Source organism: Meles meles, chromosome 11, assembly GCF_922984935.1.
Source record: "Meles meles chromosome 11, mMelMel3.1 paternal haplotype, whole genome shotgun sequence".
In the NCBI taxonomy this organism is placed as follows: domain Eukaryota; kingdom Metazoa; phylum Chordata; class Mammalia; order Carnivora; family Mustelidae; genus Meles; species Meles meles.
Window position 1 is genome coordinate 95,928,478 of NC_060076.1, and position 130,229 is coordinate 96,058,706.

The 130,229-nt window shown below is 49.5% G+C and overlaps 2 protein-coding genes and 1 long non-coding RNA gene across 8 annotated transcripts; 1 reads left to right on the forward strand and 2 right to left on the reverse strand.

Moving 5' to 3' along the window:
* Positions 1 to 19,704: 19,704 nt before the first annotated feature.
* Positions 19,705 to 26,163, reverse strand: LOC123952677. Of its 2 annotated transcripts, XR_006820690.1 has the most exons (4): positions 26,037 to 26,163; positions 24,582 to 24,741; positions 23,335 to 23,414; positions 19,705 to 20,648 (listed from the first exon to the last, which is right to left on the reverse strand). It is a non-coding gene; the product is annotated as an uncharacterized LOC123952677 (long non-coding RNA). The 2 variants fall into 2 exon arrangements; XR_006820689.1 differs by lacking the exon at positions 26,037 to 26,163 and having other exon boundaries at positions 24,582 to 25,483.
* On the forward strand, positions 25,661 to 102,434 carry SPIN1 (spindlin 1). Of its 5 annotated transcripts, none has more exons than XM_046021969.1 (7): positions 25,661 to 25,785; positions 62,816 to 63,025; positions 79,069 to 79,117; positions 81,684 to 81,685; positions 90,079 to 90,332; positions 94,857 to 95,090; positions 98,965 to 102,434. In XM_046021969.1, the coding sequence occupies exons 2-7, from the start codon at positions 62,970 to 62,972 to the stop codon at positions 99,162 to 99,164; spliced, it is 795 nt and encodes a 264-aa protein (XP_045877925.1). In that variant the 5' UTR covers positions 25,661 to 25,785; positions 62,816 to 62,969; the 3' UTR covers positions 99,165 to 102,434. The 5 variants fall into 5 exon arrangements, with proteins under 5 accessions (XP_045877925.1, XP_045877928.1, XP_045877923.1 ...); XM_046021968.1 differs by lacking the exon at positions 25,661 to 25,785 and adding an exon at positions 26,318 to 26,431; XM_046021971.1 differs by lacking the exon at positions 25,661 to 25,785 and adding an exon at positions 61,972 to 61,993.
* An 11,669-nt stretch (positions 102,435 to 114,103) lies between these two features.
* LOC123952629 (nascent polypeptide-associated complex subunit alpha, muscle-specific form-like) lies at positions 114,104 to 115,745 on the reverse strand. The gene is made up of 3 exons (XM_046021876.1): positions 115,666 to 115,745; positions 114,829 to 115,578; positions 114,104 to 114,707 (listed from the first exon to the last, which is right to left on the reverse strand). Exons 1-3 carry the CDS (start codon positions 115,743 to 115,745, stop codon positions 114,104 to 114,106), a joined length of 1,434 nt encoding a protein of 477 aa, XP_045877832.1.
* Positions 115,746 to 130,229: the final 14,484 nt, after the last annotated feature.

The window sequence follows — 130,229 nt, forward strand, 5'->3', positions numbered from 1 at the left end:
TGTAAACCGAGGGACACTCCTGTCTTGCAGGTTTGTGGTCTCTGCAAGTTAACTCTTTGTTTTTCATTAACATGTGGTCCCTGGTGGTGTATGATTAAGTTGCTTTTTCAGGTTTTAGCTAGTTCCTCTTATCTCAAGTCACGTACGCAGTGTGGCCGGTTAGGGACGCTCAGTCAAATGGCTTCCCGGCCTTCAGGACGGCCGTTCTTATGCTCACCCACTCTTACAGTGCAAGGTGCCAGCTTTTGCTTGGCCAAGATGGCTGTACGTATGTCAGGGCTAGACTCGAGGTGGGTACGGTCTCGTTTTTCTTGGCCTCCACACCTGGAGCTGGTTTCCGGGACTTGTTTTTAAGTCCCCTGGGGGAAGGGGAGCAGGGACCGTTTAAGGGTTAAACAACAAAGTTATTGTTTAACCTCAGTGGAAGCCTCTGGCTAAAATAAAAATATAAAATAGGGCCTTACAGCCCCGCGTGGACGCCGGCCGCCCAATCACGGGAGTTGGGTTCAGTGACTGAACAAGGGCTTCCTGCCGTCGGGATGTGCACAGAGGCACCCGCTGTGGCCCGCGAGCTTCCGGCCACCTCCTCTCTGCTGCTGCTCTCCCGTAGTCACCCCCGGGGCCCCAGGACACGGCTGACGATGCCCAGCAGCCTCGGAGGAAGGTGTTAGCTCTGGGGGCAGGGGACATACTTCCCGGTATCCCCACCTCTGGGGGGCTCTCCCGTTGGGCCCGCAGGTCACCCCCACAGAAGCCAGACTCACAGAAGAAAAATCGCACAGGCGTTGGGGTTTGCGCAAGCAGACTCGGACACTCAAAGGGGTGGTCCTGCAGGGGTGGGGATGGGGCATGTGCCTCCTGACACCCGTCCACCTACTGGGACGACAGGAGGCTCAGGAACTGCTGTCCTGGCTTCCCCCAAGTGCTGTTTGGGGGTTTTTGTCATGTAGACTCTCTTCCTGCTGTCTCTGGAGACACCTTCACAAATGGGGATTTGCCTCCTGCTTTTAGGCGGAAGGGGAGGGCAGAGATCTCTGATTCCCAATTGTCTTTAGCTCAAAAAATCCTTATACCAGAGGGGCCTCTTTCTGGGTGCTGTTCTGATTCCCTAGCGCCCTTAACAATCCCGAATTTTGAATGGTGGCCGAATAAACTGCAGGACCGTCGTGGTAAAGGGGTCTGTGTGGCGTGGGGATGGCAGAGTTTCGGGTCCCCGCTCTGTCGCTCTGGGCCGAGGAGCTGTGCACAAATGTGGAAATCTCTGCAATCACTCACTACTCAGCAGAGCCGAGAATTATGCGGGAGTTAGCAGGGGTGAGATCCTCAGCACATCGCCACACCCAGTAAGCACTCCATAAATGCCAGTGTCTGTCACTCAGCTACAAGGAGACTTCAGCAATAATCCGCAGCCACAGGAACTCCGTGAACTTTGGGGTGAGTGTCTTCCTTTACTGGATTCTGTGTGGGTGAGGAAGCTTCAACCCTGCAGACAGAAGCAACCGACTTTAGTTCGTCGGAGACAGAAAGCTGCGGGCGGGGAAAGCGTTGCACAGCAGAAGTGGGAAGGAAGGGGGAGAGAAAAGAACTTTGAAAAAATGATGATACAACTTGTTTCATTTGTCCAGTTGCCTATTAGGTTGATGTAAAGACCTATTTAGCCAGAGCGTGTCCATCAGTTAAAAGATAACTTTGTTGTCTAAAACTTAAACTTTCCCTGCCCCCCTTCCCCCAGGGGACTTACTTAAAAACAAGTCCTGGAAACCAGCCACAGGTAACAAAGCCCAGATACAAGGGTGGGCCAGGCCAGGTGGAGACACCCGATCAGTGGGGGCGCATACTGTCTCCCTAGTTACCAAGGAGTATGGGCCCTGCCCTTTGGGAGCCTTTTGGGTGCCAATTCTAACCAAGGTGATAGGCTGGTTCAAATGTCTACTATAGGGTAAATTGTAATTCAATTGGTCACTTATGTGTGACCTAACATGACTCTGGAGTTTCCTCTGTGTGTTACAGTCTCATTGGCCACCTGTGCGTGGCCAGGCCCAACCACATGGCCTTTGCCCTTAAAAGCTCATCTGTGAAACGGGGAAAGTTCGCCCTCTCTTGTAAGAGGTGCGGCCCCGAACGTTCGCTTTGATTCTTGATGCTTGGCGCGAAATAAAGCTTTGCTTGACCTTCGCTTTGTATCAGTCTCGCTCCTTTAATCACGGACCCGTTATTGGGGGACCCAACAGTTGATGCTCTTTGGAGAGCACGCGATGGCCTCTCTCAGGGGCGCCCCATAAATGTCCATCTGCCCATCAGGGTTCTGAGCACCTGTAGAACTAGAACCACGTGGCGCACACAGCCCTGCGCTTTGGTAGCCCTGCCGCCTGTGGGACACCTGCCTTCGGGGCTCGTCCCCCCTTGCAGTGAGGGCTGGTGGGAGAGAGGTTTCGGAAGAAGCTAGTGTTCCAGAGAATGGAATGTTCCTCTATGCTAAGAGGACCATCCAGCGGGGAAGCTGCGACGGGCAGTTTGTGGACATCTTTGTGTCTAACTCTTAATTTTGTTGTAAATCTACAACTGCTCCGAAGCAAACCAAGTCGCCTCTACGGAGTGCGTGGGACACGCAGAAGGACGCAGGCGACAGCAGAGAGCGGCTCATGGTCCTAGTGCAGCTGCTCCTTTCCCCAGAAGCACTCATCCAGACAGTGTTTTGACAGATGCTGGTGCTGGCGCCGAAAAGACACACTCAGGTCGGAACCTTCTTCTTCGAAAGGCCGTGAGGGACTGTGTCTCAATGGCAAGACAGGTCCCCCGAACCTGCTGTCATCGCTTCATAGAATATGTGAATCAGGCCATCCTGCTGTGTGCCTTAAACGTGTGCAGCGAGGTATGGCAATGACTTCTCAATAAAACTGGAAAAACAGAGAAATGAGACAAAAGGAAGAGCCACGAGTTCACGAGGGAGGACCAGCGGGCGCAGACGCTCTCATACGCAGCTCCCCTGACAGAACAGGACGAGCAGAAGGCGGTGTTTTGAAGAAAATCCAACAAGAAGGTTAGACAAGGATGTGGCGAACCATGGCCGCCTGCGTGTCGTGTGCGTGACGCCTGCGGGGCCACCCTTGCTCTCCATCACACATCGGAGCTGCGGGTTTCATCACCCTCCACGGGGCCGGGCGTGGGGTCGGGGTGGTGGGGAGCACGCGGGCACCCCCCCCGAGGACACGCAACTCTGGTCACTGATGACCCAGACTCAGGGAGGGGAGGCAGAGAAGACAAGACCGCTGAATCCCTCCCTGGGGTTTCCCGCTCCCATGGGTAGGTTGCTCCAGATTTCCCTGCGGCAGAGCACAGACCTGCTGTTAGGGCATGGCTGAAGGAGGTCAGTGGTTCTACTTAGCTTGGGTGAAGAGACATTTCTTAAGGATAAGACCACCGTCCATGGCAGCATTAGGGGATTCTTTCTTTCTTTCTTTTTTTAAAGGTTTTGTTTATCTATTTGTCATAGAGAGAGTGAAAGAGCAGCAGGCAAAGGGAGAGCAGGGAGCTGGTCTCAGGACTCGATCCCAGCACTCTGGGATCACGACCTGAGCCACAGGCAGACACTTAACCGACTGAGCCACCCAGGCGTCTCCAGGGGCTTCATTCTTATCAGTCCTTCCATTAGATACGGGAACATGGTATTTGCCCCAGTGAGAAGACCAAGTGCCTGACCATTGCCACTGACCATGACCTCCCTCCCCGCCTCCAAAGGACCATGCCAGCCTCTTGCTCAGACTGTCCACCATCGGCTAGAAAGGCCTCCGGCCACTGGGAGCCGTGGGAAACATCCCCATCTACCAGAGCCACCACGGCCACGCTAACAACGCTCTGGGTGACGTGGACGAATTCAGCATTGGGAGTCCAGCCGCCGGGACCCGGTGGTCCTTTTCCACATGCTCTCACCGGGACACCAGGCAGGCCAGGCAGGGTACTGGTTGCCAGAAGCACCATTCTGTGCTGCCGTCCATGTGGAGGCCAAGAAAAGCAAGGGCTGTGCCCACCTCGAGTCTAGCTCTGACATAAGTACAGCCATCTTTTTTTTTTTTTAATATTTTACTTATTTATTTGACAGACAGAGCACAAGTAGGCAGAGAGGCAGGCAGAGAGAGAGAGGGGAAAGCAGGCTCCCTGCTGAGCAGAGAGCCTGATGCAGGTTTCCATCCCAGGACCCTGGGATCATGACCCAAGTCAAAGGCAGCGGCTTAACCCACTGAGCCACCCAGGCGCCCCTAAGTGCAGCCATCTTGACGTTCCAGATTATCACAAAATATTTCTTGGGTTCTGATCTATTCAGGTGAGTACTTTAAATGGTCCCTCTCTCCTTTAATGATTGATTTAAACCCCTGGACTGGAAAAGGTGGTTTTTTGTTCTTGTTGTTGTTGTTGTTGTTTTGGTCAAATAGCAAAAAAACTTATTTGAGCTTCATTTTCTTTTTGTAACACTAATCATGTTTTGCTATTTTCTCCCATGTCTCCTCACCTGACTCAAGTCCTTCACTGTCATAACTTCCACAGATGATCCTTTCCACTTGGGAAGATCACCTGAGCAGTCTCCCCTGCACTCAGCTGCCTCTTTCATATCTCCCCTACACATTCCCCAACTGACCAGTGTTGACCCGAGTAGGTAGGGACAACTCTACACCCCTATTCAGCAGGAAGAAGTTACAGAAGACGAGACCGTCCACCTTCAACAACCTTAAAGATATAAGGGTCAAAATTGTTCCGGGGGGAATGATGTGGGAAACAGAGACAGAAGAAAATCATTAAAATTCCTTACCTACTGACAAGCCCTTGAAACAGACAGAGTGGCTCTCTCCTGGGGACTCAACTGCCCTCACTTTGAGGTTTTGCTAAGGACAATCCTAGCCTGACCGACGCCCTACCCCAACAGGTCCAACCAGGATCCTGTAAGTACACTTTAACAATTCCTTTAGGAAACTTTATCTCTAAACCTCCAAGATAGTGTCAACAATCATTCCCAAGCATATGACCCACTGATACACATCTAAAGGGTCTCATGAGAAGATTTTTATTACTGGTAATAAATAACCTTTCTCCCAACAATAGCTAGCCCCTCAAGGTCCTGGAGACCTTGCTTCCAAAATTCCTTAGAGACTAACATCATCCATGATCCCCTTTGTCCTCACCCACCGCTGAGTCCACCCCTACTCTGCCTTTAAAAACTCTGACTGTAATCCGGTTTGGGGTCCAAGTCCCTACTCCACTGTGTCGGGAATACTTGGGCCCAAGCTTAAGTTTGCCAAATAAACCCTCATGTGATTGCATCGGTGTTGGCTCCTTGGTGGACTCTCGGACACGAAAACTCGGGTACAACAGCCATCTCTTGCTATGGGCCCTACAGTGCCAAACCTCAGGATAGAGGCCAAGCTCGTTCCTCTGGGATGGGACGCTGTCCTCCCAACCGGGTGTGGCTGCCTTGTGGGACGGGGGCCGGCGTGGCTGCAGATGCAGGAAGGCCGGGCTGGCCAGTGGGCTGGCCAGTGTGCGCGAGCTCCGCCACATGGAGCCCTCTGGCTGGCGGGGCTGGTACACACCCCACAGAAGAGGCTTCACGGTCCTGAGAAATACAGGAAAAGACATCCTCCATCCTCTTTTCTTTCAGAACGTACTTGTCTATCCTTCTTAAATGTACGAAAGTCTTTAATAGCCAAAGAAGCCCTGGGAGGGGAATGGGCTGGACTAGTCACCTGACTCCAGATAGCAAATCTACCCAAAACGTGGCTTGTCTGCCGTTTCCTTCTGTCTCTGCAACACTGTTCCTGGCTGCCTGATGATCCTCACGTCTGGCTTTAATGCTTATGTCTGACAACATTGTAACAACATTGCTTTCTTTCTCTTCTATTATTACAGAGCGATTTTCTGGGGCACAAGAGGATTTTGTTCGCAACTGTATCTCCCCACCCCTGGCCCCAGACAAACCCAGTGCGGGTGCTTCAGAGCACCTGCAGACTCTGCCCCCCCCCCCCCCCCCCCCCCCCCCCGGCCCCTGCCCTCCTCCCCAGGCACCAGCAGTGCTCCAGTGGGAGCCCAAGCCAATCACCAGCAATCGGAATTTCTGGGGTAGGGCTGGGAAATCAACACGCTTTGTTTTGTTTTGTTTTTAACTTCCCAGGAGGTTCCAGTGTGTAGGCACTGCTGAGAGTTCCATCCTGGGAGACAAACAAACCCAACTCCAGCAGGAATTGGAGGCTGCAGCCGTAAAGGAGCTGGGTCTCTAGACTGCCTTCTGTTGGGGAAGAATAAGTTTCCATTAATTTAATTTCACTTAAGTTAGTTCACCATGAAAAACCCAATATAGCTCTTCTAAGGAAGCATGAGGGATAAAGGAATCTTCCCGTGACCTTCTCAGGGTCCCTGGCTGGGTCTGAAAAGTAAGCTGACAGAGACAGATGACACAGATGGGCAGGGGAAAAGCAGACGAATGGATTTACTGTAAGTTTTACAGGACACGGGAGCCTGCATAAGGAAATGAAGACCCAAGAGAACAGCTAAGCATGAGTGTTTTTGAGCGAGGTTTGATGAAGAGTGTAGGCAGGTGTGGGCAACAGCCCAGGATGGCGGTGTGAGGGCAGTGTAGTAAACCAGGGCAAAATCAAGGGCTGTTCATTCAGAGTCCTCTTAGCGTCCCTCCTCCTGGTGCAAGGAGGGCACCTCTTGTGTGAGGGGCTCATGCCCTGCTTCAGGGGAGGGGGTCAGAGAACTCTTTCAGCACCTGTCATTTCTCAGATCCCTTCAGCTTAAAATATGGAGTATGCCAAGGTGCCAAGATGCCTCCAATTCCATGAGAAGGAATCATTAGTCTGAGCTTCATAATGAAAAGTCTAACCATGAGTTAGATTTTTTCCTAACCTCTCACAGCTTAGACCAACCTGGTTAAGACCATGGTCCTATTAAAGAAAAAATTATTCTGACACTTGTTGAAACAGGGGATGTCTAGCCACCTTCATACTCATGTCGGGCCAGTTTTCCCTCTTGATTGGTTGGTTTTAATATCCCAAATGTTCTGGGGTGCCTGGGTGGCTCAGTTGTTAAGCGTCTGCCTTTGGCTCAGGTCATGATTCCAGTGTCCTGGGATCCAGTCCCGCATTGGGCTCCCTGCTCAGCAGGAAGCCTGCTTCTCTCTCTCCCACTGCCCTTGCTTGTGTTCCCTCTCTCGCTGTGTCGCTCTCTGTCAAATAAATAAATAAATGTTTATTTGACAAAAAACAACAACAACTAGATTTTAAAACATTATGTAACTGTTGCTATGATTAGATTGTCAACTATTTGTGGGAAGAGACCTTTGTATAGAGTCAACAACCCGCATGGTGCCTGGCCCCCAAGTAGTTCCTCAAATTTAATTTAATTAAACATGAAGACATACATTCCTTTGAAATAAAATAAAAGCCCCCTCCCCCCAAAAAAAGAAAGAGAAAAGAAAAAGAAAAGAGAATGAAGTAAATTTAGACTATAGCTGGTTGATTACAAGGCAAAACTAAACTCAGGGGACTCCCCACGGAGTCACCCCTCGGGTCCCAAGGTCCTCAACAGCTGGCCTTCTTCTCTGCAACTTTCAGAGTCTTGTCATGTCTGTTTCGTGTTCAGCATCCAGTGGTCTGGGTTGTATTTAGCAGGAGAGACAGGGAAACCACCATGACTCTCATCGTGGAGTGGATTATTGGAATAGCCATTAACTACTAAGAAATGGAGGCCATAATTTAAAACTCTCAAAAAAGAAATATTTAGGGCCAGATAGTTCCATTGGAGACTTCTACCAAATGTTTAGAGAATTAACCCCAATTGTGCATGATCTATCCCAGAAACTAGCAGAAGTGGGAACACCTCCTAAATCATTTTATGAAGTTAGTATTACCTTGATACTAAAACCAGACAAAGAAAACACAAACGAACAAACAAAAAAACCACAGACTAATATCCCTCATGATAGAGGTTCAAAAATCCTTAAAATATAAACAAATAGAATTCTACAGTGTATTTAAAATTGCACACCACTACCTGTAGCGTTGGTTCTAGGAATGCAAGACCGGTTCAACATCTGGAAAGCAATCAGTGTAATCCACTAAACTAACGGTGTAAAGAGGAAAACAAACCCGTGACCACGTCAAGCAGTGCAGAAAAGGCTTCTGACCAAACTCAACGCCGGTTAGTGACCGATCTGCCCGACGGAGTGTGGAATGGACAAGGCATCTCTGCAGTCCCTCAGTGTTGCTGCGGGACCTGGCGGCTTCACTCCCCAGCACCAACTGGGAGAAACACAGGGTGGGATGACACAGAAACTCGTACACAAATGCTCTGAGCAGCATCTTTCATAGTAGCCTCCCAGACAGAATAACCCGAACGTCCATCCACTGATGAGAGAGTAGACAGAATGTGATCTATGCGCTGAACGGTTCTTCTGTGAGAAGGAAGGAAACACTGACATTTGCTACCACATGGACGAGCCTTAAAAACACGTTGAGTGAAAGGAGCCAGATGCACAACACCACACCCTGCAGGATTCTGTTAATGTGAAATGTCCAGAACAGGTAAAACCACAGAGGCAGGAAGTCTGTCAGTGGTTGCCACACGCTGGGGGAGGAGGGAGCAGGGAGAGACCGCTAACGCTGTAAATAGGTTAAAGTGATCGTAGTGTTGGTGGCACAACTCTGTGAATACAGCAGGGCTATTTAATTGCACACAACTGGGGGTGCCTGGGTGGCTTGGCAGGTTGGGTCACTGCCTTCGGCCCAGGTCATGATCCTAGGGTCCAGCGATTGAGTCCCGCATCCGGCTCCCTGCTGCGGGGGTGGGGAGCCTGCTTCTCTCTCTGCCTCTGGCTGCCACTCTGCCTGCTTGCGCACACTCTCTCTCTCTGACAAATAAATAAATGGATTTCTTAAAAAAATAAAATAAATGGGTAAGCTGTTTGCTATGGGAATTATATATCAATACGTTTTTTGAAGTATGCTCTCTTGGACATTTCTCCTGCCTTATTCCATGTTCAAAAGGCCAAACCTAAATTAAAAATACAGTGAGACCTTTTTGGAAAAGTGTTCACCCAAGTTTACTTAAACATAGCCAAGTTCTAAGAAGACAAAGAGGAGCGCCCCATCCAAACTGTTCCGGGCTTATCTGCACCACACGCACTCACAATTCTAGGGGATTCATGCTTGGGTAAATGTGGTTTCCTACCTCTGAGGCTCATCATGTCTCTCAACTCGAGAGACATTCAGGTGCCCAAGGACACGACTGTCACACATCTCATGCGCGCAAACAAGCTTCGTACTTTTTTTAAAAAGATTTTTATTTATTTATTTATTTGACAGACAGAGATCACAAGTAGGCAGAGAGGCAGGCAGAGAGAGAGAGGGAAGCAGGCCCCCTGCTGAGCAGAGAGCCCGATGAAGGACTCCATCCCTGAGATCATGACCTGAGCTCAAGGCGGAGGCTTTAACCCACTGAGCCACCCAGGCACCCTAGCTTTGTGCTTTTTGTCATAGCTGCATTTCATTATTTTTAGGCATTTTTCATGTCTTCTTAAGTGCAATATCCTTGGCGCCTAACAGCGCCTACACAGTCAGTAGTGCAGCCAGTAAGTATCTGTTGATTGAACAAGGATGGAGGACAGTGAGTGGAGTCTGATAGAAGTAAATTGCAGACTCTGGTATTTCTATTCCTTTGGCATAAAAGATTATCAAAAAAAAAAAAAAAGGGGGGGCAGCATCTTCTAAGGATCTCCATGCCAGGGGATGACACCGTTTACAACTTCTTTAGGAACAGGACTACCGCACTTAGGACATGAATGGATTAGTGATTAAAATGGATCCACAGCGGCTTCCCCGACTTTATGCACTCATCTTGTTTCAGTGTTACGTTGAACTTACCGACAAGATGCTTGGAAAGATCTGACCTGCGTAAAAAACACGCCTGCTGCTGGGACGTGTTCTGGTGAATCTTCTACCCTACCTTATCCCTTTGTTTGCTTGGGGTCGAGAAGCCAGGTAAATTTCCATTTTCTTTTTTTCTTCTTCTTTTTTTTAAATTAAGTTTTATTTATTTGAGAGAGAGACAGAGAACAAGGAGGGAAGCAGCAGTAGAGGGGGAGGGAGAAGCAGGCTTCCTGTGGAGCAGAGAACCCAATGAGGGCCTTGATCCTGGGACCCTGACATCATGACCTGAGCTGAAGGCAGATGCTCCACCAACTGAACTACCCAGGCGCCCCAATTTTCAATTTCCTACCACAAATGAGCTGCCCTCTCATTCAGTTAAAATGCTATCTGAGTGACTAACATGTTTTCTGCACCCAAGTGGGAAGCCAGCTGTGTGGTGGCCGTCACTGTCCACTGTGAAGACATGAAGAGATGCCTGCAGCCCAGGGCTGGGCTCTCTCTAGGATTAAACAAGCTTTACGGGGGTGCCCGGCTGGCTCAGTCAGTGGAGCAGGTGACTATTGATCTCAGGGTTGTGAGTTTGAGCCCCACGCTGGGTGTAGAGATGACTTAAAATTAAAAAATCTTAAAAAAAAAAAAAAAAAAAAAGCTTTACTAGCAAGAATCGTTTTACACGAAAACCAAAATAAGACCAACAAAGAGCAGGAACTTTTGCCAAATTGGATAAAATGAATAAGGGATCAAGAATCCTATAATAATGAGAATTTTGCAGAGATTGTTCTAGACCAAAAAGCAAGCTAAACAACACAGCATCTGTTCAGGCCATGGACAGGGCTGTTATTTAACTAAAATCCCACCGGCTTTTGTTTAAACTTGACTATGGATTTTATTGCTCTTAAGTTTGTTTCCTGGAGTAGCACACAGCTGGTGTATGAAGTACCAGGAGAGGGGTTTAAAGGAACAGATCACAGACAGCTCCAGGACTCTGTCTGCAGAGACCTGACCAGGTTCTGCAAAGTGTGAGCACCTGCAGGGATGAAGGCCAGAGAGAGATCGGCCATGTGGCACAATCCCCAGGGCGAACTCACCTTCCACCAGCTGGCCTGGAGAGACCCCCAAGAAACCACATCTTGAGAAAGGTACTCAAAAGGGTTTTTTGTCTTGGTGGGAGTGACTGGCTCCAGAGTAAACAAGTCTCAGAAGGGTCAAACCCTCTCCACCACCTTCAGGGTGCACTCCAGAAAAGGCTAAGAATATCTAAAGGGATTTAAAAAAATCCTGCACCCAAGGACATATTTACTACATTTGTCAAGCAATAAAATATTACATATGCAAAGAAGCTGGAAACTATAACTCACAATTAGTAGGAAAGTCCATCTGATGAAGTTCTAGAACCTAGGTGAGTTTCCGTGGGCTGAGGTCTGGAGCCGATGACCAAGAAAGAATTCTTGAGACATCTTTGGTGCAAAATGGTGGTTTATTAAAGCCCATGGGCAGGTTCCGTGGGCAGAAAGAGCTGCTGCCCCGGGTTGTGAGGGATGGCAGGTTATGTACCCTGTGGTTGGGGGAAGGTGAGGGAAAGGGAGGTTTCAAAGGAGTTTTCATATGCTAAAGAGGGCCTACAAGGTGCCTGGAGTATCCCGGAGGTCTTCTGGGATACCCGGAGGTCTTCCGGTGGTTTGATCAATGTTGTCTTTTGGCAAGCCGTTAACATCAAGATAGTTGGGACATTCCTGGTGGAATGTCACATTTCTGCTATCAAATAGGTTCGGAAGAGAAATTTCCTTCTACCTCAGCCTCCTTCAGTTTTGTGTATGGAGAGGAGGGCTTGAGGAACTGAGTTATTTGCCTCTGGAAATTATCAATAGCACAAGGTAACTTCTTTGTAGATCTCTAGGACATTTGTAAACCAAGGGGAACTATTTGTTTCTCGCTTATGGCGGTCAGGGGTGCCTGAGGAAAGTCACACATATTACGGAGGGGAGCGGGTGGAGAGGGGGTGCAAGGTGCCAGCTTTTGCTCTGTCCTCAGCCAGCCTCCTGCTCCCCATCACATCCGTAGAGACGGGTGCAGGAGGCCACCAGTGCTGGAACCAGGGACCTTGACGTTACAGCAGCTCTGAGGACCACACTCCAGAGGTGCAGGAAGGCCCGCCAGAGATCTAGAAAAAGGGACCCAAACAGAAAGACCTTCCAGAAATGAAAACACAACATCTAGCTTGAAAACTGCACTGGATGGGATTCATGGCAACTTAGACAACGTGGGAGAACATTGAGGACAGAGCAAAACTGTCCAAACTGTGACCACAGCACTGGGCTGCGGGTCACAAAAGCTGCCCAGTAATGTGGTGATGTGAGCCCGGCAGTACGGGGCGGGGGGGTGGGGGGGAGCGAATCCTATAAAACCAGAGCTCAAACAAGAACAAAACCCAAAACTCAACAACCCCCAGCAGAAGGAACATGGAGAAAATGACTCCAAGTCGTATTGTAGTAACATTGCTTAAAGCGAGGGATGAGGGAAAATCTCCCAGCATGGGGCAAACACCAGCGCGTTGGACGCAGGCAGGTCAACATGGTGGGGTGCCCAGGGTAGGTGGGGAGGGGACCCTGGGCCTGGAGGGCCTGCCCGTTTTCCCCGGGGCCACCGAGGTGCATCTGAACCCCTGTGGCACCTTCTGGGCTCCCTGCACCTGCCTCTCTCCAGACTGGGAAGGTGTGCTCGCTCGGCAAGTGGCAGGGAAGCAGGGGGTGGTGGGGGAGGCAAGACCTTCACCTGCGCCAGGCTCCAGGCCCCGGTCTGTGAAACAGTCTGATGGCGGCTGGGACGCAGAACAGAAGACATACATTTACAAATCTAACATTTGTTAGATTTTAATATTGCGTGAATGGGTGTCACGGGGTAAAAGTGAGTGTCCCAAAGGCAGTGGGATGTGAGAGCTTCTGTACATCCTGATAGGGGCAGGGGAGGGGGCCTCTTAGGGGAAGGAAGGATGATGGGACCCTTGGAAGAAAGGCTTAGGAACAAAATAAAACAACCACCGCCAGGACGGTGTCCCTAAACCACGGCTTAACACCCGACCAACTGCAGGTTCCAGCTCGCCTAAAGGCAGTCTTGACCAGCCAGGCAGGAACGCTCTTCGGGGCAGCAGTGAGGAGATCCGCTACCGGGGCGCACGCCACCCCCAGGGGAAAGGTGAGGGGGGTCTGCGCTGTAAGACTCCTGCCTCCCCCCCCCCCCCCCCCCCCCGCGCGCGCAGGGAAGGTGACCTTCTCTGGAACAGCCCTTTCTCCCTTTTGCTAATTGCTCTGCCCTAGAGCTTGTGGGAGACCCCCACCTGCTGTGTGGCCTTCCGCCCTGGCCAGCCAGAAGCTCAAGAGAAAGCCAAGTAGATCTGCAAGCTTACTAGGCTCCATTTTTGTTCTTTATCAACAGTTTGGGACAAAGTCTGGGTGTGGTCGCTGGTGGCTTCTAGTCTCCTCAGTTCCGGTCTTCCGCCGTGCACGGAGCCCTGGGGGCAGACCCCTGCTGAGCTGCTCTGTGCACGGAGTCCTGGGGGCAGACCCCTGTTCAGAAAAAGCTTCTCCCGGCATTTACTCTTTTCAAGAGCCTTGGCTCAAAACAATATACCAAAGAGGCATATTTCTGGGTGGCGAGTCTGGAACTCCTTCAAGAGACCGTAGAATTTGCAGGTGCAGAGTAAGGGCCTCGGGAAGTACAAAACCCAAGAAATGTCATTTAAATATCTTACAGGCACAAAAGGCAAAAACGCCAAATGCAGAAAAGGTCTGCCACTGTCTTCAGGGCAGGCTTGAGAGCAGTACGGATAACGCCTAACCTGAGTCCTGCAAACGTGGGCTGGGCGGCCCTTTGTTCAGAAATGTTTCCCCCGTTTTGAGGAGGGTCAAACGGGTTTCTGGAGCTGAGGGATCAGCACTGCTCCAGAAGGGTGTTCTGGCCCCGCTCCGCGGCCTGCTGGGCGAGCGCACTTTACTCCAGCGAGATTTAACGTGGGTGCGCCCAAGGGCACAAAGTGAACCCAGTGTTAGTATTCTCTGGCGTACCTGGTATTTTAAGTATTTTTAAAAAGTTTAAGGATTTGGGGCACAACAGTCTCATGATTTCAATTTAAAGCATGTAAATAACTGAACGGACTTTTTTTTTTTAATTTTAAAAGGAAATCTTTCTCTTCATAAACATTATTACACTTGGAAGCGCCTGCAATGTATGAATTTGTGACGGTTGCTAACCACTCGGGAACGTTTTTGTTCATTTATTACACAACGAAAGCTCTTACAGAGGAAATCTAGTATTTTGCGAAATGCTTGAGGGAACTTCAACTTTGTCTCAAAGCCCTTCCTTAAAATGGATGCAAATGTTTGTTAGACATCGGGAGTAGTAAGAATTATAAGTTTAAGTTGGAGAACTAGGTTTTGACATTTTTTTAAAAAGATTTTGTTCTTTCTTTGACAGAGATCACAAGTAGGCAGAGAAGGGGGAAGCAGGCTCTCTGTTCAGCAGGGATGTGGGGCTCGATCCCAGGACCCTGAGATCATGACCTGAGCCAAAGGCAGAGGCTTTAACCCACTGAGTCACCCAGGCGTCCTGGTTTTGACATTTTTAAAATTCATAACTTCGTATTCATCCCTTTGGTAAAGTAAATACTGATTTAAAAAACAAAGATTGCCCCACAAAGTAGCTTGAGTATGGGGAGCCTCTGTTAGGGATATCCCACACTGTGCTTTGAAGACAGAAGTACTCTGGAGCTTAGCAGGAGTGGTCCCTGAGCTGTGGAGGGAGCTCCTTGTACACACCTCCCTGGCATTCCTCGTGTCTTTCTTTTCTTTCCTTAAAGATATTATTTATGTGGGGCGCCTGGGTGGCTCAGTGGATTAAGCCGCTGCTTTCGGCTCAGGTCATGATCTCAGGGTCCTGGGATCGAGCCCCGCATCGGGCTCTCTGCTCTGCAGGGAGCCTGCTTCCTCCTCTCTCTCTGCCTGCCTCTCTGCCTACTTGTGATCTCTCTCTCTGTCAAATAAATAAATAAAATCTTTAAAAAAAAAAGATAAAAAAAAAGATATTATTTATGTATTTGTTAGAGAGGGAGAGACAGAGCACAAGCAGGGGGAGCAGCAGGCTGAGGGAGCAGCAGACTCACCGGTGAGCAGGGAGCCCGATGAGGGGGGTGGATCCTGGGGCCCTGGGATCATGACCTGAGCCAAAGCAGAGGTTTAACCCACTGAGACGCCAGGCGCCCCGTCTCTCCCGTACTGCTGTGCAGCAGTGTGTACAGACACTCCCGTGAAGCACACTTGCACGTGGGGATGTGTGGGGCTTCAAGCGGCCCCATCACACATGTTTGAAATTCACCTGTTTAGAGCATGCGCACGCCCCTGCCTCGATGGAGGGGTGTCAGAAGAGCTGAAGAGAACAAAATTCTTGCCTTTTGGAGGGCAAAGTAGGCTTCGGAGGTCTCAGGGTAGAGGGTGTAGTTTGAGACAGAAATGGAAGCCTAGGAGTCAGGTTTGAGGCTCAAACTCCATTTCCTAAGGACACTCAGATTTGGGAATGTTGGGGGGAGAAAAGGAGGTCAGCCCTGCCCTCCCCAGATCAAGAAGCTCTCCTTCTCCCAGGCCCAGAGTCTGCTGATGCCAGGAAAGGGCCCAGGAGGACTTGGCACAGATCTTGGCACAGGAGCCCTGCGGCCCCGGGCTGTGTAGGTCCGTCCTTGTTCTGGCCGCGGGCTGCATGACGGGGACGACCCTGCACCGGTCCTGTCTGCTGGAACGCAGGTCCTCACCGCCGCGGGCGCGCAGACTTCGCTCAGCCTAAGTCACCCTCACAGCAGGGAGAGGCATGGCGAGGACCAGGAGCACCCTTGGTGGGCACGAACCTCACACACCCAAACTGAAGTCAGCAGCTGGGCTGGAAGGTGTGAAAGTAACCTGTCACTCAGGGCCATTGTTTGCAAGCACTGGGGCTTCACATAGTTAATCTCTCCCATTGTATGTTAATTATTCCCATTTTTCAAATCAAAGAAAGCTTTGGAGGCGAATAGGGCTAGGGGAAGAGAGTGCTGGGCTCTGTTTCTAAACACACACACACACACACATGCTTGTGACCCTCAGGAAAGCGTGTTTTGGATTTCCAGGGTAGTCATCTCGGAATGATACAGACTAACATTTAAACATGATAGAGGATGAATGTAAATGGTTTTGGGTATTTGACGATGAAAGTCACATTGAAAACATGGGGAAATGTTTATAGACAAAGTCAAAATTAATCTTTTCTAGTGCTTAAAGTTATATCGTATCATTCTAACGTCCTAAAGAACCCGAAAAAGAAAAGTTTCTGACTGTGAGAGGAAAAAAAGCATTATTTCATTATAGGGAAGGTCTTTCCAAACATGGTAAAAAACATGAAGAGGCAACATAACAGCACCAAATCCACTTGTACAAAGTTTTTAAACCTTTGCAGGAAAAACAAAACAAACAAAACAAAAACCAAAAAACAAAACCACCAGAAATGAAATAAGAAGCCCAACGAGAAATCGGGTAAAAATTTTGCCAGCATGTGAGTAAGGACTAATATTCCTCAATGTGCAAAGAGTTCCTATAAACAAAGGAGAAAAATAAAACAAAAACCCAAGTAAAAGGGTAGACCGAGGCCACAGACAATTCACAAGACCACAGCCATCAGTGACATTTTTCTGTCTTATTCCTTTATGTAGCAGCTTGTTTTGAGAGAGAACACACAGCAGACAGCCCACCCATTCAAAGCTCGTCTTCCTGCCTCCACGGATTTGACTATTCTGGGCATTTGTATAAATAGAAATATACCCTCTGTGGCCCTTTTGACAGTTGATGACATCCGATGTCTTCTCCAGGGCTTATTGGCCATCTGCTTTTCATTTTGGGAGAACTATCTATTCGGACCCAAGGCCCCTTCTTAATTGTTTGTTGTTTTTTTATTGTTCTTTATGTTGTTCTGTACATAAGTCCTTTCTCAAAAGGTGATTTTCAGATATTTTCTCCCATTGTGTGGGTTTTCCTTTCTTTTCTTTTCTTTTTTTTTTTAAGAATTTATTTATTTGACAGAGAGAGATCACAAGTAGGCAGAGAGGCAGGCAGAGAGAGAGGGGGAAGCAGGCTCCCCGCTGAGCAGAGAGACCCATGCAGGTCTCTATCCCAGGACCCTGCGATCATGACCTGAGCTGAAGGCAGAGGCTTAACCCACTGAGCCACCCAGGTGTCCCTCTGTGGGTTTTCTTTACATACTTTTTAAAGGTTTTATTCATTTCTTTGAGAGAGAGAAAGAGAGCAAGATGGGGGGTGGTAAGGGAGAGGGAGAAGCAAATTCCCAGCTGATCACAAAGCCCGATGTGGGGCTCAATTCCCTGACCCCGCGACTGAGACCTGAGCTGAAGGCAGATTCCCAACCATTTGAGGCACCCAGGTGTCCCCCTTTACATATTTTTGATGGCATCTTTGTGTTAGGTCGCCCAGTAATGGGTCCATGATTAAAGGACCGAGAAGCATACAAAGCGAAGGTCAAGCAAAGCTTTATTTTGTGCCAAGCATCAAGAATCATACTGACCGGACAAGGTCACACCTCTTACAGGGAGGGCAACCTTTCTGTGCTTTACAGACTAGCTTTTAAGGGCAAAGGCCAGGCGCTTGGGCCTGGCCACGCACAGGTGGCCAATGAAATTATAACACACAGAGAAGGCTGCACAGTCATGCTAGGTGACCAACTGAATTACAATTTACCCAAGTAGATATTTGAATTAGTCTATCACCTTGGTCAGGATTGGCACCCAAAAAGCCCCAAAGGGCATGGCCCATACTTCTTGGTAACTAGAGAGACAGTATACATCCCCCACCACTGATCGGATGTCTCCACCTGGCCTGACCCACCCTTGTATTTGGGCTTGTTACCTGGGACTGGTTTCCAGGACTTGTTTTTGAGTAAGTCCCCTGGGGGGAGGGGGGCAGAGACAGTTTAAGGGTTAAACAACAAAGTTATTGTTTAACCTGGAAGGAAGTGTCCTGGCTAAAATAAGGTCCTTACACTTTAGAGCTCAAGTTTTAATTTTGGTGATCAACAGTTTACCTATTTTTCCGTTGACTGTTCATGTTCTAGGGGTTGTATTTAAGAAACCACTGTCCTTTTTTTTTTTTTTAAGATTTTATTTATTTATTTGACAGAGATCACAAGTTGGCAGAGAGGCAGGCAGAGAGAGAGGGGGAAGCAGGCTCCCTGCTGAGCAGAGAGCCCGATGCGGGGCTCGATCCCAGGACCCCGAGACCATGACCTGAGCTGAAGGCAGAGGCTTAACCCACTGAGCCACCCAGGTGCCCAAGAAACCACTGTTCTAACCCAAGGTCACAAAGATTTACATCTGTATTGTCTCCTAGCACTCTATAGTTCTTACATTTAGGTGTTTGACACATTTTGTGTCAATACTTAACACACAGTGTGAAGTGGGGGAGGGGGTTCCAACCTCATTTTTTAACATACGGATATACACTTCTCCCAGCACCATTTGTTGAAAAGACTGGCATCCCATTACACTGTCTTGGAAAATCAATTGATTTCCCTGTGGAAAATCGATTGATTGTAAATATGAGTGTTTATTTCTGGGCGTTTTCGTGCCTCGACCTGCAGCTCTGGTCCTATGGCAGTCCCACCTCTCTGTTCCTTAGGGAGGTTCAACAATCGAGAAGTGTGTTTCCTCACGCTTTACTCTTCTTTTTCAATATTGCTTTGGCTATCCTGGATCCCTTACATTTGTACACAAATTTGAGGATCAGCCTGTCAATTTTTGAAAAAAAAAAAAAAATCAGCTGGGATTTTGAGAGGGATTGCCCTGAACCCTAAGAGCCATCTGGGAGGTCCTGTCACCTGTAAGCATGGAGTCTTTTGGTCTATGACTCAGTTCGTTCTTTTCAACACTGTTTGGAGGTTTTCATTGTATGAACTTTGCACTTCTTTTATTAATTTTATTCCTGTTTTATTCTTTTGAAATCTTTTTTTTTAAAAGATTTATTTATTTATTTGACAGAGATCACAAGTAGGCAGAGAGGCAGAGAGAGAGGAGGAAGGAGGCTCCCCGCTGATCAGAGAGCCCGATGCGGGATGCGGGCTCCTGAGATCATGAGACCATGACCTGAGCGGAAGGCAGAGGCTTTAACCCACTGAGCCACCCAGGCACCCCTGAAATCTATTATAGAAGGGATTTCTTTTTAATTAAATTTTTTCCCCATTTTTAAAAAGTAACATGTACTTGACACGCAATGTTGCATGATGTCCGGCGTGCAGCACAGCGACCCGAGTCAACGCATTCCACTGCTCTCCCACAAGTCCAGCTGCCGTCACCGTGCGACTCTGTCCCAGCGCCACAGACTGCTCCCCAGGCTGTGCCTCGTATTCCCGAGACAGTCATCCCCCCTCTCTGGGAGCCGGGACCTCCCGCCCCCCTCTCCCACTTTGCCCATCCCCCACCCTCTCCCTTCCTGGGACTGTCAGTTTGCTCTGTCTTCACGGGTCTGTTTCTGCTTTTTGTTTTTTTATTTTTATTTTTTTAAGTTTTTTTTTTATTTATTTGATAGAGATCACAAGTAGGCAGAGAGGCAGGCAGTGAGAGGGGGAAGCAGGCTCCCCACTGAGCAGAGAGCCCGATGGGGGGCTGGATCCCTGGACCCTGAGACCATGACCTGAAAAGGCAGAGGTCACCCACTGAGCCACCCAGGCACCCATTTAGTTTTTTAGATCCCACATATAAATGAAATCATACGGCATTTTTCTTTGACTTATTATAATACCCTCTAGGTCCATCCATGTTGTAGGAATGGTTTCCTCAATCTCACTTTTAGTTTGCTCATTTCTACTATCCTTTAAAACCACAATTGATTTCTGTATATTGATCTTATATTCTGCAACCTTGATAGATTCATTTGTGACTTCTAATAGTTTATAGTGGATTCCCTAGGACCAAGTGACTTTTAAACATATGAAAAGAGACAAGTTTCTCTTATGATGAGAGAAATGCAAGTGTAAACTACCACGGGTATGGTTTGTTCACCTAATAAGTTGGCAGACATCTGAGATTCTCTCACTGCATAGGTGTTTTATCAGATAACACACATACGTCGTCCACAGCGCCCACTTCGAGGGGTGTCGCCTACAGCAGCTGTCTTCCGGTTTGTGCACAGAGTCCCTGGCACATGTATATGATATTGAAGGAGTATGTGATGGGCAGGCGTGTCATTGTTTCATTCCATTTATATAAAGGTCAAACACAGGAAAAACTAATCTATTGAGAGGAATCAGCATAATTTTATTGTCCTCATAACATTTAATTAAAATTCTTCAGGTTTTTTTTTTTTCTAAATGATGAGAATTTCCTCCCTCTCAACCTGACATTGTGCCATCCAATAAAGCCGTAAACCCCTACCATCCAGTGTCCAGTGTGCTTGGTGTCTGGAAGTTATATCATCCTTTCCATGAGCATTCCATTCAGCTCAAAGCTGTCCCCCAACATCATTACCATAGCCTTCTTCAGTCTCCTGTAGTTCATAATTCTCAAAAATTCTCCTCCAGATAGGACCAGATCGATTCAACAGCCGCCCCACAAACCCCACCGAACATCTTTAGCCGTGCCTTCCTGGATGGTGAAACTCCCTTCTGCGTGTACAGGGCTGTCCAGAATTTATTTTGATTCTTGATATAATCCTGTAAGAGTAGGTAATGAGAATTTAAATTGCCTGGTGTCCTGGCATTTGAATCCCTTCACAAGCCCTACGTCCTGATAAATCCACATGATCCAGTATTCCCAGAACAAGTCATACGTTCATCTATAATCAACAGTTGCTGAGTCCTTACTTTCCTTCAGGAGGTATACTGGTAAGGACAGATCTTGTCTCTGCCAACTGGATTTCATAACGGGGTGGCAGACGGGCAATGTACACATAAACGAATCAACATTCTATGTGACTGCAAAGGAGAATCAGTGCTCTGAAGAGAGACCCACAAGCACGTACGTCACAGAGACCAGAGAACAATCGACATGTGCAGGTGGTCATGGCAGGCTTCTCAGGAGACATTTGAGCACGTTTATTTGCCCACTGTGCAGAGAACGACCTGGAGGGGCCCAGGAGTGAACCAGGAGAGGAAGTTGCCGGTTGACCAGATGGCTGAACTCAGCTCCTGCCATTTCTCTTGGAGCCATTCTTTCTGCAAACACTTCCTTCACACCATGTGACGTTCCCTCCACGAAGTGTAAATGTTATTGTGGCCATGGACGTAGTGTCCCCTCCAGAGGCTAATACAGTGCCTGGGCTGTTCAACATTTGTTAAGCATTTGTTAAGGGGCTGGAAAGGCTCTCGGGGCTCTCTTATTGGCAGGGCGCTCAATAGTTTTGATGGCCCAAGAGAAGCTGGCAGGGGCAGGCGCTCGAATTTGTGATTTCACTGAAGTTTCAGGAGCAAGTTTTCAAGCCAACAATGCCTGTGGAGAGACAGGATTCCTAAGGGGAATGGTCCTCTGGCCCTTCTTGTCCCACTGCTGCCAGACTTCCAGGGTGAGGGGATTATGACAGGCTGCCTCCCTTCCGCTTTAAAAGCAGCTTCTGTGTAGGATCTACCTGGTCTGAGGCTTCCTGGGAAGCCAGGTGGCCAGGCCCCTTCAATCAGAGTGAAAAGAGGGGATTTACACCCTCCCAGTTGAGGTGGACCCTGGAGGACCCTGGGTGTGGGGAAAGGGGTCAGTGGCCAGGGTCTAGGCCTGGGACTGTGTGGCCCTCCAGAGCCTGCATTAGCATTAGGCTGTTTTTTTCCTGAAGGATTACTTCCCCTAGAAGAGTAGCATCTGGACTGAAATTGTACAGCAAACCTGGGAAGCCATCTGTAGACCACAAATGGTGTGCAGGATCCTCAGTGAACCCCTTGCTCACTCTGCTCTAGTCCCGGCAGTGGACATACAACAGAGAATGGAAAGAAAGGGTCTTGCAAGAGATCAACTGACAGGAGGGTGAGAAGAGGCTTGGAGAATCCAGCCTTCAGGGGCCCTGAGCGGGGTATATACCTGGAGAAGTTCCAGGCAGAGGTGACCCTGCCCCTTCCTGAGCTTTCCTTCCCCCTCTCCCCATTTCTGGCCCTATTGTCGACCATGCAAGCAAGCTCTGGTCACCCCGCATCAGATGACAGTGTTAGACCTCATGCATCCTTCTGCATAGTGTGCATCAAGACAGCTTTCAGTGGCAGATGAATCCCAGTGCCCTATCAGCACCAGCACAGAATAGATGCCCTGTCCTGGCAGGGCCGCCATCTAATCAGGACTCATATGCTAGGGATGCCTCATTAGCACAGCCAGAAATCTGGAGCCACAGGTGGGAGTGGATGGGCCAGCCTGAACTCCAATCATAAGGACCAACATATTAGGCAGGAAAGAAGCCCAAGTGTTCTCAGTTCAACGGCTTTTGCTCCCACTGCCTGGGGGGTCCCGGGGTCCTGGGCCAACTGGAGGATGATGCAGCTAGCCAATAGGGAGAGAGCCTCCCTATCTACAAAAAGATGGGTAGCTCATCAAACTCATCACCTAGAGGCTAAACTAATACAATTATCCTTGTGAACAATGTATACGATACATATTGAATACTTTTTGCTGTGTTCAACAACTGGATTATTTTATAATAAGTATAATTTGAGGGGCACCTTGGTGGCTCAGTGGGTTAACCCTCTACCTTCGGCTCAGGTCATGATCCCGGTCCTGGGATCAAGCCCCGCACTCTCTGCTCAGCTGGGAGCTGGCAGCCTGCACCCCACTCTGCCCCCTCCACCCCGCCTGCCTCTCTGCCTACTTGTGATCTCTGCCAAATAATTAAAAAAACAAAACAAAACAACAAACTTAAACAAACTTGAAAAGGCTTAAGTTTGGTTTCTAACTAACACAACAAGGTCAGTGGGGTAAGTATACCAATACACCAAGGTTTGCTGTTGGTCTAAACTCACCCCACTCCCATATCACAGATTTATTAATCTCTGGGGCAGAAATTTGCTCTCCCCAAGTAGGAGCCCAGGGACCCAGCATTAAGAGACATAGCCTTAGGGGGCCTGGGTGGCTCAGTTGATTAAGTGTCTGAGTCTTGGTTTTGGCTCAGGTCCTTATCTCAGTGGGATGGAGCCCTGTGTTAGGCTCTGTTCTGTGATGGATGTGGAGCCTGCTTAAGATTCTCTCATTCCCTCTCCCTTTGCCGATCCCCCTCCTCCACCCCCGCCATGCTCCCTAGATCTTTCTTTCCCAAGTACATAAATAAAATCTTAAAAAGAGAGAGAGAGAGAAAGAGACAGACAGACAGACAGACAGACAGACATAGGCCTAGTAGAGGCTGGAACTATTAACATGCCAATCTGTATTTACCAGCAACAAAATTGCTGCAGGAGAAAAGATACATGTAGGCTCATCTGACCTATCTCCAGAAGTCAAGTGTGGTTGAGAAACTATTAAAAAACAAAACAAACAAAGCTGTAACTTTTAAGTTTCTGGTAATGCTTGGTTAGCAAGTTGGAAGGTGGCAGGGTGCTCCCTGAGCCTCCCATCCTAGAGATTCTTGACCTAAGTGCGGCTCCACTTTTCCAATTCATTATTTTGAAAAATTTCAGTTTTCCAGAGAAGTTGAACTGGACAGTGAACACACACACACACATTATTTAAATGCACCAATTGTTAATGTTTTGTTACATCTGCTTTATCTCTACGTAAAATACATCTGTTTCTGAACCATTTGAAAGTAAGTTGTGGCCACCAAGAATCTCCACTTATATCTCCTAAGAACAAGGGCAATGTGACAGACATCATCACACTAAAACATTTAATGGTAATTCGGCAGCAGTTTGAAATACATTTCGTATAAAAAAGTCCTCCAGCTGTCCCCCAAATCTCTTTATAGCTTCTTTCCTTCACAGTGGTGTAGGATTGAGGGTCATGTGAAGGACTTGGTTGTGGTCTCTTAGTCTGGCCCCGATCCCCTAGCTTTTCTGGTTTGGTTTGATACTGACTTTTTGAAAAGTCCAGTGGAGCTTTTTTGCACAATGTCTCTCAATGGATTTGTCTGATTTTTTTCCCCTGTAAATAGATTCATTTAAAAAATCTTTTGCAGATTTACATGGCTGATGTACAAGCCTATTTTTGACATTCAGCATGCTAAAGAGCAAAGCTTCTCTGGGGAGGGTGGGTGAGATACTTCTGGTAGAAGGACTTGGTGGTTGCCGGCTTGGGAGGGTGGCCTTTTCCCACATGGCTCACCTCCCTGCCCATGCATTGTTGACAGCTCCCAGTGGTCATCAGCAGAGGCAAAATTTAAACCCCGGGCGTCTCCAGGAGGGACTGGGGTGGGAAAACGCATTTGGCTTTGTCTGGAGACCATTTTGACCGTCATAATGTTGGAGAAGGTGCGTGCTACCGGCATCAAGTGGGTAGAGGCCAACGATGCTGCCAAACATCCCCCTCAAGAAAGAATTACTCAGCCTCAAATACCCACAGTGGCAAGGTGGAGGCACGGAAGGGACAGCACTGACCAGCTGCCTCCTTGACATCTGCCTGTTGCCCATCCCCCCGCCTCCTGGTCTGCTCCATTACCGTCCACGCCAAAAACGTTAAACACAAACCGAAGCAACGACTTCGCAGTGCTTCTTCACTGCTGACTGCAGGGCCACACTCCTATGTGTGTCTAATGGGCTCTCCAGTAGGCCTGTGAGGTCCCCGCGCATGCCACGTGTGCCACCCGAGACGAGCTTTGATTGCCAGACCAGGCACGCACAGTCGTATCTGGGAGAAACGGAAAAGGCGCCAGGCAGATCCCGCGGAGCTCGCTAACTACCCGCTGCGCGCCAGGCCAGAGCCTCCAGCGCTCTCCAGGCCCCGTCCTGCGACCTGACAACGCCGGGTGAGGCGCTTTCCCACGACACGGCCGTGCGACTGCACTCGAGGAACCACAACGGCCCCGCGCCCTGCGGGAGGACGCCGGGCTGCGGGGACCGGGCAGGAACGTTCCTGGCCCCGGGGTGCGGGCGGCGCGCGTAGAGCTCCCGGCTGGGCTGCGGGGCTTAGATTCAACCCTAAGGTCCTGCTCTCAACTCAGCGGGAGTCAAGTGTCCTCGCCGCCTTCCTCTCCCCCTTCCTCCCGCGAACAACCAACACACTCAAGGGGCATCTTGGGCGCAGCGAGTCCACGGGTTCACGCGTGACCGTGGGAAGGCCTAGCTCCCGATCTCGAAGGAGAGCTGGTCCACCTCTCTCGCGGGCGGTGGGCGCCGGGCTCCCAAGGTCACACGCGGGTGGGCGAGGCCGGGTCCGCGCAGACGGGGGCGCCGGGCGGCGGCGGCGCAGTGCGGCGGCGGGTCCGCGCGCGGGAAGCCGGCCAGCGCGGGAGACTGGCTTGTGGGCTGCGGCGAGGCCGCCGCGGCTGGCTGAGCCGGCGTCCCCACCGCCGCCCCGGCCTCCCCCGCCCCCGCGGCGCGCGCGGCAGGACGTCTGGCGGAGCGGCGCCAGCATGAGGGGGGCCGCGCAGCCCGCGGAAGCCCTCCCGCCGCGCGAAAACGAAACTTCCCGGGATGCCTGACTTCCGGCCCCGGGGCTCCGCGCCCCGAACACCGCCGCTTCCCGGCGCGCACCTGGGGCCCGGCCCCGCCCCACCGCCCCGGCAGGTGAGACCCGCGCCAGGCCCCGCCCCTCGGCCCCGCCCCGGCCGCCCACGCCGCCACCTGGCCAGAGCGGCGCCAGGTCTGCCCAGCTCGGTCCCGCACGCCCCGGCGCCAGGTGAGAGCGGTACCAAGCCCGCCCTGTTCTGTTCACCGCCAACCCCGCCGCCAGGTGAGCAGCTCCAAGCCCTGCCCCGCCGCCGGGGCCCGTCCCGCGCCGTCCCCTCGATTCCCCTCGGCCGCCAGGTGAGTGGCGCCACTGCCCGTTCTGCTGCCCACCAAGTCCCGCCCCGCCGCCGATCCCGGTCCGGCTTCATCTCGTCCCGCCCTCCCTGCCGCCAGGTGCGCGGCTCCAGGCCCCGCCCGCCGCCCTCCAGGCCCCACCCAGACGCCAGAGCCCTGCCACGCTCCGTCCCGCCCCACCTGCCTCGTCGCGGGGAGAGTCGCGCCCAGCCCGGCTCCCGGGACTCCTCCCACTGCCACGCCAGGCCCCGCCCCGCTTCCAGGTGAGCGTCGCAGGATCCGGTCCGGGCTCCAGGCCGAGCCCCGCCGCCCTCCAGGCCCCGCCCGGCCTCCAGGCCCCACCCGCTGCCTATGGCGCCTGCGCAATACGGCCCGTCGGGCCGGGGCCGGGCGGCGCGGCCGGCGCAGTCGGCAGGCGCAGTGCGCGTGCGCCGTGCGGCCGGGGGCGGGCGGCGGCGGCCGCGGAGCGGAGCGGGGGCGGGGCGGCGCCGTCTGGCTCGGTCGGGCCGGGGCGGGAGTGTGGCGCGGGACGGCGGGGCCCGCAGGCTGCGGACGGCGGCCTGGGCGGCCGGCAGGTAAGACCCGCGCGTCGCCGGGGAGCGGGCGCCGCTCGGGAGGGAGGGGGCGCGGGCGGGGCGCGCTGCGGGCGGCGGCGCCCGGGGAGTGGCGGTCGGGCCGCGGCGCATTGTCCGGGCGCGGGCGGCGCCTGCACAGCGCCCCCTGCCGGTCGGGCCGCGGGGCGGGGGGCCTCGGGCTCGGGCCGCGCGCCTTTGTTCGCCGCCCCCGCCAACATGGCGGCCGCCCGGCCCGCCCGGTCGCGGGCCCGGCGCGCTTTGTTCCGCAGGCCTGGGCGCCGGCGGGCGGGGGGCGGCGGGGGCGGGGCGCGGGATCGTTGCATAACCCGCCGGGCGGGGCGGGGGACGGGACCCCCGGGCGGGGGCGGGGCGGTGGGGGGAGGGGCGGGGCGGGGCGGCCGTCCGGGCTCCCTCCCTCCCTGCGGGCCCGGGTTGGCCCCGGCCCCGGCCGGGGTCTTCCCTTCGCGCCCCCTCATCCCGGGTGACCTTGAGCGCGCTGCGCCGGGGGCGCCGGGATGAGCCGCACGGCGCGGAAGCTTGCGCAGTGCCGGGGGTGGGCTGGCGCGCTTCCCCGGACCCGGTTTCGGGGGCCCGCGGTGGAAACGGCCTGGAGGTGGGCGCCCCGCGTCTCTTGATGCAGCGGCTTGTATTGGTGTGTGCGCCGGCTGGTTCGGGTTTGGACAGGGAATTTCCGTGCACGTTGGGGCGGCACTCGCGGGTGGTGGGGCTGTGTTGGCGAGTCCATCAAGAGGCCGCGCAGGACACCCTCAGCCCTGTGACGTGCTTGGAGCCGGGGACCACAGGCCTGCCCAAATGCGAACACCTGTAACTTTCTTCTGCTGGAATTTTCTGGAAGGAACTCTGCAGTCTGGAAGGGTGGATGGAGAGGGCAGTCACTGCCTTCTGCACAGCTTTTGTTAGGAAAGCCTGCATTTGGGTGTTCCCAGAGCGGGCCGAGTTCGTGAAGGCCCTTCAGAGGTGGTGGCGTTTCAGGCGGGGTCAGAGGAGAGGGGGAGGCTTCCCTCAGCCTTGGTTGATGGGCAACACCCCCAAGTTATGATCGCCAGAAATTTGCAGAGCGTTCATTCTTAGACTTGATAGCAAGTGAAGGTCGCACAATTTATGTCAAAATTATAGATAGTGGATATTAGTTTCTTGCGAGAAATAAAATAGAATTTTATTTTTCATCCTGAGTAGCGAAGTGATGTTAAGATGCTGTGAAATGGGTAAGGCAAGAGAAGGCCTTCTCCTTAGTTCTTTATGTTTAACATAGAAATTTTTTAAAAAGACATCGGTGGGTCCCAGGAATTTTGCTAGTACTGCCTTCAGTACCTTCAGTTCCCAATTCAGAATACAGTAACAGTGTTTACTTAGTATTGGAATATGTGAAGCGCTGTTGCTTAAGGTAGTGTTTTTTATTTATTTACTTATGTATTTATTTGACAGGGAAAGAGCACAAGCAGGGGGAGCAGCAGGCAGAGGCAGAGGGAAAACAGGTTCTCAGCTGAGCAAGGAGCCTGTTTTGGGGCTCCATTTCAGGACCCTGAGATCGTGACTTGAGCTGAAGGCAGATGCCTAGCCATCTGAGCTACCCAGGTGCCCTTTAAGGCAGTGTTTGTGATGCTAGTTCTAAGAGATGCTACAGGAAAAACAAAGGGTTCCTTGGTCACCTCAGTTTGGGAAACAGTGCTGCGTTCTGTCCTCCCTTAGGGTCAGAGTTAACTGCATCAAATACTGTAGTACTGTTTCCATAGTTGGCTGCAGATATCGTTTTGTTTTGTTTTGTTTTCCTTCAGCACCCATGAAATCCAGGTAACAATGAAACATTGGTGATTGCTCTCCTCAAAGTGCATCTTAGGTAATTTACATACCTGTACCTTTTTTGTGAACTGGGAGGTTGGTGTGGTTTGTGAGTGCGTGTGCATCTCATGGACAGTATCTCAAATCTGACTCTTAGTCTTAAGATCTGAGAATCATTAATTTGACATTGTAAGTGGAGAAATTTAATTACAGTGTTTTCATTTCCCAGTGACTTCACCTGATTGCGCACACATTCATAGCTTGACTTGCTGCACTTCTTAATTTTTAGCATTTTTTCCTGGTACATTAAAAATACGTGCCAGGGGTGCCTGGGTGGCTCAGTGGATTAAAGCTTCTGCCTTTGGCTCAGGTCATGATCCCAGGGTCCTCGGATCGAGCCCCACATCGGGCTCTCTGCTCTGCAGGGAGCCTGCTTCCTCCTATCTCTCTCTCTGCCTGCCTCCCTGCCTCTCTGCGACTTGTGATCTTTGTCAAATAAATAAATAAAATCTTAAAAAAAAAATATGTGGCCAAGATACTGTATCTGAAGAATTAATCACATGGGTTATTTATAGATTAAAAACAATGCTGTTGAGTATATCTTTTAGTTTAGTTAGCAGAGTTTTTATTTGCTGAGAAAGAGCAGTTAATATATATCTACATAAATACTTATATTTACTGATGCCTTAATTAAATGTTTTCTTTCCCTATTCCTTGAATGAGAATAACTTGGAAGAAGGAATCAGTTATTTTGCCCAAGTATTTTGTTCGATTTGGCAGACATTATGGTGTTGTGAAAAGGCTGTAGGCTCTGGATTTGGCCTTGGAGATAGATAGCATGGCCTTCAGCTCTGTTGAGTCTGGGTGGAAATCCAGCCCCACAGGTGACTGGTCTAAAGCCACACAGAAGATCCCGCCCACTTCGTGGACTTGCCATTTCTCAGCTGTGAACTGGGAGGAGACGCGCCCCACAAGGCTGTTGCAAGAATTAAGTGGATTTGTAGGGTTCTCAGGGCAGTCCTGAAATGCAGTCACCACTGCCAGTCATTGTTGATTTCTTTCCCTTCCTGCTTTTGAACTTTGCTGTAGTTACTAGCATGGTGTTGTTAATGTGGAGGTGAACAGTTTACTTAGTTATGCGCCAGTATTCAATGTAATTTTAATTCTTATTGGGTGCTTATGGCCTTAAAATTGCCATAAGTTCTTACTAAAATGGGTCATGTGTGGGCATAATACATAAAGATCTGCCGTTGTAGACCTTACAGTGGTAGGGAAGATAGGCATGTAAGCCATGAGGGAATTCGATGCTGAGGGCATCTGGAAGAGAAGGCAGTGCTCCAGCAGGGTCAAGAATGTAGAGCAGGAGAGCAGTGAAGTCCAGATGGAGGGACAGGAGCGGCAGAGGCACGTGGAGGGTGTTTGAGACCATCCTGGATTTGAATCCCAACCAAAGATCGACCTGTGTTAGCATTTACTTGTATGAGTGTGTTTGTCTGTTGAGCAGGACGAGCACATTGACTTCATCAAGTGTCAGCCTCTAAGGCTCCATGGTGGGTGCACCTTGAGCACCGATGATGGTGATGATGACGTTATCACTGCTGACATCACCTGTAGTTCACATGGCCTTGTGTCGGATGAAGTCGGGAGCAGCTTTTACATAATTCTGCATACCCCGCCAAGGCAGCTGCTGTGGGCAAAGCCTTTGGAAGGCATTAACCAGCATGAAAGGTGCGCTGGAGGAATCTGCTGGTGCAGGATCTCTAGTCCAGCTGTGGGAGGTGGCGGATGAAGCCATTTGGGACGAGGGGAATCGGTCTGGAGTCACTGGTATGTTAAATGTGTTGAGTTTTGGGGGCGGAAGGGGTGGAGGGAGAAGGATCCATTCAATGTGGATGTTGTTTTAGCCAATGTTGACCGTGTAATTAAAGAGACTAGTAAAGCATTTTTTATACCATTGTAGATATTTTTAGAGTGTAGTAATGTCTTTTTTTTAAAAAAAAAAGGCAGGGACGCCTGGCTGGCTCAGTTGGAAGAGCGTGTGACTCTTTTTATTAATTTATTATTTTTAAACATTTAATTTAATTTAAATTTTGTGTGTGTGTGTGTTCCAAAATTCGTTTATGCACCACACCCAATGCTCCATGCAATATGTGCCCTCCACAGTACCCACCACCAGGCTCACCCAGCCCCCTACTCCCTCCCCTCCAAAACCCTCAGTTTGTTTCTCAGAGTCCATAGTCTCTCATGGTTCGCCTCCCCCTCTGATTTCCCCCAACTCACTTCTCCTCTCCATCTCCCAGTGTCCTCCGTGTTATTCCTTAGAGCATGTGACTCTTGATCCTTGGGGTCATGAGTTCAAGCCCCACAATGGATGTAGAAATGACTTAAATAAAAATAAAGAAGGTGGAACAACTTTTTTTTTTTAACTTAGATTATATTTGTTTATAATAAGTTCAGTTTGCTTATAGTTACATCCTTATAGCGTAGGTATAATTTTTGGACCTGTTTGTGTTTAAATGAGCTCTGTAGTCCTAGATACATGAATCTATGTTTATAGATTTATATGTGAATGTATGTTTATATATTAGCTAGTTATATATCTTACTTAATTAGCTAGTTATATATCTTAATATTGATTAAAAATATTAATTACTAATATTAATTAATCTTACTTAATACTAACAGGTCCTGACAAGTGATCAGAATGTCCTTTTTCTTGTGTACAGGGTTGGGTTGTTGTGAGTTTCTTTTGCTTTTTTCTCTTTTGAAACCACTGTGGACCCATGGATTTTTGTGTATTCAGTGTGTTTTAATCAAATAGTCCTCATTTTCCTCAGCTTTTCCTCACTTGGGCATGGTGCAGTTCCTTTAAGCTGAATCTCTTTCCTTGGATGCCACCCCATTCATCTTTGAACCCTTTCTTGCTTTCTGATACTAGATGTCTAAGACTTTGTGTTTTCCTGATCAGCCAGTTCTTTCTGCTCCTTCTGCTGAGGTTGGAACTTAGATACCAAAATCTGGTGCAGTGGGTCTGTATTGCTGCTGGGATGTCTCTACTCTCATTGCCAGATTGGGAAATACATAAAATTTGATGTTATATTGGTATTTTCCATTTAAATTTAACATTTAACATTGCAGGGTTTTTACTTTGAGTTTATCCTTTTTTCTGTAACATTGAAGATTTGCATTCTTTGCAACTTTGCTATCCTTGTTCTGCAGTATATAAATGATACTTGAAAACACCAATAACAAAGTGTTGTTTGTATTTCATTACAGTTCTTCTGTTCTTAAAAGTTCTTAAAATGTGTCCATGTAAGGATGCACAGTTGATGTTCTGATTTATAAAATGACTTAAAAATACTTTTTTTCTGACTATGTTACCAGTTTAATTGCTAGTTTGGCTTATTTGTATGAAATCTTTAGTTTTTTTTTTTTTTTTAAAGATTTTATTTATTTATTTGGCAGACAGAGATCACAGGTAGGCAGAGAGGGAGGCGGAGAGAGGGGGAGGCAGACTCACTGCTGAGCAGAGAGTCTGATGCGGGGCTCCATCCCAAGGCCCTGGGATCACGACCTGAGCGGAAGGCAGAGGCTTTATTTTATTTTATTTTTTTTTATTTATTTGACAGACAGCAAACACAAGTAGGCAGAGAAGCAGGCAGAGAGAGAGGAGGAAGCAGGCTCCCTGCTGTGCAGAGAGCCTGATGCGGGGCTCGATCCCAGGACCCTGGGATCATGACCTGAGCCGAAAGCAGAGGCTTTAACCCACTGAGCCACCCAGGCGCCCCAAAATCTTTAGGTTTTAAGGATTTCATTAATTTTTGTTTAATGTACTTTTTAAAATACTAGTATATAAAATGTGTGTGTAGTTGACAGGTCAGAGCTGTGGTAGAAAGGTGTGCTCATAGTTCTTCCATTGCTGTCCCCTGCACCTTTCCCATCGTGCCCCCGTTTTATTTCTGATTTATTCTCCCAGTGTTTCATTTTTGCAAATAGAATCCCAGACTCATATTTTTATTTCCTTTTCGTTTTTAAATAGACGGTAGAACTCAACACTGTTCTTTCTTTTTTACTTAATATATTCTGGAGATTGCTTTGTATAAGCTCCTTTCCATTTTTTTGTGCTCGTAGTTTCCTGAATGATGAACATGGATTGTTGATATTCTGTTGCTTTTGTAAATGTTGCTGCAGGGAATAACCTTATGGATATGTTTTTGTATTTGTGCACGTTTAGCTTTAAGATAGTGAGATTGTTGGGGAAAAGAGAAATGTGTTTGAAATTTGTTTAGTGTCAGAAAATTAGAGTTTAAAAAGTTGGATTTGATTATGTCACCCTTTTAAAGCTCTCAATGGTTTTAAGTACAGAACTTGGTGCCGTGATCTCAGGGGTGCACCTGAGCCTCGTCTTTCTCACCTCTGCACATCTCCCCTGGCTTTCCTTGCTCCAGCCATGCCTGTCAGGCTTCTGTGCCCGGCATCTTCTCCACAGAAGGCACTGGTTCTTTTTCCTTTGCCTGGATTTTTTTTTTTTTTTGTCCTGTTTTAGTTCTTCCTAGTCTTCCTTTAGAGTTTGTCTCAAGCATCACTTTTTTCATGAGATTCTTCTTGCGTGAGTTTGCAGATTTTCATGAGAAAGACAACAGTCTAAAGAACCCTGTGTGTCCGTCACACGTTACAACAGCCATCGGTTTTCTGAAGTTCTTGAGTTGTTTTCTCGACTTTCCTGTAGTCAGGTTCACCTGTTAGAGACAGTGCTGTTCTTATTGCTACTTACCAAAATTACAGTGTAAATTAATGTAACAGTGAATTTTTATTTTCTCTAGAAAGTTGAGCTTTATGAAAGCAGAGACTGTTCCTGGTTTTGCTTCTAATTACTTTTCTAGTTCTCAGCTCAGTGCCTTGGTTGTTGAGTGCTCAAACCTCCTGGGCCGTTGTCTAAGGAAAGATGTTGTGTAGTTATGTCTGGTGTGCTGTATGAGACATGTTGGAAGTTGTGTCTGTTCTGTAGCCTCTGACTTTGGTCTTGGAGCTGACTGCACACATGGCCCAGGAGGTGGGGCTCTCAGACGAGCCACCACAACAGCCTTGCCAGGCCAGCCCTACCTGGTCTCAGTGAGGGGAAGCAGCAGGTGGGTGGATGCAGGCTCCAGACGTGCTGCGTGCGGCGTGTGCTGCACCCTCCGCCCGCTGTGTCAGCAGCTCTCTTGGGGCCCAAACCAGAAACACACAGGAAAAGAAGTTCTGGGGAATGTGGCTCAGTCTAGCCAAGTTAAATCATTACAGAATGATGATCTCAGGGTTTTAAATTCCATCTCGGGTTCCACGAAGCTTAACCCACTGAGCCACCCACGCGCCCCCAAAAAGACTATTTTTTTAAGAGCAGTCTTTTTTTTTTTTTAAAGATTTTATTTATTTGTTTGACAGACAGGGATCACAAGTAGGCAGAGAGGCAGGCGGGGGGCGGGGGCGGTGGGAAGCAGTCTCCCCGCTGAGCAGAGGGCCCTATTTGGGGCTAAATCCCAGGACCCCAGGATCATGACCTGAGCTGAAGGCAGAGGCTTTAACCCACTGAGTCACCCAGGTGCCCTTTTATTTATTTATTTATTTATTTATTTATGTGGGCAGAGAGAGATCACAAGTAGGCAGAGAGGCAGGCTGAGAGAGAGGGGGAAGCAGGCTCCCTGCTGAGCAGAGAGCCCGATGTGGAACTCGATCCCAGGACCCTGAGATCATGACCTGGGCCGAAGGCAGCGGCTTAACCCACTGAGCCACCCAGGTGCCCCCAGGTGCCCTTTTACAATTTTTTTTTTTTTTTTTTTTAAAGATTTTATTCATTTATTTGACAGAGAGAGAGAGAGATCACAAGTAGGCAGAGAGAGAGGAGGAAGCAGGCTCCCTGCGGAGCAGAGAGCCCGATGCGGGGCTCGATCCCAGGACCCTGAGATCATGACCTGAGCCGAAGGCAGCGGCTTAATCCACTGAGCCACCCAGGCGCCCCCCAGGTGCCCTTTTAAAGAGCAGTTTTAAGTTCACAGCAAAATTGAGCAGAAAATAAGAGTTCGCCTGTACCTCCCTATTCCCTGACCACCTCTGCCTGCCCAGCCTCCCCCATTGTCAACATCACCAGATGTTGCACCTGCACCAGATCGTAGGTTTGTTAAAATCACTGAACCTTTGTTTACATCTCCATAGTTTTATGTTAGTATTTACTGTTGATGGTGTATATTCTATGAGTTTTGATAAATATGTGGTATGTATCCACCATTATAGTTGTCATACACAGTGGTCTCACTGTTCTTAGAATCCTCTCTGTTCTGCATATATATAAGGATTCAATTTATTTATGGGTTGGGGGAGAGAGCATGTGAGCATGGCGAAGGGGAGAGGGAGAAACAGATGCCCTGCTGAGCAGGGACTCTGATGTGAGGCTCAGTCCTGGGACTCTGGGATCATGACATGAGCTGAAGGCAGACACTTAACCTACTGAGCCACACAGGCGCTCGTCTTTCTATATTTCTATCTTAATTCTGTTGTGGTCAGAACACTATTTAAAAGCTTATGAAATTTTTGAAGCTTGCTTTATAGCCCAGCATGTGATAAATTTTTGTGAATGTTCAGTGTGTGCTTGGAAAGAATGTGCTTCTCACTTTGTTGGATGCAGTGCCTATATGTTAGTTCAACTTGGTTAATCATGTTGAATTTAACATCCTTATTAGCTTTTCCCTTTAGTCTACTGGTTGTATTGCTTAGCAACAGAAATGTATTAATATTGTGATCCTGCATTTATCTGTTCCTCCTTAGTTTTGATAGTTTTTGCTTTATATATTTTGAGGATATATTGTTAGGTGCATACATATTTAGAGTTTGTATGTCTTCCTCATCAGTTGAGTTTTTTTTTTTTTTTTTTGAAGATTTTATTTATCTGAGAGAGAAGAATTAGAGAGGTCAGTGGGAGAAGCAGACTCCCTGCTGACCAGGGCGCCTGATGTGGGACTCAATCCCAGGACTCCAGGATCATGACCCCAGCCGAAGGCAGTTGCTTAACCAACTGAGCCACCCAGGCACCCATCAGTTGAATTTTTTAAAAAACTATTAAGTGTCCCCATTTAAGGCAAAAGTATTGTTAGGATAAAGTTTATTTAGCTGAATGTTAATGTAGTTGCACTATTTTGCCCTTTATTTTCATACTTTCTGTGTACTTGTATTTTGAATGAGTCTGTTGTCAATAATGTATAGTTGGAATTTGAACAATCTAGCCTGATAGTATTTCTTACATTTGGAACCTTTGGTCTGTTGACACAACAAAATCAATGACACAGTTGGGTTTAAATTTTATCTTAAGTATTTTCTCTTTATTACACTTGCTTAATGTATTTTTTTCTTTGGATTCTTTTTTTTTTTGGTTAACCTGGAAGTTTTTTAAAACACCTGCTGTCTTTGATTTCTCAAAATGTAGAATTTGGTTATTTCCCTCTCTTCCTTAAACTCCATTTATCTCATTTTCACTTATATGCCACTGTTGGGTACCTTTAATTCTACATCTGTTTTATCTTAAGACATTATTAATTTGTATAATCAATAACCATTTAGATTTACCCTTTTCAGTCATTGCTATAATTCCAGTCCTCCATCTTTGAACATTGTCCTCCCTGGAGAACACTCTTTTGTTTTTCTTACCCATTGTTATGACTGCTAAAAGTGAATTCTTTGATTGTTAGCTAAAAATTTCACAAATTGATTTTTTTCCCAAGGCATAATTTTGATGTGTATTGAATTGTCTGACTTGTTGGTTTTCTTCTAAGGTGTTCAAAGAAGTTCCTGGATTACATGTTCGGTTTCTATTCTCTTTGTGAGAAGGAAGCTGTCACTCCTGTCTTTTTTTTTTTTTTTTTTAAGATTTTATTTATTTATTTGACAGAGAGCAAGAGCACAGGCAGGGTGAGCAGGCAGAGCGAGAGGGAGAAACAGGCTCCCAGCTAAGCAAGGAGCCCAATGTGGAGCTCAGACTCAGGATCCTGGGATCATGACCTGAACTGACGGCAGACGTTTAACTGACTGAGCCACCCAGGCGCCTGGGATTTCTTTTTTTTTAAATTTAATTTTTATTTTTTATTATTCAGTTAGCCACTGTAGTACATGATTAGTTTTGATGTAGTGTTGAGTGATTTGTTAGTTGTGTATAACACCCAGTGCTCCTCACAACATGCGCCCTCTTTAATACCCATCACCCTGCTATCCCATCCTCCCACCCCCTCCCCTCTGAAGCCTTCAGTTTGTTTCCTGGGGTCCATAGTCTCTCATGGTTCATTTCCCCTCTGATTTCTCCGCCTTTTATGGTTTTGTTTTGGTGTGTCTTTGGTTCTCAGCAGTTTTGCTGTGATGTGTCTAGGTACATATTTTTATGTATATTTCGTTTTCGCAGGTGTAATTAAGTCTGTACTGAAGTTCTGTTCATTCTTTTGAAAAGTTTGTAGGCACCATCTTTTGTAGTGTAGGGACTACAAAAAAAGTTTGTAGGCACCTGCCTAATACCCCCTTTTCAGAATCCATTTAAAGCATATTAGACCCTCCCAGTTTCTTACCCTCTTCAGTGCTTCATTCTGAATATTTTCTTCTAATTTCTCTTTGTTCACTAATTTTTAACAAGGTTAGCCTACTGTTAACGTCATCCATTAAATTTATTGTGCTTTTTTTTAACTTCTGGAAAATCGTGTTCTTTGATATTGTCAAAGGTTCAAAATAGCCAGAGTAAAATTAATGAGTAACGGAAGTTAGTAATTAGTAAATAGTTAGTAAATAATTAGTAAAAGTTTGTTGTGCACCCTCCAGACATGTGTTTGCAAACCAGGAGCGCTGAAATCAGAACATGGAATGAGGGTTGGGGGTATATTGTTATAAAGAAGCTTATATTGTGAGAAGGCAGTGACTGTCTAATTTACACAGTGATTGGTTACAATATTAGAATTTTCCTAAACGACATGGAGTTGATCAGCAGTTACCTCATATCAGCCTTGGGAAACAGTTCAAGTTTTGCTTGTGATTTGCAGAGGCACAAGAAAGGAATGGTCCAGATCAAGTTAGCCTTGCCAGATAAGCTGAATTAAGCTTTGCCTGCATGACTAAACTGGTTCTGTCTGCTCAGGGAATCTTTAAGGCTGATCTCTGCCTGTCCTTGATTTGAACAGATTCCCCCGTTTTGGTCATCCGCTGAGCAGGCGGAGAGTACGACCAGCCGCTCTGACGGGATTCTTGGTTACACCGCTGATGGAGTCAGGCCCGAGAGTAAACACATTAGCGGTTTGCGTTAGTTGATCGTCAGGCTGGAGGTCCATGTGGTCCCTGTCCTCGTCAGTTCATGGAGTTGTTGTTGATATCTTTGAGTTCTTTATCCGGATGGATGGCGTTTGTCGTCTGAGTGGCTGCCGATAGGCACTTAAAACCTTCGAGAGATTACAGTGCACTAGACAGGTTAATGAGATGACTGTGAGAAACAGTAGCCAAAGACTGAAAAATTTCTCAGAGCCAGGATTCCCAGGAGCTAAGATTTAACTAAGCAAATAAATCAAATGGGTTATAATCAGATTCAGGTTTTTCCTAAGTCAGTTTACATTTTTTTAAATGACTATGTAGAGCAGAACACGATGTATAAGCAAACACTTATGTTCAAAATACGTGGGACAGGATGAATGAGAGGATGTTGTATTTCAGAAGGTGGTGTTGTGGGTGGGCTTCCATGTAAATTAGGCCTCTGTAAGCTGAGATCGATCAGGTAATTTAATGAGAGGCATTCCTGTGGAAACAAAAGAAAAACAAAGGTTAGTAGTTGGCAGCAAATTATAAAATTCTGTTTTGTGAACTTGATGAGCTGCGAGTTAAGGGTTCTGAGTGTATTGTTCTGAGCCTCTTTAGATTCGGTGAAGGCAGACAGTGGCAACCTGACGGATTTTCTTGGTTTGCAGCAAGAATGTCCCTGCTGAGCTTTCTGAGCAGTCCCATAGCAATAGGCATGAAAGCTGTCTGCACGTGAGCAGTGTGATTCCTCTGAAGTTTCTGTCCAGTTGTCCAGCCTTAGCTTACATGGCTTTAAGAGAGAGTCAGTTTTAGTTTCGTGGTGATTCCATGTCCAGATAGTGGGAGGAAACTGGAAATGTTAGAGAGTTCTAGCCAAATATTAGAGGAAACTAGAATTCTGGAACCAGTCCACTTCTTTGGTAGGAAACAACAGACTGTAATCTGAAATAATAAAGGTGTATTATTTGATATAATTTTTCTCCTTATATCATTTCCATTTTTATTAAAAATAAGAACTAAGAAAAAAATAAGAACTAAGCCTAATCTTACAGATTAAGTTAGGTTTTGATAAGCTTGTCTTGATTATTTATCTAATTGCAAGAAGAAGTGTCTTGACCATTAAGGCTCTTTTAAAATCTACTTTGCTGGAACTTTTCTTAAGGAATCTTGGATTGAACTTTAAAAGTCTCTTTAGGCTAAAAAGCCTAGCCAAGGACTTGTCTAATTGTTTCCTGTTATAGGGAGAACAGTTTTTTTCTTTTTCCTTTTTTTTTTTTAAAGATTTTATTTGAGAGAGTGTGCATGAACTGGGGAAGAGGAGAGGAAGAGCAGGCTCCCTTGCCCAGCAGGGGGTCCGATGCGGGACTCATCCCAGGACCCTGGGATCCTGACCTGAGCTGAAGGCAGAGGCTTAACCCACTGCGCCACCTGTGCAGCCCGGAAGAACACGTTCTTATTGAACTTGGGCAAAAGTATATACATTGACAGTTTTCTTTTTTTTTACATTGACAACTTTTGTTTAAAAATGTTACTAAAATGCTGTTAAGTCATAGATAGCTTAAAGGAGAGGAGAAAAAGGGGTCCTTTAAATGAGGAAAACAAAACATTAAAGAGCCAGCAATGCTTTAAATGAAGTCATAAAAATTAGGAACATCTTTATCAGCTTATTCAGTCTTCTGTAATTAATTCTTTGTCTTTTGTTAGCAGTTTTATGAAGTCACCAGTTTCTGCGTCAAAGTTTGGAAATTCTTACCCCAGTTCAGTTTTACAATTTTAAGAGTTTCAGAAATCTCTATTCTAGAGTACTTGTCTCAGGGACTTTTCCGTGAATCTCCTTGAAGATGAAGCATTTTTGCAGGCATAGTTCTGTAAAGGCATCAGAGTAAAACAATAATTGTGACAAAAGACTAAAATTTGGTGATGGTTAAAGGTCGGATGAGACATTAGTATAATGTATTTGACAGGAGGGTTTGGTTATTTTTGTATTATGCAGTATTGTAAGACAGCAGCTGGAATTACGACTTACAGCATGTGCCAGACCATTTCAGATTCTTAAGATTTTCATGTAATTTCTGTCATACTTAGAGTATATTTATGGAAGGACAGTGTAAAGAAGGGCTAGTATTACTTCTTACTTGATAGGGCTTGCCACATCTGTTTCATTGCACTCCACTTTGTTGTGCTTTGTGGATTCGGTATTGGTTTTGTTTTTTTTTTTACAGATTGAAGGTTTGTGGCAATCCTTTGTTGAGTCTGTTGGAGCCATTTTCTTTTTCTTTTCTTTGTTTAAAAGATTTTATTTTTAAAAGTATTTTCTGGGGCACCTGGGTGGCTTACTGGGTTAAGCCTCTGCCTTTGGCTCAGGTCATGATGTCAGGGTCCTGGGATTGAGCCCTGCATCGGGCTCTGTGCTCTGCGGGGAGCCTTCTTCCTCCTCTCTTTCAGCCTGTGTCTCTGCCTACTTGTGATCTCTGTTTGTCAAATAAATAAATAAAACTTTTAAAGAAAAAAAAAACGTATTTTCTGTACCCGTTGTGAGGCCTGAGCCCACAACGCCAGGTCTGGTGTTGCATGTTCTCATTGAGACAGCTCAGTGCCCTGGTGCCATTTTTTAAGCAGTATTTGCTTACTTTGTGTCTCTGTGTTACATTTTGATAATCCTCACAATAGTTCATACGGCTTCATTAATGTGGTACTTGCTGTGGTGATCTTTGACCATTGATCTTTGATTTTGCTCTTGTAATTGTTTCGGGGCACTACAGACCATGCCCAAATAAGGCAGTCAACTTCATCGATAAAATGTTTTGTATGTTCTGACTGTTCCACTGCCTGGCTATCCCCCCCCCCCCCCCCCCCCCGTCTCTTGCCATCCCCTGAGACACAACAATATTGAAATTAGGCTAACTAATAACCCTGTAGCAATTCTGCGTGTTCAGCTGGAAGGAAGAGCCACATGGCTCTCACTTTCAATCTGAAGCTGGAAATGACTGAGGAAGAATTAGTAAGGAAGGCGTGTTGAAAGCTGAGAGTGGCTGAAATCGAGGCCTCTCGCACCAGTGAACCAAGCTGTGATTGCAGAGAAAGTTTCTCAAGGAGATTCAGAGTGCTGCTCCAGTGAGCGCATGGACGACAGGAAAGTGAGGCAGCCTTACCGCTGATGGGGAGGAAGTTGGGTTTGGATCGATGATCAGAGCCGCTGCAGCTCTCCATGCAGCCAGTTTCACCCAGAGCCAGGCCCTGACTCTTCAGTTCTGAGAAGGCTGGACAGGGCAAGGAAGCTGCAGAAGAGAAGTTTGAAGCGAGCAGAGGTGGGTTCATGCGGCTCAGGAAAGAAGCTGTCGCTCGGACATGGAAGTGCAAGGCGAAGCAGGAGGCAGCGATGTAGATGCTGCGGCAAGTGGCCCTGAAGGTTTGGCCGAGAGAATCTCCATTCAACAGCATTTTTAGTGTAGACAAACCAGCCTTGAAGTAGAAGTTATCTAGGACTTCGCTAGCTGGAGAGAAGTCCAGTGTGTGGCTTCAAAGCTTCAGGGGACACTGTCTGTCTTGCTGGGGGCTAGTGCAGCTGCTGAAGCCGGTAGTCATTTACCATTCTGAAAATCTTAGGGGTCTTACGTAGTATGCTAAATCTACTCTTTCTGTGCTCTCGAGATGGAACAGCAGAGCCTGGAGATAGCACGCCTGTGTACGGCATGGTCTGTGGAGTATATTAAGTCTACTGTTAAGACCTGCTGTCAGGAGAAAAAAGTCTCCTTTCAAAAAACAAATGACTGCTTGTTGACTGTGCACCGGCTCACCCGCATGTTCTGACGGAGATGTGCAGTGAGAGTAATGTCTTCATGCTGGTGACATAGCATCTGTCCTGCAGCCCATGGATTAAGGAGTCATTTCGACTTTGACTTTCAAGTATTATTGAAGAAATACCTTTTGTAAGGTTATAGCTGCTATAGATAGTGATTCCCCTGATGGGTCTGGGCAAAGTCAGCTGAAACTTCTGGAAAGGATTCATTCTTCTAGATGCCATAAAACACATTTGTGATTCATGGCCACAATGTCGGCGTCAACAGGAATTTGGAAGAAGTTGGTTCCAACATTCATAGATGGCTTTGAGGGGCTCAAGACTGCGGTGGAGGAAGTCACTGCAGAGGTGGGGGAAACAGCAGGAGAAGCGGGATCAGAAGTGTGGCCTGAAGACGGGACTGAACTGCTAGAATCCCATGACCAACCTCGAACAGACGAGGACTTGCTTTTTACGGATGAGCAAAGAAAGTGGTTTCTTGAGATGGAACCTCCACCTGGTGAAGATGCGGTGAAGACTGCGGAAATGACAGCAAAGGTTTCAGAATATCACACGAACGTAGCTGTAACGCAGCGGCAGGCTTGGAGAGGATGGACCCCGGTTTTGAAAGAAGTTCTGTGGGTAAAATGCTACTATACAGCATCACATGCTACAGAGAAATTTTTCCCGAAAGATGAGTCAATCCATGTGACAAACTTGATGGTTGTCTTTTTTTCAGAAATGCCCGGTCACCCAGCCTTTAATATCTGATGGATTAATAGCCATCAGCACTGAGGCAAGACCCTCCACCAGCAAAAGATTACATTGTTAATGTCTTTTTTTTTTTTTTAGGAAAAAAAAAAAAGAGTCTGGGTGGCTCAGTCGGGTAAGGATCTGCGTTTGGCTCAGTCGTGATCCCAGGCTTCTGACATCAGGGCCTGCATCAGGCTCTTTGCTCATTAGCAGGGAGTCTGCTTCTCCCTCTACCTCTGCCTGCCTTTGCCGCCTTTAAAAACAGAAGTCAAAAGCTTTAGAATGTTTGATCAAATAGGACTGTAGCGTTTTGTGAAGCGATACTTTGTTACCTGTTCAACCAAAGTGAAAAGATTTCAGTGGTCAGTACATGTAAAAAAAAAACCTGCACAAAATTTAGTTCTTTAAGTAGAGAAGACTTAACTTTGCTAAGAAGTCAAAGACCTGTTAAAGACAATGTGGGACACAGGAAATTATTCTTGTCAGTTACTATATTAAAGGTGTAGAAAAATCTTTGTTTATAATTTCTTATTAAGAGCATATAGGTAGTCTGAAAAGAAGCTTGTCCATTTAACAGAAAGCCAAATTCTAATCTTGTACTAGGGTACTTTTGAAATTAAAATTATTTTTTTTCTTTTAACTTAAGTTCATCCTGATCTTAACTTGACCACACACAAAACATCCTTTTTTTTTTTTTTTTTAAGATTTTTATTTATTTATTTGACAGGTCACACGTAGGCAGAGAGGCAGGCAGAGAGAGAGGGGGAAGCAGGCTCGTTGCTGAGCAGAGAGCTCAACGCGGGGCTCCATCCCGGGACCCTGAGTTCATGACCTGGCAGCAGCTTAACCCACTGAGCCACCCAGGCGCCCACCAAATATCTTTCTTAAGATTCCTTTTTCTATACCTATTTTCTATACCTACAACTTTTTCTATACCTATTTAGGTGTTCGGTTTGGTTTTTTTTTTTCCCTTTTCTTTTTTTCCTTATTCTGGGATAATTATTTTACTTAAGGATGAAATTATTTCTTTCCTTCAACAGAAATGCATCTCCATTCCTCATATCTCTTTTTTCTTTAACAGAAACTGTACCTCCTACTTCTTGTATACGTGTTCTTTCATCATTATTTCTAGTAGTACATATTTGTGTAAAACAAAATACTTTTTTGTTGGTTTGCTGGCAGGATGGCAGAGGAGGAGGGCCTTAAGCTCCCTTGTCCCATGGATACAACTAGCTAATACTACAGCCTCAATGACCGAGAAAATGGCCTGAAGACTGGCAGAACAAACTGCACAACTAAAGGTCGTGAAAATGCCCCATCAGAGAGGTGGGAAGGGGGAGGATGTGGTCTGGGGGCAAAACAGACTGTGGCCATTTGAGGTGGGGAGGGAGCTGGCGGTAGGAGAAGGGCAGTAAATAGACTTTCATACCAAGGAGACTAGAAATAGGGAGGGTGAATCCTTGTAACGTTTGCCTTTGAAAGCGGGAGGGCCTGAATTTGTGAGTTTTTGTAATCAGCAGGACTTAAAGCCTGGAATTTTTAAAGTCAGCAGGCCCAGCTCAGAACCCGGAGGGAAAGGACATTGGTAACGTGCACCCCCGCCCTTAAAGAGCTGGCATGACCAGTGGCAGCTGAGCCGATGCAGCATAGAACACAGTTTGAAGAACACAGGTGGCAGCTGGGAGAGTGATTGGCTCATCTTGAAGTATGGCTCACCGGGACTGATCTTAGGGAGGGGAACCTACCCCCAACCCCAGAACACAGGAGCCGGCATCATTTCCCTCTGCTGCCTCCAGCATGGTAAAAAGGCAACCTTTGGGAACCAGTGTGACACTCCTAGTTAACTTGCTTACACCCGCACTCCACACCCACCTCTGGAACCGCCCCCCCAGCCCCACTTTGGTGGATCTGCCCTTCCCAGTTGTGCTCCCTTCAGTCCCAGCGCTGTGGGCCTCTCACCCAGAAAACCAAGACAGACCCTGCCGACACCATATCTCCTGATCCGCACATCGTGCAGGATGTCAGTTTGGGTGCAGATGTTACCACCACACTCCTTGTTAAAATGCACCCCACTCTGCTGGGGACTGCAAAAAATTGGCAGAGAGGGCCACTGCAGACGACTGGACTGAGGGAAAAAAGTTCCAAGACTTAATAGCAGAGCACACACAGCACACATAGGAGACACTCCCTGAAGTGCCAGGACCTGAGGAATGGGACACTGGACTGCAGGCCACTATAGGACTTCTTCACCAGGCTGTTATCAAAAAGAGAAGAAGTAAGTGACTTTCTTAAGACACAGAAATAGACATAGAAGCTCAGACAAAATGAGATCGAGAAACTCCTCTCAGATGAAGGAACAGGATCAAACCACAGCAAGAGACCAAAGTGAAATGGGGAGAAGTAATATAATTGATAGGGAATTTACAGGAATGATCATATAGTCACTGGACTTGAGAAAAGAGTGGAGGACATCAGTGAGACTTTTGACACACAAAAAAAGAACTAGGCAGATCAAGAACCAAATAAATGAAATTAAAAATACATTTGGTGGAATAAATACGCTGGGTGAAGGGGAGGAAGAAATTAATGACCTAGAAGACAGAGTAAAGGAAACTAACCAAGCTGAGCAAAAGAGAGCAGAGGAAATTATGCATATTGAGAATAGTCTTTGGGAACTTTGTGACTGCATCAAGGTAATAACATTTGCATTTTGGGGTCACAGAAGAGATAGGTAAGGGGGCAGAGAATATATTTGAAGAAATAATAGCCAATAACTTATTGAATCTGGGGAAGGAAACCATCTAGATCCAGGAGGTACAGAGATCCCCTGGAGAACTGAAAGCGAGGAAGTGCACACCAAAACGCGTAGTGGCAAAAAGTAGCAATGAAGAAAAACATTGAAAAGCGGTAGAAGGAGATAACGATATACAAGGAAACTGCATAAGGCATAAAGTAGATGTTTTAGCAGAAAATTTGCAAGTGGGACTCCTGGGTGGCTCAGTTGTTTAGCATCTGCCTTTGGCTCAGGTCATGATCCCGGGGTCCTGGGATCAAGTTCCGCATTGGGCTCTCTGCTTGGCAGGAAGCCTGCTTCTCCCTCTCCTACGCCCCCTGCTTGTGTTTCCTTTCTTGCTGTGTCTTTGTCAAATAAATAAAATCTTAAAAAAAACAAGTTTGAAAGCTAGAAGGGAACTGGGGTGTAATAGTCAAGTGCTGAAAGAGAAACATTTGCAGCCAAGAATATTCTGTCCAGCTAGACTGTCATTCAGAGTAGGAGAGATAGAGAGTTTCTCAGACAAAAACTGATGGAGTTCATGACCACTGAACCAGCCCTACAAGACATAATCAGAGGGGACTGAGTGGAAAGGAGAGCAGAGGGAGACTATGAAAAGAAGAAAAACCAAAAGCAGTAAAAATGAGTATCTTTATAAAAATAAAAAGATCTTTAAAAGGATGTGAAATATGACACCATATGTTTAAAATGGTGGGACGGGAGTCAAGAATGGGTTTAGGGGCGCCTGGGTGGCTCAGTGGGTTAAAGCCTCTGCCTTCGGCTCAGGTCATGATCCCAGGGTCCTGGGATGGAGCCCCACATCGGGCTCTCTGCTCAGCAGGGAGCCTGCTTCCTCCTCTCTCTCTCTGCCTACTTGTAATTTCTGTCTTTCAAATAAATGAATAAAATCTTTAAAAAAAAAAAGTGGGTTTAAACTTACGTGACCATCAAATTAATATAGATTGCTCTATGCAGATGTCACTTAGAAACGGAGTGGTAACCACAGATCTAAAACCAGTCATAGATAAGTGAAGATTAAAGAGGTAAGAATCCAAGTGTATTAAAGCCAGCAGTCCATGAGAGCAAGAGAATTTCTACAGAAGGAACCACAAAGTAAGTTAAAGAAGTTGATGAATACATATCATTAGTAAACGTAAATGTAAGTGGACTAAATGTTTAACCAAAAGACACAGGTGACAGATTAAAAAAAGAATAAACCCATCTACATGCTGCCTACAAGAGACTCTTCAGACCTAAAGACACCTGCAGATTGAAAGTGAGGGGATGGAGGAACATTTATCATGCAGGTAGATGTCAAAAGAAAGCCAGGTAGCAATACTGCTATCTGACCAAATAAACTTTAAAATAAAGACTGTAGGGGCGCCTGGGTGGCTCAGTGGGTTAAAGCCTCTGCCTTCGGCTCAGGTCATGATCTCAGGGTCCTGGGATCGAGCCCCCCACATCGGGCTTTCTGCTCAGCAGGGAGCCTGCTTCCCTCTCACTCTCTGCCTGCCTCTCTGCCTACTTGTGATCTCTTTCTGTCAAATTAAATAAGTAAACTCTTAAAAATAAAATAAAATAAAAGACAATAAGAGACAAAGAGGGACCCTACATAGTAATAAAGAGGACAACTCAACAAGAGGCTATAACAACTGTAAATATTTATGAACCCAACATGAAAGCACCGAAATAAATAAAAGTTACTAACATGTAAAGGAACTAATTGATAGTAATACAATAATAGTAGAGGACTTTAGCACCCTGCTTACATTAATGGACAGATCATTCTAAATAAAACAGTACCTTTGAATGACACACTGGACCAGATGGATTTAGTAGACATATTTAGAACATTCCATCCTAAAGAAAGCAGAATACACATTGTCTTCAAGTGCAACATGGAATATTCTTCAGTATAGATGCACACTCTGCCACAAAACAAGTCTCAAATTCAAATTGAAGTCATACCATGCATCTTTTTTTTTTTTTATTTTTATTTATTTGACAGAGAGAGATCACAAGTAGATAGACAGGCAGGACATCGAGGTCAGACAACTGCTACTAAACAATGGGTCAACCAAGAAATCAAAGAAGAAAGAAAAATTACATGGAAAGAAATGAACGTGTAAATACAGTGTTCCAAAATCTTTGGGATGTAGCAAAAGTGTTTTTAAGAGGAAGTTTATAGCAATACAGGCCTGCCTCAAAAAGCAAGAAACATCTCAAACAGTCTAACCTTACTCATAAAGGAACTAGAAAAAGAATAAACCCAAACCTAGCAAATGGAAGCAAATAATGATTCGAACAGAAATAAATGATAAATAGAAACCAAAAAAACCCAGTAGAACAGATCAGTGAAACCAGTGGCTGGTTCTTTGGAAGAGTCAGCAAAATTGATAAACCTGGCAAGGTTCATTAAAGAAGAGTTGGGTGCCTGGGTGGCTCAGTTGGTTGAGCGACTGCCTTCGGGTCAGTTCATGTTCCCAGAGTCCCAGGATTGAGTCCCACATCAGGCTCCCAGCTCCATGGGGAGTCTTCTCCTTGTGACCTTCTCCCCTCTCATGCTTTCTCTCACTCTCTTCTTTCTCAAATGAATAAAGAAAATCTTAAAAAGAAAAAAAAAAGCAGACCCAAGTAAAAATCACTAATGGAGGAGACGTAGCAATCAACACCACAAAAATACAAACAATTGTAACTATTATGAAAAATCAAATACCAACAAATTGGGTAGTTTAGAAGAGATGAGTAGAAATTCCTAGAATCCTATAACTTAAGAAAACTGAAACAGGAAGAAATTGAAAATTTGAACAGATTGATTACCAGCAAGGAGATTGAGTCGGTAATAAAAAATCTCCCAGCAAACAAAAGTCCAGGACCAGAGAGTTTCACAGGTGAATTCTACCAAACTTGTAAAGAAGAATTAATACCTATTCTCAAACTATTAAAAAAAAATAAAAATAGAAGGAAAACCTCCTAATTTTATGTAGCCACCGTCACCCTGATAGTAGAACTGATTAAAGACACCGGTTGGGGTGGGGGGGGGAGGAACTACACGCCAGTGTCTCTCATGAGTAAAGATGTAGAAATTCTCCAATAAGCAGTAGCAAACTGGGCGCCTGGATGGCTCAGTTAAGATTAAGTGTCTGCCTTTGGCTCAGGTCATGAGACCAGGGTCCAGGTATCGAGTCCCACCTTGGGCTCTCTGGTCAGTGAAGAATTTTCTTCTCCCTCTGCCCCACCCCCCTGCTCATGCTCACCTTTTCTCTCCTCCCTCTCTTGCAAAAATAAATCTTAAAACAAACAAAAACAAAAAACCAACAAAAACTGTATCCCAGCAATATGTTAAAGATTTATTCCCCATAATGAATGGGATTTTTTCCTGGGCTGCAAGGGTGGTTCAGTATGCACAAAGCAGTCATTGTGATACATCACATTGGTAAGAGAGAATAAAAATATTTTCAGTAGATGCAGAAAAAGCATTTGACAAAGTACAACATCCATTCGTGATAAAATCCCCAACAAAGCAGAGCAGGGAACATACCTCAACAAAATAAAGGCCGTATGAGAAAAGCCCTCATTGAACGTTATACTTAATGGGGAAAACCTGAGAGCCTTTCCCCTAAGGTGAGAAAAAAGACAAGGATGTCTCCTCTCAACACTTGTATTCAGCATAGTACTGGATATACTAACCGTAAGTTTTATACAGAGAAAAGAAATAAAAGTTTGGTGAGGAAGAAGTAAAACTCTCACTATTTGTAGGTGACTGTAAATGACATAAATGTGATTGCGTATGTATGATACTGTAGATAGGAAACTAAGACTCCACTGGAAATACTGGAACTGATAAATGAGTTCGGTAAAGTATTTCTATACAATAGTGAAGCAGAGGAAAGTGAAATTAAGAAAACAATCCCATTTATGTTTACATCAAAACCAATAAAATGGGAATAGACAATCTACGAAATGAAAGATCTTTACTCATAAAAGTATAAAACTTTGGTGAAAGAAATGAAAGGTGACACAAAAAAAGAAATGGAAAGGTATTCCACACTCATGAATTGGAAGAACAAGTATTTTGAAAATGTCTATAGTACCCAAAGGATTCTGTCAGTTCAATGCGGTCTTTATCAAAATACCAACAACACTTTTCACAGAACTAGAGCATACAATCCTAAAATTTGTGTGCAACCACAGAAGACCCAGCCAACGCAATCTTGAAAAAGAAATCTGGAACTGCCATAATTCCAGATTTCAAGTTATGTTACAAAGTGATAGTAATTAAAGTTGTAGGATACTGATAGAAAAATAGATGCATAGATCAGTGGAATAGAACAGAAAACCCAGAAATCTACAATTATATGGTCAACTAATTTTTTAAAAAGATTTTATTTATTTATTTGACGGAGAAATCACAGGTAGGCAGAGAGGCAGGCGGTGGGGGGGAGGGTGGCGGGGGATGCAGGCGCCCTGCTGAGCAGAGAGCCTGATGCAGGACTCCATCCCAGGACTCCGGGATCAGGACTTGGGCTGAAGGCAGAGGCTTAACCCACTGAGCCACCCAGGCACCCTAACATACAGAATGTATTAACCGACTGTTTTTATGATAGGCAAGGCCTCCAGTCAACAGTAGCAATTACTGGTTAAGGTGTTGGGGAGTCACAAGTTACACGTGGATTTCTGACAGTGCTGGTGGTCCCAGCCCCAGTGTTGTTCAAGGCTGGATTGTAGTTACCAGAAATAGGAGAAGTTCTTTTAAATACAGATTGTTGCCTGCCTGCAAAACAGCAAGGCAAGAACACGTGAGCCTGTCGGAGAGTGCTCCCAGGTGTCTTGGGGGGCTGTCACTGTGTGTGTGCACGATGGGAAGAGAAGTGGTTCTTGTATTGGTCTTTCCAGCTGGCTGTGTAGACCCTTTTGTTGCTCAGCATACTGTGGTATCAAAGCAGTGGCTTTCAAACATGTGGGATTATTCCACAGCAAAAAATACAGTGTATATTTTGGCCCAGCACATACTATACAAATATTTATATAACCGTGTAAGTAAAATACTTACTTACTAAAGTAAGTAACTTAAATAAAAGCCTCATTAACTGACATGTATTTCCTATTTTCAGTGTATGCCGTGCATGCACTCTTGGCACTTTTTGAAGTTCTTTTATTTATCCATAGATAAATTTATAATTTCTTTATAAGTTGTGGATAAATTGAATATATGTATTATCCATTTCCGTATATAGGTAGCTACAAATAATGTGTATATTTCCTGTTTACTTTTTTAAAAGACCTTAGAGTGTGTGTGAGTGTGGGGAGGGGCAGAGAGGGGAAGAGAGACGGAGGGAGAAAGAATCTCAGGCAGACTCCACGGTGAGCGTGGAACCCGACCGGGGGCTTGATCCCAGGACCTTGAGATCATGACCTGAGCTGAAACCAAGAATTGGGTGGTCAACTGACTGAGCCACCCAGGTGCACCTATATTTCCTATTTAAATAAATGTTTATCACAACTCACTAAGGGTCTGTAAACACAGCTTGGGAAACAGAAGTTAGAGTGAAGTAGTTTGCAGTGAGAGGAAGCTCTAGGGAGCCCGGCCGCCACAGGCCTTGTCTGCGCATGGTTGCGAGGAGTTAATTTGTGCCATTACTCTAGTGTTCTCATGCTTTCTCTGGTGCACTTTTCACTCCCCCTTTCCAGCTTTTAACAGATCTTAACTTTGCTTTCCAGGGAAGACCAGGAGGCGGGCGTTGTGAGCAGTCTGTCATATGTTAGCATCCTCTAGTAGATTAGCAAACCGATACGTACGTTCTAAAATTCCTAGTGGATTCTGCTTCATATAAAATTTTTTTGGGGGTGTTTGGATGGCACAGTGGGTTAAACATCTCCCTTCAGCTCAGGTCGTGATCTCAGGGTCCTGGGATCAAGCCCCACATGGGGCTCCCTGTTCACCAGGGAACCTGCTTCTCCCTCTGCCCCTCCCCCTGTTCGTGCTTTCTCTCTCTCTTTCAATATCAAATAAATAAATCTTAAAAAAAAATTTTCAGGGGCGCCTGGGTGGCTCAATGGGTTAAAGCCTCTGCCTTCGGCTCAGGTCATGATCCCAGGATCCTGGGATCGAGCCCCGCATCGGGCTCTCTGCTCAGCAGGGAGCCTGCATCCCCTCCTCTCTCTCTGCCTGCCTCTCTGCCTGCTTGTGATCTCTGTCTGTCAAATAAATAAAATCTTAAAAAATTTTTTTTTCAGTCTGACATAAAGCACATTTATTAACAGTCAAATGTTTTTTCCCTATAAAAATTTGAAAGTCAGGAATTAGATAAACAGGTTTAGCTTTTAATGTTTATCTAATGTGGAAATGATTTAAATATTCAGTGAACATCGTTAGTTTAACAGTAGAAACTTTGTTCTTATTTATATTTATTTAAATGGCCTGTTTCTAACAATGAGGCTTGGATTAGACATTAAATGATTAACTATCATCTTAACTGTTTTCTTGTTGATACATTCTGTAACCTAGAGACGCAATGAGCTCACTTGATCGGTAAACCTGGGTAGGAGAGTTTCCTGTTTACATCATGTTCATTATTGGTAACTCTGAAGACATGCCTGTTTTTGTTAAACCAAGAAACTTAAACTAGCTTTTATTTATCAGATTTTCCCAGATTAAATGAACTTGAAGAATGTTTGGATTAGTACAGTGTTTCAGAGAGTGTACTTAATTTATATAAATGTCTAATTTTCTTTAAGCCAGTTGAATAGAGCCTTTAAAATTAATTCTGGCAATAGTGGTCAGAGGAGGTACTCACATCTGCAGCGCGCACGTAGGCGTCATGAACCTGCAGGTAGACACGGAGATCTTACGGCTTCTGTTTCAAAAAATTTTAGTCATGTCTCAGATACAAAACTCAAGAGTAGTAGGCTCCTAATCAGGTTTTTGGCAGATGGGGTACGGTAAGGCTGCTTTCCCAGGTGGCCTAAGATTTTACTGAAAGTTTTTTTGTTTCTATGCTGTAGGGACCCTTTTAGAGCTGTCCTTGAGGTCATTTTGTGTTTCCGAAGCTTCCGCACTCCATCGCGCAAGCCTCTGAGAGGGTGGGGCCTCTTCTCCAGCTGGCCCTTAAGGTGGACTGAGCTGAAGAAAGCGTCCCCCACAATGGCCATTACAGTTTCAGGTTATCCAGAAGTGGACCTCTTTTTGGAGAAAGCCACCAGAGCCTGGTCCCAGGACCTCTTCACCTTTGGGTTCCCTGAAACACCTGAACTGTGAGGGCCTTAGTTTCTAACAGTTGTTCCAAATCCCCGGGAACCCTGTGTCTCCCCCTTTGAACAGGATGGGTGACTTACCAGAAGTTTCAACAAAGGGAAACAAACCAGAGAGCAAAGCAGGGACAGAAAGCCAGTGTGCACAAGAAGGTTGGAGGGCTCAGAACCCAGAGAGACTTACCTTAAAATTGCAGGTTTGGGGAGAAAGCAGGGAGCTCAGTGGGCTCTAAGGGCACCAGCACCTGTTTTCTCTGGTCTCAGAGTCACTGGGAGTCTTGTTTGCATTCCACTCTTGACACCGTGAAGTGTCAAAGGCTCAAAATAGCCAGAGTAAGACCAGTGGGTCAGTGAAGTAACAGTCTGCAAAAGTTAATCGCGCACACACTCAGACATGTAACAGTCTGCAAAAGTTGATCGCGCACACACTCAGACACCAGTTTGCAAACTGGGAGCACTCGACTCGGAGCTTCGAGAGAGGCTTGGCGGTGCGGGGTCATAAAGCCTCTGGGAGAAGTCGGTGACTGTGTCATCTTCCCAGGTTTGGTCCTGGTGCTAGTGTGCTTACGTGGGACCGGGAACTGGTCAGTGGTTGCTCATACCAGCCTCGGGAAGCAGTCCGGCTTTTGCTTGCATTTCCAGAGGCACAAGGGAGGGACGACCCAGGTCAAGTCGGTCTCGGACAATGAGCTAAATGAAGTTTTGCCTGCATGACTGAACTGGTTCTGTCTGCTCAGGGAAACGTCAAGGCTTTTTGTCGTCCTTGATTTTAATGAGAGTTTTCTCTATCAGTTTCTCTCTTAGGTCTTACCCTTTGGAGCATGATGCTGACAGTGGTTTTATTTTTCATTTACTAATTTATATTTCTGTATGTTTCTTCCCGCAGCATACATTTAAAGTATGGTTTTGCAACTACAAATACCTAGAAACTCTGGCCTGCTTTTTTCATTCTTATTTATTGTTTCTGTGAATTTTTGTCCCTGTAGGCCAGTTTGTGTGTGTGCACATGTGTGCTCATGCAGTAGATGACGTTTTAAAAATTGTTTGAAATAATGTGGAGTCTGGGATGGTATTCCTGGGGAGCATTTACGCTTGCTTGTGCCAGGCGTCTGAGGGAGTGGGCAGCTCCGAGTGGGCAGCCTGGGTTCTCAGCCCTCTCCTTGCTCTGATGCTCCCCGAGAGCCCTGGGGCTCTGGTCCTCAGCTCCTAGCAGAGCCGTCAGCCTTTCAGCCGCCCCTTGCTCTCTGTGACCTGAGCTGTTCAGGACGTGGGGTTTACCTCCCTGGATCCTGCCCCTGTGAGTGCTCCCATTACATCCTTCGGTGCCTTCTAAATGTGCGTGTTCGAGATCTTGTCATGGAAGTTTTCAGTCTTGTACGGAACTTAAAATGGTTAAGGGAACCCCCTGTCTTTCTGACATCCTTCTGGGGATGTCTTCCTGGCTCCGCCTGTGTGCACTGTACCAGACCTGGAGGTAGCCATTTCTGTAAGAAATCTTTGTTTCTGATAGTTCCTGTTGGGGTATTCTTTTTTTTTTTTTTAATAAGATTTTATTTATTTATTTGACAGAGAGAGATCACAAGTAGGCAGAGAGAGGGGGGATGCAGGCTCCCTGCTGAGCAGAGAGCCCGACGTGGGGCTCGATCCCAGGACCTTGAGATCATGACCTGAGCCGAAGGCAGAGGCTTTAACCCACTGAGCCACCCAGGCGCCCCTAGGGTATTCTTTTAGATTTCATTTTGATTTTCTGGCTTTCAGGAGGGTGTTCTCAGTGATGAGTCCCTCCCTACCAGGAGTTGTGTGTTCTTTACATGGTGCCTGCAGGTGGCCTGGAAAGGTTTCAGAGTTGCTTGTGGCCAGTGGTTGTGGTCCTCTTAGCAGTCTGCTGAAACCTGTGGATGCCTTCTTGTAGTGTTTCTGAATACAGTAAATAAAGTAGAAGGGATCATGGTAGAAATCAGTTATATTTAATGGTTGTAAAACTGAAAATAAATTTAATGGTACATTGGCTTCTTTATTGATATGTTAAATGCAACTTGATATTAATATACGCATCATTTAAATTTTACATTTTAAGATACTTAAATGATGGCTATTTAACTTTTTAAAGATTTTATTTATTTATTTGACAGAGATCACAAGGAGGCAGAGAGGCAGGCAGAGAGAGATGGGGAAGCAGGCTACCCGCTGAGCAGAGAGCCCGATACAGGACTCGATCCCAGGACCCTGAGATCATGACCTGAGCCGAAGGCAGAGGCTTTAACCCACTGAGCCCCTGAATGATGGCTTTTGATGCTCATCCAAAAATAAATTGAGGTGGTCTTTGACTTTTCTCCCTTCACATACTGGTCAACAGATCATCAGTGGGAAGGAAGGCCAGGGAGCCTTGTAGACCTCTGTGTGCTTAGAGCACCAGCTTCCTGGGTGAGGTTGGACGTCAGAGGCTGAGGCGCTGTCCTCCGCACAGCTGTCCTCACTGCAGACCCCAGCCCCAAGTTTGGGGGCTCCCATGGACCTCTCAGATTTGATGATTTACTGGAAGATATTGCCGAATTCAGGAAAGCACTCTGCAGGCGCCCCTCCGCTACTGAGCCTCACGTCGCTGCTCTGCAGACGCTGTTCTTCATAGATGGTGGGTTCACGGCGACTCCGTCAAGCACACAGCGCCGCTTTCTCAGTATTATTCACTCGCTGCCTGTCCCTGCATCGTGCTTCGGCGATTCTTGCGATGTTGCAGATGTTTTCATCATTTGTTATGAGATCTCATCAGTGATTATGACTCGCGGAAAGGTCAGATAATGGTTAGTTTCTAGCTATAAACTTTTCAATGAAGGTATTTGTTTTTTAGATTTAATGCTGTTTTATACTTACTGGGCTACAATATAGTGTGAACATAGCTTTTTTATGCACTGGAAAGCAGTTCATCTGACTTCCAGTGGTCTGGAATCGAAGGCGTGTGTACTTGCGGGAAAGGATCCAAATCAGGACCAGCCGTAAGAGGAAACAAATACATAGGGTGAGGTATGTGAGGGTCTGAAAGGGAAGCGTGTAGTGCTCTTGGTGGGGTCAGGAGGGTTGCCTACCTTGCTTGGGGCGGTGTAGCTGTGTGTGGAGTTGGAGCATTGCTGACTGGGGAGCCCGCCTCAGCTCTGTGTCCAGAGTTTTACTGGGTTTCCATCATGTAAGTGAGGTTGATGGACCACTGCCATCAGGTTGAGCTGACCCCCAGCAGTTGGGCTGCCGTCTTGGGACTCGGTGCCTCAATCCTCTAGTCCCGTGATTGGTCTTTCTGGTGTGACCAGCCCATTCTGAGACATCTTGTTAGCACAAATCATCTCGGGTCCACCATGAATCACAGAGACTCCTGTCACTCCAGAAGCTCCAGGGATGTAGAGGGACTCTCCCTGGAATTTGGACCAGGGCTGGCCCAGCTCCTTGTCTTATGGCATCACTGGTTCTGATGTTTTCACGGTTGGAGGACTGCTGACCCACCAGCTGGTCTGCTCTCGTTCCGTCTGGTTTGTGGCAGGCCATGTGACATCATTTAAAAGTGTTGATGATGGGACACCTGGGTGGCTCAGTGGGTTAAAGCCTCTGCCTTCCGCTCAGGTCATGATCCCAGTGTCCTGGGATCGAGTCCCCGCATCGGGCTCTCTGCTCAGTGGAGAGCCTGCTTCCCTTCCTCTGTCTCTCTGCCTGCCTCTCTGTCTACTTGTGATCTCTGTCTGTCAAATAAACAAATAAAATCTTTAAAAAAAAAAAAAGCTTTAAAAGTGTTGATGATCTTAAAAAGTGACTTTGAGATCTACAACACAGGCCATGGGATGGAAAGATTGCTTCCTACTGAGGAGGTCAGAGGGTCTAGTAGTGTAGTGGATTGTTGCGTGCGTTCACGGTGGAGGGAGGTGTTGTCTTTGAGGTGAAGGTCAGGAGAATGAAGACGGAGATTTCCCTGTCCGGATTTGTGACATTTTGTCCATGCTTGAGAGCTCCTGTATTAGAACATGGTGTTTAGATGTGTAGGGATTTCCCCCTGTTCAGTCATTTTGCTTCTGTTGATACATGAGAGTTTGGGCTTTGGAGGCCTTCAGGTATCCTCTTGGTATTATAGGCAGATACTGGGTAATCAGCAACGCTTTATTCACACTGAGCCCTTCAGTTTAACTTTGAGGTTTGAGCCAAAGGGACAGCCTGCCCCAGAGGCCTTTGTCATGTTGTCTTTAGGTGCCATCCTTTGGATTTTCTCCCCCCCCCCCCACTGATTTATTTGTTTTAGAGAGAGAGCATTGAAGCAAGCGGGGGAAGGGGCAGAGGGGGAGAGAGAGAACCCTCAGGCAGACTCTGCTAAGTGTGGAGCCCATTGTGAGGCTGGATCTCAGGATCTGAGCTGAAATCAAGAGCCAGCTGCCCTCCCCCGCCCCGACTGAGCCACCCAGGTGCCCTCCATTGTGCTTCCTGGTAAATTCTAGGAGATTAATTTTCAGTAAACCTAGGAAGGTTCTCAGCTGTACTCCAGTGGGTTTCTTTCTAGATTTACAAAGTGAAACCACTGATTCTATTTCTCTCTTAACTTTTTATTGTGAAAAATTCCAAGCATATAGAAGAGTTGAAATCGGCAGTTGAACATTTGTATGTTCCCCATCTAGATTTAGGAATTACAGATATTTTGCTTTTTAATTTAAAAATATATTTTTTAAAGATTTACTTATTTATTTGACAGAGATCACAAGTAGGCAGAGAGGCAGGCAGAGAGAGAGGGAGAAGCAGGCTCCCTGCTGAGCAGAGAGCCCAATTCGGGGCTCGATCCCAGGACCCTGAGATCATGACCTGAGGCTGAAGGCAGAGACTTTAACCCTCTGAGCCACCCAGGCGCCCCTTGCTTTTTAATTAAAAAAATTTTTTTTTAATTTTTAAAAAGATTTTATTTTTTTATTTAACAGCACAAGCAGGGGGAGCGGCAGGCAAAGGGAGAAGCAGGCTCCCCACTGAGCAGGGAGCCTGATGCGGGACTCTGGCATCCAGGACTCTGGCATCATGACCTGAGCCGAAGGCAGACGTTTAACCAACTGAGCCACCCAGATGCCCCATTTACTGTTTTTTCAAATCCATTTTAAAAAGTCACATCTTAGAAAATAAGTCACAGACCTTTGAGCACCTACAGTAGACCTGTGTTGTCAGCAGGTCCAAACTTGCCTTTTCTCCTCCCTCTGTTCTTTTTTACCCCAGACTTTTTTTTTAAAGAATATTTTATTTATTTATTTGACAGAGAGAGAGAGAGAGAACACATGCAAGGGGAGCAGCAGGCAGAGGGAGAGGGAGAGGCAGGCTCCCCGCTGAGCAGAGAGCCTGACTCGGGGCTTGATCCCAGGACCCTGAGATCATGACCTGAGCCGAAGGCAGAGGCTTAACCCACTGAGCCACCCAAGTGCCCCACCCCAGACTTTTTTTTCAAATGAGATTTTATTTATTCATTTTAGAGAGAGTGTACGTGTGCACGCACAGGTGAGTGGGGGCATCGGGTGGGGGAATATGAGAGAATCCCAGGCATGCTCCGCGCCCAGCGCAGAGCCAGACAGACACTTGACTCACGACCCAGAGATCATGACCTAAGCTGAAACCCGAGTTAGACAGCTCAACCCACTGAGCCACCCAGGTGCCCCTTCCTGAGACATTTTACTTTTTGTTTTGTTTCATTTCATTTTATTATTATTATTTTTAAGATTTTATTTATTTGACAGAGATCGATCACAAGTAGGCCGCGAGGCAGGCAGAGAGAAGAGGGGGAAGCAGGTTCCCCGCAGAGCAGAGAGCCTGATGCGGGCTCGATCCCAGGACGACCCCGAGACCATGACCCGAGCCGAAGGCAGAGGCTTAACCCACTGAGCCACCCAGGCGCCCCTCCCCCTGAGACTTTTTTTTAATTGTATTTTTTAATTTTTTTTCCCCTGAGACTTTTAAAAAAAATTTCTTTTCAGCGTAACAGTACTCATTGTTTTTGCACCACACCCAATGTTCCATGCAACACGTGCCCTCCCTAATACCCACCACCTTGTTCCCCCAACCTCCCCCACCCCCACCCCTTCAAGACCCTCAGGTTGTTTTTCAGAGTCCATTGTCTCTCATGGTTCACCTCCCCTTCTAATTTCCCTCAACTCCCTTCTCCTCTTCATCTCCCCTGAGACTTATTTATTTATTTATTTATTAAAAAAGATTTTATTTATTTATTTGACAGAGAGAAATCACATCTAGGCAGAGAGGCAGGCAGAGAGAGAGAGAGGGGGAAGCAGGCTCCCCGCCGAGCAGAGAGCCCGATGTGGGACTCAATCCCAGGACCCTGAGATCATGACCTGAGCCGAAGGCAGCGGCCCAACCCACTGAGCCACCCAGGCGCCCCACCCCTGAGACTTCTTAAATGAAATTTTCTATGCACAGAAAATGTGGAACTAGCTGAGTTCTGTCGTGTACCCTCCACTGATCCATTCACTAGCACTTCGCTGCACTGACATTTTTTTGTTGAGCCATTTGAAAGCTTGCAGTGAAGTGCAGGGAGTGTGACACTTTTCAGTGGGATATTTTCCCTTGTGACTATGGTACTTTAATTAAGAGTGTTATCTAGTATTTAGGTCCTTTTCAGATTTACTGTGTATTGTTTTTCATGTAAGTGTTTGTGGTCGTATGTGTTCCTCCCACCCATGTTGAATCATCTCTAACAACGGCCTTCAGACAACTCTTGGCAGCCCAGGCTTCAGCTCGCACTGGACGTATTTTGGCCATTAGTGCTCTCATACACTTTTCTGGTAATTGTCCAGAGGTCCAGACCTCTTTGGGACTTGACATCTTTGCTTGAACAGTTTTGGAGATTTATTTCCTTTTCATAAATAACACTGATGATAACAGCTGGCTGAAAATACTTTGATATGTAATTCTATTTTGTGTTTATTACTTTTATATCTGAAACGTGGAAGCACTCATTTCTGGGAGTAAGATGTAGTGGATTGAATTTTGTGGTGCTCTCTCCCTTTATGGAAACAGTCTCCGTGCTTACGGTTAGCGGAGGACGTTCTCTCTTGGCAGTGCTCCTTGCCGTCTGCCTGCCTGCCTGCCTGCCTGTCCCGTGTAGGCTGCTGCAGCGTCCGTGCTGCAGTGTGGTCCCTGTATGTGCCTCCTGGTGGCCGTGAGGCCTGGAGCAGCCACACGGCTGCAGCGTGTGACTCACAGCGTGTGCTTTCTTTCGGACGGTGTTTTTCTGTGACACCTTTTGGGAGAATCTTGTCCCCTTTAAGATTATTATGGAAGGAGAATTTCAAGTTGGAATACTAAATTAATGACACATTTTATTATTTATTTATTTATTTATTTATTATTATTTTTTAAAGATTTTATTTATTTGACAGAGAGAGATCACAAGTAGGCAGAGAGGCAGGCAGAGAGAGAGGAGGAAGAGAGAGAGGAGGAAGCAGGCTCCCTGCTGAGCAGAGAGCCTGATGCTGGACTCGATCCCAGGACCCTGAGATCATGACCTGAGCAGAAGGCAGCGGCTTAACCCACTGAGCCACCCAGGCGCCCCTAATGACACATTTTAAAGATCGTTTAGCAGAATTGCAAGCCTGGATAGTTGGCGGTGTTCACTGAAGATGGATTTAGCAAAGGAAAATCCAGGATCTTTTCTTCCCCAACTCTTTATTGTGAAAAACTTCAAATTGAAACAAGAGTTCCAAGAGTAACATTAGTACGCCCCTTACTTAGATTTTAGAATTAGTAGTTTGCAGTTTTCATGTGTGTGTGTGTGTATTTCATTTTCTTTCCTGAACCATTCATTTACTTGCATTTACTTGCAGGCCTTCTGGCAGTCTGCCTCTAGAAATGTCCGTGTTTCCCGAGAAGGACCATATTTGGGTGTACCACCCCAGCTTCACAAGTGTGTGTGAAGGGCCAGTGGTAAGGCCACAGTTCCTTGAATTTCTCCGCTTGTCTTGTCACGTAGCTTCCCCTCAAGACGGCGCACTCAGGGCTCCTGTAGTCTCCGGCTGGAGCCGTGCGAAGATGTCCGTGGAGTGCAGCCTGTTAGCCTTGTGGACACTTGCGTGTGGCTCCGTGTCACCTGTGTTTACTGTAAACTGGGGATGAGGTCCAGAGGCCTGATGTCAGCGTTTCTGGCAATGCTGTGTGAGCGATGGCGCCCCGGGACGCTGGCGTGTGTGGCCCTTTCACCTTGCGGTGGCCACATGCGTCGGGCCTCTCCAAACCTAGGACTGCCTTTTTATGGCCCATGACAGCATTTTCTGTACAACTTGAGAAAAACTTTTATAATTCCCTATTCTCATAGGAATAAGATTTTACAATGTCAGCATTTAAATTTCAAAAAAAAAAATTTATCTTTGCTTTGTCTTGTTGACAGAAAACCACTTAATAGAGTAACTTAAAGGTATGTTTAAAAAGGTTTTTTTTTTTTCCTCCTTTTTCAGAACAAATTAAGTTTTCCTCTTTCTGGTGGAAAGAGTGAGATTTGTTCTGGGAAGTTTCCAGAGCATTCCACGGCAGCTGCGGGAAGAGCAACGCCAGGCGCGCATCAGCACCGAGGCGCCCTCTCTCCTGGACTCACAGGGTCAGGGCACGATTAGGCAGTTGGAGGATCAACTGCATCTCAGACAGGGGGAAGAACTCTGCTGGAACAGTGTGTTTCTGGATCATTCCGAAAGCTGGGGGCCGCCTTTCCGCATGCGGCTCTTCCTCCAGCGTGGGCGTGGCGCTGTGTCCAAGTAGAGCAGGTGTGGCCCGTTCATCCCGCGACCGCCCTGACGGGTGTGCAGCGGGAAGCAGCGCCGGGAGGCCGGGTTCCTCGTGTTTAGTTCGCGAGGCACGTTGGTTCTTGTGCAGAGTAACCTGTTCCTCAGTCTTCGGGTCGCTTTGTGCAGAGCAGCAGGATCGCGGGGTGTTCTCCCGTCGAGCGCTGCTGAGGATGCTTGGGCGGGGGGCGGGGAGCCAGTAGGAAAGGCAGGGGAGCGAGCAGGGCGCCGTCCGGGTCCGGCGACTCGAGGGTGGGCCGGCCTCTTGTGTGCGGGGCTGTCCTCCGGGCGTGCGCGCTCGCGTGGGCTCTGAACTGGTCGACCCTGCCTAATGGCGAAGCTGTGGACCGTAGGCAGGGAGCTGGGTCAGGGTTTCGCCACGAAGGTGACAGGACAAGAAGGGTAAGAAAATGGAGAAAAGCAAGGGAGTAGCTGTTGTGGTCGATGTCCAAGGAGTCAGAGCAGTTAGGAGGGCAGTTAGTCCCCAAGGGAAGGCCACGGACTGTGGCACAGTGGTGAGGCCTCAGAGGGAGGTCATGGTTGCAGCAGAAAGTGTGGGGTGGGGGTGGCCGGGTGAGGGACGGGGGACTTGGAACGAGGATTCGGGAGGTGTGGTAGTCCTTGGTGCTGAGAAGGTGCGGACTGTGAGCCTGGACGTCAGTGGTGGTGTCGGGAGCAGGTGGCTGGAAAGGAGGGTGTTGGAGACCTGAGGGCCAACTTGCAGAGGCCTTGTTGCCAAGAACGGGGAGAATGGTGGTGCTGAGGAGGAGAGCGGCCCCGGGGTCCTCAGGCGGCTGGAGGCCAAGAAGTCAGGCCGTGCTGTGGCTGCATGGCTGTGTGGGCGGCAGGGTGGGGAGCAGTATGTGCGTGGGGGGACCCCGTGGCATTCTGCTTTCCGGAAGGCAGGACCCTGCAAGGAAGGGAGTCCCGTGGATGCGTTGCAGGGGGAGCCGGCGCTGAGCAGGAGCGAGGAGCGCGGCTCCCGTGGCTGTGCGTGGACGTGGGAGATGGGCGGCAGCCACGTGTCAGCCTTGGCGTGGGCTCCTCAGGCCTCGGGCGGTGAGGCCGCAGAGCGCTGGGACCTCACCGGGGAAGAGTCCGGTCCAGAAGATGCGCTCCTGCTGGCTGAGGTGTGCCTGCCCCCTCCTTCCTGAGCCTCTGCTGGGGGGACTCACTGAACGCGTGAATTCTCACATTTGGTCATTTTTAAGTCTGTCTTCCTTGAATAATAAAAAGTTTTGTATACTCAAGAATTTTTATTGGTTAAATGGATTCTTCTCTCCCCAACAGCTTTTTAATCATTCTGTTTTGTTACATTTTTGTCTCGAGAAAATTAATTCAGCACTGCCTTCACTGCTTAACACCTGTGGTTGCATGAAACCCGAGTATATCCAGCCCAGAGCAGTCCTGGGCTTCAGTGAGATTTGCAGCATTTTCATGCTTTATGAGACCATGTCTCCACCTGTGTATTACGGCGTGGAGTGAAACAGGAGTCCAGTTTGGCTGAAAGGACAAACGGCTTCGCTGATCTTTTGCTCTGGTTTCCTGAAGCTTGGGAGTGCACAGGGCCCCTCACTCTTTCTCTAGCTCTGGCTGCTGGCTGCTGACCAGTGCCCAGCCAAGGTTCTGACCTGAACTTGGTTCCCGTGCTGACACTCCTCCTCCCTTGTGGGCTGGGTCCTCGTGTCCTGTCGAGGAGATGGGCTACGGCGGGGTCCATCCTCACAGACGCCCCGGCGTCCGCCCTTGACTGCTGGTGGCAGCCCCTGGGTTGGGTGGAGGCGGCAGACGCGGTGTGGTGTTCTGCGCGGCCTCTAGGAGGCGCTGCTGCCCTTGGCGCCCAGGTCTGAGGAAAAGCACTTCAGAGCTGACACCGTGTTTAAGATCTTCTGTGAGGGTACTTTTGGTCTTGTGATGTTCTAGTAACAAACTCTTGCTTCCCTGTCTTACAGAGTCCTTATGAGTCCTCATGTTTCCGCTGAACTGGTAAAAGAGGCACTTGGATGATGGATTAATAGGAACATTGAGATTCTGTGAAAAGTTTGAAATTGGAGAGTATTCAATTTTCACCCTAGTCCGGCAGCTGTGCTGCTCACTTAAATACAGATGAATGAAGACCCCATTCGGGAAGACCCCTGGCCAGCGGTCCAGAGCGGATGCAGGTAGGCCGTGCGGTCCTGGCGCTCTGTAGTGAGTGTGAAACGTTGCGGAAAGCCAGGAGTACCTTCGCGTAGTTCCCCGTGGTTTGCTGTTCTTAAAGCCCTGTGCTTTCCGCTACTCCGGACACACACGTGGGGAGAACAGCTTCCTTCTTTGAAAGGCAGGGACCATGTTCGTATTTTTTCCGTGGTCTTTCACCTTCTAACAAGTTACAGCTGTCCACTAAATTTAGCAAGTGAATTGTAAACACCTACCTGATGGGATTATAAGAAAGGAAGGATTTATTGATTCTTTTTGACAGAAGTGAAAGTGATTTGACTAGAGCTTGTGAGATTTAGGGTATTTATAGTGATTTTTAAGGAGAAAAGCTTTTTGTAGGTTTATTTGAAGGAACCTTATTGGAATGAAATGGATAGAAATGAAACAAGTATTTAATAGAAATTAATTCTTACTTTTGTGGGACACGGGCAATGCAGCTAGAACAGAAGGTTAGTCTTACAGGCTACACTGTGAAATAAGTTAGTGATATTTTCTTTAGGACTTCAGTTCCTCTCCATTCAGGAATACATTTAAATGTTGAAAAAAGTCTGTCATAACATTTTAAGATTCTTTGATAGATGAACCTGAGAGTTATGCTGGTAAAACTAGGAATTCTACAGAAATGGTTGCTCTTTGATTTAGAACTATTTCTTACATTTATTAAGGTAGTATTTGGAATTCCCAGGAATCCCTGTGGGAGAGCCACAGGGATTAAGATGTTTCAGTAACCCTTATCTCTTTTTTATTTTAGCTCCTCTTTTGTAAAGATAATATCGATCTCACTGTTGAGCATTTGTCATTAAGAGTACTTGGGGTCAGAGATGACACTGATGCGGAGGCCCTCCGCCAGTCAAATTCTGTCACATCCCGGCTGCCTCAGCCGCGTAGGCCGCGTAGACACGAGCACCCCGCACGTCTTCTCGAGCCTTGTTTTCTTATCACATAAACAGGGGTGTGCTGAGGTTATTAGGAATGAATGAGCTTGCATGTTGGGGTTCAGCTAGGTGCCTGGCCCATTATAGCTGTTCTAAAAAAAAGCATTGTTATCAATGATTATACTATTTACAGTAAAATATTTAATTTTTTAATGTTCATTTATTTATTTATTTAAAAAAGATTTTATTTATTTGACAGACAGAGATCACAAGTAGGCAGAGAGGCAGGCAGAGAGAGAGGAGGAAGCAGGCTATCTGCCGAGCAGAGAGCCCAATATGGAGTCCAGTCCCAGGACCCTGGGATCATGACCAGAGCCGAAGGCAGAGGCTTTAACCCACTGAGCCACCCAGGCGCCCCTACAGTAAAATATTTTAAATTTTATTTTGTTAATTGCAAAAATTGCTGTTAAGTTTTCTTTTCTTTTTTTTTAACGAACTTACAGAGAGGGAGAATGAGTGGTGGGGAGGGGCAGAGGGAGAGAGAGGGAGAGAGAGAAGCAGACTCTCTGCTGAGTGCCGAGCAGGGAGCCTGACATGGGGCTCAATCCCAGGATCCTGGGATCATGTCTTGAGCCCAAGGCAGATGCTTCACTGATTGAGCTACCTAGGCTCCCCTGCTGTTAGATTTTTTTTGTTGATCAGTGAAACCTCCCATCCATGTTTGTCATTTGAAATAGTAGTTCATTTTCCAGAGTTCTTTCTTTGCACACCATTCCAAATTCAGCATTCCTTTTTTTTTTCTTTTAAAGATTTTTTTTTATTTATTTGACAGAGAGAAATCACAGGTAGGCAGAGAGGCAGGTAGAGAGAGAGAGGGAAGCAGGCTCCCTGCTGAGCAGAGAGTCCGATGTGGGACTCGATCCCAGGACCCTGAGACTGTGACCTGAGCTGAAGGCAGAGGCTTTAACCCACTGAGCCACCCAGACGCCCCAGCACTCCTGTTTTCATCATTGGTCTTGAGTCCTTGTCACCAGGAAGAATGAGCAGATTACACTGATGTGTCCTGAGGTGTGAGTGCCCGAAGGATCTAAACCAAGAGATGCTGTTGCTCTTAAGGGAGAGACTGTTAATCCCAGCCAGTCCTCTGATCTTCCATTTTCTTCTTCCTTGACATTTTTTTCTCCCTAAGGTTTTATTTATTAATTTGACAGCGAGAGAGAGATCACAGGCAGACAGGTAGGCAGAGAGAGAGGGGGAAGCAGGCAGAGGGGAGGGGAAGCAGGCCTCCTGCCGAGCAGAGAGCTCGATATAGGGCTCGATCCCGTGACCCCGGGATCACGACCTGAGCACGACCTGAGCCGAAGGCAGAGGCTAAACCCTCTAAGCCACCCAGGCGCCCCTTCCTTGATACTCTGTAGAGCTAAAGACAAAGCAGGTACTGTGTAAGTTCTCCTCGGCTCTTGTTCGATGTTTGAACATGAGACTGTGGAGTCGCTTGCTTCCCTCTGTTGTGTGATAATAGATCCTGTTTTGGAAGGGTTGCTGATCCCCAGATCAGTACTGTTGATAAAATCGTCTTAAGTCGTCCTTCTTGTTAACACAGATCAAGGCTCTGCTGCTTTTAAACTCCTCTGTCGGTCGCGCCTGTGCCCACGTAACAAATGAAGAAAATTCACCTGAAAGGGTTCTTTTTCTCCTGTAGCGAGAAGCATGGGTGGGTTGGTGCAGCAGGGCTCGGCTGTGCTTGGAGAGAAAGCCCAGGGACTCTTCTCCTCTTCTCTGGGCCTCTAGGGAGCTGGACTGACATGACAGTGTCCCTAGAGTGAGTGGCCCAGAGAAACAGGCACAACTGCGAGGTTCCCGTGGCAGAGTTCGGAGCCTCGGGAGTCCCACCGGCCAGCTCGGGCTGTGTTGCCGGCCCAGGTTCAAGGGAGGGAGCGTGTACTGTGCTCCACTGGGAGGAGGGTGAGGGATTGGAGGCCCTGCCTTAGAAGTGCCACGTGGTAAACAGATCACTGGGCACTCCCTAGTCCTGGGCTCTGTGTTCGACATAGAGCGTGGGGGATCGGTGAGGACTTGGAGATTGAGTGCTTGCATGCCCTTCATATATCTGGTCCCACATGTTAGGAATTTCTATTTTAAAATAACTTAGGTTTTTCCATCTAATTATGTTGGAATTAAATTGGTCACTAAAACAGTAATTTATATACACCTAATGACGGGCAGCAAGTCCTATTTTGTGGCACAATATTTTTCATGTGTTTTCCCCTAGAGTTAGTCTCCGTTTTTACTGGTTTATGTAGGATTGCAGTTTTCCCCCTTTTATGACATACTTTAATGATACAGATAGGTACAGGGAATAGTAGTGATATATATCCATGTGCCTAACACTCAGATTTAGCAACTATTTTTGCTGTGTTTAATTCAGATATTTTTATTTATTTATTAATTTATTTTTTAAAGATTTTTTTTTTTTTTAATTTATTTGACAGAGATCACAAGTAGACAGAGAGGCAGGCAGGGAGAGAGGGGGAAGCAGGCTCCCTGCTGAGCAGAGAGCCCGATGCGGGGCTCCATCCCAGGACCCTGAGATCATGACCTGAGCTGAAGGCAGCTTTAACCCACTGAGTGGGCTTTAACCCACTGAGCCACCCAGGTGCACCAATTCAGATATTTTTAAAACGTTGATTTTATTTTTATCAAATTAATAAAAATTTATTGTTGAAAATGTCAAGTAGTACCAAAGACTTCGAACGGAAAGCAGGCACTCTGTCCCTTTACCTTCACCATTTGTAAATAATATGAGTAGACGCATTGCTCTTGGACCTGACAGTGCTGAGCCAAGGAAGGCAGTGGATTAACTTTCTTCTTCTTCTTCTTTTTTTTTTTTTTTTTGGCATATTTATTTTTTCCTGGAGTTTAGTGATTTCTTAATTTTTTAAAAAAGATTTTATTTATTTATTTGACAGAGAACACAGGTAGGCAGAGAGGCAGGCAGAAGCAGGCTCCCTGCTGAGCAGAGAGCTCTATCCGGGGCTCCATCCCAGGACCCTGGGATCATGACCTGAGCCGAAGGCAGAGGCTTTAACCCACTGAGCCACCCAGGCGCCCCTCTTAATTTTTTTTCTATTTGCTTACATTTCTTTGCAACTTGAAGTCTCTTCAACAACCCCACAGCGTTATAGAACTGTCAGTGTAATATGCCACGTAGCCAACGCCATATAGCTCATCTGTCCGTGGTTTCTTCCGACTCTTGTAGTGCTTTCAGCCCTGTTCTCTGAGCTGCCTCCTATAGCCCCATGGCCGTGCTGTCCTTGGAACTCCTGTTTCCTCTCTAGCTGGATTCTTCTCGTTTCTGGTTGCCATGCCCTCCCTGTTTTCCATGTGTACTGTCACCTTGGAAAAACCTGTACAGCATCAGGAAGCTTTCAGAGCGGTGAGTGAGTTGATGGTTAAAGTGAAAAGTGGAGGGATGCTTGGGTGGCTCAGTTAAGCGTCTGCCTTCAGCTCAGGTCATGATCCCGGGGTCCTGGAATTGAGTTTTGCATCAGGTTCCTTGCTTAGTGGGGAGTCTGCTTCTCCCTCTGCCACTGCCCCTCTCCCCCCCAGCCTCCGCCCCTGCCACTCATGCTTTCTCTAAATAAATAAAAATCTTTTTTTAAAAGATTTTATTTATTTGACAGAGAGAGAGAGAGATCACAAGTAGGCAGAGAGGCAGACAGAGAGGAGGAAGCAGGCTCCCCGCTGAGCAGAGAGTCCGATGCGGGGCTCGATCCCAGAACCCTAGGATCATGACCTGAGCTGAAAGGCAGAGGCTTTAATCCACTGAGCCACCCAGGTGCCCCAATAAATACAAATCTTTAAAGTGACAAGTGGAATGTGTAGTCAGTCATATTCTCTACTTCTCTGCCTGTTTGAAATTGAGGTCTCTAATACAGTTTTCCTAAAGTGCACCTAAGTGTGCCAGTGGTGCCTGGTGGACCAGTATTGGGGCCTCCAAGTGTCTGTGTTTATGAGTATTTTCTCTAGAGATGGGTTTCCAGATTTCCTACCTGTAGGAGGAGAGTATTAACTCTCAGAATCCCTGATTTCTCCCTTAAAGTTATAGTCCTGTACCTTTATGTCTGTTGAAGCCTCGCCACCAGAGGCTGCTTCTGATCACATGAAAGTGGGCTTAGCAGATTTGCTCAGCAGCAGGGACAGGGAGCTCCTGAAGAGGCAGAGCTGTTCACAGGGGGAGTGAGTGAGCTGGTAGGGCTGGGGGCACTGAGTGTGGCGTGGATGAGATTGGTGAGGAGTCCTAGCCTGAATGAGCTGCTGGAATAGACAGGGTCTTTATCTTTGGAAAATCTGAGCCTACCCAAAATTAACAGCTGGTGGAAGGCATGTCTGGGAGCTGTTGCAGGTTGGGTTCTAGACCACCATGATAACGTGAATATTGCAGTGAAATGAGTCAGGTGAATGTCTCGGTTTCCCAGTGTGTGTTAAGAGTTAATGTTTACATTCTGCTGCGGTCTGTCTACTGTGTGCAGTAGTTTATGTCTGTTTGTTTAAATCCAATTTAGAGAGAGTGTGTGCATGAGTGGGAGGAGGGGCAGTGAGAGAGGGAGATGCTCAAGCAGACTCCCCATTGAGCGTGGAGCCCAGGGCTTGATCCCACCACCGTGAGATCATGACCTGAGCTGAAACCAAGAGTCAGAGGCTCAGCCAACCATCCAGGCGCTCCCCTCCTCTTTTTAAAGTAAGCTCCATGCCCAGTGTGGGGCTTGAACTCACAGGCCTGAGATTGAACTACATGAGACTGGTCCAGTAGCATTACGTCTAAAAACAATGTACATACCTTAATTAAAAAGGGCGCCTGGGTGGCTCAGTGGGTTGAGCCGCTGCCTTCGGCTCAGGTCATGGTCTCGGGGTCCTGGGATCGAGTCCCGCATCGGGCTCTCTGCTCAGCGGGGAGCCTGCTTCCCTCTCTCTCTCTCTGCCTGCCTCTCTATCTACTTGTGATCTCTCTCTGTCAAATAAATAAATGAAATCTTTAAAAAAAAAAAAGTTTATTCTAAAAAAATGCCCACCATCTTCTGAACTTTCAGTGAGTCGCAAGCACTGATCACAGAACACTGTGATAAATACTGTAATAATGAGAAGTTTGCAATATTGTGAGAATTGCCAAAAATGTGACCCAGAGACATGAAGTGAGCAAACACTGTGGGAAAAATGACGCTGATAGAATTTCTCGATGCGGGGTTGTCAAAGACCTTCAGTTTGTAAAAAGTCTGGTATTTGCAAAGCTCGGTAAAGTGAGGCTTAGTAAAAGGAGGCAGGAGTGTTTTGGAACAGGCATCTCTGAGTGAGGTGCTGTTCAAACAGCTTGAGGGAAGGTAGTTTTTCTTAGCCATCTTGGTTTAGTACAGTTTAAATAACTTGTGAGTCATAGAACAGTTTATTTTATAAATTTTGGTTCTTTTTTTTTCACATTTCAATCAACAAATAGATGTAGTACCTAGTAAAGGATCTTGTTCTGTTTTCTGTGGAAAGTCTGTGATCCTCAGATGAGTGATGCCACCCATTTTCAATGACAAACTGACGTCAGGGCGCAGTCCACGGGACAGTGTGCATTGGTGACCTCTCCTCGGCAGGCTGTAGCGTGCCTCCTTCCCCCTCTTTGCAGCTGAATGCTATTCATACTCACGTGTTCGGAGGTCGGTTACTTGGACATTAAGGTTGTGTCTCTTCTTCTGTATTAGACATGATGACTGCAGTGAATACACTTGTCTGTTTGTCCTGCCCATGTCTTGTCATTGGGATGGATCTAGGCGACCTGAATCAGATCTTAAATGCGTATGTAATTCTGGGAGGTATTCATGGGTTTTGTATGGATTTAGCCTCATACCAGCAGGCGGTCTGTTAGTGTGTCCCTCCCCAAGTCTTGCCGCTATAGTATGTCATTAGATGGGCAAGAAAGGAGTCTTCAGTGTAGTTGTGAGGTAATGTCACATCCTCTAAGGCCTCTTTGACCTTCCTTTTTCTGTTCTTTTCTCTCCTGATTTTCTTCTACTTTTAGAAGCTCTGTTAAAGTCAGAGTTACCTTGTCTGTGGTAGGAGTTATTTTTTAAACTTGCAGCTGTGTAGTGCCAGCTTAGGGGAGAGGACTTTCCTTAAGTCCCTGGCCTCTTGTTCACATCCACGTGGGTCTCTGCTCCTGTCGCAGAAGTCATGCTGGACTTCTGTGGTGCTAGCTTATGTCTGTGGTTTCTTGGATCCTGTGTGTTTATGAATCTTTTCTCACTTGTTTTCTGAAGAATATCTTCCAGTAACTTCCAGATATTCGTGGGAAATGTAATTTTTGAGCCCATATGTGGATGTAAATGTCTGTATCCTCAGTTGGTAATTTAGCTGGGTATGGAAGTCTGTGTTGAAAGTCCTTTTTAGGGGCGCCTGGGTAGCTCAGTGGGTTATGCCGCTGCCTTTGGCTCGGGTCATGATCTCGGGGTCCTGGGATCGAGTCCCGCATCGGGCTCTCTGCTCAGCAGGGAGCCTGCCTCCCTCTCTCTCTCTCTCTCTGCCTGCCTCTCTATCTATCTACTTGTGATCTCTCTCTGTCAAATAAATAAAATAAAATCTTTAAAAAAAAAAAAAAAAAGAAAGAAAGTCCTTTTTACCTCCACTTTGCTAGTATTGCTTTCTGGTTGTCTAGCTCAGTGTCGATGAAAGAATAGGTCTAGTCTCTCTCTTTTTTTTAAAGGACTTTAAAAAAGGACTTCATTTTTCTTAAAGATTTTTTTTTTTTTAAATTTATTTGAGACAGATAGCATGCACAAGCAGGGGGAGAGGCAGATTAAGAAGGAGAAGCAGACCCCTGCTGAGTCGGGAACCCCATGTGTAGCTCGATCCCAGGACCCTGAAATCATGACCTGAGCCAAAGGGAGATGCTTAACCGTCTGAGCCACCCAGGCACCCCAGGACTTTATTTTCTTAAAGCCGTTTTAAGTTCACAGCAAAATTGAGCAGCATGTACGGTTCTCATGTACTCCTGGTGCCCTTCCCTCAGCCTTCGATACAAGTAGTAGCCCCCACCAGAAAGTACATTTGTTATAGTAGATGGACCTGCATTGGACACGTCCCACAGTCCATTGTTTATCTTAAGATTCACTCCTGGTGTTGTACATTCTCTGGGTTTGACAAATGTAATCACTCAAATCCACCATTTTAGTATCAGTCAGAGTAGTTTTACTTCCTGAAAGACCACTGTTTTTCAGCTCTTCATTCCTCTCTCCCCCTAACCCCTGATAGCCACTGACCTTTTACTGTATTCATTGTTATGCCTTTCTTGGAATGTCAGAGAGTGGAATTTTATGTAGCCTTCTCAGATTGGCTTCCTCACCTAGCAGTATGCACTTGAGTTCTTACATGCTGTTCCATGACTTGATAGCTTGCTCCTTTCCAGTACTGAGTAATACTCAGTTTGTGGATATACCATTGTTATTTATCCAGTCACCCACTAAAGGATGTCTTGGTTGCTTCCAAGGTTAGGGAATTATAAATAAAGCCGCTATACACATCCATGGGCAGGTTTTTCTGCGGACTGGTTCCAGCTTCTTTGGGTAAATACCAAAGACTGTAATTGCTAGATCATATGGTAAGATTATGGTTTGTAAGAAACCACCAGACTGTCTTCTAACACAGCTGCACCAGTGCGCATTCCCTCCAGCCACCAATGAGAGTTCCTGTTGCTGTATATCCTTTGCTGTGTTTGGTGTTGCCAGTGTTCTCGATTTTGGCTATTCTGTTAGATGTGGAGTGGTATCTCACTGTTTTTAGTTTGCATTCTCCTGATGACATTATGATGTGTAGAGCATCTTTTCATACATGTTTTTTGCCATTTTGTGTTAAGCTCTTTGGCCCATGTTGAATCAGGTGGTTTTCTGGTTGAATTTGAAGAGTTCTTTGTATGTTTTGGATTAACAGTCCTTCATCAGGTATGTTTTCCAGGTATTTTCTTCTTCTGGTTGTCTTCCCTTTTTAAAAAATTCTATCTTATTTTATTTATTTTTGAATTAAAAACCCCAATGAGTAGGGCTGACATTCAGTAGATCACAGCAAGGGAGCTGCTCTGCTATGTACGAAACCCTGACCTAGAAGCAGGTTGTCTGTGAATGGTTTAGTACCAGGTTCCCCACTAATGTTTGTTGCGTGACTGGTGAAGGGATGGCCCCCTTTCCAGCCGCGCCTGTTTCCCTGGGGACAACAGGCCCTCTGCACCAGATCCTGGTCCCTAAATGCAGTGGGCTCCTGGTGGGGACAGTGGGGTCTGGCTATCTGAGGCCAGCCAAGGCTCCTCAGTGCTTCCCTGTTGTTCCGATGGGTAGGATTCTGACTTAGAGGCGTTCAGTCGTAATCCCACAGATGGTAGTTTCACTCCATTGGCTCCTCAGCCAAGCACATGCAGCCAGATTATCATTTTCTTGATAGTGTCTTTCACAGAGCAGAAGTTTTTAAATTTAATGAAATCCAGCTTATCAGTTCACTTCTTTCATAGATTGTGCCATTGTATTATCTTAAAAAGTCATCAACATAACCAAGGTCATTTGGTTTTTTTCCCTATGTTAACTTCTAGAGAAGTTTCATACTTTTGCACTCTGCACTTAGGTCTATGATCCATCCAGTTAATTTTTGTGAAGGATGTAAGGTCTCTGTCTAAATTTATTTTTTTTGCAGGTGAATGCGTAGTCATTCCAGCACCATTTATTAAAAAGACTTTATCTTTTCTCCAATTTATTGCCTTTGCTCCTTTGTCAAAGATCAGCTGACCATATGTGGGTCTTTTCTAGGGTTCTCCATTTGATCTGTTTGTTCATTCTTTGGCCAGTACCATCCTGTCTTGATTAGTGTAGTTTTATACTGTCTTAAAGTCTGATAGTGTCAGTTCTCCAACTTCGTTCTCCTCCTTCAATACTGTGTTGACTGTTGTGGATCTTTTGCTTCTCCCTATAAACTTTAGAACTGGTTTGTTGATATCCACAAAAGAATTCACTAGGATTTGGATTGGGGTTGCACTGAATCTGTAGATCCAGTTGGGGAGAACTGACCCCCCCCTCTTTTTTTTAAGATTTTATGTATTTATTTGAGAAAGAATGAGTGAGGGTGAAAGAGAGAAAACGAGGGGAGGAGGGGCAGAGGCAGAGGGAGAGGGAGAAGCAGGCTGTTGCCTGAGCAGGGAGCTCCATGTAGGGTTTGATTCTGGGGCTCTGAGATCATGACCTGAGCTGAAAGCAGATGCTTAACTGACTGAGCCACTCAGCAACATCTGGGAAGAATTGACATCTTGACAGTACTGAGTCTGTTTGTGAATGTGGAATATCTCTCCATTTAGATAGTTGTTCTTTGATTTCTTTCATCAGTTTTCCTCATACCTGTTTTATATATGGGGTCTGTAGTGATGTCTCTTCTTTGATTTCTCACGTTACCGATTTGTGTCTTTTTTCTTGTTAGTTATCCTGGTTAGAGATTTATCAATTTTGATCTTTTCAGAGAATGAGCTTTTGATTTCATTGATTTTTGTCTATTGATTTTCTTTTTAAAATATTAAAGATTTCTGTTAGAATTTTTATAACATCTTTTTTTTTTTTTTTTTTAAAGAATTTATTTGCTTATTTGATGGAGAGAACTCAAGCAGGGAGAGCAACAGACAGAGGGAGCGGGAGTGGGAGAAGCAGATTTCCCGCTGAGCAGGGAGCCCAATGTGGGGCTCAGTCCCAGGACCCTGAGATCATGACCTGAGCCAGAGGCAGACACTTCACTGATTGAGCCCCAGGTGCCCCTATCTTTATAACATCTTTTGCTTACTTTGCATTTAATATAGTTTCCTCTTTTAATTTCCTGTGATAGAAGCTTAGATTTTTTATTTTAGATCTTTCCTCTTTTCCAATGCATGCATTCAGTGGTATAAATTTCTTTCTACATGGTGCTTTCCCTGCATCCCACAAATTTTGTAGATTGTATTTCTATTTTTATTTACTTCAAAACATTTTTTGATTTGTCTTGCAATTTCTTCTTTGAACTATGTATTTAGAAGTGTGTTGTTTAATCTCTGAGTATTTGGGGATTTTCCAGCTATTTTTCTGTTATTGATGTTAGTTTGATTTTATTGTGGTTTGAGAGCTGTTGCAGGATTTCTGTTCTTCTAAATGTATTAAGGTGTATTTTATGGTCTAGAATGTTGTTGGATAAAGTGGTCTGTTGATGTCAGTTACATCCATTTGATTAGTGGTGGTTTTGGGTTTGACTGTGTCCTCACTGATTTTCTGTCTGCTGGGTGTGTCCATTTCCGATAGAGGGTTATTGACGTATCCAACTGTGATAATGGATCTATCAGTTTTTCTTGGTAGTTCTAACAGTTTTGCCTTCCTTAGTTTGATGTTTTGTTGTGAGACACACACACACGTTAAGGATTGTTATGGCTAAGGATTTTATCTTTATCATAATGTATATATTTTTTCCTGGGTGACTTCCCTTGCTCTGGAATCTCTCTGAGATTAATACAGGTACTCTCATTTCTTTTGATCTGTGTTAGCATTGTGTATCTTTCTCCTTCTGTCTACTTTTAATCTAAATAGATCTTTAAGCTGGATTTCTTGTGGACAATGTACAATATGGTCTTGTTTTTTGTGCCACTGTGACAGTCTTGATATTTTAATTGGTGTATTTAGACCGTTGATATTAAGGTGATTATTGGATTAATACCTGCTGTATTTATTACTGTTTTCTATTCATTGCCCTTATTCTTATACTTTTTTAAGAGACTGCCCTAGAGTTGGCAGGATGCCTTCATAACTAATCCGGTTCACTTACAAGTAAGCTATAATCATCTAATATGTTGTTGCTAGTATTCTGAACAAATGTTACCAGTTCTGTTAAGAATAATAAAAATAGAAGTTTTTGTTTTATCTTCACTGATTCCATCTCTAATGATCTTTCTGTAGATTTGAGTTTCTCAGCTGTATTTTTCTTGTCTCTGAAGAATTTCTTTTCCCATTTCTTACAGTGCAGGTTTCCTGGCAGCAAATTCTCTTACCTTTGCTTGTTTGAGCAGGTCTTCTCCTTCACTCTTGAAGGGTAACAGAATACAGAATTCTAGGTTTTTCATTTTTTCCCCAACACTTTAGGTGTCTCAGTCTTCTCTCTGCATGTGTGATTTCTGAGGAGACGTTGGATATAATTCCTGCCCTGTTCCTCTGTACACAAGGTGTTTTTCCTCTGGCTCTTTCAGGAATTTTTCTTTGTCCTTATATGTGGTTTTGGGGGCATTTATCCTGTTTGGCATTCTCTTAACTTCTGGATCTCTGGTTTAGTGTTTGACCTTAGTTTGGGGAAATCATTAGTCATTATTGCTTCTAATACTTCTTCTGTTCCTTTGTCTCCTTCCTGGCATTCCCATTGTACATATTACGTCTTTGTAGTTGTCCCATGGTCCTTGGATATTTTGATTTGTTTTTTCCTGTTTTTGTCTCTTTTCTCTTTGCTTTTCGGGTTTGGAGGTTTCTGTTGGCATGTCCTGAAGCTCAGCGAGTCTTCTCAGCGGCCTCTGGTGATTGCTGCATTAATGTCGGCCGGTTTCTTACTGTCTCTCTGTTCTTGCCCCGTGCTTTCTTGCTTTTCCCTCTTCCACTTTTCCCTGCCTTTTGTGGTTTTTAATCAGGCACTTGCCATGATTCTGCTTTCTCCATCATGAGTCCCCCAGACACATTCTTCAGTTCCGTTACGGTGTTTGAGCTCTGCCATGTCTTTCGGTTTTTCTCTCTGCTTACATCACTCATCTTTCTCACACGTTGAATACTTCTTTTTTTTGGGTAGAGCCCCTAGCTTATTACTGATAGTCACTCAAAACTCTTGGTCTCATGGTCCCACCATCTCTGTCTTACCGGAGTCTGGGCCGGATGCTCGCTGCCTCTTCACACCACGTCGTTTGCTTTCCAGCGTGCGGTGCCACGTGTGGCTGAGACGCGGGCGCGTCGCGGCGGCCTGTAGTGTGTGCTCTGGCGCGTCTGTGCCGCGGGCCACCTCCTCCTGCAGGGCGACCGGACGGCGGCTGTGCTTCGAATTCCTTCCGTCCGGCCCGAGGTGGAGCTCTTGAGGGCAGGCCTTGCTGGGAACTGAGCGCTTCGCTGGATTTCTAAACGGGGACTTTCCCCTCCCCCTGCTGGAGGCAGGAGGGGGTTTTTCTCTTATCCTGGAGAACCCCGCAGCGCTCCTGGACGTGAGACGTGCCAATGCGTTTGTGCCCTGCGCCCCCTTGGCACGGTTGGTGGCCGGAGGCTTCGTCCCAGCCTTCCCATCCGGAGGCCCCGGCCGTTGGGCAGTTGCTGCTCGGCCCTTCGTGCTGAGCTGGTGCGGTCCGCACCTGCGGGTGGCCCCTGGCTCGGGACGGCGGTTTGCTGGGACTTGGCGGCTCTGACCAGCCAAAGGAGACTGGTTGACTCTTCGCCAGTTCAGCTTCTGTTTGTTGGGGTGCAGCACAGAAATAGCTCGTTCTCCCTTTCGTGGCGTTCAGTTTTCAGGAGCTCTTTGCCTTCCGTCTCGGTAGCCTCTTGTTCCTGTGTGGTGACCGTGATAACCCTCAGTCTCCATGAGGACACCTGCTCTTCCCTTCATCCGTGTGGCTCGGGGATCATTTCATAAACGGTTGCTCGTCCGACAGCACGCCTGCGGTGGAGGCGTTTCCTGAGTGATCGCTAGCAGACGGTTTCTGCCAGGGTCCCCTCCGGCTAGGGACGAGAGCTCTGTGAGGACCCATGGGGATTTGCGGGCCAGGGCTTTGCTTGGCATGCGGGGACGGGGCAGCCCAGATGCTGAGTCCGTTGTCCTGACCCGGTGTCCTCGCATGGGAGGGGAGGGCGCACTGACGCCTGGGGCAGGCCCAGCAGACCCTGAGCGAGTCCTTCCTGTCTGTGTGCATGTGCACGTCTCTCCTCATCCTTCCACCCCAAGCCTTGTCATGTTCCACAGCGCTCCGGGGGACTCTGCCCTCCTTCCAGGCTGTGTCCTCCTGTCATCTCTGAGCTGTCTGCGTGGGGAAGGAGGACGGCCCTGCACGGTTAGCTGGGAACAGTGATATATCATCCTGCAAAGACCAGTCGGCCATCTCTACCCCTGTTCACTTAACTTGACAGTTGTGAATGGGATACTGGGAAGGAAATGTGCGTTTAAATCACACACTTTCATGTAAGGCCAAGGAGAGAGAACTTTGTGGATAACCTGCCTGCCTTCAGCCTGGGGAACCACCATGCTGAGCCTATGGTCAGGGAGTCTTTGTTTTCTGTTTATTTTTGCTGCTCAGCGTGAATTTGGATCACTGTAGTAAGTACCGTGTTTGCTGCATTCCACGGATTGTGTTTCCATTTTTTTTCAAGATCAAGTTTCATGGTGGTTTTGTCTTTCAACTGTGGACTTCTGGAAGATTGTTATTTAATTTTCAAAAACATAGGCATTTCCAGATACTATTTATTTCTCGTTTAATTCTCATGTGGCCAAAGCACAAACTTCTTACGATTTCATGTTGTTTTAAGCGCATGGAGGGTTTGTGTTATGAGGAGCAGATGGTGTGTGGGTGAATGTCTCATGTGAACTTGGGAAAAAGTGCGTGTTGGCTGTCTGTGGAGTTCAGGTCCACCGATTTTCTTCTCATGGTTATGTCCGTTACGGAGAGAGGAGAGTGCATGTGCTTGGGGGTGATTCCGTCCTGCCAGCCCCGTCCGGTTTTGCTTGTGTCCTTCACTGTTCTGGGACGAAGTCCACACACATTTGGCCTGGGGTGAAATGTAGGGGCTTTTTGGTTCTTTGGCTTTTACCATCTTGAATGTCGTCTTGATCCTCAGTGACTTTGTCTTGAAGTTAACTTGTGGGGTGTTATCCACTGTGCCGTCCTTTCCATCTTGTCTCTGAGTTGGTGCCTGTGGCGTCTGTGCTCACTGTGGTTCTCCGTTCCGTTGGCCTGGGAGCCGCCGGGGCTGAGTGTGTGCTGAGTCCACAGGGTCACCCCACTGTCTTCTGTCCTGGCTCCGCTGTTTCTGACAATGAATCTGGAGTCAGTATTGCCTTTATTTCCCTACATTTAAGGGGTGTTGCATTGTCAGGAAGTCTTAAAAGTCTTTTACTATTGGTTGCTGGTTTTCAGAGATGGGATGAGGACGTGCCCTGGCGTGGCTGTCTTTGGTGTCGTGAGCTCGCTGGCCATGAGGTTGCATACTTAGCACTCTGGAGGGCCCAGTGCCGCCGCTTCTTCCGAGTTGTTTCTTCTTTCCCGTGCCGTCCTCTCTGTCGCAGGTGCAGTTCACTGAGCAACCGGCCGCCGAGGCCGTTCCTGTCCCTGCTATTCCTTATCGTGTGGAACTGGTCTTTGTGGGATCTGGTCTGTGGTTCACCATGTTCGCTGATCTTCATTTCAGACCCTGTGTTTTCCACCAGTTTCATTCCAGTCCTTTCTTTCTTCATTTTTAAGTGTTGTGTGTGTCTTCCTTTAAATATTTGAGCGTATTTATTACAGCACTTTTAATATTTTTATCTGTTACTTACGTTGTCTGGTGATAACCCATGGGCGTGTGGGGTCCAGTTTGCCGCTCCGCATTGGGGATGAGCTGTGGCGCGTCGTGACCCTGTCGCTGCCCTCTTTGTTCCTGTCCACAGATGCCCGGATGGGCTGTAGCAACTTTGATTCCTGGGGCTCCTTCAGCCTTCCTGCTGAGGGGCCGTCTCTGTGGTTTTTACCTCCTGGGTCCAAAGAGGTGGCTCACTGGACTTTGAACGCCGTTCAGACGCCTTCCTACCCCCAGATACGCCATACCTTATGGCTAAGATTGTTGCTTATTTCTGTGGGTTTTGTCCATGTGGTTTTGGGTGTTTTTTATGGGTGATCTGGGGAGATGAGCTGTTGTCCCTGTCATTTTATCTTCCCAGAACTCCTTTTATCTCCTTTTAAAGAATTAGATAAACAGATGGCATTCTACATGTTGGCTTGTTTATGGTTTATTTTCATTTCATGCTTTATGCAGCACTTTTTCAGAAGTTAGTTAATTTTTTCCAAGTTCTGAAGTATTTTCTATCCAGTTTTTATTGACTTATATTCACTTCTCTTTTAGGCCATGCTGGTGTGTCTGCAAGTATGATGAAGAAAAGGACGTCCCACAAGTAAGCACCCCTGAAACTTGCTTTTAGATAGCAGGTTGTCACCGTGGGTGATGTAGGGTCTGAGACGCAGCGTGATGCCCTCTCCCGTGGGTTGAGAAGGTCTTGCCTCACTGCGTGTTGCCTCCCTTGTCCTTGGTCTGGCCTATGGCTGCCTAGGCCTGTCCATCGACCTCTTAAAGCCTCTGGGTCATGATTTCCCCTCCAGCTCCGAGGGGCTGGACTGACGGCAAGAGGTGTCCGCTGAGGGTGGCAGGTGCGCGGTGAGCCTCTCCTGCTCCTCTCCTCGGAAGGGCTGTAGGCTCTTGGCATGCAAGTTCTTTCCTCAGTCTCTGATCTGCTGGACAAGGAGCTCCTTGTGCACAGAGGCCTTTGCTCATGCTTGAGGGTCTGGCTAGCATGCTGACGGGGTGCGCTCACTCACCGCTTTAGAACATTTTCAAATAAACGAAAAGCTTGTAATTTAGGGAACACCTATGCATGTTGAAAGATAACTAAAAAGCCATGCATCTTAAGTGATCAGTATGTTATAAATCCTAAATCCTGTAGATACCAGAGTAAAGAAGCCACTTTTTCTCCCTTCAATCTTTATGTATGATATAGTCCATTTACAAAGAAAATTGGGATACTGTCTTAAATGATAATACTGTGCTTATACTGAATTACATTTAATAGATTTCACAAGTACCCACCAGGTTCTGGTTGCTGCTGTCGCACCACGGACATTGCTCTAACGAACCAGTTCTAATTGTGTTGAGTCTTAATTGTAGACCGTTAACTCTGGAAGAGGCCCTTTGACCCCAGCCAGCACATCCTGAGCCTCTCATTATAGCCTTTCTTTCCAAATTATTCATACTGAGAGGCTCATGAGCACCCAGCACCACCCTGTGGGGCTGAAGAGCACGAGGCGCCCATTCACAGTGGTCGGTGGTCAGTGCACACGCGCCTCCTGTTTCAGAGCACACATGGACATGTAAATATCTGTCATGTGTAGTTCAAGAAATGACCTGGAATAGGAAGGTGTGACGTTGAAGTGAGTGTATGTGTCCCTGAGGTTTGAGAAAGCATTTCCCAGATTCAGTGGATTTGCCCCTACCTTCATGCTTCTGCCACGCCCGGGGACATGGTAGTTGATGTTCTTGTCTCCCCTTGTTGTCCTGACTGCTAAGCCGTGCCGTGGCCTCAGCGGAAGGTAACCAAACGAATACAAGCCTTAAATAGTAGGTAATGCTAGAAACGTAACTACAGTGGAAGAGAGGCAAGGGACATGTTAACTTTGCAAGACCGGAACAGTTCATGCAAGATAAATTTTGCCAATCAGTTAAAAATAATTGGCTTTAAGGATGTAATGCGCATTCAGTTTTAGCCATTTTACACATTGCCGGGTAGGACTGGAAGGTCCTTTAATTAGGATTTTGGGCCTTGCTGGGTTTGTCCAAGGATTCACAAGCCTCACCTGAAGCACGGTGGTCATCCGTTAACTCCTGTTTCCGAGGTGCTGGTTGTTTCTCCCCCCGGACAGAGCACAAGGAATAAACACCTACTTTTAAAACTGGGCTGTTGGTATGTGTACCAGCTGAAGGCGTCTGACCCCTGTGTGCTCCCGTGTGCGAAGCTTGACCTGGTGCTCGTTCCGTTGAGAGAGTAGAGGGCTGTGACCCAGGTACTCTGTAGCCAGAGGGAGCCGGAAAGAAAGGGAACGCTGCTGCTCCCGTTGGCCGGTGTCTTCTCATCTCTGCGCACATCTGGAGGCAGTCGGACGCAAACACCGAGGACGCACAGGTCTGCACAAGGCACTACGAGTGGCTGTGGCTCGCCGCCTCTGGCGGGGCCTCTGCCCGGGAGCTGGCGCGAAGCAGGACGCTGGTGGCTCAGCTGGGCGCCTCGGCACGTTCCTCCCATCTGCCTGGCCCCGTGCTTACCGGGCCCCAGAACGCTGACGTGGACCGGCCGGGCCCTCTCCACAAGTGCAGTGTTTGTGGAGAGCACACGGGAAGGGAGGCCTGGAGCCATGCCCGCCTCCATGTGGGCCTCCAGCAAGCGAGTCAGGCACGCAGGACTGACCCACGCCTCAGTCCAGGGGGGCTGAGCAGGAACCCCGTGTGGACGCCTCTGCCTGCTGGAGGGAGTCCCAGGGACACTCAGGAGACGCGTACCGGTGGGGACTCTACTGTGTTGGAGCACCGTGGCGCCCAGAAATTGTGTAGTGGTGGCTTGTTTCTGCTTTTTCCAGTAAACGGAATAAGCTTCCGTGCCTCCTGGCGGCCGGGCCCCCTCACTGCATTTTGGGAACAAGCTGGTGACAGGCGTCTCCTGGTTTCGCAGGAGGTGATTTGGGAAACGCGTCGCAGTGAACAGCCTGGGCCGGACCTGCACGTCCACATGCAGCTGCATTTATTTCTGTGAACGCGGGACCGTGCCGTGTGTGTGTTGTCTTCCTTAGGATGTGTTCGTAACACTCTCCTCCAGGCTGCTGGACGGTGAGAACGCTGTGTGGAGTAGGGGCTAGCTGACTGTTCTGGGCGTCAGGAAGGCTTCTGGCCAAGCTGTTAAAGTTGGAGGGAGTCAGAAGTTACACCCACATTTTCGACTGTGTGGGCGTCAGTGCCCCCAGTCCCGCTTTGTTCGAGGGTCGGCGGTGGATTTTGAAGGGAAGGTGCAGTTGGGTGGCCTCTGAAGTCAGTTCACCTGTCGTAGTTCTGTTTCCGGTTCTCAGGTGGGAATCTGCTGCTTTCCTCCCCTAGTCGGCGTCGTGGAATGCGTTTCTGCTTCCGGGTTTTGGTGTATTGCCCCTGACGCACATTTAGAGAATGGGCCGGGGCTTTTATGCACTGAGTAGAGAGATTTCCGGAGAGCACTGTTCTGTTTAAAACGTTAGTCACTGACGGTGACAAGGACCGAGAGACACCGCCTCCTCCTCTTCCTCAAGTCCCTGGGTGGCTGCCCTGTCGAGGAACCCTGCGTCCTTCAACGCACAGAGGCTAACGAGCTAGTCTTGGCTCCTCCACGGAGGAGTGAGCGAGCGAGCGAGGGCTCACAGATTGGCGGCAGGATTCTCGAGCACACGACGCCCACACCGTGCGTGCGCAGGGAGCGTGTTCGTGGCCCGTCTGCAGAGTGGTGGTGTCTGTGGGGAGCACGCGGCCTAGTTGAGCACGGAGCCTGGTGCCGCCTGCCTTCAGCCCATCAAAACCGAGACGATGTCTTCTCAGCTTGTGAAGAACTGCTCTCCACACCAGGGAAGTGGGCAGCGTTTGCAAGTCCCTTGGCTCTGGGAGGCTTCCGTGGACAGCTGTTCGCGTGTAGACGGAGTAACCCAAGAACCCGGAGCGATTTGGGTGGAAGACAGATGCTCGCGGCTCTTTTTCTCTCCTGTTGAGCCGGCAGTGGCGGTTCTGCCGTAGAACTTGTGTTAAGCAGCACATCCCAGAAAAGCAGCTTTTTCTTCTCCTTGCTGGTGGGCATCTTGTGAAAAGACAGTCACTTTGATTTAATCAGTATTTTCTGCTGAAATGTGCTGGAACACAGAGTAAGGGAAAAGCTTTTCTAGGACGGTACTAAATAGAGTACGGGAAGAGGGGCAGGCGTTGATTATACGACGACGTACGTGGCGTGAGACAGGCACTTGCTGGTTCACAGCAGAGTTGTGGTGGGTGGAATTTGAGCAGGTGTGGCCTCTTTAACTGCTGGCTATCAAAGTAAGATCTTCCAGTCCTGGGGGGCAGTTTGGGGGTGGGTCTTAGGCACTTAGGGAGTCTGGCTAAATGGTGGACGGTCTTCCCAACACAGAATTTCCTTTGTGGACGACAGAGTGAGTAGTGTGGTCGGGTCAGAACTTACTCGAAGCGTTGGAAGTGCTGAGCAAGGTACAGAAATGCCCCCTGCATTTGCAGCTTACCTTGTTGGGAACGTGGATGCGTAGACATGAGCGTTGGTTCTGAATCGTGCTCCCCAGCTGCGGTGCCTGGGGTAGAGAGCCTGGGAGCCTGTTAGGTTAGAAGGTCTGGGATTGTGGACTCGGGTCTCTGGGGCCGGCGTGGGCTTCCGCATATGCTCTGGGTTGCCATCGCCTGCCCGCGGCTGCTCTCAGGCTCATCGGGGAGCTGAGCGGGTCCTTCGGCAGCAGTGAAAGTGGTTGCTGAGGGGCCGGCCCCCATCCACTGTCCCTGCGGACTGCTAGTGGCTCCCAGCGGCCCTGGAAGCCAGTCGTTTCAGAGGTGGCTTCTGGAGAGAAGGAGTCAGCAGCGTGACCCTAGGGGTTCACCTTGCTTCTGTACTTTACCCGTGAGTCATTTGAGTGGTGACAGCAGCTCCAGCCACCTCCCCAGAGCAAAGCGTCGGGGCGTCCGTCTGCAGACACCCTGTGTGTCGGCCTGGCAGGTGGTCGTGAGAGCACAGGAAGTTGAGAGCAGTTAAAAACCTGGGCGTCCGGCGAGGACCTAAGTCAGCATCACCACATTCAGGGAGCCCTCATTTTACAATGAGAGAAGCTGTTACCACTGGTAACGGTCACGTCTATGTGCTGCTCTTTGAACCACCCAGAGATGACCCGAGGGCGTGTCCCCCAGGAACGGGACACATGGCTTTTCGTTTGCTTTCATACGTACTGTTTTGGCATGTGAAAATAAGCTTTAGTTTTTGTTATGGTTTCTGTTGATTATTATCTAAAGTAGCAATTAGCAATTAAAATAAGTTTTTTTTAAAGAATTTATTTATTTGACAGAAAGAGCACAAGTAGACAGAGCGGCAGGCAGAGGGAGAGGGAGAAGCAGGCTCCCCACCAAGTAGGGAGCCTGATATGGGGCTCGATCCCAGGACCCTGGGGTGATGACCCAAGCCAAAGGCAGCCGCTTAACCGACTGAGCCACCCAGTCACCCTGCAGTTAAAATAAAATCTAAAAACTTGTTTAGGATATAATTTTTAACCTTTCTGGTCATGAGCAGTTTAAAATGTTCACAAAAATAGAGTAACAGTAAGTCCTGAGCCCTGTCAGCCAGCTTCAGCGGTCATCAGCGTTTTGCCTGATGATGGACACTGAGACGATACCCGAGCGGACCACTTGTCACCCAGGGGAGTTCCCAACCTCGACGCCTAGTCGTGCTGGGTGGAAGAACTTAAATGAGCTTACAAACAACATGTATTTGTGCACGCTTACTGTGAAATCATACGTGACGCTCTAACACGTGTAAGGACACTTTAGAGCCCTCTTCTGTAAGCCTCGGCTGCGAGAGCCTCGGGCAGAGTCCCGTCCTCATGATTGGGGAGCTTGACTTCCACTTGAAACACAAGCGGGTCACTTGAAGTGCTCGTGTTTGCCGTCAGTGCTGCCGTGGGGAAGACGATCTCTGTCACCTCTGTCTCTTCGGCCCGACCGCTAAGGAGTCGTCACCTTCCTTTAGCGCCAGGGACACGGTGCTTCGCAAGTAGCAGTGCCCCGACTAAATGCAGGCACAGGAAGTGAAGTTTGGAAGTGGTAACACGGAGATGTGTACATCTGTTTTTGTGTCCAGCTTCCTGCGGAAGTAAGATACTCAGTGCATTAGTTTAGTAGTACTTACATTAAAAATGGTGCTTCACATGCTTGTAAAACTGAAATGCTTTTAAGTCATCCTAGGAAGACTCGAAAGCACAGGTTAACCCAGAGGAAGACAACCTAAGTATTTCTTGTGCCGCTCCGGGATTACTCACAGCTGCTGGTGCTGTACCGAATGTTTTTCGGTGTCGTCTTCTCCCTGTCTGGGGGTATTTGTATGTGCACAAGTTTTTCATGTCCTATTTTCTACATTTCTCATGGATCGATAGCTATGTGGTCCGAGCTCCTGCATCCGGGGTGCGAAGTGGGGGGCGCGGTGAAACGTGCTTTATCTCTCGTCACAGACGCGGCTCAGAGTGTGGCAGCTGGGTCTCTGCCCCACTTTAAATAAATTCCCGGCCCTGGAATCACTGGGACAGCGGATTGCCGAGTTTTGCGTAAGGAGGGCTGTATCCCTATCAGAAGCAGAGAGAGGGTTGTACATCACCATAATTTGCATTAAAATAACTTCCCAAAATTGGCAGTTTTTGTTGTTACTGAGCTAGAAAGTTCATCCTACCTCATCCTGTTGGCAGGCCAGAACATTAGAAATTCCTGGGAGACCTAAAGCATGTTGGAACAGATTTATGTAAAAATTAAGCCAAGCTGAGGAACTCTGCCACTTTGAGGAGAAAAGGAGGCTATGCGAACAGTGACTGCCTGGGTAGGCTCTGGAATCTGCACAGGTTGGACACCACCAGGGCTGGCTGCAGCTGAAGAGGAGAGACCGCTGGCCAGATGCTCGCCTGTCCCGGCTGCCCTCCTGAGGTTTCCGCTCGCTTACCTCCTGGCTGCCCCGCAGCCCCCGCCAGACGCCAGGGCTCTCCTGGGCCTGAGGAGGTGCTTCTGACCACTGATGCCGTGACCCTGCCTTGCGTGGAACATGGGAGCCCTGGGAACCAGCAGGCACCTGAGGAGCGCTGACGGCAGGAGAGACCGTCGCACAGAATGGGGGAGCTAACTGGGGATCCACATGGCACCCCCAACACGGACAGGGCCGACCTGCAGAGTTCTTAGAGGAATCAGGCAAGGACCCGAACGTTACCCCTGATGTTGAAAGACTCGGTAATTGAAGAGACACTGTTCACGAGAAGATCAAACCATTAGTATCTAGAAATTAAAGATGCTATATAAGATACTCAGTAGATAGGCTGAAATTTAAGCTTGTCTCTTTTACCTGCTTTTACCTGATTCAGGAACACTTGGTCTGAGGCTTTCTGGAAGGTGAGCAGCATTGGGGAAGGTGGGTTGTGGAGGACGGACCTGGAAAGCCTGTGTGTCTCTGCTGCAGAAGGGATGGAGGGGGAAGGATCAGGAGTAAATATGGGAGACAGTTCTGCACAGTTCTCTCTGGACTGACCAAGTGCTAGTAGAGGGGTGATTAAAAACACAAGTAACAGGTTCTGGTGACATTTCTGATTGCAGGAGCAAAGAAACTTCTAAAAGCAACTCAGAAAAAGCAGTCAGAATGCAGAAGGATCGATTGGCATCTGTTTCTGTAATTTGGAAGCTGGGAGACAGTGACACAGGCTGAGGGGAGAGAAGGGTCTTGAACCTGATGTGGAGACTGAGGTGGTTCGGGGACGTGGGCCCCTGGACCGCGTTTGGAGGCGTGTGGGAGTGAGTACTTGCCTCTGAACCCGGTTGGAGGCATCCGAGTCACCGCGGGGTGTGTCCGGAGAGACAAGAAGTAACAAAAATCTTTCTTTTCTTGTTTGTTTCTAAATAAGGTAATGTTTTTACAGAGTTACTCAGATAAGAATGAAAACCAAATTTGGAACAGCAGCCCACATATGAGCAGTGTCAGGTGGGGTCACTATGTGCCAGGGTGTTTTTGTTTTTGTTTTAGAAATTTTCCTTCTTCTACTATGAATTTTTTGCTTGTTTTTGGTCATGTTAGAGCTAGGAGAGGGAAAATCGAGGTTTTGATTAATTGTAGATTTCAGTAGAAGAACGTTAGCTACAAATGCAGCAGCCTACAGGTTAGAGAGGTAGGTTCTGTGAGACCAGAGCTAACACAGAAGCCTCTGTCATCCCAGCCGCACAGACCAAGGGAGACATGGGGTGGGTGGGTGGAGGCATACGACGCATAGACACACAGAAGGCGGTGTCCCGTGGACGGCAGCAGGACGTGCTGCTTCCGGCTCCCTTAATGAAGGCAGAGGGAAGGACCACTGTGTTTCGGGGTAGAGGGTACGTGAGCCACTTTGGAGAGGGCAGCTCTGAGTCCCCTCCTGCTGGACACAGCTGTGACGAGGGCCTCCTGTGCAGAAACACGGCCACGCATGGTGCCATGCTCCCTCTTCCGGAACAGCTACGGGCCACAGCGCAGCGCTGCTCGTGAGTGTACAAGGGACGCATAGCTGAGGTGGAACACTGCTTCTCTGAGTCTCCAGCTGCCCCTTTGTGCCCTTAACCTGGCCAAGTTAGGGTGGTTTTGTTGAGAATCACAGTAATAGAAGATGTCGTGCTTCGGAGTCTTGGGTAGAAGCTTTTCTAGCAGTGCTCTTATTCTCCAAGGAGACAGAACCAGTGATTATTATGTGTGTGAGTGTGTGTGTAGGTGTGCATGCACATGTGTGGACGGAGATTGGAGCCCAGGGAAAAGGGAAGATTGCACTTTCATATAAGAATACTTTTTTTAGTCCTTCAGCTGATTGGATGAGGCCCACCCACGTGTGGGGCCATCTGCTGATTTCCATGTCGCCTAGAAGAATGCCCTCACAGAAAACGCTTGGGGCAGTGATCGGCCACGTACTGAGTACTGTGGCCTGGCCACGGTGATAGCCGTGGCAACACTGGCACAGCTGCAGCGTCAGCCGTAATTTCGGTAGTGACAGCGGAGTGTTCGTGTGGCTCGCTGCAGTGCTGCGGCGGACTGCATTCCTTCCTTGCTGGGATTCGGGAGCCAGCCTCTGCCCTCTGTGCAGAGAGCCTGACCCCGTCCGCACTGTGCATCACTAGGACTTCTGCCTGAATGTCCCACGAAGTAGGTGATGGACCGATGGGGGGGAACACCACGTTGGCAGGATTCCAGCCGTTTCCCCACACGGCGCGCTCCCGGGGGCTGCAGAGAGGCCTGAGGTTTGGGTCACCGGGGTTGAGCAGTGCTCGTAGCTGCAGGGCACGGACTCAGTGGTGCGCAGTGTGGGCCTTTTCTCGACCAAGCTGCACGCTGCAGAGTCAGGGAGGATCTGGGGCTCCTTGCTGTGCGCAGCGCTGAGTCCAGGCCTCACTCTGCTTTCTCCCCATCGAATAAGGGGCCGTCGGTCTCAAGTGCTCTCTGTCCGCTCTGCCGTGCTTTGTGTCTTCTCCCCGCAGGGTAGCTCTGACTCTCATCCCTGCAGACCGCAGCTGCATGCCCCTCTTCCCTTTTCCCCACATTTGTGTGCAGTTGGAGGTGCTCCCAGCCTGCAGTCAGCCTCTGCAGGAGCTCCGCTGACTTCTCAGGAGGCGCTGACCAGGACCTTTCTTCCTGGGCCTTGAACGGCAGCAGAGAACCCTCAGCTCACATTTCCCTGCTGAGAAACCTGAACCCTGCCCACACGCTGTTGTCTGGTGGCCCCAGCTTCACTGTCCCGTTCTGTTTTCCTTACATGAGATGTGTCCTTTGTTTGGATACCCATGAGATGCTCCGTTTCTGAAGTTCGTTTGACTGGAATGTTAGTGTCCGTGGTTGAAGGTCCACTTTCCCAAGGTGGCCTGTGCACATGTCTGTCTGCTATTTCAGGGAATTTTTCTTGAGTTGTGTTGGTGTCCTCCTGTTACACGGAAGCTGGAATTCATGTCTGTCCCTGTCTCTGTATGACTATTTTGCCCCTGCTGTCCCCTTGTCCTCTGTCACAGGCGTGCCCCATGGTGTCTGGTAGCTGGGTTCCTCCAGTTTCTCATTTCTGGGCTCTTCTGTTTCTCCTTCCTTGTCCTGGCCTCTGTTGTGTGCCTGATAGTGGGTGTGTTGTCTTTGGGTGTGCTTCCCTTTCAGTCCCGTTGCGAGGCCCCTGTTTGTGAGAAGGCCTGGGGCTCCCCTGACGGCTGTCCTCCCTGCCGAGCCCTGAGCCCTTCTGTGTGTGTGAGGCCTCTGTGGGGTGTCCCCATCGTCCCCTCTGAGGCCCAGCTCCTTTTTCTCCAGCAGCGCCCTGCTCCTGGAAAGGATTGCGTGCCCTGTCTTGCTGGGAGGCAGGTTTGCTGGGTGCCTCTGAGCCTTGGAGGGGGGCGCTGCATGATTTCGGGCGACCCATGATTTCGGCTGTCCTCTCAGCGCTGCACAAAACCTTGGGACCCTTCTACAGCCCAATGTGGGACGATTTCCTCCTGGGCCATGCCCCCTTCTTGCTGAGGTGAAGGCCTGCAGCCACCCGTCCGGCCTCGTCGGGCAGCTGTGGTGTTTGGTGGAACCTCTGTCTCACAGAACCAGTGGGTTTACCAGATCGACTGCTTGAAATACGTCCCTCTGTGTACGTCATAGCCACAATAAATGGTTTTCATCTCAGAGTTGTGTGTACTCCAGTCGCTCATCACTTGCGCTCGCAGTGAGGCAGCTGAGAGCTTTCTGCCCGCTGGAAGCTCTCCTGGCAGCACGGGCGGGGCCTGGCCCTCAGCTTGCATTCCCGCCAGCCCCGGCCTTGTGTGCGGACTCCCGGGGGGACCAGGATTCCTTCCCTGATCACAGGACCCATGCGTACTGCTTGTAAACAAACATGGTGTGTAGATTTTTCAGTTAATGATCTGGGAAGAACGTGGTCTGGTGTTGCTGCAATAATTTTCACATGATGTTAAGTACTTGTCACAAATACAAGTGTGTAAGATTCTGTGTTTTCTAGAGAGAACTGACGGTACAACATGGGGATCCAGCTGGCCTGGACTCCTGGCCGGGGGTGGGGGGAGGAGGAGAAGCTCCATGTCTAGTATCTTCTCACTCGCTGATTAAGGTGGTGGGGGCTCGTGGTGTGGGTTCCCAAGCGGGGGAGATTGAGCGGTTTGCCCATCCCCGTTAGACGAGGAACGGGATCACGTGCATGTGTGCTCACTTCCCGGGCTCAGCCCTTCTCTTTCTCTGATTAACTGGGGTCACCGTGAGTTGACTCATGAGAGGGAACGGGAATGCTGAGGACGCGGTGCTCGTGCTCAGTATGGGGGCCAGGGTTGCCCAAGGCAGCAGTGCTCTTCTGCCCGGCACAGTGGGTGTACGGGGAGCCCTGTGGCCAGCACTCCGTGTGCACACACGGTGACCCCGAGGGCCCACCTTGAGGTGCTTGGACCAGGAGTGTGGCAGCACTAGCTAGTGCAGGCCTGGGAGAACCCGTAGGAGAGCATGCTAGTCAGCGGTGGCATTGGATCGAGGGGTGGGTGCTTCTGAGATGATCCCTTACGTGTATATATGTGTGAATGCAGAAAACATCGGAGCAGTGTGGGGCCGAGCAAACCCGTTTCCCAGCCCCGGCGGAACATCGTAGGCTGCAGGATTCAGCATGGGTGGAAGGAGGGGAATGGCCCTGTCACCCAGTGGAAAGGAACCGTTCTGGACCAGGTGCCTGTAAATCCTTCTTTGTATCTTATAAAATACGATGGATTTGACTGTGTTTATGGACTAGAACTTAATAAAGATGAAAGAGTTTCTGCGCTTGAAGTCCTCCCTGATAGAGTTGGTAAGTTCTCTTTACTATTTGTGCGTTGTATGCTTTAAAAATGATTATCGAAATGGATGCTTTTTGATGATTCTTTTGCATTATTGGTATTTTTATTTTTACTGGAGTGCAAGCACTCCCGATACACGGTGAAGTCTCTCAAACCACAGTTCGAGGGACTGTGAAGGTATAAAGATGTATGAAGTTATTGCTGAAGAAACTGACAATCTGATAATTTCTAACATGGTTATTTCCCACATTTTGCTCACTGTTCATGTGGACTCTGATGGGTAAGAATATTTTCTTATTAGCTCAAATGTGTTGTGTACTTATTTCGATTATAGTAGCTTATGCCTTTATTTTAGGATCCTTATGCGAAGTGTATCTCAGCGTGTGTATTACTGTGTAAGTGATACTGCACTTTCAGCCCTAATTCGGGCCGCCAGAACCCATGGGCTTGCTCGTGCAGTCTTTAGAGTTGTTTGCACAGTGACAGGGAGGGGACGTGAGCACCCCCTTTTTTTTAAGTGTCATACAAACGTGCTTCACTTTCATAACCTAGTTCCTTAAGGCATAAGTTGTCAGTTAATAATAGTAATGACTGATTCTATCTTTAAGAATAAAGTAAAATGTTACTGTTGTGGTCAGTGGGATGCATCACCTTCTTCAGCGTGTTCACTCGGAGATGTTTTTGGACGGCGGTGCTACTCGTGCGTGAGTGCTGGTTTATGCTCTTGGGCTGGTGTTTAGAAGCCTCCGTGTTAACAGACGCAGTTCTGGCAGAGGTGGACTTGGCGGGCGGAAGCGCGGGGTCGGGTTGTCGGTGCCCTTTGTTTCTGCTGCTGTGCTCTTGGCACCCAGGTGCTTCCCCCCATGCTCACGCTCTGCCAGAGCAGTAGGTCCTCTGTTGGGGTTCCCTGTGGGTCGCGGGGTTGTGTCTGTCTGCATCCTGTTTAAATGCAGGTGTTCTCCCAGAAAGCTTGCTTTCCATCTTTTTTACCCATTGATGAGAGGTAGCTCATCGGGCCACGCGCCATCTCTGCCAGCTGTCACAGCATTCCTGTCCTTCTGGCCACTGCACCCCTCTCTCTCCCTCCCGAGACTGGGCCTCAGTTTCTTCTTGGTCTTGACGTTCGCCCGTTTCCAGTGTGAGGAACGCACGTGGAGGAGTCTTAGCCTGCAGGTCTAAAAGATGTCTAAACGCTCTTCTCCATTGTTCGTAGGAAGTAATTGTCATGTGTTCTTCTGACCCAGAGGTTTGGTCTGCATCTCTCCTGGGGCAAGACTGTCCGCTCCCGTGAGATTTACTCCATTTTGCTGCGTGGCCTGTGCCCATTCTCCTGAGTTGTTCTGCCGTCGTAGGGCAGGAAAAGACCTTTTATTTTGGTTTGACCAAAATACCCTGAAATCTGTAAGTATCTCTGCTGATGGGCTTCAGAGCTGTCTAGTGTTTTTCTTAGAAGTTCCCAGCAGGAGGCGGGTTGCTTCTGTAAACAGCAGAGCATTTTAAAAAGGAAATCCAAAGGCTTCTCTGCAAACCAGCTGTGTCTCCTACACAGACTTCACTTAATAGCTGATTGTGGTATCCCTGCGACGCCACAGTCTGGGAGTCGTGTGGCCTTCACTCATGTCCCACGCAGGAAGGCTGCGCCGTGCGCGCCGTGCGTCACTCAGCACATGCAGTGTCTTCTGTGTGGGATCGCGTGTCGGTGAAGGATCCACTCGAAGGCAGACCGACTGTTTATTTTGGTGGGAAGAAAAACGTGACCTGAAATGTCCTGCCTTGACCGTTTTTTTTTTTTTTTAAATATTTTATTTATTTATTTGACAGAGAGAGAGGTCACAAGTAGACAGAGAGGCAGGCAGAGAGGGAGAAACAGGCGCCCCACTGAGCAGAGAGCCTGATGCGGGGCTCGATCCCAGGACCCTGAGATCATGACCTGAGCCGAAGGCAGAGGCTTTAACCACTGAGCCACCCAGGCGCCCCCTGCCTTGACCGTTTGCAGTGTCCATAATTCTGCTGGCACTGAGCGCGTTCGCACTGTGGTGGAGCACGGCTCCACGTCCCTTCATCTTGTCAGGCCGCAGCTCTGTCCCCAGTGAACGGCAGCTCCCCGGCCCTGCCCCGCCGCGTCTGCTCTGCGCTCCCGCCACGTCGGTCACGTTCGGACCCCCTCAGCAGGACTGAGACTGTCTGTCTTTCTGTGACCGGCTTCTTCCTCAGCACAGTGTGCTGGGGGTTCGCCCAGTCGAGCCGGTCTCCTTCCTGTCAAGGCCGCGTGACACCGCGCTGCTCGTGTGCGCCCCCTTCCAGGCACCCCCATGGACGGACGCCTGGGCCGTGCCCGCCGCTGGGCTGCTGCCGTGGATGCGGCGGTCAGGTACTTTGGGCCGCTGCTTTCCTTTCCCCGGAGGATTGTCCCGGCAGTGCAATTCCGTGTTTGACTGTCTGAGGAGACCGCGCTCTGTTTTCCACACGTTGGTGACATTTTGCTTTCTGGCCACAGGGCACCGGCTCGGGTTTGTCTGCCGTGGCGCCAGCCCCTGTCCTTCACTCTGGCTTTGGATTTGCGTTTCCCTGACGATGAGTGATGTCGGGCATCTTCTCTCCTGCTTTCAGCCGCTTGTCTGTCATCGGTGCAGAAGCGCCTGTTTGGGTGCCCCGCCATGTCTGAGCCGGGTTATTCCATTTGTGTGGCTGCTGCGTTGTAGGCGCGCTCTGCCCGTTTGGGAGAGGCTGAGCGAACGTGCCCGTGTCACGGGTCCGCGGGGACGGGTCTCAGGTTCTGCGCTGGGCGTCGGCATCGGAGCTGCCGCCTTTGTGTCCTGTAGCGTCACACGGGAGCGTCTCCGTTTCCGGAAAACGCGGACAGGAGACGCGCCTTTGCAGCAGCAGGGGCTTGTGAGGCTGGATTTCGTGCGTCCGCCGGGAGAGCGCGTTCGGTCGAATGTGGACGCAGGCGGAGAGCCGGGCTGTCCTCCGGGAGGCCGGACCGCAGAGGCTGACAGTCGCAGAGCCCCACCGCCCCCGCGCTGCGTGTTCGTTAGGAAGTGTGTTTCTCGTGAGAGATCCGTTGTGTGGCATTGTCGTTTCTGACCTCTGACACAGCAGTCTCGTAGTTGTTCACTTTCGGATCCTCCGAAATGTTTAAGCATCATGTATGGGAGTCCGGAGAGTGACGAGTTTGAGACCTTCGAGACCAGCAGGCTTCACTTCGGTGTGCAGTGTGGGGTTCGGTGCGGTTCAGAATTGTTGCCTGTGGGAGTAGAGAGAGCCACCGGGTGTGTTTAGAGTGTCTTTCTGGTCAAAGTGGGTAACGGTGTCTTTAAAAAGAAATTATAATCTGTGTTCCTTTGAATTTTATTTTAACAGAGATAGACACACTTGTGAATGAGTAAAATAGAAGTGCTAATAGTTTTTAAAGACAGTTGTCTAAAACGTGAGGACCAGAGAAACCTTAATCATTAGGTTCTCTGTAATTTCCCAGTGTTAAATAAAAGGAAGGTTGTGATTTTTCCGCCTGCCTTTTTTTTTTTTAAGATTGTATTTATTTATTTGACAGACAGAGATCTCAAGTAGGCAGAGAGACAGGCAGAGAGAGAGGAGGAAGCAGGCTCCCTGCTGAGCAGAGAGCCTGATGTGGGGCTCGATCCCAGGACCCTGGGATCAGGGCCTGAGCCGAAGGCAGAGGCTTTAACCCACTGAGCCACCCAGGCGCCCCTTCCGCCTGCCTCTTAAAGACCGCAGAGCAGGGCTGAGGGTTAGTCTGTAGGGCAGTTGTGGACGTCCTGTGATCTCAGGGTTGGGGGACAGATGGGAAGGGTCCTGCTTTCGTCACGGTGTCTGCGTGGTGGCAGATGTCATTAGGGGATACAGTGGGAGGAGGCGACAGTGGCTGGTGGTCCCGCAGACGGGGGAGCCTGGTGGGGAGAAGGGAGAGCCTGTGAGGGCAGGGACAGGCCACGAGGGGAGGCCGGCAGGCCCAGGGAAGCAGTTTGTTTTTCACATGGCTCAGCGGAAGCACAGGGCATTTCATGCCAGGGCGCCGGCTGTGTGACCACCACGAGGCGTGGTTTGGTCGCTGTTGAAAACACAGCGGATGTAAGGATAACCTCTCGGGCCTGGCATGAGTGCATTTCTTAGTTTTCATCCCTGGCCTGTGATTACGTAGGTGTTAATAGAGGGAAGGTAAGTGAGGCTGTGTGGGAACGCTCCTGTTCAGTGTTTCAGCCCTAAGGCTGTCCTTCCCGCAACGTAGAAAGTAACTGTTAAGACAGGACGCACGCTGTGCCTCCAGCAAACCATGAAAGTTCCAGTTTAGACACAATACCAAGGACAGGAGTTGAGAAAAGCGCACAGAAGAATGGCAGGTTCTCATGGGATCCCATAGTCTGGGGCCCGCAGGGCTTGGCATCGTGCGGCCTCTGGGACCGCTGGTGTGGCATGTGGTCGACCCTTCGAGCCTCCCCCTTGCGTGAGCTCAGCCTTCAGGGTGTGTGTCCAGTAAAACCCAGAGTGAACTGTTGTTTGCTTCTCGTCCCCAGCGACCTCTCGGATCAGCGATGCGCACCTGGCCGACACGATGATCGGCAAGGCGGTGGAGCACATGTTTGAGACGGAGGACGGCTCCAAGGACGAGTGGAGGGGGATGGTCCTGGCACGTGCCCCCATCATGAACACGTGGTTCTACATCACCTACGAGAAGGACCCTGTCTTGTACATGTACCAGCTCTTAGACGATTATAAAGAAGGCGACCTTCGCATTATGCCTGATTCTAGTAAGTGCCTTGAACTTGAAGGTTAGAACGAGATGTTTGGTGAGCCGTTTTGTAGTTGTATCTTGTTTATTTTGATTACTGTGGTTGAGTGATCATTCTTTTCACCATGCGCCAAGCGTGCGTTGTGAAACTTTGCACCATTTGCCGAGTGTAATGCATTTTCCGTGCAGTTGCACTGTTTTAGGTGGCGGATTTGCACGTGGACGAGTATGGTAGGCCCCGTGTGTGTGGTGTCCTTACTCAGCTCAGCGTTTTCAAGGCTCGTAGTGTTGTGATGAGTGTCAGTGCTCCATCTCTTTGCATGCCGCATACAGCGGCCCTGTGCACACCGTGTCCTCCGTCGCGGGTGGGCGTGTGGCTTGTCCACCTCTTGTTGATGGTGAAGATGCTGCGGTCAGCCCTTGGGTGCGGGTTTCTGAGCGGATGTTTTCAGTTCTCTTGGGTGCGTACCGAGGAGTGGGATTGATGGGTCTGTGGTCACTGTTGAATCACCTGGGGGCCCGTTGCCCCTTCTTCGTGCACGTCAGCCGCGTGCGAGGGTTCTGACACACACACAGCCTGTTAACCCATGTTTTCACTGTGCCCTTGTGGTTGCGAAATGCTGCCTTGTTGTGGTCTTGGTTTACATTTCCCTGATCACTCAAGATGTCAGGCATCCTTTTGTGTGTTATTGGCCGTTTCTGTGTCTTTTCTTTCTTTCTTTCTTTTTTTAGATTTTATTTATCTATTTGAGAGGGAGAGAGAAAACACAGAGGGAGAAGCAGGCCCCCCACTGAGCAGGGACCCTGACATGGGGCTCAACCCCAGGACCCTGAGATCATGATCTGAGCCACGATCTGAAGCAGATGCTTCACTGACTGAGCCACCCAGACGCTGTCCCCATTTCTGTGTCTTTTTTGGAGAGAAGTGTGTTCGTGTTGTCTGCCTGTTTCCCAGTTGGGCCCCTGTTCTGTTGCAGCGTCAGAGTCTGGATCTTGATGTGGGTCTCTGGACCCATGTAGGATTTGCAGACACTTTCTCTTATTCTGTGGGTTTCCGTTCACTTTCTTGGTGCTCGTTGAAGCACAGAAGTTTTTAATTATGATGAAGTCCAATGTTTTCTTTCGGAGCTCATGCTTCTGGTGGTGTGTCCAAGGTTATGACGATTTACCCTTTTGTTTTCTTTGGCAAGTTTTACAGGTCTTGCTCTTACATTTAGATCTTCGATACATGTTGAGTTCATCTTTATGATGTGGTGGAAGGGTCTCCCTTCGTTCTTGTGCGTGTTATCTGAGCACCATGTTGTGGAAAGACTTTCTTTCCCTGCCAGCTGGTTTCGGCGCCAGTGGTGAAAGGCAGCTGGCTGCAGACGGACGGCTGTGCTCCTGTCTGCCGGGGCACGTGCCATCTCGGTCGCGTGGCTCTCGGGTTTTGACATTGAGAGGTGCCGGGTCCTCCTTCTTCTCTCAGAATTGTTTTGACTCTTCTGGGTCCCTGGCAGTGTCCTGAGTTTTGGAGTCAGTTTGTCAGTTTCTGCAAGGAAGTCAGCTGGGTTCTGATGGGGATTGTGTTGACTCTCTGATCGCCTTGATTCTGTGAAGCCTTCTGACCCAGGAGCCCGGGATAATTTCCCATTTATTGAGAATTAGAGATCTTCAGCAATAGTATCTTGTAGTTTGCAGAGTATTAGTTTTACACTTTGTTAAGTGTAAAATACTTTGCTTTTTTTTTTTTAGATTTTGTTTATTTATTTGTCAGAGAGAGAGAGAGCGTGAGCACAAGCAGGCAGAGCTGCAGGCAGAGGCAGAGAGAGAAGCAGGCTGAGCAAGGAGCCCGATGCAAGACTTGAACCCAGCACCCTGGCATCACGACCCGAGCTGAAGGCAGTTGCTTAACTGACTGAGCCACCAGGCGTCCCTACTTTGCTCTCTTTGATGTGGTTGTGAATGGAATTATTTTCTTAGTTTCATTTTTGGGTAAACCTGTTCTTTTTTAAACTACTCTATAGCCTTTCCTCCAGCACAGGGTTCCCTGGGCCCGTGCAGAGTGACCCAGGGCTGTGATAGCACGTCTCTTGCGTCGACAAGTCCGTGAACCTGCTTGCAAGGTGCTCTTCCAGCCCTGACTCTCCACCTTCTTTGTCTCTGGCTCTGTGTACTTTGATCCTAAATCTGTAAAGGGATGTATTTATGGGCAGGAGTTTAATTATCAGGAGTGTTGTTTTTTGTATGAAGTTGATTTTTAGGTTTTTTTTTTTTTTTTTTTTTTTTAAATATTTTATTTATTTAACAGAGAGAAATCACAACCAGGCAGAGAGGCAGGCAGAGAGAGAGCAGGAAGCAGGCTCCCTGCTGAGCAGAGAGCCCGATGTGGGACTCGATCCCAGGACCCAGGAATCATGACCTGAGCTGAAGGCAGCGGCTTTAACCCACTGAGCCACCTGGGCGCCCCTGATTTTTAGCTTTTTTGTAGAGAAAGGTCCACAGTAAGAGCTGTTGCCTTGCTGCGTGAAAGCGTAGGGGCATTTGGGCCATCTGGGCTGTCCGCAGAATCTCCCAGTGCCCCCTTGGCCCCCCATTACCCCTTCCTCAGCCGCTCAGCCCCGCCCCCGCCCGCCAGCTGGTTTTGCGAATGTGGAAGTGCAGCTGCCACCAGCGATGCTGTCCTGGAGCCGGGCGCTTGCGGCGGCCTCTGTGTGAGGCTCTGGCATCTTGGCTCAGTCGCCGGGAGAGGCCCGGCTTTCGTGGCTTTGGAATGCTCTGTAAGCGTGCAGCACCCCGAGGACGTGGGGGGCTGGCGCCGCTGCTGAGGAAAGAGCAGTTTTGAAGAGAGGACGTGAGCTTTGGGCTCGGCATCGCTTCCCTGCTCAGAGGAACTGATGACGGCTGGACTCGGCTCATGGCTGGCGTCGTGCGTGATGTCAGCACCCGCGGTCAGACTAGCCCAGTAGGGCTGTGTCCGCAGGTGAAGGACAGATGTGCTCGGGACTGCAGCAGGTTGCGTGCGAGGCTGCGTGCTCCTTGCAACATGGCTCGCCCCATGCGGGACCTGCAGGGTTTTCTTGAGAGAGGGTGGTAGCCTCCCAGCCCCATCCCCTGCTCCTTGGGTCCTTGTTGCTGGAGGTTTGCTCTGGTTTCTGTGCTCCGAGAACACCGCATAGCCCCTGCTGGCTCAGGGCAGGATTCTCCGGCACTCAGGCTTTGCTGCGGACCAGTGCCGTCCTGGAGGTCCTGTCATGATTAGTCTGGGCAGGGGTTCGCTCAGCACCTATCTTCAGAGCCTGGGAAATCTTATCCGAGAGCTTGGATAGGAAGACCATGTGAGATGCAGCGAATGTGGGGAGAAAGAAGCTTTGAGGAGTTACAGGAAGACGACCAGGGATGTGTTGGAGCGAAAGGCATACTCCCAATGTCCCCGGAGGTATTGTCTGTTTTGAAGGCCTGTTTCAGGGTCACATCAGCTTTTGAGAAGTTCTGTGCATCCAGGCTCTTCCCCGGCCTTTCCTTGCCTCACCCCCTCAGCCAGTCTCAGCTGTAATTAAATACAAGCCACAGGGATTTCTGGTTATTTTTCAAAATTCTTGACACGTCTACATCCTGAGGGGGCAGGGAACAGCACACTGTTTTTGTGAATAAAGTTTTATTGGCACACTTTTCGGTTCTGTGCCCCTTGCAGCTATTCTCACAGGACCAACAGGGCTGAGCAGTTGGTGGGTGCAGAGACCTATGTCCTCAAGCCTCTGGCCCTTGAGGAAAAAGTGGGCTGACTCTTGCTCTAGATAATTAGGATGAATTTGGGTGTTATGTTTTTAAATACTATTATTGAAATAGACATGTGAGTTGGTACTTATATAAAAGTTGACTTTGAATTCTTTCTTCCGCCCTCTTCCATCCAGATGATTCTCCTCCAGCGGAAAGGGAGCCGGGAGAAGTTGTGGACAGCCTGGTAGGCAAGCAGGTGGAATATGCCAAAGAGGACGGCTCCAAGAGGACTGGCATGGTCATTCATCAGGTGGAGGCCAAGCCGTCGGTCTATTTCATCAAGTTTGATGACGATTTCCATATTTACGTCTACGATTTGGTGAAAACATCCTAGATGTCATCATGGACTTGGCCAAATTTGTGGAACTATTAAATGTATAATTTGTAGACATAAAGACTTGATTGCTTTCCAGTTTAATGAAAGCTTAAATGTCCCTGCGAACCCACAATCTCTGCCAGCAGAACCGGTTTGTTCTGAATAGTACAGATTGATGTGAACACAGAGCATTTTGTGTAAGAACTCCTTCCTCTTACGAGAAGTCTGTGTGTCTGGAGGGGAGTTACAGGCAAGTTTGGTGAAGTTAAGATAGCACCGCGGTCATGTAAACTGGACTGGACCGCCCCAGCTCCCCGGCACCGTAGTTCTCCCCACCTGCTGCCACGCCGCAAGCATGGTCTGGTACTGTCGGTACTGCCTTCTTCGTTGAGACGCACACGGACCTCTCTCTCCCTGTCCGCATCTGTGCATGTCCGTGCGCCACACACCCACACACACCCACACACACACACACACACACACACACACACACACACACGCTTCCTTGGCAGTCCTTTCCTTGTGGATCGGGGCGGGGGTTCAATAATATTCTCCAGTTTAACAGGAGTGCTTGTCTAAGTCAGTCCGATTTCGTATATTACTGCTGTTTATTTAAAAGTAAATGTGGGCACAGGAGACACAGTTCACACAGTTCAGCGTGTTTTGGAAGTCAGAAGTTCAGACGCCTTTTCAGTCTGGAGGCTTCACACCGTGAGTCCAAATAGGAATCATTTGTGAACAGTTGCTGGACCCACAATAGAATTTAACAAAACAGAAAGCTGGGTAAAAAGCTGCCTTTAATTTCTAAGCTTTGTAAATTTTTGTTTACATTTTTTATCTAAATACTTTTTTTGTTTTAAAGCAAAGCCCAGGTACTTGGTCCACACGGTGGATGCCGGGGTGCTTTGGACGGCACAACCTGGTCTTTTAGTCCGTACGACCAGCAGTCTGCATTCTGGTGCGTGACTTGAGAGGCAACAGTGGTTTGTGTGCGTGTGGTAAGTTCCTGGCGGAACCTAGTGCTTTGATCGAGAGATACAGGTTTGAGAGTGGTGTTGCGGCCTTCTGACAAGTTCTCTGGGACACTTACTTTTATTACTGTTCTTACTGATACATGGTTGTGGTCAGAAGGCTTCCCCCAGCTTTTCCCCATAGCGAGGATGTAGACATGAACGGCCTGGGTCCCCGACACTTTCTGTGGTGCTGAGCGCTCTTGGCTCCCGGTGTTCTGCTGACGCGGACTCTCCTGTCATCGTGCTAGCTTGTGGGTGTGACTGTGGCCCTCAGCCTCACAGCCCTTTCGTGGCTTGTTCCTGCAAGGTGGTTTTGGCCAGAATAGAATCACAGAAGTGGTTGGGTGGCCGCGCCATGGTCATCTGTCATGTCATTTCAGATGAGCGCTGACGGTTTGAAAGCCAGGAGAGAGGCAGTATGGAATCCATGTCTTGTGGAAGTTGGAGAGCTTACCCGAGGTTCGGGCAGAAGGCTCAGTGCACGTGTGGCCAGCCGACTACCAGCGGTCTGTGCAGCCTCTGTCACGGCTGTTCTCAGTATCGGAGATTCTGTTGTTGGTGGCCTTACTGTGCGTGGGCCGCGTGGTACCCGCTTTGCCTTCGGAAGGCTGTGCGTTGTCATGCTGTTGGACGGTGACCCCTGCGCTCTAGAATGCAGTGCCTCCCCTCGGGCCGCGGGAGGAGCTTGTCTGCCTCTGCGCCTATCCCTGCGGTGCCTGCCTGGTCTCACACTTCTCTGGCTTCAGCAGGGGTCGTGCTGCACGACTGTCTGTCACCTTTTTCCCAGTGGCTATGGTCAGGAGTCCCTGCATGCCAGTCTCCAGGCTGAGTCTGCTCCCCGAGCACAGGCAGATATGTGTGCCCCGAGCATAGGGCGTCCAGTATGTGCACTGTGCGAACGTAGTACAGTGGCTTTGGACTAAAAACCAGTGTTCTTTGGAGTATCCTGAGGCCTGGGTCAGTGGCAACCATCCCAGCGTCACTTGACGACCTGCGTTGTGGTTTTCCTGCGGGTACCTTGAGCACCTTCACTACTACGTCGTCTGCCACTCCCGACGACCGTGACACGTGATGATCACCTTTATTTCCATCGTTTCCATTTGCTGCCTTCAGGGCGGAAGGAAGGGGAAGGGGCTTTTTGTTGTTTTCCTTTCTCCCCCCCATTCTCTTTTCTTTTGGTGGCTTAACCCACACTTGCGCGGTGACTGATTCCACTCCCTCGCCCGGTACTTCAGGCTTTGTTCTAGGCTCACGTTTCAGATCTGCATGCATTGCTTGCCTTTTCCTGGTATCAGAATGTTGGTTCCTTGTTGTAGGAGCCCGACATGAGTTTCCAAAATTATGGGACTTGTGACTGCACAAGCCCTGAACCTGTATAAAATGTCCCGGCCTTCCTCACTGACCTGCTATCGTGTTCCCGTGTCGTGTGCGTGTGACGTCCGGCTGCCACGTGAAGCTTCCGAGGAGAACCTTAAACGCAGACCATCCTTTTTTGCATGCTCTATTCTAAGTAGAATGTTCAATGTAACTAACTGAACTTGCATGTGAAAGATATTTAGGTTTTTTGTTTTCTATCTTTGTTTTGATTTGTTTTCTGTTTTCTGTATATTTGCTTCCTGTGCCGTTGTAGTGGTTGTAGGATGAGAATGCACTGGCGAGCCAGCGCCAGCAGAAGGTGATTTCCCAGCTCTGTCTGTCGTGCAGCATTTGAAGGGACTGTGCATTCTCGAAGCGCCCAGTCGCCTCTCAGCCAGAGTTCATTCCTATTCTTGTTTTATGTGCCAAACCCCGCAGTGCATTGGGCTCGAATCTCTGAACCCTGTGGACCCATTAGAAGACTGTTCTGATTGTCACAAATTGTAGTGCCTGAAAACATGCGCAAGCTGATTGTCTTAAAAAAAGAAAAAAAAAAGAAAAAAGAAAGTTCTCCAAAGATAAAACAGGAACAATTATTATAACAAAATAATTATGGTCGAAATGTCTGTGGTTCCTTGGAAATGCTGCGCTTTTTGTATTTCCACCATTAGTGCGGTGTGAGCGGATGTGCATAGTTCAGAGGTCTTCGTGTTCGCATCTTACAGTTAGGTAAATGACCTCATCTTTCAGGCTTGAACTCATTTTTAATTTTATTTTATACGATGTGTAGACAGTTCCCTGTTCTCTGCATTTAGAAGTATAAACAATATAAATCTGTTAATTCTGTAAGTAATTTTTATAATTATGATGTAACTCTATCCTATCCTTAAAACATTTAAAATAAACCCTTTATGTGCAACTTCTGACTGTAAATTTTGTGCTCATGAGCAAAATGTGATGTGATAAACCCGCTCCTGGAAACATTTTTTAAAATTTGACTCTAACATTTTAAGTAACCTTTTACTCTCTCCACCACATGTGAACCATCCGACACGTGCGGAAATGGAAGGAGGTCCGGCTTCTCGCATGTGGTGACGCTCGGTTGTCCCGAGGGGAGAGGGGCAGTGAGCAGGAGTCAAAATACTCAAATTTGTGGATTCCTTATGAGGAGAAAATATATCATAAAGTTTTAAACTTGATTATTTTAAATAGAATTGAATAATGTGTATTTTTAATTTTCATATCTGCTTCTGCTTTATACACTGTCTGTGACGCTCTTAGTACTTGAGTACCGCCGGCGAGCGTGGAGGGGGAGGACCTCCATTGCCCGGTGGTGGGACGAGGAAGCAGAGGTCACGCCGTTGACAGGTGCGTGTTCTGTGCTTTATCTTCGTGGGTAATTTTAACAAGTCAGGTAAATAGATTCAGGATGTGCCTTTAATTAGATTTGTTTTCTGGTGTCTCCCTGTTGATTTGGGCCCATAGATCCATGGTTCAGTCTGGGGCTGCGTGGAGGCACAGGCAGGTGTGGGAAAGGGACGCCCGGTTTCGTGCCTCCCAACAACGCGCCAGCCCTTGTGCCGCCACCGGTGCAGCTGCCGAAGCGCGTTCCCTGGAGCCGACGGCAGGTTGCGTGGGAGGGTTGGCGGTCGCTGGCCGCTGTCCGTAGGCTGGCGACTGGCTCTGTTGGGAGCAGGCCCTGCTGTGAGAGTGCTGGGTGGGCCTGCCCGTTTGCTCGTCGTCGGCGTGGCCAGAGCGCTGGTGGTGCGTCAGGGGTGGCAGGTGTTGCACAGCCCTCGGCTGTTGCCACGTGAGACCCCTGGTCGCGGGAGGCGCAGCTTTCATCCGTGGCGCCCATGAGGGAGGCGTGGGGGCGTGTGGGGTCCAGGACGACAGCAGCCTTGGTGCGGTCTGGAGAACCCACAGCCCAGCGTAACCTTCTATCCCAAGTCGCTGGCAAAATGTGTGTTGTCTTAGCTTCCACTTCCATGGAAGAAATCGGCCTTTCCGTCCCGGGACTGGGGGAACTGTTAAACCTGTCTCCTTACGTCCCCAGTACACGGTCTCCCTCCTGGTGTCTAGCAGTTGGTTCGTCCTCTGCCCTGTGTCTGTAAGCACTCGGGCTGCCGAGCCCCAGCGAGCCAGGGGAGTCCTTGCGCTATTCTGCGGGCGCGCTCAGTTTCTGTCTGCGCCGCAAAGCCCTTCAGCCCCGTGAGCCCGTGGCGGACGGCGTTAGGGTTATTGTCGGCACGTCTGACCCTGCGTTCCTCCTGCGTAATGTTTTCTTGAGGACGCTGGGCCGGGGGCATGTTGACCCAGCTAGCCCAGGCGACGGCGACACTGACATGCGGGCCCTGGCTGGCCTTTCATTTTGGCGCTGGCTGTTGGTGTCGGGTGAGCGGGCTACCATCCGCTGTGTGGGCGCGTCCCCGCACGTCTCACCCCCGCGCTCCGGGCTTGGGTGTTCAGGGAACTAGCCAGGACCCTTCCCAGGATCGCGTGCACGTAACTTTGAGACTCTGACTCGGGGCTGGGGCAGCTGTGGCTGATGCCACCTGAGCAGGACCGACAGACTGTGGTGCTGACCTAGAGCTGGCGACTTGAGATTGAAATTCCGGAGTCTGTGTGGACTTCGGGGGCAGATGGCAAAAGCAGCGTTAGAGCTTTGCCTTGACTTTGTCCCTCCAGGTGTGTAAGCGACTGGCAGATGCTGCCCAGGCACCATGTGCGCGTGTGTGTGACAGGCGGCCGGCGTCCTCTCCAGGGAGTTGACGGGGGCTCTGATCCCGGAATTGGGTCTCTCCTGGGGCCGCATGGGTGTGCGGGCTTGCGTGCAGCACGCAGCGGGGACCATATTAGCAGAATGTTGCTTGGGCTAAGGTCCGCTGTGTTCAGCCCTTGGTTGTGTCCTCTCCGGAATGGCCCTGCGGGGAAGCAGTCGGGTGCTGAGAAATGCCTCTGAGGGGACAGAGCCCACAGTCTGCATCATCCTGCAGCCGGAGGGGCGGGGTCTGTCTGCCGGATTCTCATATGTTTGCAAAATGGACGTGTCCTCACCAGCCTTCTTTCTGTGCTACTTCGTAATTCCAGTTTTCACTAAGGGTCGTTTTCTGATTGACGAGGCCTGTGGGAAGCCATGGAGGGCGTGTTTGTGCAAGCACTCTGCATACATGTGAGGTCGCGTTGCAGCAGCAGCTAACACGGGACGGGATGGGGTTGTTCACTTAGCAGCTGCTCTCCCGGTGTTGGAGGCTGGAGGTCAGTTTGCAGACAGGGCAGGGCTGGCGTCCCCCAAGGCCTCTCCTTGCTGTCTAGATGGCCGTGCTCCCTGTGTCCTCACGCAGTTGGCCCTCTGCGTGTAGTTGTGTCCTGATCTCTGCCTCTAAGGCACAGCCGTATTGGGTCAGTCCCTCCTGTATAATTTCATTTAACTTTAGTAATCTCCTCAGAGGCTCTTTCTCTGAATGCAGTCCCATTCTGAGGTCCTGGGGGTGTAATCTGGGGGGCACATGCAGCCCACAGCCCATGTTGAAAGTTAGGGGGCGTGCTTACTGTTCACACTGGCAGAGAAATCTTACTGGCAGGGCATTCTTTCTGACGGACTATTTTTAAGGTGGTGACTAAGGTGCTGTTCTGTATGAGAGGGGTGGGTAAGTTTCATGCACGGAAAAGTGTGAAGTCACGGAATTCTAGGTGCGGCTGCCGCTTCTCCCGGCGCTCGTGGGCAGATCAGCTTTACGCTGCTCTCACTGTGCACCGGGAGAGCCCTCTCCGGCTCTCTGAGGTCCCGCCTGTGTCCAGCACAGTGCAGACCTGAGCCTGGTGCAGAGGCCACACGCCACCATGTGCAGGGCCTGCCTGACAGGGCTGTGTGGTCCTGCGGGCCTTGCCGTGTCCCGCTCCCCATGCCTGACGTCGGCTCCCGTGTCCTGCATTCTGGGACATCGGCAGGAAGGTTCTCGTGGGTCCTTCTCCCGAACAGTAGGGTCCACGTACGTCGTCGCCATAAAGATTGTGGAGGTGTTGGTGAGCTGTTGCTCAGTCTGTTTGATCCTGACTGAGGAGAGTGTGAACCGAGCCTTCGTGCATAAAGGTGCACATGAGTCTTGCGTGTATTTTCACGTTGTCGCAGGGCCCGGAATGCCACGCTGCCTCCTCACTGCTTTCAAGACGCGGTGCTGGAGGCTTCGGCGTCCTCTGGTGGCCTGATCGGTTGTTAGTTAAAAAGCAGGTCTTAGTTCAGAATCTGCGGCTGCCACACGGGAGGCATTCTTCAGAAGGCATACGCTTCTGGTCTGTGTGGTAACTGCGGGTGTACACGAACAGTTTCACAGCGCCCTGGCACCTGGAACAAAACGGGGTATTTGTCCTGGAAGTTCTCCATCCGTCAGTGGTGAGCTTCTCAGTGGTGCCGTGCAGGACTGCAGATAACACACGTGCGTGCGATGTGACCCCCTCCGAGCGCTGACCTCTGAGAGGCGGGTCACCCGGAAACCCTCCTCAGCTTCCTGGCCACCGGTTGGTGTGTTGCACGGTGGCTGTGATCTGGGGGCCGCAGGGACTATGCTGTGTGGCAGGTAGATGCCGGGGGCCAAGGCCGCCAGACCCAAGAAAACCAGCCTGGCAGGGTTTGGTGTCTGGTCTCCGTTTTTTGGAAACTTCTCTGTGTCTCTCCTCGCAGGATTTGCTTTAACCTCTCCAAACTTCTACTTTGTTTTTCTAGAATAACATATTTCCTGTTTTTTTAAAGCACTTAGGAAAGATAAGTGGCGTTTCCGACAATGGCTCGGTAAGTGGCTGTCTGTGGCGTGTATACAGCCGTCAGGCTGTCCATGCTCGCCTTTCAGCGAGTGGCCTCACACCAGTTACGCCTGGGCGTTGGCCGGTGAGCACTGCCATGTAGACATTTTACTTCTCTGTGAAACCAGAGAGCCGTGTGGGATGCGGTAGAACGCAGATTGCAGCCTGTCCTCTGTAGGTGTCATTCCCAGCTGTCCAGCGGCCACCGAGTGTCAGGGCTGTGGAGTCCACGGGGCCGCCGGGCGGGGCATGTGTGCACCCTGGCGGCTTCGGCGTGGGTCCCAGAGAGAGCTGTCACCTCGTTTCCCAAGAGCAGCAGAAAGGCCCGAAACCTTTGTCCTAGTTAAGGTAAGTGTTCTGGAATTGTGTGTCTCGTGTTTTCATGTTCTAGTTGCCAGTGCCGTGTAGGCCGTGGGGCGAAGGGCTGGACGTGGTTTCGGCCGGACGCCCATCCTGACAGCAGCTCCTGAATTTCCCTCATACGGTTCTCTCTGCTTCCTCTGGAAAAAAAGACCAGCCTTCCCTTTCTGATGGAGATACTGCTCAGTTTGGTGGATTTCAAAAAGTTCAAATGAAAGAAACTTAAAATAGGACTTTAGAAAGCCAAGGCACTTGGGCTTCAATGTTTTCCTTCTACTGTGGAAAGACTGCTGGGTTTTACAAAATCGATCACATGTTGATTCATCACTGAACTGAAGGTAAATTGGAAATTCTCCAGAATTGATTTGAGAGGCTGTTATAATCAACTGCTTTAGTTTGAGACCAGTTGTTAATTTTTCTAAGAAAATGAAGTTCCTTTTATAAGTAAACACATAAAAATCCCTTTGTACTTTGTGAAAACTATAATGTCTGTATAGTGATGAAATTATGCCTTTAGCTAGGGATCCTTTTTAAGGATCACAGTAACATAATTTTGTGCTTGATTAATTTGTTCTTTATCGTTCTGAAAGATTTTAAGAGTCTTGCCTCATGGATGTTTTCAGATGGTTACGACCTAGGTCACTGGGAAATACCGTCCAGAGCATTCTTCCGAAACCGTTCTGGGTTCGAGTGACCAGAGAAGAAAATCAAATCCTCCCACAGGGACACACACGGAAGTGCTTTGCTGGAAGAAGGACCATCATTCACGCAGTGCCTGTGGACCTTGGCAGGAATGCTCAGAGCAGGTGTGTTGGGGGTCCCCCGGGAGCCCATCTTCTGTGCTCCCTGCTCTGGTCAGCTGCCTGCCAGCCTTGAGTGTGTGGGTATTCCTGCGAATCGGAGTGCTCAGCCAGGAGTCTGGAAGTGCCTGTCCTCTGGGGGCTCTGGCTGCCGGCGAGCATTCCCGTGACGTGTGACTGGTATCCCAGGCCACCTGAAGGTTGGTGCCATCTCCTGGCATAGCCTCCTTGAAGTCCGTGCTGTGGCCAGGTGGCCAGTGTGAGTGTAGTTCCTGGTGACGGTGGCTGTGTAGTCAGCGGGGGGCGCAGAGACAAGAGACGCTGGACATTCATCTGCCCCGGCCCCAGCCGTCTGGCTTCCCCTCAGGCCGCTTGGCGGAGGGAGGACGATGACCGAACTGGTTCCTGTGCCTAGACAGGTCGTGTAGATATTCTCTCCATGACGGCCCAGCTGCAGGCAGTTGGGGTCTGTGAGGAAAGGGCGTCACAGACGTACCAAACCCCAGCCCCAGTTGGCCGTGCTGGATTGCCCGCCTCGGGCTGTGGCCATCCGGGCCTGTGGCTGCCACACACTGCTGCGTGCAGGTGGGGCTCACCGTGGTACCTGGGAGCAGGTCCCCCGTGTGACGTGGAGCTTCTTTCTGAGTGGTGCCTGGGGAGCCATTGCAGGTCTCCCTGCCCAACCAGAGCTTGCAGAGCATGTGGCCGGTGGGCCCCGGGCTTCATGTTGGAGCGGGTGCCTGAGCAACGTCATGTGTGGCAGCAACGTGCCTGCTGATGGGACTGATCCTTGCACAGGTGGGGCTCAGTCTTCATACCTTCGTCGTCTTCATGCTGTGACCACTTAATGTACTTTTTACAAAGGCTGCTGAAAATGGTCATCACAGGACCTTCCGGAAAATGCAGTTGCTACCCCTGTCTCTAAAACGTGGCTCTTGTGTGCTTTTCCTTTGGTGTCCGACATGGCTCTGTGGTACACGGGTCCGAGAGCCGAGAGAGGAATTCACTGCACACAGGTACTGCTCATCATCACAAGTGGGCGTCTTTGGGACTGGCAGTGAGAACGAGATGCCAGTGCACCTTGGACTCGTGTTCCTGAGTGCACTGTGAGGTAGCCTCTGGATGTGGCGAGGTCTGGGTGAGGTGTAGTGGAAATGCAGAGTCCTTGGCTTCTCTGAATCTGGGGCTCAGGAAACTGCAGTCTAAGAAAACTCCCCAAACCAGAGTAACGGGATACGCACTCATGTCGGAGACTTGCTGCCTTGGGGCTCAGGGCTGTGGAGAAGTCATGGGTGTTCCTCTTTGTTAGTATTTGCAGAGCTCGATTGCTGGGATGATGAGAAAATGTTTCTAATGACTATGATCTGACTGTCTGTTTTAAACCTCCCGGTTACGTTTTGCATCAGTTCAAGAACCTTACTCTTAAAGGATGTTGGAACTCCTGAAATGGTTAAAGCTATGTTTGGAGTTTTGCGAATGCTTTCTGTGGTTGCTCAGATTATCGGCACGTTGGCATGCCTGTGTTTTGCCATCCGTGAGTCAGGCTGTGGGCTGTCCCCGTGACTTCAGCCAGGTGGCCGTGGTCTGCTGCTGGCCCTCATAAATGCCTTCCGGGTGGAGATGGGCCCTCCAGCATCGGCATCCTAACCATGTTGGTGGCTCCATCCGAAATGAAATGCAACTCCCTTCCAGATAGCTCCATTGTCTTCCAGGAAGGATGCCTGCTAAGTTTCAGAGTAACACACGAAAACCTGCAGGGTGGGCAGTACCTGGTACCAGAATCATGTTTAGCTGCAGGATGCCCTTGCATCCTTGTGTTAACTTTGGAAAGTGGGTTGATGCTGTTTTATAACTTTGGATGATAATGTATTATGTATTACAAGAAACCACCGCTTTACTATAGGAACAGAATAATATGTTTATCATGGTGGGTTGTCGTCTATTCTTGGAGATGCACTGAGTAATCACCTTAGCTCTGCATTCTATAGAACTCATGTTTGTCTTTCAGAGGCTGGAACTCGGTCCACAGACTGTCTCAGTTATGACGTGGGTGTGCGCGCAGTGGCGTAGTAGCGAGCACATCCCTACTGACTCTCCAGACTGCACATCGGCCGCATTCCGGGATTGTGTGCAGAGGAAGTGATTGTAACGTGCTTAATGTTAGTTCTCTGCACACGCAATACAGAGCTTGAATTAGTTAACTGATAATCTAGGTCTTATATTGAATTCCCTGATACCTTTCGGGAAGGGAGTTTGACTTTAGCAAGACCTGTAACAAGTGGTCGTTAAAGAGGTGTTTGTAAACTGGATGTGACTTCCTAGTTAGGTGTTAATGACAACACCGCACAGCAGAATATATGAGGAGCAGGTGACTGCCCACAGGGAAGCTTACAGCTGTAAATACGGAAAAGACTGCAAATCCATAGTCCAAGATTCTACTTTAGAAACACTGGAGAAAGAGGAGCAGAATAAATCCAAAGCAAACAGAAGGAAAGAATGAAGGTTAGTATGGAGGTAGTGAGATAGGAAGCAGAGACAATGGAAAGAAATCAACGAAACCAGCAAGTAGCTGGTTCTTTGAAAGTCTGCACAAGTTTGGTGCACTTTCAGCTCCAAGGACAAAGAGACGCGGATTGCCGTTATCAGGAGTGGAGAGGGGACGTTACCACCAACCTTACGGAAGTCATTAGGGTTGTAAGGAAATAGGTGCACAGCTTCCTACCAGCACACTGGGCCGCTCAAGGGAGGTGGGAAGATCTTAGGCACAAACAGCTGAGACAGTCAAGAAGAAGGGGGAAATTTCAGTTGGCTTAGAACAAGTAACGAAACTGAAACAAAATAAAGCCAAGGGCCAGACAGCTTTGCTGGTGAATGGCCCCAAATGTTTGCAGAAGAAATAATGCCTGTGTTTCACAGCCTCAGAAAAGAGAAGAGGAGGACTGCCTGCCAGCTGTGGGCTCTGAACCAGACAGAAACGTCACGAGCATGCTGTGGGCCAGTAGTATCCTTCCCGAGTTCTGAGTAGAGATACAGAATCTTCAACCAATCCGGGACCCAGGCACACTCCACCATTCTGCGGTTTCTTTCCCTGATAAAGTAGCATCACAGTACAGCAAGTTAGATGAATTTTCTGCGGTTTCTTTCCCTGATAAAGTAGCATCACAGTACAGCAAGTTAGATGAATTTTCTGCGGTTTCTTTCCCTGATAAAGTAGCATCACAGTACAGCAAGTTAGATGAATTTTCTGGCTTCCCAGCACATACAGAAGTTCTGCCTACACCGTATCATAGTCTCTTTAAGTGTGTAGTAGTGTTGTGTCTAAAAATACATGTACGTACCTTAATTAAAAAATACAGCTAACAAATGCCGAGCACACCTGAGTTTCGAGGGGGTCCTAATTACTGATCTCAGATCACCATAAAAAATAAAATGATAATGAAGAAATTTGAAATACTGCAAGAATTACCAGAACGTGATGCCTAGATACAAAGTGAGCAAATGTTGTCGGAAATACCAGTGCGGGGTTGCAGAAACCTTTGATTTACGAGAAAAACCGCTTAGTTGTGAAGTGCTATATAATGATGTGTGTCTGTCTAGGAAGGTTTCAGCTACACAGCCAAGTGAGATTTAGTGTCAGAAGATCAATGTACATATTCCATTCCATTAATAGGTGGAAGGACACAAGGCACAAGTCCGTTCAAAGGTAGGAAAAAAGCCATTTGACAAAATGTGGTACCTAGTTCCAATAAAGTCTGTAGAAACACGGTATAGGAAGACAATTTCTCAGTCTGATGTGGGTCTCCGTAAGAAACCCACGGCTGGGATCCTGGCTGGCTCAGTTGGGAGAGCAGGTGACTCTTGATCTCAGGGTTGTAAGCTGGAGTCCCACATTGGGTGTATCGATTACTTAAAAACAAAACAAAAAAAAAATTTTTTTTTTTTTTTAAAGAAATCTACAGCTGACATTGTGCCCAACGGTGGAAGAATGACCGTCTTCTCGTAGGATCAGGAATGTCAAGGGTATCCACTCTTGTCCCTTCTACTCAACATTGTACTAATGCAGTCAAGTGAGAAAAAAGTGTGCATCCAGACGGGAGAGGAAGAAATACACCCGTCTGTATTTGCAAATGACACGATTCTGTGTTAAAAATGTCAAGGGAGAGGCGCCTGGGTGGCTCAGTGGGTTGAAGCCTCTGCCTTCGGCTCCGGTCATGATCCCAGTCCTGGGATTGAGCCCCACATCGGGCTGTCTGCTCGGCAGGGAGCCTGCTTCCTCCTCTCTGTCTGCCTGCTTCTCTGCCTACTTGTGATCTCTGTCTGTCAAATAAATAAATAATTTAAAAAAAAATGTCAAGGGATATACACCCAAAACTTGAGAGCTAACGAATTCGTTAGTTGGCTCCATAGGTCCATATACAGAAGTCAACCCCTTCTCTGCAGACAACACGGTAGTGATCTATCTGAAGTGAAATTAATTCCATCCACAACAGCATCAGGAAGCTCAAACTGCTTGGGAACAAACTGAACAGAAGTGAGGCTGGGCACTGCACACTGCAGCCGTGGCAAACTGCACGCTCATGGGCTGGAGGAGTCCTCAGTACTATGGCGATCTCTCCTAGAATCCTGCCCGGTTTGTGGCAGAAATTAGCAGGCTGCTCCTAAAATTTTTACAGACGTACGAAAGGACTCCAAATATAATGATAATAAAAATACATTTTTATGTGTGTGTATAAATAAAATAGCCAAAAGAATGTTGAAAATGAAAATTGTTAAGTTCTACTTCCTCATTTCGGAGCTTACTATAAATTTGCAGTAAGTTCGTACCAAGATAATGTGGTGCTAGTATCAGGATCCGTCTCAGACACAGTGGAGAATCCTGAAATCGCCTGTACGCACGGTCAGTTGGTTTTTCTCTGAGGCACAAAGACAACTCTCTGGGGAGAAGGTGGTCCTTTCTGCACATGAGGCTGGAAGAATTTGATGTCCACATGTAAAAGCGTGAATTCAGAGCTTTTACTATATACAAATACTAATTCAGAATGGAGCGTGGATAAACCTGAAGGTAAGAGCCAACACTGTAACACTGTAACAAGCGAAATCCCAGGTGAGAATCTTCACGGCCCTTGGGTGGCAGACTCCTGTGGGGGCCCTGAAGCCCGGTGCGTAAAAGGCAGGGCTGACGCAGTAGGAATTCTTCAGAGTTCAAATGTGTGCGTTGTAAGCATCTGCCGATAAAGCGAGGGAAGCTGCAGATGGGGGGCCATGTTTGCCGGGCACGTTGATAAAGGATTTGGTGTCCAGAATCTAGAAGGAACGCCAGCAAGAGGACAAACCTAGTAAAGGAAAGAGCTGAGTGGAAGCTCGGAGAAGATCTGCGGGAGATAGTAAATGCAGGAAGGCTGCTCAGCGGCCGTGGTCACTAGGGGAAGGCAGGTGAACGCAGAGCTGCCATTTCTCACTACTGCCACCTCCATCCCACATGTGACAGGTGGTGACAGGTTGGTGAAGTCAGGGAGGATGGTGTTGTGGTTGCCTGAGAAGTTAATGCAGACTAGGCATCTGACGCTGGGTTCCTGAAGGATCTTGTGAGAACTGGAAGCCCTTGTCTGCAGGGAACTTGGGAGCCAGTTGGAGTCTTGTCTCTGAGAGCCCCGGAGGGATGTGTGCCTGGGTGGACAGCGTGGCCTGTGCCGGAGGGGCTGCAAGACAGTGTGGGGGGAGCAGACGGAACCAGCACAGTGTGTGATTCCGTTTATAGGTGCCTCATCTGAGGAGGGAGGAGGAGGTGGAGCGTGGACTCCGGGCTGTGGGGCTGAGCGGGGCAGGCTACCTGCCAGTGGGCGGCTGGATTGTAGTGTTGGTGGCCGGTGGATAAATCTTCTGAATGAACGTTCACTGGAAGTGACTGTTCTTGGTGCGTGTATCAACTCTGCCTGCGTGAAGCTGTTGTAAGACGGCCACGTGAGACCTGAAGTCTGAACCAGGTCAAGGCTGCCTGGGAATCTGTGGAACACTCTGATGGAGCTTGTTCCCGTGGAAGTTGGGCTGGATCAGGGGCGTGGTGACCGCGGGCGGCTGTGACTTTGAGTGGCCTGTGTCTGTGCCCAGGATGAAGGCTGGGGAACTGTGTCTGGCCTAAAACCATGAGAAAGTAAGGTTTTTCCGTTTCCGGATGTTGACTGGGCGAGGGGGTCCTTACGAGTGGATTCTCCTGCGCAAGGCTGGGAGGGGCAGGAAAGGGGAAGGATGCCCCCGTGGGTGGTGGGCCGGGGTCCTTGGGGAGACCCCTCTGGTGGCCGTGGCAGGTGCACCCGCCGGTGTTGAGCCCCACGCCTCTGCCTGGGGCCCTCTGACAGCTTCCAGCCGGCCGAAGGGGCGATGGGCTGGGGCGGAAGGCAGAACCAGAAGGGGAACTTGCAACACAGGAACCAGGGAAACGAAAGTGGAAGCAAGTCGGACGTGGCTCCTGCGTTTTGTTTTCCTTCTTCACTCCCCAGAGCTTAGGACCTGAGATCTAGCCCAGGGGAATGAAACAGGTCACTGGGTGGGGACCCGTGGGAGGTGGGCCCAGAGCTCTTGGCACCCGTGGGGTGTCGCCGCGCCGTCTTCCTGTGGTGGGTGAGCGGGGTCAGGCGGGCGCTCGGGCCTCGACTCCGCGGGACCCCAAGGACGGGCACGCGGCCGGCAGGCGTTCCAGGCCGCAGAGCGGAGGGCTCGGGGGAGCGAGACGAGAGCCGGGCGCGGCCGGGCCCGGGTCTCCCGCTTTGTCAGCAGTTGGTGGCAGAGGTGCCACGTTCTGCTTGGAGCGGGAAGCCGGGCTGCGCGGCTCCTGCTCACTCGGGCGGGTTTGCGCGCCCGGCGCCGCCATCTTGGGCGTGTGTGGCGTGAGCGGGCCTCGTGCGGCGCGGGAGGCCGCGGAGCCTCCTGGGAGCCGCCCGCGCTCCCTCGTCGCTGACCTCTGGGCGCCCCCGAGAGCCCGCTGACACTCCTTCAGGACCGCGCGCGGTGCCCCCGCGGCGGAGCCGGCACGGCCCGGAGGCTGGCGTCGGCGGGCGCGCGTTCGGGGTTGCGCGGTTGTGCGGAAGCGCGTTTTGAGGAGAATCAGCCGCGGCGGCGGAGCGGAGGCGCGCGGGTCGGTGTCGGTGGGAGCCCCGCAGAGCGCTGTGGTAAGTGCGACGCCGCCCCCAACTCCGTGGAAGGCCGCTGCGCGGGGCGCGTCTGCGGGCGGCGTCCTGTCAGGCGGAGCGGTTTGGGCGTGTGGCCTGCGGCCGCGCGGGAGCAGGAGCCGCGGCGGGCGGTGCGGGGCATTTCGGCCAGGCCGCCCAGCGTCTCCCCGGCGAAGCGTCCTCTGACGCCCTGACGAGGTGCGGGCTGCGGGGGAGCCGCGGGAGCCGGCGCGACTGCCGGGCGGGCTCCCGAGCGTGGGGCCTCGGGGGTGCCATGGCCGCCCCGGGCGGAGCCCCTGAGGGGTAGCGTCCTTGGAGAAGGCCCCGGGCAGCCGGCTCGCGCCTCCCTCCCCGCGGGACGCGGAAGACGCCGTCGGGGCGCGGGGAGAGGAGCCTCGGTCGGGGACCGCCGGTGGGGTCGCCGCTCGCGTCACTCCCGGGTGACCCCGGGGGCCGTCTGAGCGTCCGGCGGGTCAGGCCGCCGTGGGGGACGCCGGGCCAAGCGCGGAACCGTCTGACGAGGGGACGCGCCGGGCAGAGGCTGCACTGCCGTGACCTGCGGCCCGTGGGCCTCCGTGGCCGCCTCCGTGGCCGCGGCACACGAGGCGCTGGCCGTCGCCTCACGTGGTGGCGGCCCGTGTCCCGCCGCTCCGGGCTGTACGCGGACCCGTGCCCTGCAGAGGCGGCTGGGGCCTCCCTCCCGTCTCCCGGCAGTACAGCGCGGCGCTGGCCGGGGCTTCGCTCGGCGTCAAGGGCCCTGGTTCTGGGAGCCGCGAGACCCCGCCTCTGCCTGAGCCTGCGGGAGCCCTGTGCGGAGAGGCGGCGGGGACAGGCCTGGCTGCCCCCCGGCAGAGGCGGTGCCTTCTCCATGCCTGGGGAGGGGGCCGGCTCCGGGCCGCCCCCGAGGTCCTCCGGGAGGTCCTGGCCTGCTTCCTGGCTGCGCCCCAGAGACCGCGAGCCCCAGAGCCCCCGAGCCCGAGCTGCCAGGGCCCAGCCCCACTGTGAGGAATGGTCACCCCCTTACCACCCTTGGTCCACGCGCAGAGGACAGGGGCCCTGCATGGCCGCCCCCCGAAGAGCTCCTTTGTGCTGTCCGGAGGCCATCGGCCCGGCATCAGACCCAGATGGAGCACTAACACAAACCCTAACCTGGTTCCCGGGGAATCGAAATCCCACGTGTGGTGTCCGGCCCCCTGCGCTCTGTTTGGATCTGAGGAGCCTCGGTTTTCCGGCGCCAACCTTTGGCAGTCCTGTGAAAGCTCCTCCAGGACCAGCTGGTCCCGGACGTCCCCCTCCAGGGCGAGATGGCCGTGGTGGCTGTGCTTGGGAGCTGGCCCCTCTCGATGGGCTGCAGGGGGTGGCTGTCCTGGCCCAGGGGACTCGGGCCTCAGGGAGTGTCTGCTGTGGGGGACTGAGCTCAGGGGAGCAGCAGCACTTAGGTGCGTGCAAGTGTGCCCTGGGCTGGTTTGTAGAGACTGGTGGGGAGGGGTTGCGCCTTGCAGAGGCCCCAACGCACACCTGAGCTCGGGGGTCTGTGTGGTTGTGGACACCTGCCTGTTGGGGGCAGTGCAGGGCTGTGCATCTGGCCTCCCTGTGTGCTCACGGCCGCCTGTCCACGTCGGGCACCACCCCTGCCGCTGACCCGCGTTTGTTCCCGTCTCAGTATAGATTGACCAAACAAGCTTAACAGACGAGTTGAAAAGTCCAGATCTTTCTCTGAAGCGAAGATTGTGTCTTTTATCCTAGGTTTTACAGTGTCCATGCACCTGGGCATCAGTCTTATTTTTCCTTGTTCCCCACCAGTCCCAGAGACTGGGGACAGGATGTGCGCGTGTACGCAAGAGGTGTGTGAGTGTGTGTTGAACTGTGCGTGCGCATGTGTCCCATGTCTAAGAGTCTGTGCACGTGCACGAACGAGTAAGTGCATGAGTGTGTGAACACATGGGTGAGTGTGCACGCGTGCAGCAGGGGGCTATCTCTGAGGGCTGGGATATGAGAACACGTAGGGAGAGTGAGGAAGAGAGTGGCTGGTGAGGAGAGCAGGCTGGTTGGGGGTGGGGGGGGAAGGCTGATATACATGGACCCGGCCTGGCACCCAGAGAGCAGAATGTTCCTGACTGGGCTTCTGCTGAAAGGGAGATGTGCCCCCAGGGTGCTCTGGATTGGTTGGTTAGTTGGAAACTATGGGATGGTGCCCGGTTTCCCGTGGAGGCGTGACATGCAGGGCCTGATTCACGGGGTCTGGTGTGAGGCCCCAGAGCCTGCATTTCTAAGGAGCGGCCTGGGCAGCTGTTGCCCCAGGAGTGGCCGGGTGTGTAGAGGAGAGCCAGTAGAGGAGCAGGAGACCCAGGGAGGTGGTCGGCCTCTGGAGCTGTGGTCGGGACAGTCAGGTGAGACCCCTGCGGCCGAGGGGCTGGTGAGAGCGGGTGGGGAGCCTTCTTGCTGTCAGGACATTGGGACCCCCTCCCAGGGCTGAGCAGGTAAGCCCCATGGGGTAAAACCGCAGCAGTGGCATGGGTATGGCTTCTATGGGAATGAACCTGGAAACATCTCTTGGTGTGAGAGAAGCCAGGCCTGGAGCCCAAGAGTCCTGTGGTGCCATTTCCGGAGCGGTCTCTAGAGCTGGGAAGCTGGTGAGAGGTCGCAGGGCAGGTGGGCTGGGGGAGTTTTCAGCGGGTCTGGGCTCCCGGGGGATTCTGAGCACATGGAAGTGCACGGTGGTGATGCTTGCACAACTCTGTGGACATACTTTTGAAAACCACAGATTTGTACTTTTAAAGGGAGGACTTGATGGAACATGAATTATATCTCCATTTTTAAAATGTCTGCGGTGGAGCTGGGGAGGACAGAGGCCACAGCCCTACTCGCTGAGCGGAGCCCATAGGCCCCGGCAGAGAACTCTTGGGGATGGCAGCTGACTTGGCATCTAGGCCGTCCTTCCGGGGACTAAGGACCGAGGACAGAGGTGACCTATCAGCTTCTGCCCGAGCTTTCCGCCAATGGCGCAGGGTGAGGAGGTGATGGAAAGCTGGCACTGGCATGGGAATGTCCGGAGCGCCAGCTGTAACAGCTGTGCCCGCATGTGGGGCCCTGGACCCCCAGAGAGAACCGCCTCACCCCCAAACTTTCCAAGACAGGCTCTGCCCTGGAGAAGCATTGGCACGTGCCAGAAGGAGGATGTGGAACAGGGACTGGAACGTCATGGTCCTGCTGGTTGCTAATGTTCACAAGAGGACAGAAGGAGCCAGGGGCTGCTCTGAGCAGTTTGTAGAAAAGTGTGTTTAGGTGACGTAGCAGAGTAAGGTTCTGTGAGCAATGGGCAGCTGTGAGCTGAAGAAATGGGACTCTGAAGGCAGACGACACAGTACCTGTGATAAAATCTCCAACAGATGTGCTGAGAGCAATCGGAAGTCCCAAGAGAGACATCATGAGCTGGACGCAGGTGTGAGCAGCCGCCCCAGGTGCCTGGGGGGAGAGCCAGAGCGAGAAGACAGGTACATGTCCAGTGATGGTTCCGAAAGGTGGGCACACAGAGCATGGGTGGGGCAGTCCTCTCAGGATCAGTGGCTGAGAATTCTCTAGGGCTGGTGAGGGGTGGAGCCTTATATCCATGAACATAGTCAGACCCAGACCCCATAAACAGATTGATAAACCAGCATCCAAATTCAGCTGGATGAAGACTGAAAGAGTGAGGAAAAGCAGACCGTTCGCCTGGCCAGATTGTTCGAGAAGGAGGGAGAAGAGAGGACGTTTTCAGAAGAGCAGAAGGAAGAGTACTTCCTGTCACACGGAGGCCCCTTGTTGAAACCACTGGCTAACAGCTGAGCAGTGTTCATCAGTAAGTGGCAAGCAGAATGTGGCACAAGGAAGACGGCGGAAATGAGTCTCGATTTGTGGTGATCATGATGCATGCAGGTGGTTAATCTCGTCCTTCAGAAGTGGGACGTTCTAAGGCTCGAGTCAGAAGTCCAGGTTCCTTCCTCTTTGCAACACAAACACCCAAAACACCGTCACAAAAAAGGTTAAAAGCAAAGGAATTTAAAATAACAGGATAAAAGAGACCAAAGCTCTCCAGAAATGGACAGTGTAGCTGTGGCAATATCAGACAGATCACATTCCTTAAGTTAAAAAGCATCAGTAAGAATAAAACAAAGTCATGACTTCGTGACTTGGTGACCAAAGAAGAACAGTATAGAGAATGCCTGAAGATGTCACCATGCAGAGACAGCACACACCCTCAAAACACGTAGGAGAAGGAGCACAGGATCTCTGGGAGGCTGACAAACAGCAGAAAAATGAGACGTGCTTCCCTGAGAAACTGAGGGCTATGTTGGACAGGAGTCGTAGGGCAGAGAAAATCTGAATAATATGATTAGTGAGCTTAGACCCCGGCACCAGGAGAGTTAGCTGGTGTGTCCTTGTCTGTCGAGCACACGCAGTGCTGTTACAAACACCAGCCAGGTGTCAGGCGTGGGAATAAGCCCCAGGAAGGCCTTCGGGTCACAGCACACAGACCCCAGCCCTGAACAGAGTGAGACAGAATTAGTAATCAGTGACAGAAGCCTGACACGGCATAAGAAAACCATTATCCTAATATCAAACAAGTGAAAGAAGAATCCATAATAAAAATTATGTGTTTTGACTTCAACAAAAATTGCCTGTCGAAATTTATGGGATGGTCTTAAACCAATCAATTTTAGTGGATATTCATGTAGCCTTAAATCTACCTGTGAAAGAGTAACGATTGAAAACTGATCAATATTTAAGCCAAGAAAATAAACCCAAAGGAAGCAGCTAGAGGGATGTGGGCAGACAGTGAGGAACAGTTGGAGGAGGGAGTGTGGCCAACGTGAGGACAGAGAACAGGGCTGATAGAAGAAAGGAGAAGCTGCAGACAATTTTTAATTTAGAAGACCCAATTATGGACAAAGTTGATGTTTTTAAAGTTTATGAGATAATATTATGAACAACAGGTTGCTTCTGACGACATGGACGGTTTCCTAGAAAAATAACCCAAACTCACTGAATAAAATAGAGAATCTGAATAAACCTCTAACCACTGAACAAGCAATGCATGGCCAACAATCTGTGTGCAGAAGGGAAGCTGTGATGCTGCTGTTGGACGTGGATGACCTGCCCTTTGGGGAGTGGATCCTGCGTAGCTCCTACCACTGTCTCTGAGGATGATGAGCAGGAGGGGCCCTGCGTCCGTCCCGCAAGTGCAACACAGGATCCCAGGTATCTCTGCTCACGGAGTGAGTGACTGCCACCTGATGATTGAAGGAGGGCTTATGGGAGCCAGAGAAACGAGTAAAAAGCACTATAAGGTTTTCATTTGAGTTGGGTGGAAACATCTTTTAAGAAGTAAACGATTTGTAAAGGTCTTATTTCTTGAATGCACAAGTTTGATCCACAGCTGGAAGGGTCCTAAAGACAGAAGAACCTCAAGGAGATCCTAAACTGTATTCAGGTGGGGACTGACCTCTCGTAGCACTATTAGTTACTTTGAAGCTATTTATAGTGTAGAGTTTATCAGTAGTTTCGAGTCATGGATTAAAGCATCATCAGGCAAAAGGAGACAGATATAGGTATAAAGTTAGAAATGGTGGTGTGGAGTCAGGGTTTGTTTTTGTCTTTTCACAACACACATATTTCCCGGCTCTGTCCGTGCCAGTGCGAGTTGCTCTCCACCAGCGCAGTCCATAAACATCCCTCAAGCAGGAGCCGGGCTCTTTGGAAAAATGCCTGGTTCTATATCTCAGGCAAGAAACAGACGGGAGAGGCTACTTGTGCCCAAAAACAAAGGCTACAGGGGTCACTTTGAAAGGACACAGGAGTGAACTTGAATGGGGTCCCACTGGCGGAAGATGTGGCAATTTGAGCACTAGAGAGATGACTGCAGTGGGCTGGAACACATCAAATTTATAAAAATCCACCAGTTCATTATAATACTTGATGAAATTGACCTGTTTTCTTCCAAGGTTGCCAGGCACCAACTCATGGCGAAAACTGGTGAGGAGAGAGTCAGGTGTTCATCCAGATTTTTCTGCTTGGAGTACATCTCAGAAAACCATTGTAGAGAAAGGGTAGGGTTTTGTTTGTTTGTTTTGTTTTGTTTAAAAAAAAAAAAATCTGGTTTGTGAACCCAGATCGGGGGTAGAATTAGGAAACTGCCATTTACAATACGACGAAGTAATGGATGGAGAGGAGAGTCATCAGTGGGTGCTAAGACCAACTGGGGAAGGTCTGGTGGAGAGCTCTGCACCGGGATGGGGGTGTCCATACCTGGACCACCAGTCCATCCATCGATATCTGCTGAACTGAAACCCCATGGCATCAGCTGGACAGTAGTCTCACCAAAAAACATGACCATCTGCCTCAAAGCAACATTTTCTAGGAAACCAGGGACAGAAAAATAAACTCACCACAAGAAAGCATCTGACATGGCTTCAGTAGTTAGATAACATGGACAACAGCAGGGGTGAGGGGTGGCGCTTTTATAGACTGGGATAGAGTTCAGGGGCTGACTCTCTGTATTTAAAGGCAACTCTTCTGTGGGTCCTGACCTGAGCAGACCAAGTATAAGAAGAGGACATTTTGGGAAATGTGAATGTGGCTTGTCATTTGATGTTATCAAAGACCGAGTATTTACTGGGTGTGAGAGTGGTGTGGCCGTGTGTGTTTAGAGACATACACTGAGGTGTCCTTGCCTGGTTGGAAAGGGTTCCTGTTCATGGAGGAGGAGAGGCAGCGGGGCAGTCCACGGGGCAGACAAATATAAGCCCCTTGTTTGGGTCCATGAGGTGAGAACTGTGGGTTTGACTTGAGGGACGGGAAAGGCACCAGAGAACCTTCAGGATCCTCTACTTTCTGGTGATAGGAGGTCCGGGCCAGGGGTGCCCCTGTTCTGTTCTAATCACGGCATCTGGGAAGTATGGCTGCAAAATCAGCAGGACGGGGCTAGTGACCCCAGAATGTAGCCCCGGCAGCGCCTTTCCCGTTCCAGGAGTCTTCAGTCCTGTAGGACATAAAGTGGGTTGGGGTTGTCGGGGGCCTGTGGCTGGGACGGCCCTCCTCCTGCCACCCGCTGAAGTTCTTTAATGGTGTTCCAGTGAGCCTGGCAGCCCTTCTCCCGGAACCCCTCACCCGCCAGAGGACCAGCTTTCCCGGAACCCAAGTCAGGGTTCGGAAGCACGTCCGCTGCTTGGTCACTTGTGTTGGTGCCACAGCCCCATTTCACAATGCAGTGGCAGCACGAGGACAGTGATTCCTGCGTCTTCACACTTCTTATCCTGGTAGGGAAGCCTATCTCTCTGTGCAGACGCGGCTGCAGATGGCGTGTCTTAGAGCAGAGGCTTCGTATGCATGCATGTGTGTGTAAGTGTGTGTTGTGAGCTTATGTGGGGGCTGGCCTGGAAAGAGACACGAGAGGCCCAGCGGGAGGAGGAAGCCCCTCCTGCTTTCTGGTGGGAACATGGAGTTTTCCCATGGCCTGCATTCCTGTGTGTCGTGGACCCTCTCTGGGCTCCTCAGCAGGGTAACTTCCTCTCCAGCTGCCCCAGAGCCCCTGTTGACTGTGGTTAGACGCAGCTTCCAAATGAGCAAGCCTGTGACCTGCTCAGCTGGGAGGCTGCAGCCCCAGCCCCCCGGCTGTGACCGGCGGCGCCCCGGGCATGATGGGGACACTGCCTCTAGTGGGCACTTGTAGCAGCTGCTGGCTCATCGTGGCAAACTGAAGGTGGCTGCACACGGTTTGTCTCTGGCGAGGAAAAAGGTGCACGGTTTTCCACAGCTGTAGTTGGGGGTCAAGAAGTATCAGAGCGGATCCCTGCATCAAGAGGCTTGGAAGGAGACAGTGGGGCATCTCCCAACATCCAGTATGGACATAGTGGGCGGGAGCCCTGGGCAGGGACTTGGGTCCGGCCTGGAGACAACCTGCAGGTGGCCATTCAGATGGCTGGCCGCTCTGCTAGGGTAGGAGCTTTCGGTACAAGCTGCCAGCATCCGTAGTTGTGAGGCCGCCCGCCCTGCACAGGCCTGGGCCTTCTTTGTTCCCAGCAGACCCCGAGGGCCATGTGCTGGCACGTGACCCCCCAAATCATGGCTGTTCCAGCAGTAACTGTGCCTTCCTGTCTTGTGTGGCCACTGGGGAGAGGGACAAGGATGCTGGATGGGCTACGAGGAGCAGCTCACCCCTGCGAGCAGCCCTGAGCCGCAGGTGGTCAGGACCTGAGGCTGGAGGGCCCCTGCAGACGCCGGAGCTGCTTGGTGACCTGGGTGGGGCTGCAGGGTGTTTGTGTTAAGGGAGCTCGTTGAGCTGCATATTCTTTCTTTGTGGTTTTCAGAATTTCTTACTTTACAGTAAAAGCTTAAACCCCAGGGTAAGCTACAAATGAGCAGGAATGGCATATGCATGGGCACTGCAGCGCCACAGCTCCTGGGTCACGAGACACGGCGGCCAAGATGTTCCATGAAACACACTGGCCTTTGTCTTTGACCTTGTTGATGAAGACTCGGAAACATGTTCCTTAGTGGCGGATGCCCTCTGGCCTCTGGTGTCATTGTTCTGTGTTGGGGGCTCACTAAGAAGATGAACAGGCCCAGCAACTTCATGGTTTTTCTCATTAGCCAGATGCTCTCCCATGAGGCCCCCAAGTTGGTCTGCGTGCGTGTGGGACTGCGATCAGTATGGCGCCCGTGAGCTCTCACTGATGGAATCTGGGTTCCCACCAGCTCCTCAGGCGTCTTGCTGTCGGGGGCTGGGCTCCCCGTCAGCTCAGCGGGTCCTGTTCTGGAAGCATGCCTCCCCACGGAGTGGCGGAGCTGCTGGAGTGCTGTTCTCTGTGCAGCCCTGGGCCTGCCTCTGCTCACCTGTCACCCGCCTCCTGTCCTGTCCTGGAAGGACTCACAGCGACAACCAGAGACGTTAAAAAAGCACAAAGGAGGTGTGGGGGAGAAAGAAGGACACGGCCTCCAATTCTGAGCCCCGGGGGAGCGGGGACCCCTCTGGTCAGACTGGCACTTAGGAATTGAAGGAGCCCTTGAGTTGAGTACCTGGGGATGGGGGGACGTGGCAAACACTCTTTATGAGTGGTGGAACCAGTGAGTTCTCCAAAGTTGTGTAATATTGGGTTATAGTCAAGGAACACAAGAAGGAAAAGCATTTGGGCCCCAAGCTGTGCGGGGCCGCAGAGTCCCCGCCATACCCTACATGGAATTTTCCTGCGGCTCCTGTGTCCTCAGACCCGCCCTGTGGGACATTTGGACTGGTTCTGCTCTGCAGTAGCGGTCGGTTGCACGTTATTGAAATAGGATGGACACGGTGGGACACGAGGTGTGAACGTCCCCAGATTCATCAGCCAGGGGCCTGGCTACAGGCCACAGAAGAGCTTTCCCCAGGTTGAGAAAGGAGGGTGCCTCCGGAGGAACGGCAGACAGGTTGGAGACTCTTGAGGCCACGGAAGGCTTCCAGGACCCTTGAGGTCCTGCCCCCGAGGCCCAAATTGCCAGGCAGGTGTTTGGACGCTGGGTCACAGATAGTGAACATATACACACTCCCACCTTCGACACACTTCCACACACGTGCACACACGCATGCACTGAGTCTACTGTTCCAAAGTGTAGCGCTTCTAATTCAGCTGTGGTGAGACGAGGCCACGGAGGGAGGGAGTGATGGTGGCCAAGACGAGGGGACATGCCACGCTGCACGGGCAACATGGGAGCATCCGTGTCACATAGGCAGGGGAGGGGAGGAGTGTGGGAGAAACAGTGAGGCTGGGTGCATAGGCTGGGGACTGGCCAGTTTGATTTTGGTGGGCTCTGGGCCCAGGGCTGCTCACCCCAGGTAGATAGGGAATGTATGAAGGAGGTGGCTGGGTTGGTCGGTCGGTTTGCGCCCAGGCCGTGCTCCCCTCTCTAGGCAGTTGGTGGCACTGCAGAGGTGGGGGCTATCCCTCTAGGTCAGGAGGGCCTGATGTCAAGCATCAGAAACACATGGTTGATCCCCGCCTCCCGCGCTAAATATCTGTTAAGGACTAGGTTCTAAACCCTCACCGTGGACTGGGGCTTCCTGCGATTTCCTGACACAGTTCCCAGGTGGCCTCTGCTGGCTGTGCAGCGTTTCATTGGGAAACGGGGGCGGGAGTGCTGCGTGTCCGTGGGTCACCCCTGTCCTGTGCCACACTGAGCAGCAGCTTGCAGGTGCCCTGTTAGGTTTTTCTGAAGAGCAGTGGGCAAGATTACTAACTCCTACAGTGTTGTCATGAACATTAAGTAAAATAGGCTTTTTCACAGGGAACGCATGTAGGCAAAGAATATGGTGGCCTCAATGGATGGTTTGGTGCCACTGGCTTGATTCAGGTTGTTCCAGCTTTATCCCACTGCTCCCTGTGCCCCATCAGAGTGAATGTCAACACACATTCCATCTTAGTGTTCTCAAGAAAACAGTTTCGACCTGCAAGCCATCTGAAAGGATCTTGGATCTCCCAGTATCCTGCAGAACATACTCTGAACACTGCTGAAATTCAAGGTTATTTTTCTTGTAAGCCATCTGTAAGCCTTCTGGGATGGTAATGCTGGTTTGGGTTCAGTAGCTCATAATGTCAGAGGATGAGGCAGGTGTCTCTCATATTCTCTTAGCCTCTTCCTCACAGCCTCAAGGTGGCTGCAGCAGCTCCAGGCATCATGTCCTCACTTAGCATTCAGAGTCAGGGAGAGAGTTAGCACCAGGCAGGGGTTCTCATTCCCTTCAGGTCAGGGAAAGGAATACCATTCCAGGAGAGCCTTCCATCTCCCTGGGCAGGCACTGGGGAGGAAGTGTTTGGATTGTCCCAACACCTGGAGGGTGGCAGGCAGGGAGGATGGGGTCAGCAACAGGTAGCCTCAGTACCTCACCAAGTCCAGTATTTTCAGACTTAATAGTCTCTTGTTTTAATAAAACCAAAGCCCACATCTCTGGTTTCTTAGCTTCTTTTTTCAAAGAGAGGCGCTATGTACACTACTTTGTTTCTACCACACCTCGTGAGTCTTTACCTGCAGGTAAAGCACTTAGCACGGTACCCGGCACATAGCCCTGAATAAACCGGCTGCCCAGCCCTCCGAGAGCTGGTACAACCCACCTGCCCTTGTCCTCTCTATCCGCCCTCCTGCATGTGGCCGCTGCAGCTGGTGGACATGTTTGCTCTTCCCTCTCTCCACCCGACTCGAGCCAACCACCCACCACCCGGGTCCTGGGCTTGCCCTCTGTCGAAGACTTCTCCAGCCCTGCTCTTCCAGCAATTGTCCTTCAGCACTTCTATTTTGAGTTGAATTGTGTCCCTCCAACAAAGATATGTTGGCATCCTGACCCCCAGAACCTGCGAATTATTTGGAAATAGGGTTGTTGCCGAGTTGGGAGCAAGGCCGTTTCCTGGGTGTGGACTCCTGCAATCTGGGGGACCCCACCTTCAGCTTGGGCCTCAGTGCTCTGCTCTGAGAAGAACCATCTTGAGGTTCTTCATAATTTTATCTTTGAACCTGTCTTTGGTACATGAAGTCTGACAGGCCCTTGGCTCATGCGTGGTCCCACCTCCCACGGCCTGCTGCCTCCTGGGGATGGGTTCCAGAATGCTCCATCCTCTTGGTGTCCCTAGTGTCCAGCTCCACCTGGCCTCCTGTCCCCACCACTGGGTGTTCGGTGCAGAGGGTCACCTTGGAACGTGTGAGACCGGTGGTGTCTCAGGGTGGACACGGTGGTGGGGGGAACAGCTGACAGGGCAGGAACCCAACAGTGGTGGGGCTGCTCATCGGCCAACTTCCAGGGCAGGACCCCCCGGCCGGGGTCACGGTCAGTGTTCACCCTGTGCCCAGCACAACGGGACATTCAGCAGCCAACAAGACGCCACGACAGGCCGAGGCAAGAGAGAGAGCCTTGCAAAAGGGGAAAAGCTTGTGTACTGTAGCATCTCCTCTAGCCCCAAGTTTTCATTTCGTGCAACCCACGAGCTGCTGTGGCTGGCCCTGCTGGGAGCCACAGAGAGCCACAGAGAGATGCCCCAGTGCAGAACTGATACATAGATCCGCCAGCTGCAGCCTGAGGCCATTTCTGGTGGCTTAGAGCGGGGCAGGCAACCTCAGGAAGACACAGGTGCCGGGGAGGTGGTCATGCTCCCGGGGGGAGGGCGGTCCAGCCGCCAGACCTCATACCCTGCATGCAGGGTCAGCCAGGCTGCTCCTGCGGAGATGGGGCAGGTGTGAACCTGATTCCACAGCCCTTGGCACGGGCACCCGCAGCCTGGCGCACCCCTCGGCTCACCAGGCATGTTTCTGAGGACAGTTTGGCGGGATGTGGTATATGGGGGGGGGGGGGGCGTCGTTCAAGAGAGGAAGTGAGACTATACCATGGGTAGCACAGAGCTTTGGTCTCACATGATGAAATTCCTTTCAGTCCTGGCAAACAAGCTGTTCTGTCCTTGTTGACCCCCTGCCTCCAACGCAGTGCCAGCAGCCTGTCCTGGGCTTCACTGTTGGCCAGGATGCCCACAGGCTGCTCCTGGCCCGCACATCTTATTTCTCCTCATTCCCAGGGCCCTAGAGCCTGGGATCTCTCACACATGGGACCCTTAAACAATTAGGCTAAGGGATGTGTCATGCTCTGCCTCCCCCCAAAGCACTGTGTGTGGGCTGAGCCTTGTCCCCAAATCCACATGCTGAAGCCCTAATGCCTGGTGGGACTGTCTCTGAAATAGGGTTTCTAGGAGGTAATTATGCATCAACAAGGTCCCTAGCTGGTAGGACGTAGCTTTATAAGAAGAGGAGGAGAGCTCTCTCTGCCATGTGGGGACACAGAAGGTGGCAGCCCAGAAGCCAGGAGGGGGCTCCCCAGAACTTCACTCTCAGATGTGCAGCCTCCAGGGCTGTGCGGTACAAATTCTGCTGTCCCTGTCTGTGTGGCTTCGTTCTGGCAGCTGGAGGGGACTGCACACACTGCCACCTTCTCTCTGTGCTTCAGACCATTGGCGGGGGCAACACAGGTGCTTCTAGAATCATCTGAAGCATCCCTGGGAAGCCACTGATGGGGCCAGGGAGCACTTCCTCAGCCCGAAGCCACTGTTTTGACGAAGTCTAAACATGAAGGTATCCGTGGGAAGCCAGGCCCCGGGGGGGTGACTCACCCATGGCCCCAGTGGGTCACTGAGAAAGCCAGACTTCTCTTCCTCACTGGGCATCATCTTCCTGCAAGGGGCCCAACCAGCATTTTGAAAGTGAGTCATGAAGACCTCATGATTATTATTCCCTAGGAACAAATATTTAACTACGGGAAGATAAGTAACTCCAGTGTGACTATGGAAAGCCAGGAAATTCAGGGTGTAATATTTGCACACCAGGATGTCTAATTTGTTTGCTATGCTGATCAGAGCAGAAAGTTTCCATGAGAATATTTGTGCATTCATAAGCAGTGGTAGAAATGCACGAGTCATTATGTGTGCATCTTGTAGTGAAAAGAAAAAGTCCGTTTCATGTGAAGTGGGCTGGGGTCCTGTTTCCTTCGTGTGTCCCTCCGCGGTGTAGCATCCAAAGGCACGGTCAAGAAGAGGTGCTCTGGCTGGGCTTCCCACATACGCTCACTCAGAAAGAGGAAGTGAGACTATACCACGGGTAGCATGGACACATGTCTGTGGTGCGGAGCAGCCTCATTCAGACGTGTGGGGAGCTTGCACGCTGACCACAGAAGGGCAGAGCCGTGGTCACGCTGTAGCGTCTCCCCGGGGAAGCTTTGGAGACGTGTGTGCCAGCCAGCCAGCCAGTGTCAGTTGGCAGTGCCCTGGCTGGAGCCAACCAGGGTGTCTGGAGAAGCAGAGCTGGATACTGGTTAAAGGCTCTGGGCAGATTTTATTCCGTTCGGCTGTGGTGGGGAAGGAGCTGAACTCAACTCTGAACTCTGATGCAGAGTTGGGGTTTACCACCAAGGGAGAGGGTGTTGTGGGGTCTGTGGATGGAAAGCCACTAAGAGGAGACCCCAAGGGCAGGGGATTGTTGCTGAAGGTAAGCCAGGGTGGTCAGTTCAAGGATGCAGGACACTGGCTTAACAGGCAGGGGACAGGGAGGGTCGGGGGACCCACCAGGCAAGAGGAGGACTCAGGAGAGTCTGATCATTAGACAGGAGGACATGCAGAAGAGACTGCTTCAGTTTGGGTGAGGACTGGATGATAGGGCAGAATAGAGGTCACAGACTTCAGCGTGGTGGCAGAGTGCAGGGAGAGGGCGCTGGCGGTGGGAGGCTGGGGTGAGCCAAGAAGGCCCTCATGTGGCTGTTCACAAGCTTCAGGAGTGGGAGCAGTGTGCGGCTGGGCTGTGGTTATCTAGGGCACATAAAGCTGATTAGCAGGTGCCTGGAAGGAAGTCCAGTAGGAACTGACCCGAAGCGTCCCAGCTGGGTTAGGGGCGCCTAATCCTGGTTCTGGGACTCCATGTGTGGCCGTCCCTGCATTAGGTGGGGGAAGGTGTGTAGGAGACTGGGTTCCAGCAGCGGTGGGGGGGGGCGTGGGGGCTGTGCTTCCTTCTGCCTCTCATGGCCCTGTAGCCCCCTCCCACCTTAAGGAGTGGCCAGTGGGATGGGGTCATAAGCCAATGACACAGGCTCATGTGGCAGGAAGGGCCCTTGAAGACTGGTGGAGCCAGGGAATGAGCTGGACTGGACTGGTGTCCCTTGCTGGCCCCAGGACTTCTTGAGGGCAGGTCCTCTCCACACATACACACACATAGAGCAGCCACAGGAGGGTCCCCGGGGGAGAGGGCGTGTTCCCTCAAATTACCCCTCCTCGGAAGAATGCCCAGGCTTCACCATGGTCTCAGGAAGGCTCCCACAGCAGGACGCAGTATTTATACAAATACCTGGAAATTTCCCCCGTGGGAGGGTGTCACTAAAAGAAATGTCCTTTATTTTCACTGTTGAGATAAAAGGAAAAAAGCCCAAACAGGTCAAAATAGTCTCGATGACATTTAGAATTTAGGGCCATTCCATTCTGCCTGAGTTTTGACAAAAGTCAGACCTCCACGTGCAAGGGCCCCCTCAACCATCTTTCTCCGGGTCGCCTGTATGTTACCCAGGTGTGCTGATTGGAGGGGCACAGGTGGACAGAACCTCCTGGGGCTGGGATCCCGCCCTTATTTACATGTTTTTGATGTTTTGTGCATCGTGAGGTTTTTGCACTGACTTTGAAGTTTTAAAGTCCTGTCATAGAATGTGACATATTGGTCACTGAGTTTTTTGGCACTAAATCCCTTAAATCTGCCGCCTGCCAGAATGTCTTCACCCTCAGCTTTACCTTCCGCTTCCCTGCCCTTGCCCAGGCAGGAGCTGAAATTACTTTGCTCCTGCCTGGATCCCCAGGGCCTCCATTGTGCCGGGTACATTAATACTGTCACTTCTTGAGTCAACGGGATGCTTGGGGCAGGAGCAGGGGGTGCGGGGGGGGGGGGGGGGCGCAAGGAGTGGGGATCCCGTGCGCGGGGAGTGCAGGCCAGTCCCGGCGCGGAAGGGACAGTGGGGGAGGGGAGCAGAGATAGAGGGCTGGGGCAGTTCCGGGAGGCGGCGACTGCGACGCCCGC

What these genes read in the sequence shown, in the direction of transcription:
- LOC123952629 (XM_046021876.1), bottom strand. Translation starts at nt 115,745, where the DNA reads ATGGCCTCCGGACAGCACAAAGGAGCTCTTCGGGGGGCGGCCATGCAG. An exon ending in CTGCGCGTGGACCAAGGGTG is followed by an intron (nt 115,579 to 115,665) that starts GTAAGGGGGTGA and finishes TCTGGGGCGCAG; the next exon opens with CCAGGAAGCAGGCCAGGACC. An exon ending in AGCCCGCACCTCGTCAGGGC is followed by an intron (nt 114,708 to 114,828) that starts GTCAGAGGACGC and finishes TCCGCCTGACAG; the next exon opens with GACGCCGCCCGCAGACGCGC.
- SPIN1 (XM_046021967.1), top strand. Translation starts at nt 26,208, where the DNA reads ATGGCGCCTGCGCAATACGGCCCGTCGGGCCGGGGCCGGGCGGCGCGG. An exon ending in AGTCCTCCCTGATAGAGTTG is followed by an intron (nt 90,333 to 94,856) that starts GTAAGTTCTCTT and finishes TCTCGTCCCCAG; the next exon opens with CGACCTCTCGGATCAGCGAT. An exon ending in TCGCATTATGCCTGATTCTA is followed by an intron (nt 95,091 to 98,964) that starts GTAAGTGCCTTG and finishes TCTTCCATCCAG; the next exon opens with ATGATTCTCCTCCAGCGGAA.